The sequence below is a fragment of the Acinonyx jubatus genome, chromosome E1, assembly GCF_027475565.1.
Source record: "Acinonyx jubatus isolate Ajub_Pintada_27869175 chromosome E1, VMU_Ajub_asm_v1.0, whole genome shotgun sequence".
NCBI classification, from domain to species: domain Eukaryota; kingdom Metazoa; phylum Chordata; class Mammalia; order Carnivora; family Felidae; genus Acinonyx; species Acinonyx jubatus.
Window position 1 is genome coordinate 55,354,649 of NC_069397.1, and position 118,355 is coordinate 55,473,003.

Genomic DNA, 118,355 nt, shown 5'->3' on the forward strand with positions numbered 1-118,355 from the left:
TGGGCTCCCAATTTTTAAAAAAACAAAATACTTTGGGGGCGCCTGGGTGGCTCAGTCAGTTAAGCATCTGACTTTGGCTCAGGTCATGCTCTCACGGTTCGTGAGTTGGAGCTCTGACATCAGGCTCTCTGTTATCAATACAGAGCCTGCTTTGGGTCCTCTGTTCCCCTCTCCCTGCCCCTCCCCTGCTCACGCTCTAGCTCAAGAATAAACATTAAAACAAAACAAAACAAAACAAAACACTGTGTTGGGACAACTGGCAGAGTAAGACTGAGTCATAGATTATGGCCCCAAACACTGCACTTGAACAACTGAGCCTTTAGAGCAGTTTGCAGTTTCCAGTTTGCAGGAAATACGGGGTTTAGAAGAATAGGGAAACTGTACCTTGAGAGCACCATCAGCCAAATCCGGAAGGTGAACTATTCTAGAAAAGACATATGAGTGACCTGGTTTCTCTGTCAAATCAATGTCATTTAAAAAAAAATTTTTTTTAACGTTTATTTATTTTTGAGACAGAGAGAGACAGAGCATGAATGGGGGAAGGTCAGAGAGAGGGAGACACAGAATCTGAAACAGGCTCCAGGCTCTGAGCGGTCAGCACAGAGCCCGACGCGGGGCTCGAACTCACGGAACTGTGAGATCATGACCTGAGCCGAAGTCAGCCGCTTAACCGACTGAGCCACCCAGGCGCCCCAAATCAACGTCATTTAAAACAAACAAGAAAAAGGGGTGCCTGGCTGACCCAGTTTGTAGAGCACACACCTCTTGATCTTGGGGTTGTAGGTTTGAGCCTCATGCTGGGTACAGAGATTACTTAAGTATAAAATCTTAAAAATAAAAAATAATAAATAAATAAATAAATAAATAAATAAAACAAAAAAAGGAACTGTTTTGTTATTAGCTAAGACTCAAAGGGTGCCTGGGTGGCTCAGTTGGTTAAGCATCCAACTCTTGATTTTGGCTCAGGTTGTGATCTCATAGTTCGTGGGTTTGAGCCCCACGACAGGCTCTGAGCTGACAATGTGGAGCCTGCTTGGGACTCTCTCCCTCTCTCTCTGCCCCTACTCCACTCGCGCTCTCTCCCTCTCTCAAAATAAATAAGTAAACTTACAAAAACAAAAAAAGAGGTAGACTCTCAAAGATCTTCTTCTCTTAAGCTACACGGTTCACTCCTCCCTGGGTGATAGACTCTTTTGCTATCCATGACTCCAGAAACCAAGATGAAACAAACAAAAAAGCAGAAGAAATCTCGAACTATGTTAGAAGCGGCTTAGCTTCCCACTGGCAAGTATGATACAAAGAGAGAACATGTGAAAAACCAGATAGCCCCTGCCCCCTCCCCCCACACCCCCAAACAGAAGCTTTAAGCATCATACTCAGGTCTCAAGTAACAGTTTGGACATACGTAGGACAAATTTAAATTCTACTAATGCTTGTCCAATAAACATTTACTCTTTAGGTCTGATCATCTATTTGCCATGGAATGATTTTTAATATCCGCCTGTCGCAGGGTGGGCTTTTCTTCTCCCTGTCTTTTCTCCCCTCTCCCCTCCCTGGGTGGGAGTCTTTGATAAGGGGAGAAAAAAAGACAGTCACGTCGTAAGACACGGGCGCAAAGGAAGAGCAAAGTGCGTTTGTTGTGGACGTGTTTTGCCCTGACGAACCGGGTGGATTTCAAGCCCAGCTAGGTCTCCCCCAAACCACCACCCGTGAACCGTGGTAAGAGGGTAGTGCATCGCCGTGGTGCTGCCCAGATTCCCCTTCAGGACTGGGGCATTCCCCCCACAGCAGCTGCGGGGTTGGCTGGTAAATCATTTTCTGGAAATTTCCCTCCGTTGAGGGCACCACCCTGTGCCCAAGCAGGTTACAGCTACTTCCTCAGGAGCAGCTTGTATTCGGTGACTGGTCCGAGTGGAATCTCAAGGAACTGGTTCTCTCTCTTGCACTTGGGATCCCGGTGAAGACCATTCCAGCTTTGGAACTCCCTATCTGGGGCCTCTCTGCAACCCCATGGGGGCCCTGCTTCTCCTGCCGTGTTCCGCTTCCTTTGCTCCTTCCTTAGCAGTGGTGTTCCCGGTGCTCCCAATAAACCTGCCGAAGGACACTGGTTGTTTTCCGTTTCCTCATCTTCTGTTAAGATAATTGCCATCTGAATGGGAGTAAGGTGACAGTATGTTTCAAATGTCCCTGTTTTGTCATTTGGGCTTCAGCTACGTATGTTGTTGGGGAAGAAGTTTTTTCCTCTGTCATTCACAGGTTCTTCCAGCTGGTCTCAGAATGAAATTGAGGGGCGCCTGGGTGGCTCAGCCAGTGGAGCGTCTGACTCTTGATTTCGGCTCAGGTCAGGATCCCAGGGTCACGCGATGGAGCCTGCTTGGGCTTCTATCTCAATCTCTCTCTCGCTCGTTCTGTTCCTCTTCCCTGCTCCCGTGCTCTCTCTCCCCCTCAAAATAAAATCAAATAAATCTTTTTTTTTTTAATTTTTTTTTTCAACATTTATTTATTTTTGGGACAGAGAGAGACAGAGCATGAACGGGGGAGGGGCAGAGAGAGAGGGAGACACAGAATCGGAAACAGGCTCCAGGCTCTGAGCCATCAGCCCAGAGCCCGACGCGGGGCTCGAACTCACAGACCGCGAGATCGTGACCTGGCTGAAGTCGGACGCTTAACCGACTACGCCACCCAGGCGCCCCTAAAATCAAATAAATCTTAAAAAAAATAAGGAAATTGACATGACACGGATTAATAGGGGGAAATCGAATTTAATTTCATACATATGGGAACCCCACATACGGGAGAGGTTCAAAGACCGAAAAGTAAAGAGGTGCATTGCCATTCTGAGCTGAGGAATGGGATGGGAGCCTGGGCAGGGGAGGAGGGCAACTCACAGGCAATGAGAACAGGTGCTTGGTAATTACATGTTTGCCCTGCCGTATAGACGGGTCACTCAGATAAAATTAATTTCTGTAAAAACTCCCATTCTGGGATAGACCTCCAATTTAAATTCTTCTAGGTAGTTAAGACCCGGTCAAAAAAGTTTCTCTTGAGTTTTCAGGTCTTGATTGCATTTGGCTCAAAATAATTCAACGGCCAATGCGGAGCATTTTGGGGAGACTTGTTCTGATCCCCTTTCAAACGTTTCTTATAGACACAAACAAACCTTCCGGTTTAAGCTGAAAGCTTCTCTGTTCACCATCCTGATTCCATTCTTCCTCCTTCCGATCTATCAACAACGGGGTTGTATCCAGCCCCGATTTTTGTACCTTTAGAACGTGGGCGTCGTGTCTCGGTCTGTGGTCCCCAGAAAGCAGAGCCGAGATAGGACTTGGGTGCAGGTTTATTGGGGAAGTGTCCCTAGGAAGCAGGCACGAGGAAACGGACTGAGCCACTGACACAGGGCAGGAGGAAAAGCCCGTGTGGGAGCCCTGTTGGCCGGCTGCCACGACGATGGTAACCTGGGCATTTATCCAGCACTCCTGTTTACCACTGATGGAGGGTCGCCCTTGCACTTCCGGGTTGCCCTAAGGGCCGAGTCGAAACAGAAAAGGGAGAATGTGGAAGGTGCCTGAGGAGGTGTCTAAACACAACAGAGGTCCTGGGGGGGGGGGGGCAGCCAGCCAGGTACTAACCAAAGGTCTTGGGCTGAGAGTTCATCTAGTCACCTGCAAAGTTTGGGTGCTCGACGCCTCGCTGCCCCCTCAGGCCCAGTTCTGGTTCTCTGGCCCTCGTGGTGACTTGAGCTCCCAATGTCCTTTTAGCATAACTCCCCTTCCTCTTGTTATGCCCAGAATTCGTGATCCCCAAAGACCACTAGGGAGCCGAGTCCGATGCAAAAGCAAAGAGCCTTTATTCGAGCTAGCTCGAGCTCAATCCCCTACCTGCACCGACGCAGCGGTGAGATACCAGGGAAAGAGCGCGAGTTTCAAAAGGACAAAGGTTTTATTGGGGCCTGGGGGCAGTTGGTGAGGTAATGGCTATGGCCTCAGCCGATTGGCTGGGGAAGGGTCCTGGGGAAGGGTCGAGTCCTGTTAGGCAGGTGAGGGAGGGTTACTCAAGGGGAGGAGGTGTGGTCAAGGTGAAGGACAGAGAACAAGATGGAGTCGGCTGGCGTAGGCCCGCCCTTTCACTCTCAAATCTTCCAGAAGTGGTTTCTCATCCTGGCATCAGTGCTGACAGATACGGTGTGGAAGTGAAAAGCGAGAATTCCGGCATTTGTAGAAATGATTTCCTCTGTCTGACCCCCATCTTTGGCGTCTGATATCTGTGTTAGCGGTGGGAAAGGAGGCCGTGAGAGGCTCCTTCTAGCCTCCTCTTACAGTCCGCGGTGTGCCCACCTCCCCTGTGAGATTCCCTGTTTGCATTTATGTTAAGGGCTACAGGGTTGCCAGGGGCATGGGGAGGGAGGGCGGTCAGAAGCCGTAGGTGGCTCTACTGGGTATCTTCCTGGGGAGGGGGGCTTGGTGCTTCTGGGCCGGTCCGAAAGGGTGTGGGGGGTCAGAGGACCCACCAGCCTGACCAGTCCCGGGAGGTCTCTAACAGGTCGCCTGGCTCGTTGTCCCGGAGGGCTCCATGCTGCAGGGATCATTCTAGGCCTTGCAGTAACCTGGAGGGAGCAATTCTCTGCAGTACCCTGGGCCGTGTGGTTTTTCTTCACTCCAGCCACTCAAGGCGTCTCAGGGCAAAGGCAGTTCAGCTACAGCCCCCGCCCCCCCCCAGCCACGCAGCTTCCCGTAGCTTCTGTACCTGCACCGTTGAGCTACTTGCTTAGCCTCTCTAGGCCTCAGCGTTCTTTTCTGTAAAATGCAAACGATACTCATGGTGGGTGCATTGATGTGCCACCCAGATTCCCCAGGCCTGGTCCTCACACTCCGCGGGGTGAGCTCTGCATGTCCGTCCAGTCTTCAAAACGCCCTCCGGAGTCTGCCGCGGGCCCTCCCCTCCTCCTGCAGGGGCTGACGCGGGAGCACTCCATCCTGAACGCGGGAGCACTCCGAACTCTCAACTTTTTTTGAGACATAATTCACATACCATGCAAGGCATCTATCTATTTAAAGCGGACGGGTCAATGGCTTTTAGCGTATTCACGCAGTTGTGCGAACATAGCCACAGTCGATTTTAGAATGCTTTCCTCGCTCCCCCAAAGTACCCTGCACCCATTAGCGGGGACTGCTCTTGCCTTCTACCCCACCCCCAGTCCTAGGTAACCACGAATCTACTCTCTGTGTCTCTCGATTTGCCTCTTCAGGACATTTCATATAAATGGAATGGTACAATATGTGGTCTTTCGTGTCTGGATTTTTCACTTGGTGTATTATTTTCAAGGTTTATCCATGCGGTAGCATGTCAGTACTCTGTTCCTTTGCAGGGCTGAATCATATTCCATTATATGGTTGGACCACATTGTGTTTATCCATTCACCAGGGTATGGACATCTGGGTTGTTTTTACCTTTTAGCTATTATGAATAATGCTGCTCTGAACATTCACGTCATTTTCTGTGGGCATATGTTTTTTGGTTGCCCCCTCCTCAGCTTTATTGAAATATAATTGACATACGACCTTGTGTAAGTTTCAAGTGTATAATGCGTTGATTTAATACACATATACTGCGGGGCGCCAGAGTGGCTCAGTCGGTTGAGTGTCCGACTCTTGATTTCGGCTCAGGTCATGATCTCACGGTTCTGCTGAGCACGGAGGCTGCTTGGGATTGTCTGTCACTCTCTCTCTCTCTCTCTCTCTCTGCCCCTCCCCTGCTTGTGCGTGCTCTCTCTCTCTCAAAAAAAAAATTTAATTAAAAAAATAATACAAATTAAAGATTTAAAAAATACACATATATTGCAAAATGATTTCTACCATGGTGTAAGCGAAACCTCCATTACAACCTATGATTACCATTTCTTTCTTCTTTTTTTTTTTTTTTTAATGAATGTGGACATACGTTTCAATTTCACTTGGGTGTATACTTTGGAGTAAAATGGCTGAGTCATGTGGCAATTCTTGAACCTTTGGAGGAATCGCCCCTGTTCCACAAAGCAGCTGCATCGATTTACATTCCCATCAACAGCGTAAGGGTTCCAACTTCCCCACATCCTCACCAACACTTAACATCTTTTCTGTTTATTTATTTTTTTTAATGTTTATTTTTGAGACAGAGAGAGACAGAGCATGAACGGGGGAGGGTCAGAGAGAGGGGGAGACACAGAATCTGAAGCAGGCTCCAGGCTCTGAGCTGTCAGCACAGAGCCGGATGTGGGGCTCGAACTCAAGGACCGTGAGATCATGACCCAAGCGGAAGTGGGACGCTTAACCGACCGCGCCATCCAGGCGCCCCTCCTTTGCTTGGTTTAAAACAGGATCATCGCCGATAGTTTTGGAGTCGTTTCCTTCTCCCATAAAAGAAGAGCGTTACTGCGGCCTTCACAGATTTGCTGGGACGATTTCACACAGTTCCCTGCGCTTCGCGTGCGTTCCAGAAAGTTGGTGAACCTTCATCTCACCTTGCCTCAAAAGCAGAAATCAAGTCAAATTCATCCTGCACGACATCACCCAGCGTAGCGCTTCGCAGGAGGACGCGTGAGGACGGGCGCAGTAGACGTCTGGAGGCATAAATGTGCCAATTCACACGACTCAATGTCCCAATTTGCGTCTCCGGTGCCTTGCCCCCTTGCTCCCATTTCTCTCGGCGAACCTTTTCTTCTGGGAACAATTTTCTTAATTTTATTCCTCTTGCCAGCTGCTTCCCGGCCTGAAATTTCGCTGGCAGTGTCACTGAAGCTGATTGCAAGACAAGCGAAGGCACCACCCCACAGGGCTGGGGGGAACCTGAGAAACTTTTGAAGGCACCGAATGCCTGGCGGCACAACATTGTCCCCCTTGGGAGAGCGCGACAGAAAGCAATGAAAGGCATTACAGAAGCAGTTTGAGATTTTCAAAAAAAAAAAAAAAAAAAAAACCCTGACTGCAGACTTGAGTTATTGAACGGTTCAGTAACCCTTAACGTCCCCCGCCTGGTCTGAGGCATAGCCCTCGTTCTCATTTGTAGAGAACCAGGCCACTCACTGGCAGGTCCAAAGATTGGCGATTGGGGCTTGGGGGTGGGGTCCCCGCTAGGGTGTGGACGGATTTGGGTGTCGGACAGGAAACAACTGAATCACTCAGGCCAAGTGTGAGTTCTGCCTGATTGCACACTTACTCAGCGGTGCTTTGGTAAACCCGGCTGGATAATCGTGTTTACCAGGTGAACCCGCCCGGGGCACGGTGGGAAAGGGCAAGCACAGGTGAGGAAGGTGTCTCATTCCACCTTGCCCCTTCTTGAAGGGAAGCCCAGTACCAGAGGCACCTCGGGTGGGAACGCGGGTGCGTGCGCTTGTGCGATCAGAAGGTTCTGCTGGATTGTACCTTAGGCCCGGGTATAACCCGGGAGGTGAAAAACAAGGAGTGCGCGTGTGTGGTGGATTCAGCTGCAGAACAGGGGTCTTAAACCCTGGGCCACTGGACGGCGGGACTGGGCAGTGCTGGGGGAAGAAGGTGGGGATAGTGCGCTCCGGGGTGCAGGGACCAGAGCGACTTCGTATGCGGGGAGGCGGGTCCTAGCACGACGGACTGTCCTGTCCGGGCCCCTGGCCCTGTCGCGGGAGGGAACTGGAAGCCAGCCTCTGGCCGTCCAGCTCACCAGGGCGTAGCCGGAAGCGGCGGCGCCCAGGCGGGACAACGAGCACCCGGGGAGCCGCAAACACCTTGCAAGGTCCGGGCGGAGCCAGACGCCGCCCTGGCAGCCCCTGTGGCGAGGGCGGGGCCTGGCGTGGGCGGGACGGACCAGATCGCGCTTCTCATTGGACAAGTGCCCCTGTCCATCACTGAGGAAATGAGACCGGACGTCCGGGACTTTCCACCTCGATGGAAGGAGGGCTCTGGCTAGATGGAAGGATGCGGCACCCAGTAGCAGTCAAGATGTTTGCCTTCGCGAGAGATTGGCATTTGCTCTAACCACTGAGGCGTCGCGGAGGGATACCGGTCGTGGAAGAGGATTGGCTGCGGCACTTGGATGGTTCCAGGCGACGGGAGCCTCATAGTCTATAAAAGGGACGCTTAATGCGCAGGTGAAAGGGTTTGGGCTGCTTCGAGTTTTTTGGGTTTTAGGCTGGTAGTTAGGGTTGCGGTTTTCATGAAGGCTCCTGAGTTTGGTAGGCTTTTCCTGGAATTACCGAGATTTTGTGGACTCCTTAATAAAGCACCCGTTTCACGTTTAGGGTCAGGACTGGACACTAAGGGGCGCTGCGCCCGGAGCGATGACCGAGACCCTCGGAAACTTCCGTGTTCCCTGGGTTAAAGCGAAGGTTAAATGGAGGGAATTCAGTAGAAAACAGGAAGAAACAAGAACGGAAGTTTGCAGGGGGAAAACAATGCAAGGAGCCCCTAAATATTTGAACGGATGCTCAGCCCTTCTCGTAATAAGAAAGATGTAAATTAAAACTTAGCTGTGAGCTGGCCATTGGCGGGGGTTGGGGTGGGGAGTGTCCCCAACGCCTGCACCGGGCACCAACCCCGCCGCGCCCACCCTGAGTCCTGCATCGTGTCACTTGCTGGCAATGCCGGAGACCCGTCCACCCGTTCCCCTGATGGGGACCCCTTCTTCTCTTCCTGCCTTCCCCCACGCCCTTCATCATCATATCCCAGGCTTTCCTAAGTTGCCTCCTTCTAGGGCCCTTCACCCTTTGCCTTGGCAGACCCCCTCGTAGCTCCCACTGCTCTGCCGACCCCCTACCATCTGGACAACACAGACTTTCCAGAAACCAAAGGCATGTCCTGAGGGGCTTCCAGTCTGGACAAGATGCCATAGGCTTGTCTCTCCGCTTCTCCTGACTAATCTAACAATAAATGCAGGAAATAAGAGACAATGAAAACGGGCGCCTGGGCAGCTCAGTCCATTAAGGGGTCCACTCTTGATCTCGACTCAGGTCATGATCTCAAGATTGTGATTTCGAGCTGCACATTGGGCTCTGCGCTGATAGTGCTGAGCCTGCTTGGGATTCTCTCTCTCTCTCTCTCTCTCTCTCTCTCTCTCTCAAAATAAACATTAAAAAAGAGAGAGAGAGGGATGCCTGGGCGGCTCAGTTGGTTAAGCCTCTGATTTTGGCTCAGGTCATGATCTCGAGGTTCACGGGTTCCAGCCCCGCATTGGTCTCTCCGCTGACAGTTTGGAGCCTGCTTCGGATTCTGTGTCTCCCTCTCTCTCTGCGCTCTTCCCCCCACTCGCACTCTGTCTCTCAAAAATAAATAAGCATTAAAAAAAAGAAAAAAGAATTAAAAAAAAACTTCGCTGAGCTAGCCTTTCCGACCTGTCAGATTGGCAGGAACTTTGTTTGACAGGATACTGAGTTAGGCATGGAGCTGGCGGTGGGCAAACTGGCCCAGCCCCCCGGAGGCCATGGTGGGGATCTCACAAAATAACATGTATTCACAATCGGCCTAGCAATCCATTTTTACGGACCTACTCTGAAAATACACTTGCACACACAGGATACAAACCATGTGCACAAAGCTTTATTCACAGTGGCATTATGTGAATTAACAAAAGATGGGAAACTACACGAACGTCCGTCAGCAAGGAATGGACGGACAAACTAGGCTGTCGGCACTATGTAGCACTATATATATATATATTTTTTTAATTTACTTTTTAAAGTGTTCTCTCTTTTTAAAATTCCTTTCAATGTTTATTTATTTTTGAGAAAGAGAGAAAAGGGGAGAGAGGGAGACCCAGAATCCGAAGCAGCTCCAGGCTCTGAGCTGTCAGCACAGAGCCCCGATGTGGGGCTGACACCCACGAACTACAAGATCATGACCTGAGCTGAAGTTGGACGTTTAACTCACTGACCCACCCGGACACCCAGCGGCATGTAGCATTACAGAGCCGACTATGAAGCATGAAAAAGAATGAGGACACCAGGGGTGTCCTGGGTCCTGTGGCGTGAACTCCAGACGCTAAGCAGGCTGCTACCTTTAGCAAAAAGAAATGCGGAAAGGACAGAACCAGCACAATAAAAATAGTTGCTCCTAAGGGGTAGAGGTGGTGGTGGTGAGTCTGGTGGAAGCCGTGGGGGGTGGGGGTGGGGATAGAATACAAATAAAGTGATAGTAATAATAATAGTAAAAGAAACCCAAAAATAAACCAAACAAAAATCTGTGAGAGTAGAAATTTGCCAAGCTTGGCCCCTCTTCTCCCGGGACCCAACATTAGGTCGCGAAAGTGCAGGCATGCTGGGTGGGCGTCAAGGTCTCCCAAGTGGGGCCACGCTGCAGACTGCCCTAAGGATTTCCGGCATCCTGCCCCTCTCCGGGGCTCCTGGGGGAGATGAGGAGGGCAGAAAGGAAATGACTTGTCTCTGCTTCTAGGTAATACAAACCTCCCCTCCACCGTGAGAAGGAGACACTGGATGTGGATCCCGGACAGGGAGGATGAGGGGCCCAGGGGAAGAGGGTGGGTCTCAGCACGCCCAGGCAAGGGCGCGCGCACACACACACACACACACACACACACACACACACACACACGGGTTCAGAGGCGGAGCTTCTCGACGCTCCTCCCCAGCACTGCCTGGTTCCACGCACGGGATGCCGCGGCCTTCCAGAAGCACGTGGCCTGGCCTGCCTGCACCTGGCCAAGCCTACAACCCGAGTGTACATCCGGGTCTTCCAGGCCCGGAAAGCTGCCCAGAGGATAAACTTGGGCTCTGTCAATCGGAGGTCCTTTGGACAAATGCATTTTCTCACAGTGAAACTGGGAAAAACAAAACTGCTCAAAGTGATCTGTTCTTAGGAAACTGATTTACATTTTCAGATTTAAAAAAAAAAAATTGAGGGGCGCCTGGGTGGCCCAGTCGGGTAAGCGTCCGACTGTGGCTCTGGTCGTGATCTCACGGTTTGTGAGTTTGAGGCCCGCGTCCGGCTCTGTGCTGATGGCTCAGAGCCTGGAGCCTGCTTTGGATTCTGTGTCTCCCTCTCTGCTCCTCCCCCACTCATGCTCTGCCTCTCTCTCTCTCTCTCTCTCTCTCTCTCTCTCTCAAAAATAAATAAACATTAAAAACATTAAAAAAATTTTTTTAAATGGGGTGCCTGGCTGGCTCAGTCAGTAGGGCAAAGCAACTGTTGATATTGGGGTTGTGAGTTCAAGCCCCACGTTGGATGTAGAGATTACTTTTTTTTTTTAACGTTTACTCATTTTTTGAGAGACAGAGTTGAGAGCCAAAGTTGACTGCTTAACCAAATGAGCCACCCAGACTCCCTGAGAATACTTTAAAAAAAAAAAAAATCGAGAACAAGAACAAATCACCCAAAAAGGGGGGAAAAAAGAGCTGTGTGCACAAGGAGTTCACAGCAAGTTTACTTTAGGTTTTAGGCTACTCTTAAAGCTGCTTAGATTGCACATTTTCTTCACCCTGGCCATTTTCAGTGCAGGAAGGGAGGAGACACCTAAGTTTGTCTGGATGGTGGCAGTTACAATGGACATTTTGAAGGAAGGTAGCCCTGAAAGGTTTCTAGCAAACGGGGTTTGGTAAATAGAAGTGAACTGTCTGTGGACTTGGTTTTGAACCCACTGGAGGTGGTGATGGATGCGATGGGTGACAAGCCACTGCTATTTGTGACAGGTAGTAAGGCCAGCCTGTGCGCAGGGCTCCAGGGCAGAGTGGCGAGGGGGTGCAGGGGGAGGCACTGAGAGTGGCTGGGCAGACACTCTGGGCGCCGAAAGTCACAAGCCCCAGACTGGAGAGAGTTCTTCAGATTGGCCTCTGTCGGCCCCTGCGGCTCTGGGCCCTGCATGGCGGTGACACGCCGGCAGTGTCCTGCCTCCCCGTCCCCCGCCCCCCCCCACCCCAGCCCAGTACCTTAAACTTTTTAGTGGCGCTAATGGCATCGAGGTCATTTTCTTCCAGCAACCACTGCGAGCAAGGGGGGTCTCGGCTTCAGCTTGCAGGGTGGGGTATTACCTTGTGGTTGTGCATTATGTTCTCGCCATCGACTCCGGGAAACTTCTAAGAGCGGGTTCCCAATCTGCAGGTACATTTTGTCAGAGGCATTTTGATTTTCCTGCCCCGGAGCAGCACTGACCTCTGGTGGGACAGATGGGTGTCCATTTGAAATGGGTCCTAAGAGGATTCTTCTGGCCACAGATGGACTCGAGGGTGTCCCAGTGAGGCAGAGGAGGTGACGGAAATGGTATAAACGGAAGTGGGCGCTTATCTGGAAATGGCGTCGGAGCCAACAGTCGCCAGTGAGCCAGTGGTGTTTCCTCAAAGCACCAGGGGCCAGTGTGGACCCTGGGCCGCAGAACCACCACCCGGGAGGTATGCAGGGTGGTGTGTGCAGCATATTCAGAGGCTCCCAAGTCCCCAGCAGGTGACAGTGGTCCTGGTGTCTACCCAGTAACCACCCACCCTACCCAATCCTCACAGAGCCCTGATGGGGTCTACTCGTCTGCTCCTCGGAATGGCCGTGTGGTGACGCGTTGCTGCCCCAGCCCCGGGTATCCCTGCCGACCATGGCGGGGGAGGGGTCCCCATCTCCTTGCCCGTGATTGGTTGAGGCATGGACATGTGACATATTCTGCCCAACTGGGACCTGAAAGGAAGGGAGAGGGGCACCTGCATGGGTTCCCTAACTCCTAGAGAGGCAAGCCAGAGATGTCCCATTTCCTGCTTCTGGATGGGACACCTGAACTCCCACGGCCGTGTCGCGACCACGGGAAGAGCTAGTCGGCCACAAAAGCCCGCCCTGTGAGGAAGACTGAGCCACAGGGACTGTGGTTTGGGCCCTGTCAGTCTGGGCCTGCAGCCAGTCTGCCTTTGGGCCCCTCACGTGACCTAGCTCTCCTCTTGTTTAATGGGGCGCCTGGGTGGCTCGGTCGGTTGAGCGTCCAACTTCAGCTCAGGTCACGATCTCACCGTTCATGGGTTTGAGCTCCGCACTGGGCTCTGTGCTGTCAGCGCGGAGCCTGGAGCCTGCTTCGGATTCTGTGCCTCCCTCTCTCTCTGCCCCTCTGCCACTCGCACTCTGTCTCTCTCTCTCTCGAAAATAAATAAACATTAAAAATAATACAAATAAGCTGGCAGAGTCGGAGTTTTCTGTTCCTTGCTGTTGGAGCATCTTGGCTGATGCAAGTATATGAAAATTCCTTGACTTTACTTTTCCCACAGCCGTCGGAATTTTGACTCAAGCACAACCAAGTCCTTCCTGTTTGGCATGATCAGAGCTGAAGGACCCAGGCAGGAGGAGAGGAAGGCCCATAAAGCGGTCCCAGGGCAATGCGCTTGGCAGGGTGGCCCTGGGAGAGGTGGCCCTGCCCGCCACACGATGGAAGGGGTCCCTGGGAGGTGACGAAGGGAACAAAGAAGTCTAACATCATATTTTTTTTTTTTTAAAGCAGTGTCAAGATATATATATCTTTTTTTTGGTTTGTTTTTAAAGCACTGACATTTGGGTAAGACAACAGAGAACAGACCCCTCTCCTGTGCAGATTGTCCACAAGGAAGCAAAAGGAATGGCAGGAACAGACAGGGGAGGTGCCCGAGGAGAATTCCAGAAGCAAGAGGAGAGGACGGAGGGAGAGGAACTTACCCCCATCCCCGTAATCTCTAATGTGAGGTATGCAAAATGCCACTGCTGCTTTGAGTTCACTGTGTTGACGTAGCTTTATTTCAGCAAACACAAAATATTTCTAAGAACGTCATGGGCTCTCTCTGGGGCAGACCCTCTCCAGCTCGGTTGGCTAGGAATTCTCCGGCCTGTGGGGCGAACAGAAACAGGGCCCGTGCAGCAGGCAGGAGCCCCGCCGTTATCTGCGTCCTCGCAAGTTCACGGACTCCCAGAGATTTACTGACCTCCTGACGTGTCCCGGACGCTGTCCCGTGAGGTCATTCTGGTGTTTGACTGAAGGCTGTCTGGGGACCTGCTCTCTCCCTGCACACGTGCCTCGCTTCTCTGAAGGACTTTCGTCTCCTTAAAGGGAGGCCCCGTGTTGCATATGTGATTTCTTCTACCTCTAGCAGCTAGCGTGGCCCTGGGTGCATTATAAGCACTCAGATGAGCCTATATGTGAAGTAAGTCTCACGCGTCCGCAGGGGAAGCTCTCCGAGGGTCGCAACTCTGATAACACCGATTTGCTCCAGTGTGGAAGGTGAGGGTCGAGTTCGAGTTTTTGCTAAAAGGACGCTCAGAGGCCCCCCCCCCCCCACCATGGCCCCCTGGGCACATGGGTGTGGGAAGGATTCAGGGGCACTGTGGGAAGACGGGTAACAGGTCCTGCTGCCCGAGTGTCCAGTCTAACAACCCTGCGCTCTCATTCTGCTTCAGAAGGCTTTCTGGAAGCTTCTGTGACTGCACGGACATAAGCCGTAGGGGAGCATTCTCTTAGCAAAAAAAAAAAAAAAAAAAAAGTCTGACTCCGAAGACAATAATCCCGATTGCTGGAAAACCATGCCTAAGTTTTGGGAACCGCATGGCCCGTGTGTAGCGCCTCTACAGCTACAGACGCGAGAGCGAGTGAGCGAGCCTGCCGCAGCCGGCAAGTCAGGGACGGGGCCTCGCGGGCGGAGGCGGCCTACATGTCGTAGAGCCGGAGCTGCTCCTGCACGTCGCCGTCTGTCATCTCCCCAAACGTCTCCTTGTTGTCCTTCATGAGCTTGAAGATGGCCTCCAGCTGCTCCTTCTGCACTCTGTGGGGAAGAGAGGGGACAGAGGAAGAAGGTGCTCGGGGGCCCAGCGCAGGGGGCCGCCCAGCGCGTCCGGGGCTGGGGCGCTCCCCTCTCGGCTGGTGCGACGTCTGCTTTCCGGGACAGCAAGAAAGTTAAACTGAAGCCAGATCCACTCAAGACACACGAGCTGGTTGGGCCGAACGGCCTCAGCCCGAAGGTTCTAAAAGCGGGTTCTAAGTCTGGGGTTTTCCCTGCAGGTCTGGGGACCCACGTGACCCTGAGAGTTCCTGCGCCCCTGTTTCCCCATGGGTGCCTTTTGAGCTTAGATCTCGCGTGACCCAGGACGTAACGGGGAGAGGGCTGTTTCCGTTCCGTGGCCGGAGAACCCACGAGAAACCATGTTAGCGACAGCCTTTTAGAAGGATGAGGACGGAAACCGTTACCAGCTGGGAAGCAGGGAGCACACGGAGGTGCGTATGGAGGCTTGACCAGGGGCAGGGTTGGCATGGGGTCTCGCTGCCCGGAGGAAGGGGCACCTCTTCCTACTTTGCACATATACCTTATGGCCAGCGGGCGCCCTGAACTGGCCTGCACACAGGCCTGCGAGTGAAGGACTCTTATCTTTTTCTTTTTTTAAGTTCTTATTTATTTATTTTGAGAGAGAGAGAGAGAGAGAGAGAGAATGAGCAGGGGAGGAGCAACGGGAGAGGGAGAGAGAGAATCCCAAGCAGGCTCTGCACAGTCAGCATGGAGTCCGACGTCGGGCTCGAACTCGCGAAGCATGAGATCATGACCTGAACTGAAATCAAGAGTCGGAAGTCCAGCCGACTGAGCCACCCGGGTGCCTCTCAAGGGCTGCTGTCTTTAAGAGGCTCAGCCACCCCATCTGACCAGCAAAGGACAGCTCCCAGGGGCGCGAGTGTTGTGAAAGGCTGAGGTGAAACCGCAGCAGGAAACAGGGCTCAGGGCCAGTCTGGGGCCTGTTCCCGCTCCAGGTGCTGGCAGCGAGGCTGGTCCTGAGGTTTCCCTGCGCACTGGCCCTCCCTGCGGCCGGCTCCGCTTTAGACGCCGCACGGCAGGGCTTCGGCACGGCCTCCGGCCACCCGGCACCCATAGCGCTGCCCGGGGCGGGGTCCCACCGTCTGGTCTCGTCCCACCAGACTCCTTCGGTGGTGACCCCTTATCTCCCATCCAGCAGGTGGTTTCCTGGCTAGAGCAGCATCTAGAAGCTGAAATACTCAAGTCCCAACTCCCAGCCTCTCTTCGTCGCCCTGGGAACTGTGATTTCTACGGTCCGTTTTCCTGTCCTGCCATAGGTGTTCTGTACCCTACAGTCCGACAAAAGCACTGGGAATGGAAAGGATGTGTGTTGGGCCTCCCTGGACGGCATCACAATCCCCCGCCCCGAGTGAACGCAAATTCTCAGGTATTTTCGCCGGCCGCGGCGCTCGGGCAGTGTTCGCAGACATAGGACTTGTACTCTGCTAGAGGGTAACGGGCATCAGAATGAGAGCTCAAATTCTAATGGGTTCGAAGGACGTGATTTCTTAAAAGCAAAGCGAAACTGAAAAAACACACGGTCACCGAGATCATCTACTCAAAGTTTATTGGGCTGAACAAAGGCTGAATACACAGATCCAAGCCATCAGGAGGACGTGAGGCTTGGGGCCCACGAGCCATGTTCAGAAAGATTCCAGACAACTAACTAGCTAGGTAGCTGACCCGGAGGGAGGCAGTCACCCGCTCACGGTGTCATTAAGATCCCAGTCTGGACAAGGCCGTCGTATTGCGTGTGTGGGGACCTGGTTGCTAACAAGACAGCATCTACCTGTCAGGTCTCGGTGTGGCTGGTGTTCTGTCCCGCGCTCCGTCCTTAAACCTAAGGTTCGAGGCCCAGAGGAGAGGGTCACTGGGAATGCGACACGGCCTAGGGGTTGACATCCCGGCCTTCCATCAGATGGCGATCGTTTTTCTAAAAAACTTACTGCTTAAAAAAATGTTGTAACCAACACATCTAAAAACTGCACATTAGTCTGGTGTAGTATAAACGTCGTCCAATATAAAATTCCAAGAAACGGATCTGGGACTGCTCTCATTCTCTCGCGAAACTCTAACTTATCTATGAAACCTTCTAGGAAAAGGCATAATCGAGAGATCTATTTCAAGCAAACTATTATTACTGCTTCTGCCAAAGCGAAGGTTGAGATTCGGCCGGGCTTGATAAGAGCGTCAGTGAAAAGGCTTCTTTTAGCAACAAGAGGGCTGGATTCAAGCCTCCTCGAAATGAAGAGTCAGGGCAACAGCGAATTTCTAGCCGACGCTGGTTCCCTGCCGCCCCCGCCATCGATATAGCGTCTCTCACCCCCCCCAACAACCGCGCCCGGAAGGGGGACGTGGGTCCCCAGGGAGAGGAAGACAAGACCACCCCTAAGCCAGCCACTGAGCGCCGGCGTCTCTCCCTCATTTGCCTGGCACGCCTCCAAGTCTTTCCCGGGTTAGGCGTCAGTGGAGGAAAAGGCAGGGGCTGGGGGGGCTGGAATGCAGCCACATGGTTTTAAAATGACAAGGTGGCTGCCACTGGCCATATCACAGGTGTGAAGGGTGTGTGGAGAGCTGGGTTCAGTGATACGAAAAATCAAAGTCTACGAAACCCTTGCTTAACCGAGCCATCCGCGCCAACAGGGAGGAACGCATCTCCCCCGGGGGTGGGGGGCCAGGGCGCCCCCTGGCATCCTCCCTGCCGAGGGACGGGTCCTGCCGGAGGCTCTAGGTCCCAGCGGGTTTATGTAGGCAAGAGGCACCCGGGAGCCCGCGTGGCTCCGCTCTGGGGATTTCCATTCTAGCGCTCAAGCTTTTAAGATGTCAAAGGGAAAAAGCCTTTAGCAGGAGGCTAAGGATAACTTCATTATTCTTCGGTTCTGTAAAGAGAAATAGGGAGAAAAGATCATTTATTTTACTCCTTCCATCTTGCAAGTATCACGGGGCGGGGGTGGGGGCGGGGAGGAAAGGGGGGCATCGGGGACGACGGGGGAGGACGTTTGGAGTTGCAGAAGCCGGGCTGGACACTGGTTTCTCAGACACGGGGTAAGTTTGCTTCTCATCACCTGCAGCAAGACAGTCTGTCCCCCAGAGCGTGGCACCGTGGCAGCCCACCGACCCCCATTCTGCGTCCGCGAGGCACTTAGTTAGGCAGAGGGGGGCCCCGCATCTAGGCAGTTGGGCAGGGCAGACGTCTGGACAGATACTGGGTGCTCCGGATGTTTGGCTATGTGCTTCCCTGGGGCCCTCCCGTCCCGCTCTTCCTATTCCCACTGGCTGGGTTTTGTCCCCGCCGGGGACACTGGCACCCTAGGATGTGTGCCCACCCCGTCTAAACAACACCCAGAAAGAAGCCCACAGACTTGATGAGGGAAGAGGGGACGATTTTGTCCCTCTGGCGCCCTCTTCTGGAGGTCAGCGTCGCTCATGTTTCTAGACCTTCACACGGGCAAATAAATTCCTCACGGACACACCAGGTTGCGGACGCGGAATATCCCACAGCCTGGGTTCCTCCGCCCGCTCTCGCCCTTCCCTGTTATGCTGAACAACACACCTTCCACTAGAGTTGTGTCCACACCCAGAAAGGTCAGGACATTGCCGAGGACCTTCAGAATGGAGTGGGTGCTGGGGTCCCAGGTTCCCATCCATCAGAGCCACTTTCCTCTGGACCGGAAGGTGGGACGAACGGATGGCATACAAGGACAGGTGTGGCCAGGGGTGCTTTTTTTTTCTTTTTCCTGCCAAGCCTCCAGCTTCACTAGTTCTGGGAGCGGGGAGGAGCGGTCCGCAGCCTGCAAACCCGCCAGCCCAGCTACACCCTGAGGCTGGATGGGGCGCCTCCCAGAGGAGCTTCGGTGCGAACGCACAGTCCCCCAGCCCGGCATGGCAGTGCCGAGGATACCTGTGAGCCCTAGGCCCCAGGGGACACCTCGGAGGAGGGGGTGCAGCCAGTGAGAAGCGGGCTCATTCTTGGGCAGCAGCTGTCTCTGGATTTGCAAACCTTACCATTTCCGACCCCTTGGGCAGAAGGAACCTGACCTGCGGGCGATTCTAAGGATGGGAATGTCCGTTTAAACACGCGGAAGAACAATCTGGGGTCTTGAGTTTAGTCCTGCTTCCTAAAGGCCGTGTTCTGAAAACGTATAAAGTGAGGCTTTGGGGGATGCTCTTTAGTGGGACCACTAAAGATTTGGGCTCTGGCTACGGCTCTGTTGGCTGAGGTGATAAATTTAACGTCGGGGACTTAGAGCATTTATTTGTTAACTAGCTTGCAACTCGACTGGGACCCGGAGCGCCAGGAACGGAATTAGAAACAGGCAGAGTTTGGTCGGAAAGAATCTTGACAGGCAGAGAAGGAAGCAGACTTTTCGCTGGCCTGTGGTTTCAGTGGTTTGACAATAATATGCCTGTTCTTTTCCATACTGGGATTCCAGGGCCGTCTCCTAGACTCAGCTGGGACCAGAGTTACCTCGCACCCGTCGGCTCTCTCCCGGGCCACACGGGAACCACCGTGCTGTAGGTGAAAAGACAAAGCCAAACCTGCCAGCCTCTGCAACCCCAAGCGTGGCCATGCAAGGAACAGAAGCAGCCGTTAAGAGGGGTGGCGCGTCAAGGGGCCCCATGCAGTGCCGCGTGAGCTGGCCGCGCGCGCAGGGGCAGGAGGGAGCAGGCACAGGCAGGCTCGTCCAACAGCCGCGGGGAGCATGCTGGGGAAGGGCGGTAATGAAAATGAACATGAACTCCAGCTCCACCCTTCGAGGACGGTGTTTAGCCCCTCAAGTTGGGGCGCAGCGGTGATGACCACAGCCTACAGATGAGGAGAGATCGCCCCCTTCACCCCAAGAGCGACACCCGGGGCGCGGTCTCCACCGCACGGAATAGCCAGGTGTAAACTGGTATACGACAAGTCCCCAAAGACTCCATAGCGAAAGACCCTGCTGTCTAAACATAACAGAGAAGGGACTTTCCCTCCCCATCACCAAGGTCCCAGCTCGGAGCCCAGCGACAGCGGCCGTCTGACCCCTGGCCCGAGGCCTGGCATCCATCCCCTAACTGGTCCTTCCTGTTCCAGTGGCTCCTCACATCCTCTGAGCACCGGGAACCAGGACCTCAGCTCCGTCCACGGGGACCTTCGAGAGCCCACAGGTGCATCCAGCCCTGCCTATCCTTAATCCCGGGGCTGCGAAATGTTTCTGTAAAGGGCCCGATACGGACTCTTTTGGGCTTTGTGGGCTTTCTCACTCCGGCCACAGCAGCGCAGAAGCCACCACAGGCCACAGGAAAACCAGAGTGGCCGTGTTCTGGTCACACTGAGCATAGTGACCAGGGCTGAAGTCGGCCACCCCTTCCTCTGAGCCGAAAAACCTGCCTGTCCCACAACTTGGGAGCCTGGGGTTTTTGCCACACGAGGTTTTATCAGCTGCATCACCTTCTTAGGGCAGGACCAAAGTGGCAGGGGGACAGCCAGCGGGCTTCCCCGCAGCCTCCCTGGTCCCCAGGGGAATGACAGTTCTGCCCAGCCTCACAAGGGGGCGCTAGCTCCCCGCCAGCTGGTCCATGAGGCCCACGGGGGACGCGTGTTCACTGCGCTCCCAGGACCCTGCAGCCCTGGGAGAGGGGCCTGGTCACCCAGCGACCCCCGTGCTGGCGAAGAACGAGGCGGCTGGGTGCTCGGTGCGCAGAATGAATTAATTGGTTATGAAGGTGGCGGGGGGGATGGGGGAGGTTTAGACCACGCCAGTCATGTTGGGGACACATTAACAGACAGGAGGGGGGAAGCACCAGTGGTCTAAGAAGTCCGTCTCCTTACCAAAAGGATTTGCAAGATTATGTGTGGCTCAGGACCTAAGGAACGTGCTACAGGGAAGTGAGGTCAGAGGTCAGCTCAATCCTGAAATATAAAGGCAGCAAACCACAGGCAGTGTCACCAGCACGGAGGAGTGGGGGGGGGGGCTCCCCTGGAGGCCAGGTCCCCCTGTTCCGGGTCGTCCTCCCGCTGGGCCGACACCGCCACCCCTCCGCCCCCGGGGAAGAGCCTTCCAGGCCGGCTTTGGAAGAAGCGGGGCACGGCCGCAGGAAGGGAAATGCGGGTTCTCGTGGACAGAGCGGCTTCTGACTTTTGAGGGACCCTGAGTGGTGTGGCCAGTGGCAATGAAAGGGTGGCTGAGTTATGCATTCTGGAAAAATAAACGCTCCTGTCCCCTGTGACCCGAGAACCCCAGCTTGTGCTAACGAGCGGGCGGGGCTCGGGGTCAGACCCCCCCCCCCCCGTTCTCCCTTCCCCAGCTGTCCTGCTGTTTCCAGAGCGCTCCTTGGCACGCTGGCGGGACGGAGCGCAGAGGATCCGCGGAGGTTAGCCCACGGGTGTGCGGGGGGTGTCCGGCGGGGGTGGGGGGCGCCCGACTCTAAACCTGGGGCGCTACACGGCTGCCTCGGCCTCCGAGCTCCACGGAGCAGAACAGATACAGAAGGAAGGCGGCCGCTGGGCGAGGAGGGGCCGGAGGGGAGCGGCCAGAGAGATGAGCAGGAAGAATCGAGCTCTGTCCTGAAGTGACAGATTGGTTCTGTCATGAACTCTATCTGGTCCAGGCTCTTCCCCGGCATCTCGCTTTTTCCCTCTGCAGCGGGTCGGGGTGGGGCAGGGGAGGGGCTCAGCGGGTCCTCCCGAGCGCCCTGAGGGGACCCTCTCCAGGGGAGTCACCCTCTCCAGGGGAGTCGAGCCCGGCTGAGTGGAGGCAGGACAGACAGATAGGAAAGAACCCCTGAAACGAAAACAAAACGGAGGGTGGCAGGGGGTGGGGGCAGGCAGCTGGCCCGAGACTCAGCTCGCCTCCTCTCCTGGCCCCCGAGGGCAGGGGCCAGACAGCCCCGGCTCGTCGGAGAGGAAGGTGTGCGGCCTACCTCTGTTCTTCCTCCAGCTCCTCTTTGGTCATCATCTTCTTGTACTGGTTTCCCCGCAGCTTCCCGGGGCTGTATTTAAAGGAGAAGACCTCTCCCCCTGCAGGGAGGAGACGGGGAAGGGGGTAAGAGCTGGCGCGTGGGACTGGGGAGGGGGCTGGGCGCCTCCCACAGACTCCGAGTCCCTCCCTCCACCCCCCCCCCCCCCGTCCACCCTGGTGACCACGCACGTGCTGCCCAGGCCTCCGAGAGGGCACCTGCGACTTTTCTGCTCGACTGGCAGGGCTCCCTCCCACACTCTTTCCATGAAATCCCACCGTGACTTAGGGACTCGAAATGGGGATACAGAGACAAAAATGAGATAGTTGGAGAGAAATCAGTCCCCCTCCCCAAACGGTATGGCTCCATCCACCAAATGCTGGACCCCTCCCCCAAGGCAGGGTTGAGCCATCCACAGAGCTGTCTGGCAAAGGCTCCCGCCAAGCCGCTGCCTTCGAGGACACTCTACCGTCGTCATTGAAGCCGCCCCCCGCCCCCCCATTACTGCTGTGCGAATTACATCAGACCCAGCAGGCTGGGCCAAGGTGCTGGGCTCCCTGCCTCTCCTCGGGTCCCAGGCCCGGAGGGTGGCACAGGGACTCCTGATCCTTCTGCCGAGGTCCTCCAGGCTCTGGGGCTTGGGGGATGCCCACCAGCTATCAGAAATCTGAAACAACGCATCCAGCTCACAGGAGTGATGTGGGATCTTTCACACCGTGTTGAATTTGGGCATCCAAACCGGTGCCTAGTACTGAATAGGTGTACCGGGATTTGCCAGTCCCCGAGAGCAGACTCCTTAGCTGCCTTAGAACAAACAATCTCGAGGCCCGATGAGAGGGCACGCCAGAGGTCTGGACAGAGAAAGGCAGGAATGTGCGACAGGGAGTCAGGGCAGGTGCTGAGCAGAGACTGCCAGGGCGGAAGAGAAAAGAGCTTCAGAGCGGAGCCCTGGGCTGAGTATCGGAGGGAGAGAGCCCCCCGCCCTGGGAATCGATGGCCGTAAGTGGTCCTTCAACCCAGCAGGTGTAGGGCAGACGGCCTGGGGCCTGGGGCGCCCCAGGGGCTGTGGCCTTGCCTTAGGGAGAAGTTCCTACATTAGTACCAGGATTCATGGGCTCTTTATTCTTTCTGCAGACATGAAGTGAGCTCTCTGCTAGGTGCTGGGGGCTTAGCCGTGAATCAAAGGGGCAGCAAGCCAAGATAAGTAAAATACAGCGTTTGACGCTGGTCATGAGGGCTCTGCAGAAAGAACAGGGGTGTGGGAGGCAGGGAGGGGGCTGCTTGGAAGTTTCACTGGAGATGGGGTGGGGGTGGCATCGGGAAGGGTTTTGCAGATGATAGTCGAAGGGAGCAAACCCTGTGCTGTCTGGCAGACAGATCCAGTAAAGCAGGGAGGCCAGCGGCACTGGGTGGCAGAGAGAGGGGCCAGGCCGCGTGGTCGGGGAGGGGGGGCTTGGTTCTTCCTCCGGGTGAGACAGGGCTTGGGGCAGAGACAGGGGAATCCGTTCCCACCCCCCCCATCCCAATCCCCCACTGGAGACCCTGGTCCCTGCCGGCCGGCTCTTCTGGAACACAGCTCAGGCTGACAAACCAAGGGCTGGGTCCTTGGGGACCGCAGGATCAGGGGCTCCCAACAGCACCAGGTATGGCCTGCCTGCGTCTGAGGATCTGGGTGCTTTGCTGAGTAATTCCAAGCCCCTGTCTGCGGGGGCCTGGGTCCCTGGTTGCCAGGAAAGCCCCGAGAAGCCTGCCTTCGGGGCGGAATCACACAGAGCTGCGGTCTCAGACTGAGCTCACCGACAAACGAACGCACCAACCACCAACAACCACGCTCGCTCTGGACCTCCAAGAGAGGCAACAAAGAAACCCAATTACCCTCAACGTCAAGGTCATTGTGTTGCTCTGTTTTAGAAAAAAAGCGATTTTAATTCTGCCAGCTGGGTGCTGCTCAAGGTTTCAATTTACGGGGCAGGTCTGATGATTTTATGTTTTCCGAGCCAGGCAGAACGAACGAACGAACGTCCGTCCGGAAAAGCTTTTCCCTTAATCACATCGCACGTGGCGTACCGAGTGATCCGCGGCCGCGTCCAATCCAGCCAGACCAGGGGGTTTCGATGTGAGAGCCTCCCGGGGAGGAGGACTTCTCGCAGCCTTGTGTGACTGACTCACCAATTTGCTTAGGAAGGGCATCTTAGCGACACTAATCAATTAGCCTGGGAGCTGAGCTGCTCGCCGCAGAGGGCCTGGGGGCCCACTCTTCTTTCCTCTGACAGCTGGGGCCATAGCCCTCCCCTTCCCTCCCCTGCCTTGTCAGAGCTGGCAGGTGGCGGCTGGGGGCTGGGGGCCGTCCAGGGGCAGCAGTCAGATAAGGAGGGAGGGCCCAGTGATGAGGCACACGGCTGGGGGTGGGGCTAGTGAGCCTCCCCTTGTCCTGGCCGAGGGGCCTCCAGCGGCCTCGGCTCCTGCCCCTTTCTGTGTCCCCAAGTCACTAACGGGACCCCCACCTCTGGCATCCCTGCAGCCACCTGGGGCCACGAGGCAGGGACAGACCCCAGGGCCACAGTTCCCGTGTGTCTCTAACCCCCAGATGACGGAGAAGCTAGGAGAGCAGAGTCCCCCCCACCGGGCTCCCTAGCTGCCTGCCCTTCCCTCTTCCCCTGAGGCAGTACTGACAGAAGCGGCAGCGGCCTGTGGGGCCTCAGCGGGGTGCCGGGGGCCCCCCAGCGCAGCCGCACCGCCAGCCCACACGCCCACACCAGCCGTGGTCACTGCATTCCTGCAACGCGTTCTTTCCACTGCCCCTGCCAGCAGTCGGCCAAAAGTCACAGCAACAGTCTTGCCTTTTGACAGATTGAGAACTACTTCGGACATACACGAATGCACGTCCTCCGTGTACTTGCCGTGTAGATGAACAAATGTTGACATGTTGCTGTTTTTTGTTTTCTTGGCTTTTGTTTTTAAGTTTATTTATTTTGAGGGGGCAGGAGGAGAGAGAGAGAGAGAGAGAAAGAGAGAATCCCAAGCAGCCTCCGCACCAGCAGCTCAGAGCCTGACTCGGGTCTCGAACTCACAGACTGTGAGATCATGACCTGAGCCGAGATCAAGAGTCGGACGCTTCACCGACTGATGGAGCCACTCAGGCGCCCCTGATTTTTTGTGTTTGTTTTTAAGAAATAAAACACGACAGACCCAGCGGAAACCCACACCGTGCTTGGTTCTGCCTCTGTCCGTCCAGGGCACTGGCCCCCGGGGGTGCCCAGGACAAGCCCACCGCCTTCCACCCGCTCGGGTTCCAGCTGGCCAGTTTCCTTAACGCTCCCGGACACACCTGCTCCCTTCTCCTGGCCGGCCAGAGTCTGATGGCAGGGATCCTACTCACCATCTTCCTCCTCAGGCTCTGCTCGGGGTGGGTCCTCCTGGCCATCATGCTCCTGCTCCTCTTCCTGCAAGATAAAGAGAGAGTCAGCGTCCGGTGCCCGGAGCTCGACACGGTTTACTCGGATAACGCCACCCAGGCGTCCCCGATCCCTTGGTGAAAGCGACCTGACCCTGGCCCCCGGGCAGGAGGGATGCGCCACAGCGGTGGGGGCACTGGAGGCCGGTGACCGCCTTGGGGAGGTGGGGCAGCGGTGGGCAGAGCGTCAGGAGAGGAAGGGGCCTCCGAGGGCCAGCCTGAGCCCACACGGCGCCGGTGCCTGTCTGTTGGGCGTGGTCGGGAGGACCCTGGTGGGGGCCACAGTTAACCAGCAGGTGGAATCCGTATGATCCCCGAGCTAACGCTGTTTGGCCAAGACGATAAGGGCCGAGGCGCTGTGCTTTCGACCTTTGGACCTCAGTCTCTTTACCCTTTCCGGGTGGGTGCTGGCCAAAGCCTGTGGATGCCGTTTTGGTAAGGGGACTGGGGACTCCCATCCCACACTCTGGGTGCGACTAAAGGCGCCAGAGGAAAACTGGCGGGCCATCTGGGGCCGGGCCATCACAGAGAAGGTGCGTTCGCGGGCTCTGCCTCCCGGAACCTCATTCCTCCCGTTTCAGTGTCCATTTCCCCCACCTCCTGGAGGCCCGGCTCTCCCACGAATGGACTCAATAAACAGACGGCTGGAAGGAGCGTCCCGAGATGGCCTTCTTGGGAGGAAGGAGTGACTCCAGCCTGCAGGAATGCTGGGGGGCACCGGGGACACGCAGCCCAAGGAGCTGTGATGGACAGCGGGCCGGCGGATCCGGAGACACCCCCGGTTTACAAGGGGGAGGCACACACGGAGTGAGCTCCCCGGGCGGCGAAGGCAGCACGCCCAGGCCTCTGGGACTCGGCGCCCGGGGGGTGCAGCCAGGGTGGCGGCCTCGGCAGGGGCAGGGAGGAGCGGCCGCAGAGCGGAGGAGCTCTGTCCCTCACGGCAGAGCGAGCGAAGCTGGGCTGCAATTCTGCACGAGTCCAACCGCGGGTCGTAAGTGGCAAACCCTGAAGGGCCTTGACTTTCTGTCGCTCACAAAAGGCAGCCAGGGGGAGCCGGGCGGGAGCCGGGAGCAAGGCTCTCCATTCAGTTTCCATCCAGCTCAGCGTCAGATGTGAGCGATGTTGCCCAGAGCGCAGGTCAGTACGTGGCGCCTGGGCGTCCAGATGACCCGAGAAGTTTGCCCAGCAAAGCATCTTTGTGGCTGTGGGGAGGGGGCGGGGGCAGGCCCCTTCGGGGGAGGCAGGGTAAGGAGACACCCCTGTGACCCAGCACACCCACTGCTAGGGACCTGCTCTGGACTGGAAAACCATCTGTCCGGGTTTTCCTACAGTGACTCTGATTTTGTGCCGCAGAAACCAATCCAAACTGGAAACCACTGGAATGTTCATCCTTAAAGTTCCATATATTTGGTTAACATGTTCACCAAAATACTAACAGGTTGAATATATCACAGCACACACACACACCATGCATCAGTGTGCATTAAAAAGGAGGCAGCCAGGGGCGCCTGGGTGGCTCAGTCTGTTGGGTGACCGACTCTTGATTTCAGCTCAGGTCATGATCTCACGGTTCATGAGTTTGAGCCCCGCGTCAGGCTCTGTGCTGACAGCTCAGAGCCTGGAGCCTGCTTCGGATTCTGTGCCTCCCTCTCTCTCTGCCCCTCCCCTGCTCATGCTCTGTCTCTCTCTCTCTCTCTCTCTCTCTCAAAAATAAACATTAAAAAATTTTAACAAGGAGGCAGCCATACACACTGATGTGAAAAATGCATCAGGACAAATTTCCAACGGGAAAAAGCAAGAAGCAGCATAGTGTGAGAGGGGCCATCTTCTGGGTGTAAATATAAAAATGAAAATGCACATACATGGTCATAATCACCAAGGAAAAGTTTTCTGGAAGGACACACAAGACACTGTTAGTGGCTACCTTTGGGGAGAGGGGCTGGGGGAGGCAGCCTTTTGTTTTTATCTTACACATTTCAGTATAATTTGGATTTTCTAATATGCATGGAGATACATGGATTTCTCTTAATATATTTTAAAAATGCTACATTTTTAAATGCTACGGTTCAATGGGTCTTTGAACTGTGAAATTGGTGATTTTTTAAATGTTTATTTATTTTTGAGAAATAGAGAGAGAGAGAGAGAGAGAGAGCACAAGTAGGGGAGGGGCAGAGAGAGAGGGAGACACAGAATCCAAAGCAGGGTCCAGGCTCTGAGCTGTCAGCACAGAGCCTGACGCGGGGCTCAAACCCGTGAACCGTGAGATCATGTTCTGAGTCGAAGTCGGACGCCCAACCGACGAGCCACCAGGGCGCCCCTTGACAGCTTGAACATGATTTTAAGGGGGGGGGGGTCGACCAGCTCACCAAGGTGCCCATGGGAGAGGACTCCTCTACCTGCCTATCCATGCAGACTCTGGCACACAAAGAGTTAAAATGAAAACCTTAGCCTTCAAATGTCAGGAAGCTAAGTATAAAAGGAATTTAAATAAGTAAATATTCGACTATGTGTATTGTAGCTCTGTAGCATTCACATTTCTTAAGTTATTAAAACTTAAAACTGCACTAAGACTTTGGAGGTACCTCTGTAACCCAGAATTAAATTAAAGATAAATAGTGTTATGTGTGTGGTAGAGATAGATAGATAGATGCTGTTATAAAATTTCCTGTGTGGGTCTGTGGCTTTTAAAATCGATTTTTTAGGGGTGCCTGGGTGGCTCCGTTGGTGGCACGTCTGACTCTCAATTTCAGCTCAGGTCGTGATCTCACGGTTCGTGAGTTCGAGCCCCGCCTCGGGCTCTGCCCTGACAGCGTGGAACCTGCTTGGGATTCTCTCTCAGCCCCTCCCCTGCTCTCTCTCTCTCTCTCTCTCTCTCTTTCACAAAATAAACTAATAAATAAATAAAATAAAATAGATTTTTTTATTGCAGTCTTCATGAAGTCTGGAAAATAGTGCTGAATTGGCCACATGCTGTTTTCTGTCTGTGCAGAAATGCCCTTCCTTCACAAGACGCCCCTCGAAGCCTCTGGGCCCTTCTCTCCTTGGGGAGAAGGGACGTCTGGTCCCAGAGCTGTGAGCCTGGGAATGTGTGTGTTGGGGGGGGCGATCGGGGGGCGCCTGGCTGTGGTTGTCCCCGAGGCCACTCCACCCTGGCCTTCCCCTGTCCGTGAGAGACTCAACTCCCAGTTCTGCGCAGGCTGACCAGCCAAGTTGCTGTCACCGACAGCCAGAGTCCTGACCCCTGTCATTGCCTCCTCACCCGCCACTTAGCAAGCCCAGAACACATCGATTTCTCTCGGGAGAGTGCTGCCTGCATCAGATGCGGCAGGACGGCAGCTGGGGCATGGGTAGGATGCTGGAGTTTTCCACCTGTGCTTTGGGGAAGCACCCCAGGCCCACATGTTTATCTGGGCTTACTTAGTGGGCTTTTAGATAACATCATGATAATGGAAAGGATTCCATTATTAAACAGGACGCTGTGTATTGCATTTTGGCCTTATTTTATTAAAAAAAAAACGTGTACACAACAGAAAAACCCAAGTGCTGACACCGGTAAGAAGATGGACAGGTCTCGTAAACAGTGCGATTGGGCCACAGATGGCCATCCTTCTGGACGGCGGTGGCCCTCCAGCCTCCGTCCAAGACTCTCTGCCTCAAGATGGTGAACTGTGGGGGCGCCTGGGTGGCCCAGTGGGTTAAGTGTCCGACTCTTGATTTTAGCTCAGGTCACAATCTCACAGTTTGTGGGTTCGAGCCCTCCACTGGGCTCTGCGCTGCCAGTGTGGAGCCTGCTTGGGGTTCTTTCTCTCCGTCTCTCCCTCTGCCCTCTCCCCCTGCTTGCGCTCTCTCTCAAAATAAAGAAGCATTAAAAAAAAAAAAAAAGGCAGTGAACTGTAAACCATGTGTAGGACAGTGAAGGAAAGCAGTAAGGTGGAACCGTGTACCAAATGCTAGAACAGGGGAGCCTGGGTGGCTCCGTCGGTTGAGCATCTGACTTTGGCTCAGGTCATGATCTCGCAGTTCGTGAGTTCGAGTCCCGCATCGGGCGGGACTGAGGGGCGCAGGCCACTGAGGCCCCAGAGGGGACGCCAGGTGGGGAGCCTCGCGGCTTTTGCAGTGACTGGCTGGAGTCTGGTGTGACCGCAGGGGATCACGGGGGTCAGGAGGCAGGGCTCGGACCAGGAAGATCTTATAGGGAACAAGGCATTGAGGAGCCCCCAGCAGCTTTTAAATGGGGAGAAAGAGGAGACCGGCATTTTTGGAGCAGGAAGTAGGAAGGCATGGTGAGGGCAGGATAGGAGGCAGGATGAACTTCCAAAAGGCGGGGGTCCAAGTGCAGGTGAGGGATGTAAGGCCTGATCTGGGAGGGTAAGGGACTCGGCCCTCAGTTCAGTGTTTGTCGAATGAATCAGCGAAGGCCTACCTGCATCTGGTTCGAGGCAATGCCCTGGGGGTCTCGAAGTCGGAACCCCACCCGTGAGCTTGCTCCCTGACACAGCTCGGCTAGGACCACGCCTGGGGCAGCATGACCCCGGCAGCTGCTCAGAGTGGGGACTGCCAGCCCACAAGAGCCCATCACTGTGGATTTCTTCTATTTTTTTTTTTTAATGTTTATTTAATTTTGAAGGAGAGAGAAAGAGACAGAGTGTGAACGGGGGAGGGGCAGAGAGCGAGAAAGGGAGACACAGAATCCCAAGCAGGCTCCAGGCTCTGAGCCGTCAGCACAGAACCCGACGCGGGGCTCGGACCCGCCAACTGTGAGATCATGACCCGAGCCGAAGTTGGACGCTCAACCGACAGAGCCACCCAGGCGCCCCCACTGATGTGGATTTCTTGTCACTGCCCTTGGTCCCGAGAGTGACACATGGCACCTGTGTGTTGTAGACTGAATTATGTCCCTCCCCAAAGTCATATGCTGAGGTCCCAACTGCCAGTACCTCAGACTGTGACTACGTTTGCAGAGGGGGCCTTTAAAGAAGGAATTAAGTTAAAACAAGGCCGTGAGGGTGGGTCCTGCTCCATTCTGACTGGTGTCCTTCTAAGAGCAAATGCATAAGAGGAGGACACACAGGGAGATGCCAGGCATGCGTGTGCTCGTGGAAAGGCCCCGGGAGGACGAAGTGAGAAGGTGGCCCCTGCAAGCCGGGGAGAGAGGCCTCGGGAGAGACGGACCCTGCCCCCCCGCCTGGATCTCACAGTTCTGGACAAAGTGAATGTCTGTGTCTCAAGCCGCCTTAGCAAGCCAGTGTAAATCAATTTCGTGAAAGCTGTGAGTCGGTGACACCCTCTGAGACAGACAGCTGGCGTCACCCTGGTTGGTCCCCAAAGCAGTCCCAGGCGGGGAACCCAACCCCATCGCCTCCCTGACCAAGAGTCCCAGCATTTCGCTACTGGATAGAACCCGAGGGCTTTAACGCCACGTGGCCCCGGCCACTTTTCCTCCAGTGGAGGGATGGGTGGGGGACAGGCAAAGCACAGGGGCCAGGGTCTCCCAGAGGCCGAGGGGGGGGAGGCTTCTCGGAGCCAGTGTGAGCCTGCAGACAGCATGTTGCCTTTTATGGCTGCCCTGGCTGATCCAGGCCTGATGCACAGCGCGAGGCAGAGGATGGGGAGACGGAGACAGAGACAGAGACAGGGGTAGGGAAGAGACAGACAGAGAGAGAGAGAAACATCTCTCTGTCTGCCTGAGCAGAAGGCTCGGCCCTGGGGTCCCGCACACAGGCTCTGCTGGGACCCTGTGAGTTGCCACCAAAGCCAACTGGGCTGTGACCGCGGCAGGGCCCCTGGTTAATCTGGGAGTGATTTTAGAGGACCACGGCTCCGCCAGGCAGGGGGAGAGGGAGGCCTCACTTCCCTGGGGATGCCTGACCCTCCCTCCCCGGCAGCAGCCAACAGAGAGAGGGGCTCCCCTCACCTCTCCTCAGCCTGGGCAGCCCCACCCACCGCAGCGGCTGCAGGCTTCCCATGTGGGCACCGAGAACAACGGGCATCGTGCGGGCGCTGCCTCCCTCCTCCCCCCCCCGCCCCAGCTCCACTGCAGGCAGGGGGGGGGGTGTGACAGTGCTCTCTCCCCTCCCAGAAAGATGCCATTAGGCAATCAGGCTGCTCATCTTTTGCATTCAGAGGGGAGCAGCTGCGGGCGCAGACCTGGCGCCAGCTCCTGGAGCGCCTGTGCTGGGCGGGGAGGGTGGGGGCGGCAGAGGTCATGGTTACGGCGGCTCTCTCTCTCTCCCCCCCCCCCCCCGCCCGAACGGCCAAACAGCTCAGCCACCGCACGCCCAAGTGACAGCTCCAGGCAGGGGACCCTGTATTTGCGGCTGGATAAGGCGCACCCCTGAGCCAAGGAACTTGTGTCTTCTTATCTCAAACTGGCCCCTCTCAGCCTTTCTCTGTGATCACGGCATCTTTGACACTTGGTCATGGCCTGGGAACGCTGATTCAAGCCTGCTGCTTCCTTTCTGCTTCCTTTCTGTGAAGTTCTTCTGCTTCCTGATTCAGGGGCTCAGTCTCTAAGGCTTCCCGGGAAGTGCTCTCCTCTCCCACCCCCTGGGGGCTGCCAGGGGAGGGCAGGCTGGAACTTAGGGTCCCCCTTGGAACCAAGGCCTCGGGTATGTGATCTCGGGCATTCACCTCTGGGTGCTCCTCCTTCCTTTGCGCGGGGTCCTTTGAGGTCACAGAATCCGGGGAGGATGGTCTTGAGCTCAGTTTTTATTTTGCCCTCAGGGGGCAGACCCCTGGAGCTTTGTGGTGGGTACTGAGGGGATTGCTGTGAGGAGGGGCAGGGGAATAGAGGGGCTGAGACCTCCATCCAGGGCAGATCTGCTTTTGCCTTATGCACTGGGCTTCCATTTAAGATTGAAGAAGAACAAAGGTATCTAGCGCCTTAAAAAAAATTGTTTTTCATGTTTTATTATTTATTTTTGACACAGAGAGAGACAGAGCGTGAGCGGGGGAGGGGAAGAGAGAGAGGGAGACCCAGAATCCGAAGCAGGCTCCGGGCTCCGAGCTGTCAGCACAGAGCCTGACGCGGGGCTCGAACCCACAATCGTGACCTGAGCTGAAGTCGGACGCTTAACCGACTGAGCCACCCAGGCGCCCCCTTAATTTTTTTTAAATGTTTATTTATATTTGAGAGAAAGAGACAGAGTGCCAGCGGGGGAGGGGCAGAGAGACAGAGACAGAATCTGAAGCAGGCTCCGGGCTCTGAGCTGTCAGGACGGAGCCCAACGCGGGGCTCGAACTCACCAGCTGTGAGATCATGACCTGAGCTGAAGTCGGCCGCTTAACTGACTTGAGCCCCCCAGGTGCCCTGCTAGTGCTTTTAAAAATGGGAGGAAGCCACTGTGGCTTTGACCTAATTCAAAACCCTATAGCTGATAAAACCTTTGATGAAAGTTCTCCAGTGTGTTTGAACACTTGTAGCCTCGGGGAGCTCACTACCTTACAGAGCCGTCTGCCTCTTTGGGGCATCCGGGGGCATGAAGAGAAATGGCCTCTGCCTGCTGCCCAGGCCAGTCCTACGAGGAGGTGGCATTGCCTCCTGGCAGGGGCTGCCCCGTTCCTTCTCTTTGTTGTTCCTGCGGTTTATAAATTCCACAAGCATGTGGTGGGTGCTACTGTGTGCTGAGCCTGCTGTAGGAGCTGGGGGTGTGGCCGTGACCATGGCAGGCAGGGACCCTGTTCTCCGGAGCCGACATTCCGCTTCGGCATACAATGAGTGCTGACCCTGTGGAGTGCCGTGAAGAAAGCCCAATAGAATGGTGTGCTGGAGCAGGGGTGGGGGACTTCTGTCCGCTAAGGTGCTCAGGCGCCAGACCCTGGAAAGGCAAGGGGGCAGGAGCAGTCATGTGGAGGTCTAGGCCAGGGAGGGTCCACCGGGCAGAGCGGAGAGCAAATCCCAGGGTCCGGATGGGGGGCAGGCCGGGTGTGTCTGAGAGCTGGGAAGGCGGCCGTGGCTGCAGAGAGGAGGCAGGGCGGGCCGCAGGGCCGAGGCAGGAGTTTGGAATGTATTCTGTGCCACCGCAGGGCTTAGAGCAGGAGAGCGTGAGGGGCCCGTTTCCAGGTTATAAAGATCGCGCTGGTTGTTGGGTGGAATGTGGGGGGCGGGCTGGAAGCAGGGGGAGCCGCTGAGAGGTTCCTGCACAGCCCAGAGGAGCCACGGACTGCCGGAGCAGGCTGGAGTGGAGAGGAGGGCCTGACGTCAGGAGGAGGTATCCCACAGGCAGAGGCGACAGGACTTGCTGATGGAGTGACTTCGGGCCGGAGGGAAAATGAGAAAACAAGCACGTTGTGTGGGCTTTTGGCCTGAGCAGCTTTGGGAGCCATGGAGGAATTCTGAGCCGGTGGTGAAGGACGCTGGGGGCGGGGAGGGGCCGAGGGCACCCCTCGGGCAACAGAAGTCAAGAGCACTAGGGGCGCCTGGGCGGCTCGGTTGGTTAAGCGTCCCACTTGGGCTCAGGTCACGATCTCACGGTTTGTGGGTTCGAGCCCCGCGTCGGGCTCTGTGCTGACGGCTTGCTCAGAGCCTGGAGCCTGCTTCGGATTTTGTTTCCCTTTCTCTCTGCCCCTGCCCTGCTCACACTCTGTCTCTCTCAAAAATAAATAAACATTAAAAGAAAAAAAAAAAGAAGAAGTCAAGAGCACTTAACAGACAGGGCCATGTCAGGTGCTCACTGGACAACCACAGGCCAATGTTGAGGAGGCAGGAGATGGGGCTCAGGAAGAGGCTGGGGCGGGGGGGGGGGGCAGTGGTCAGTGTGTTCCAGAGGCAGCAGCGGCGATCCGGGTCCAGAGGTGAGCTCTCCACTTGATATGGGCATGAGCTTGACCAGAGTGGACCAAGAACAAAGGAAGAATACTGGGTAAGATGCTGACTCAGGAAGCGGGGATGGCGGGGAGACGGGGAGAGGAGGGGAGAGACTGAGACCCAGCGTTCACGTTCCCAGCACACAATACCCGGGGACGTGGAGGAGCCAGGCTGCAGGGCCAAGTTCAGCCATCCAGACTAACAGGGCCATCCTGGACTCCGACCTCATATCCCAAACGAGGGCACATTCACAAGCCCTAAACACACTCTCTTGCTCAGATGGCCAAGCACGCCAGATCCAATCCTCTCAGATGAACGGCTTTTGGCATCGTTCCTACAAAGAGGATTTGGAGGACATCAAAAGCTTCATTAAAAAAAAAAAACAAAAAAAACACCACCCAGAGGCACCAGCCAGCATTCTCCCCTTATCGGCAAGGATTAGGTGGAATTCTAGTGTCTACATTGCGGGATAAATAGAGACGGTTATGCACAGCGAGAACTCGGGGACAGAATCAGAGCTGGGAGCACAGGATGAAATGAAACCACTGTGCAGGGGGACCGACCAGGCTGAAGAATTCTGACCACGACCAGCTTTAAGGATAATAGCACAAGACAGGTGGCCGGTGTTTAAAATGTCTAAGGAGGCCTCTGCACCACAGGCAGAGAAACTGGTTTTAGGCTTCATGAAGAATAAAGATACAAATGGTTGGACCCCTGGAGCAGGGTTTACTGATCTGGACTGGAGGTGTTTGCTTGTCTTGGGATTGCTCTCGGATTCTGAGTCCTCAGCAAATAAGCATCTGGCCAGGAGAAACACTATTAATACCGAGGTCACAGAATTAGGTCCTTGCTGAGAACGTGCCCAGGGGTGTCTCAACCAGAGGTCACGCTGGCCAGACCAGTGTTAACAACGTGGAATTGTGTTAACAGCGTGGAATTTTACTTGCAAATATGAAACCCACGCGTGCACACAGATAATCGTGGACTGCCAAGCGCTCTAAGCGATATCAGAGGTGGTTTTCGTTCAAGCCTTTCAGTTTGGGGAAACCGAGGCCTAGAGGCACAGAGGTTAAAGGACGCCCCCCCCCGCACCCAACTCCTACCTACGGCTATTCAGAGGCAAAAATATTAGGTAAACAAGTACCGTGCATTGTCACGCTGGGTTTCCTTGGGACCATTTAATCTCACTTGTTATTCTTTAGCCACTGTGGCCAGGAGAACGCGACTGATACTTCTCCCTTCCGGGTGGGACAGGAGTGGCATCCTACTGCAGCATCCCAGGCTTCCTTTTCAGTTCTGACCAAGCGGCAAGCAGAAAGAGTGTCAGCAAGGCGCTCTGTCTGTGCACAGCACGACCCTCGTAGGAGGGGGTTTCTGAACCCCATCGAAGTCCTGATTCATTCACCTGTGCCTAACGGTGGCGGACCAGGTGTGGTCAGACTCCGGCTGTTCCAGAAAGGCAGCTTTGTCTCTTAAGACATGTTCTTGGGGCGCCTGGGCAGCTCAGTCGGTTGAGTGTCGGCCTCTTGGATGCTTGATTTCGGCTCAGGTCATGATCCCAGGGTTGTGGGATTGAGCCTGGTGTCAGGTTCCATGCTGAGTGTGGAGCCTGCTTAAGATTCTTTCTCGGGGTACCCGAGTGGCTCGGCTGGCTAAGGGTCTGACTCTTGGGATTCTTGATCTTGGCTCAGGTCATGATCTCTCGGTTCATGGGATCGAGCCCCACATTGGGCTCTACGCTGACAGCGCAGAGCCTGCTTGGGATTCTCTCTCTCCCCCTCTCTCTGCCCCTCCCCCACTCGTTCTCCCTCCCTCCCTCTCTCTCTCTCTCTCAAAATAAATAACTAAACTAAAAAAAAATTTAGGGGCGCCTGGGTGGCTCAGTCCGCTAAGCACCCGACTTCAGCTCAGGTCATGATCTCGCCGTTCCCGAGTTCGAGCCCCACATCGGGCTCTGTGCTGACAGCTCGGAGCCTGGAGCCTGCTTTAGATTCTGCGTCTCCCTCTCTTTCTGCCCCTTCTCCGCTTGTGCTCTGTCTCAAAAATAAAAATAAACATTAAAAAAAAATAATAATGAAGGATCTTTCTAAAAAAAAGTTTTTTAAAAAAAGATCCTCTCTCCTTCTGCCCTTCTCCTCCACTTGCAAGTGCTCTCTCTCTCTCTCTCAAAATATATATATATAGAGAGAGAGATTCTTTAAAAATTTACCACCTCCCACTACGTAGAAAATTCTGACAGCTAAATTTTCTGTGTGCAAATAAGACTATCTCTGAAAGCTGGGGCGCCTGGGTGGCTCAGTCGGTTGAGCGTCCGACTTCAGGTCACGATCTCACGGTCCAGGAGTTCGAGCCCCGCGTCGGGCTCTGGGCTGATGGCTTGGAGCCTGGAGCCTGCTTCCAATTCTGTGTCTCCCTCTCTCTCTGCCCCTCCCCTGTTCATGCTCTGTCTCTCTCTGTTCCAAAAACAAATAAAACATTAAAAAATATATATATATATAAAAAAGACTATCTCCGAAAGCAAGAACAAAGTTGAGCCATCGGGAAAGCCCCTGGACTTCTTTCTCACACGGAAGAAGACTTCTGAGCTGAAATGACTTTACAGAAGACACCGTCTTGCACTACCGAACCCTGGACTCTTGTCTGCAGCTCAGCACGACCCCCCAAAGTGATGGTATTTGGAAGTGGGGCCTGTGGGCCCATCCCCGGTGTTGGATGAGGTCCTGAGAGTGGGGCCTCCATGATGGGATCATTGTCCTTATAAGACGAGGAAGAGACCAGAGAGCTCTCTCTCCACCACGTGAGGACACAGCAAGGAGGTGGTTGTCCACAACCAGGAAGTGGGCTCTTACCAGGAACTGAATCGGCCGGCACCTTGATCTTGGGTTCGCCAATTTCCAGAAGTGGGAGGAATAGATTCCTAGTGTATAAGTCACCCAGCCTATGGCATTTTGTTTTAGCAGCTCGAGCTAAGACAAGATTCCAAAGTGAGCAATTGACAGATATCTGTCTCGCCCTCCACTGGCTGGGTTCTGTGCCTTTGCTGACAGAACAGAAAGTGGGGCCATGTCGGCATCACGAAGGTCAGGACGGATGATGGGGGAGGGGATTCACATGCTCCTAAATCATTCTGTGGTCTCTGGTGGGGGGGGGGGGGCGTGCAGGACACAGCCGTGGTGACAAGGATGGTGAGGGTAGGGGACACAGCATGGACCTAACAGCAGGAACACATCAGAGGTGAACCAGGGGGGTGCCTGGGGGGCTCAGTCAGTTAAGCAGTTGACTCTTGATTTCGGCTCAAGTCATGATCTCACGGTTCACGGGTTCAAGCCCCGCATCGGGCTCTGCGCTGGGGGTGCGGGGCCTGCTTGGGATTCTCTCTCCCTCTTGGCCCCTCCCTCTCTCGTGCTGTCTCAGTCTCTCTCAGAATAAATAAAACTTTAAAAAAAGAAAACAAACAAAAAAAAGGAGGTGAACCCGGGCCCCGCCGCACAGTGGGGACAGCCAGGTAAGGCTGTGCAGCCCAGTCAGACCCACACAACCCGAGGGTCTGAAAAACCAAGCCCCGTCCTGAGAAATTCCCCACTGGGTTTCTTTTTTTTCCAACACTGTATTTTTTTGTGATTCAAGTATAATTGACATGCAGTGTCATAAAAGTTTCAGGTGCCCAATATAACGATTCAACAATTCTATAAGTTTCCCGGTGCTCATCAAGTCTCCAACACTGTATTTTGAGAAATTCCAAACCTACAGAAAAATTGGAAGAATAAAACGATGAACAAGGTACTCACGTACCTTCACCTAGATTCACTGATTATTAACATTTTGCTGTCTTTCCGTTTTCTCTCCACGTACACACCCACCTTGCGTGTGTGTGTGTGTGTGTGTGTGTGTATAACGATTAGCATCATGATACGTTGACCCCTGAACGACACGGGTTTGAACTGTGTAAGTCCACTTACAGGCGGATTTTTTCAATAAATACAGTAAATGCAAAAAAAAAAAGAAGAAGAAGAAGAAGAAAAAAGAATCACTCTATGTTATTCCTAAATGTTTAGGCATGCGTTTTTCTAAGGACAACGACATATTTCCACATAATCACAACGCCAGCATCACGCAAGAAACTGTGGTGGATACAACAAAATAATCTAATAAACCATCCATTTGAAACATATCCCAGTTATCTCCAAGATGTTCTTTATGGCTCCCCACCCCCACCCCCATCCAGAACCCAATCAAGGATCAGGCATTCCGTTTGTCTGTCTCGTCTCTTTAGTCTTCAGTCTGGCAGAGTGTCCTTGCCTGTTCTGTGTTTGGTGATACCGTCCCCACTCGGTTGCTGAGCAGAGCTAGGACCCGAGCGCCAAGAAGTCTGAGTTCTGGCCCAGACCTCACTCTAGTATCATCTGAGTGACCCCTGACTTTCACCTTGACCACTGTTTGGGAACCCTACGACATAGTCTTGCTGGAATCCACGCCTCTGTTGGGTAAGAAGCCTGGTAATCCTAAAATTGCAACTTATACATCAGCACCAAAGAGCACTGTTTCCTGGCCTTAAAAGGGCCCGGCTCTGGTTCGTGACATTGTTGGCCACCACTCTCTGTGAGGGTGTGGCAGGCCTGTCATGCTTCCTCAGCTGCCCACCCCTACACTCGCCCCCAGGAGACATGACAAGAAAGAGGTTCTAATAATAGAGCTCTGCCCAATGCCCAGCCTCCCTGCCCTGGCCGGTTGCTCACCCCCCGTTTCTTCAGTGGCTGCCCGGTGTCTCGGGCCATCATGCTACTTTGCTCCCCGCAACCGTGGGGACGCTTCCCAGTGAACCACAGCCACAGTGAAAGGCCGCTTCCCTGGGCTCTGGATCCTTCTCAGTAATCAGCTTTGTGAGTCAAAGGAAGCAGCTGCCCTGAGCCTCCCAGGCCTGGCAGGGCAGAAGGACGACTGGATCAGAAGACCTGCCATTAGTTAGCAAGGTGGCTGTATGCCCCCAGCCCCCATTTCCCCAGGGTCCTTCCACCCGCTCTCCCGGCTCGGCAATATGATAATGAGAAGTCTGTTTCCAGCCAATTTCTTAACAGCTTCTTCCAGGGGTAATCCCACCACGAAGAAGGCAGAGTAGTGGGGGACAGTGATAGGTGTCCCCACCCCCCCACCCCCCCACCCCCGCCCCCAGCACCTGATCCCGGGGCCTGAGGCACGGCAATGATTTAGTGTTTGCCAGCTGGAGTTGATGGGGGCTGGGCAACTCGGCAACGGTTGGGGACCTGAACCTACAAGGGAAGGCAGGAGCTCCGAGTGAGGAGACTGACTTCAACATAACCCTCGCGTCGGGATGATCTCGGGACAGGGTGTCGCAGTGGGAGGACGGCCTCTCAGGGTCATCTGGCAACTGCCCCGCATGTGAACCCCTGTGATGAGCTTTGTCCTTCAAAGCACCCACTCCCCGCCACAGGACGAGCATTTTCCAGACAGAGGCAAATTGTGCTCTGGCTGCTACTGACCATGGGCACCGGGCCCATCCCACTAGATCTCGAATTGCTGAGGGCCCCCAGGCCTTGCAGAAAGCTCTCTCCTGGGTGCTGTAACCCAGAGGGTCAAGACATGACTGGATGCCACAATCAGGCGCTGCAAACTTCAGTCTAGAACTTGCTGCTGAGTGATAAAGGGCCACTGTGGGAGCAGGGCTTGCTGAGGGCAAGCGGCTGAGAATAGCCCGTACGCCTCTCCTGTTCCCAGGAAGCCGTGAGCGCAGGCAGAATCCCAAATACGGGAGCAAACCTAACAAATCAGCACGGGTCCAAACCCCACCTGCCATCCTCATGGATGAGGTCAGCAAGAACAGCAGGGCCTCCATTAAAGCGGAGTCCCTGTCTTCCTTGGGCCGGATACAACAGCCCTGGGCAGGCTGGTTAGAATCCGCTCTAATGACACAATTAGTCACCCACTTTGTCAAACAAAGCGCCTGCCTGCTCAGAGGGGTCCGGCACACTTACTCAGCAAAGAGAAACCCCTTGGCCCAGCCTCACTGCCTTCTCCCCTCGAGGGTTCTCTCCAGTATAAACCACCGTGTCCAGCAGAATTCAGAATGGGCACTGTCGACACACTGACAAGGCACTAAAGCAGCCTGGTCACGCTTTCTACTGCTCTGGCCATCCTCCCTTCCAAGAAGAGGAGCTGGGAAGTTAATTCTGATGTGGGCCCTGGGTGGGAGCCTACAGGAGCCCAGGGAGGAGGAAATCCTGGGAATGTGGGTTTTGTGCCTCGCCAGTAGGTTTCCAATGTAGAGACAAGCACTGGGAAAAGTGTATTTCTTGGTGGGTGAGAGCATATCTCTCTGGGTATCCTGAAGCAAGGCGGCACCGTCAGGACAGAGCTGAAGGACCACAGGGAGTGAGGCGTGGGGCAGTCGCAGGAGGCTCAGCACAGGGGTGCTCAGCTGTGCTGTAGGGGGGCCTTATCTTGCCCTTCCATTCCATAAAGTCCAGGCTTATCTGCAACCCCCGGGGGAGATGTGCCAAAGCACGTGTGCAGTTTGAAAACGACAATAAAAATGACCGCAATTGTGTGGTGCCTTTCCCATCGGCCCCACCCTATGCGCTTCACCAGAGACATCACTGACTCTGGAGTCTGGATTTCAAATTGGCTTAAAAAAAAAAAAAGCCAGCTTTCCTTCCCCCCCCCCCCCTCCAAGTATGACTATTTTCTTCTTTATCGAGACAACTCTCATTACTGCAGACCTTGAAATGTGCCACATGCACGTGGATGTGGGAACCCGTGGGCCGGGGGGGGGGGGGGTAGGGGGCGAGGTGCGGGGTGAGGGGTGGGTGTGACCCGCGCGGGGTTGGGCGGGAGCCGCGGCAGGCCGGCCGGGAAGAGAGGATCGCCAGCGGAGCACACAACTCCGACAGCCTCGTCGCTCGGCGACACTTCTGGGGGAGGAGGGCGAGTTTGCCGGCGGGGCCCTTCCTCCCTGCCGGCCGCGGGCTCTGCGCTCCCGGGAACGGCCCGGCCCGAGGCTGGGGACCCGATCCCCCGCCCCGCCCGAGCCGGGAGACGGAGGGGGCGGGGCCCCGGGGTGGGGAGGGGGCGCCCGGGAGGGCCGGGTCCGTACCTGCCTGGCCTCGGCGGCCTGCTCCTCCGCCTCCGCCTCCGCCGGCGCCGCCGCGCGCTCCCCCGGGCCCTCGAGCTCCCCCGAGTCCTCCGGCGCGGCCGCCGGCTCCGGGGCGCAGGGGCCGGGCGGCGCGGGGGTCCCGGGGGCCTCGGCCGGGGGCGCGGGCTCCGGGCTCGCGGCCGCCCCGCGCCTCACCAGCAGCCAGGCGAGCAGCAGCGCCAGCGCCGTGGCCAGCGCGGGCAGCGCGGCCAGCAGTTCGGCCGGCGCCTCCATCGCGCCGCGGCCGCCGGAGTGCCAGCCCGCGGGGACCCCGAGGGAGCCGGCCGCGCCCCGCCCGCGCCCCGCCCCGGGGCGGAGCCCCCGCCGCGCCCCGCCTCCCCGCCCCCCTTCCCCCGGGGGTGGCTCCGATGCTGGGGGACCCGGGGCCTGACCCCTGGGGGCGGCGCTCCTGAGGCCGGACGAGTCCCAGCCCCGCCCCGGGCCCCTAAGCTTTGCGCTTAGATTTTTGTTTTGAAAACCGGCTTGCAACACTCATTCCACGGGCGCCCTCAGATTACCGTCGTTTTCGGCAGCATTTCCGCCCGGTACAGAAGGCCATCTCACAGCACTTTGGCACCGCCAGCGGAATGAATGCCGACGCCCGTTGAGGCCGGAAGGCTCGCCTAAACCGTGGCCCTGGACTGCCGGCAAGACGGTGCAAAGCGAAGGTCAACCCCGCTTTACTCCCGGCCACTCCCCGGACACGTCCACAGCGTTTTCAGAGGACACTGCCCGAGCCTGGCCGCTGGATGCCCCTTCTGGGCTGAGACCCAGCAGCCTTCCACACGGGCGTCCTTGTAACGTGGCTGCCCCCCAAAGGCTGTTTCTGGAACTCAGCTCCAGGTGCCTTGTGTCCACTCTGGTCCCCTACTGGCTTTTCCTCTTGGAGTAATTCTGGAAGGTAGCGAAGGTGGAATGAAGGGAAGTGTACTGGTTTTGTTCCTTCCAGATCCTTCCAGGGCTCTGTTGCTGAACAGTGTGTGTTTGAGAGGACTACGCTGTAACCTGCAAAGTATTTCTCCCCCACTCCCAATAAACACAGGGCGGACGAAGTGTGTCAGGTACCAGCTGAAAAAACAGGGTGCCGGTTTTTGCTTTGGATACATTTACTGCTGTTTTGGAAAAATTACAGTGCCTGAGCTGACATCTGGTGGGAGCCAAGCAGCTAGAATGGAGTGTTGTTTAAATTTTTTTTTAATGTTTATTTATTTTTGAGAGAGAGACAGAGCGTGAGCAGGGGAGGGGCAGAGAGAGAGGGAGATACAGAATCGGAAGTAGGCTCCCGGCTCCGGGCTGTCAGCACAGGGCCCGACGCGGGGCTCGAACCCACGGCTTGTGACATCATGACTTGAGCCGAGGTCCCTAACCAACCGAGCCATCCAGGCGCCCCTAGATGGAGTGCTGTTTAAATGGAAGATGCTAGCGTGTGCTCAGGCTTCCTCCTGGTCCAGTTATGACCAATGGGCAAAAGGCAAGCTTAATCCTGCCACGTCACATAATATGAAGGTACAAGCAAAAGGAATTTCAGTGGTGACCGATGAAAAACAGCCCGTAACTGCAAAATGCGGAGTGGGGCTTAGGTCTTAGCTACTGGCTTCTGACCACAAGGGGACTTATGGGCTAAGTGGGTCTTCTTCCTTGTCCCCTGTCCTCACTGTTTCAAAGTTGCTATGTAAGAGGGCCCGTTGTGCAAACTCGGTCACGTTCTGTATCAACTATCGGATGAATAACGGAAAGAAACAAGAACAGAACAATGCAAAAAACCCGACTCCAAACCAAGTTGCTTTATTTAAAATGATGAACAAGTTTCATCCAAGTGAAAGTTAAAAATACCAGTCAAATGGCAGAGCCACAGGCATTTGGTGGCGGAGCCCACGGCGAGATGAAAGCAGACGTAGGAGGCTGCTGGGTGCGTGTGACAGCTGCAGGAGGCGTGAGGACTCAACTCAGCACGTGGTCCCCGGCCTTCCGCACTGTCCAGTCACCCTGGAGACAGCCGGCCGGGCCAGTGCTCAGGGGACACGAGGAGTGTCACGTTTTTGAACTACTGATGACAGCCACCACCTGAGGGGCTGGGGCACGAGGTTTGTCTAGTTTGGCTGTATAGAACGTGACATCATTGGAACATTGTGGCAGAAGGTGGGGAGGGGAGTGTGAGGAGGAACCAGACTCCGCGGGGAACCATCGACAGTACCAGCACACATGACAAACGACTTACTTGTGGAAACGCTACACAGGATTCGAGGAACCTACAGCTGCGCACTTACACGCCTACGTCCTTAGAAAGCACTTTTTACGACATTTACCGCAAAACTCCCGCTCTGTCCCACACGCTCATCTGAGGTCCTAAATCACATCCAGGCGGAACCTCTAATAAGTTCACGAAGCAACTTATACCAGCAACTTTCTTGCTTACCCTTAGATATCTTTAGCTAATTTAGAAAGAGAAACCAAACACTAAGAACACGGCTATGATGTTAATTACGTTCTTTTATGAAGATCTCATCAACTTGTATTTTGTAAAGTCTGAACTTGCTTTTCTGGCCGCGGAAATGGATATGCCGGACTCTACCTACCCCGACCAGCGACCCTTGGGAACCACGGCACACTCACTGTCCCTTAGCTCCACGAGAGGAGGGACCTGGACTCGTCACTGCTTCATCTCCAGCACCTAGAACAGTGGCTGGCACTCAAACGCAGGCTGGGTGCTCGAATGACTAATCAATGGGCATCTGCGAGCCTGAGCCAAATGTGAACAACGTCCCTGCGTTTGATGGCTCTCCCCTCAAAGGTGTCACCCTGAATATCCCAGCACTACTGATGACCCCAGAGGCACCTGTGTGCGGCCCTGGATACTCAGGCTGATGGTAGAACCCTTGGTGCTCACTCCCGAAGCCCCAGAGGCTCCCCCCCACCCCCATGTCTTCATCCACCTGCTCCTATCAGACGTTACCGGTCCAAGAGCCCTCGTTCCAGGACCCAGCACGTTGGGTTTTAAGTTGAAGAATCCCTAGAAAATAGTTTCATGCGGTATCCTTCTCTCACTACTGCTGATGGCACGTGGAGCAGCCCAGGCCACGAGGGCAGAAGGGTTGACGTCAGAACAGATGGCCCTGGTCCCCACTTTCTACCTTGTCCTGAGCACCCGGCCATCACTCCACTCCTTTCTCAGTTTCCGCACCCCATCCCTGCTTTCTTTCCACACTGGTGTGCTCGGCTGGCCCACGGTGACAGTAAAAGGGGAGGCGTGGGAGGTGCTGAATCCCGGCCTGGCTAAAACAAAGACTGTCCATGGTCATTCATGGGCCAGCGAGAGCCCAACGGCAGCATGTAATCTGTGTGAGCCAGATGCTTTCAGGTGGAGGGACTGCGAGCCTGCCAGATGAGCTGGTTCCCTTATTTCTGAGTATTGTTTGTCAAACAGGAATCACCCATCGCTGGAGCCTCTGGGGGGGCGGGGGGGGGGGGAGGCTAATCTCTCCAATTTAAACTACGCTGTCATCGCAGCCACTGCACGCCCCCTGGCGGCAAATAGCCTTTTGCTTTTGTTGGTTTTCCTTTAAACCGAGGCTTAGAGAGGTTGGTACGAATTTGAGAGGAAGGTGCGATCGCCCCGTAGCAATACTGGGGAGATGAAAAAATTATTTTGAAGATGGCAAGAAAATTTTAAAAAGGAGGAGGGACACCATTCAGGTATTAATACAAACAGGTTACAAGTTCTGGGTGTGTGACTTTACTCACACGCACACACACCCTGAAGCCCGGGGCCGCCGAGCCCTGTGGCCGGGCGGGGAAAGGAGGGCGGGTGACGGGCGCCAGCGCTGAGGAAGGTGTTAGATGTTCTCCATCCCATCCGGCCGCTTCTTTGCATGGCATTTGAGGATGCAGAAAACACAAAATAGGGGCCCAACCTCCTAGAGTAAAGCCACTCTAGTGTCGACCGACCTAGTGTCGAGAAATGGTAACCACTCTGCTAAAAATGTAACCTCTGCACAGAAGAGACCTGGGTTCCCCAGATTAAAGCCACGTGTCGGGAGGATCTGGGGGAGGCGACACCACACGATTCCAGGATGCGTGCACACACCTCGCGGCTCGCCCGGGAGACTACGGCGAGAGCCCCTCTGCCCTCCGGCTGCTCGTGCCCTGGCCTGCGTTCCCACCCAGAAGACGGCACGTCCCTGCCAAGCCCCCTTTCACTTTTAAGTTTAGTTGAATTCAGGGACGGATTAAGGCAAGCAGATAAGAATGAAGAGGGCAAGACGTGGAACCTGCTGGTCAATCCCCAAGCGTTCACGGAGGAGTTGTCTGGAAGCCCAGACAAGATCCCAAAGGCGAGAAGCACCGTATATGACCTCACTCCAGACGTGCAGCCCGAGGCGCCCACCTCGTGTCTGCCGGTCAAACGAACGGGGACACTCATCGCGACGTCTCTCGCAAAGCAGATCACGCGGCAGGAAAGACCAGGACACGTCTGTCAGGAGGCAGCCCCGTTCCTCATTCATGTTCCGTGATGAGAATGCACTGAACACCTTTCCTGCTCTGTCCCCAACCCAAACCCCGATGCGGCGTCCTTCCCCCTAGGACACTCGGCACACACACACCGCCAGGATGCATGAGGCCCTCCGACGGCAGAGAGAAGGGAACGCGTCACAAGACAGTGCTCGCGGTGGTGAGCGGTGCCGCACGTGCCGGCTGGGTCACCGCCACGCGGCTTCGGACAAAGGGTGACACGGGGAGGTGGCGCACACGTGGCACTTCGTACGCGTAACCGGCTCGCACGCAAATCCGAGTCCGCTCGCCCCTCAGGGCCCGCTGGTGGGCAGCCGGCTCTTGGACGGCAGAGGTTCCGCACCAACAGTCGGTGAGGGGTCAGATGCAGCCGGCTGCTCCCGGGATGGCGACCCTCCGGCCTCAGGGCGGAGCAGCGTGGTTCAGAGACAGCACAGGCCTTGTCACCCAGGGGCCCACGGGCCTGCAGCGTTTCGGGGTTTCACTGAGGGTCGTGAGCTTTTAAACTTCTTGGCCATCTATTCTTAGGAAGCAGTGAAAACAGCATTTGACCGAAGACAGAAGCTTGGACCAGAGAAGGATGATCCAAATTCAAAGAAGACAGAGGAAAAGGAGGGAGCAGAAGACGTGAAAACTGAGTCAGGTGGCCGCCAACCACGTACGCAGGAACCACCTCAGGGACAGTCTCTCTCTTTGCTCAGGGGTGAGCCCGGCTTCCACAAGTGTCCCTAATCCTGCCAAGGAAAGTACAACTGCCTGTAATCAGCATGTAGACGGCACAGCGGGTGCAAAGCTGGAAGGAAACGTTAAAGCCGAACCCCAGGACCCCACGTGGCATTAAGGGCAGGGCTGTCCCTACGACCTTCCCTTCCAAGTTACAAAGTCACACATTGCGGGCAGGTAGGAGTGAGTCCGCGACAACACAGACGCCTTAAAAAGGCAAGAAGTGAAATCTAAGAGCGGCCTGAAGAGGGCGACTGGGTTGAGGAATGCACGTTCTAGTCCCACAAATTCAGGTGAACAGGACACCTGAACTTCTCGTGGGATTCCAGTGTGACTGCAGAGGACGAGGGAAACAGACAGAAAGGAACATGGGTCCTAAACTTTCCTAACACACCGAAGACAACACTCTGCTCAGAGATACAAAGGACGCGACAGGGACGTCGTCCGCGGCGCTGCCGGGGCCTCAGACACTTAAAAAGTCGTGGGAACTTCAGTATCTGACTACCTTCCCGAAACGTCTCCCCGTCTCCCCGTTGCAGACGCGCTGCAACTCGCACCGTGGCAAGGGGCTCTGGGATCCGGGCCCTGGGGCGCACGGCAGCCACCAACCCCCTCCCCGTAAGCCCGTCATGTGCCCAGCACAGGGCCACTGCTGGCAGAAATGACCTTAGTGACTTTAAGCGTTCGCTTATTGAGATCCACTCTGGTTCGAACGAGCATGGGAGACGGGATGGAGACCTCACAAAACACCCGAGTTCTGCGCCGCCGTCTCCCTCGGTGTGAGCGCTCAAAGGGACGACGGCGGTGGGGGACAACAACGCCAGGAGGCCACACCTCAGGCCCTCAGGAGGCACGGGGAACTTCTCCCGCGCTGCCGCCTGTACAGCTGTAACCATCGCCTCCCCGCCGAGCGCGCACGCCAGCGGAGTCCCTGCTGTCCCCCAAGGCCGCAAGAATAACAAGGGGGGGTTTCTGGTATCCTCGAGGGGAAAAAATGGCAAGGATAGAAAACGAATTTAATTTTTATTAAATAACATTAAGGGTGTCCTTGGCACCATCCACACAGATTCTTGCCTTTCGGCATAAAAGAAGCCACGTTCATCTGCACCGGTAGCGGTGAAAAAAGCCACTGCAGCAAAGGCCGAGTGAACGGACTCGTATTCCGAGAGCGGCCTCATTCTCTGCCTTTGTCCGGCCCTCCCCTTGACCACGGATCCAAAAGGCTGACCTCCCCAGGGCCCCGCCCCTCGTGTGGCCACATCCCTCCTACGCAGACGGCGGCCGTGCGTGGTCACCTGGAGGAGCTGCGCTCTTTGCTCACACAGTCGTCCTGGGAGGTGGTGTCCCCGTTTCCCATCATGCTGCACGTCCTCCGCTTCTTCCTGCGGTGCGTTGTCCCGTCCCCTTCCGACCCGGACTCACACTGGACATGGGAGGAGAAAAGCAGGAATTTGACCGGATGCAACCCGGTCTGTCAACAAGCCTCCGCCCTCCAGAAACGGCACAAATGTCCGGGTTCTCCCAGAAGCGAAGCAGCCGCTTCTGCCCGCTCCGCAACACGGCCCCGCTACCCGGCCCCGGAAACACCGTGGCTGCCCCCAGACGCCGGGGGGCCCGCCAGCGCTCTCTGATGGGGGGCTTACGGGTTTAGAATCAAGACGCGGCTCTAAGGACGGTCTACAGCCGGCACTCTGACGCCGCATTATGCCATCCCGCTGCGCGGACACAGACCCCCGAGGCGGGAGAGAGGGGACACAGGGCCCTGCACAGTCTCGTTCCCCCGCCCCCTGGGGAACACCAAATCGACAGATTCTGTGAAGCAGTAGGACGGCAATTTCACCCGCTGAGGGCACAGGTCCCTCTTCCCCGGTATCCCGTTAGCTTTTAACAAGCCGCTGAGCTTGCGCGGATCCCAGGCTCACGGGTTAATTCAGGGGAAATTCTCAGCACAGACGCGAGGCTCTGTGTCCGAACGCCCACGCTGCCGTTTGCTAGCTGTGTGACCCTGGGTCGCTCACTTAGCGAGATCCCCCAACACTCCTTTTGCCTCCCAAAGTTCTTGCGATGACCCCCCACGCACGCGCGAGGCTACAAACTGGGCGGAATTCACCACACAGCAGGGAGGGTGGCAGCCGGAGCTCTTGGCGGAATCGGCTCTCTCTCCCTCTGGGCCAGGAGGAGGGAAGGCTGCCGCTGAGTCCCCCTGCCAGTGACCTCCCGGGAGGCCTGGGGAGGGAGCAGGGCCTCACCTCCGAGTCCGAGTCGGATGAGCTGGAGCTGGAGGAACTGGAGGAGTCACTGGAGCTGTCGGATGCGATCCCCGTGGACTCCTGAAGGTCAACCGAGTCGGCCAGGACCGCCAACTCGGGGTGCTCTTGCTTCAAGATCCTGAGAGACAAGAAACATCGTTCCCAGCGCTGGGACCGGCGAGCACACCGAGCACATTTAACCCCGGACCCGGAGCTGAGGCCTGCCTCTCTCGGGAGCGCCCGGGAGTGCCGGACGGGGACGTGGTGAGGACACACGCACCCGCAGGCCGGGAGCAGAAGCCCCCGCGTGCCTGCCGCCCAGGATCTCCGGAAAGGCGAACTGGCTGCTCGCGGCTCACTCTGACCTTCGCAAAGGAGCCGGCTGTAATGCCAACGTGTGAGGCACAGTTGCCCTGAGTCAGGCTGCGCTTTCGTCCACCTGGGAGAAAAAGTCTCTCTTCCTTGTGTTTTTTTTCTGTTTGTTTCCTCCTGAACCTTTCCTAGTGGATTTTCTAAACCCTTCCTTTCCACAACACAGCGTTTAGTGACTGCAGTCGGGCTCGGTTAAGTTCCCTTCGTAAGCGGAGAAACAATCAGATTTGTAAGAAATAAGAAGCGTCAAGTAACAGAGAGGGTTCCCCTCGCTCGAAGATACACCTGAACTGGACTTTCAGAGGCGGGAACCCTCCCCTCAGGGACCTAATCTGGCGTCCGCACTAACCAGGGAGAAAGCACCTGCTGTGCGGTTAAGGCCTTTAGAACGACCGAGTCACGGCATACAGCGGCCGGTGGGACAAAGTAAGTGGGCCGCAGGTGCCCGAGGGTCCGGGGAGAACAAAGCCACCACCCTTGCTGGCCCTCTCAGCAGGGAAGCTGAGCACTGACCAAGCCAGGATCCCTCTCTTACCCCGAGAGCTGGTCCCTCCAGGTCAGGGTTGGGACACAGTGGCACGGGGTGGCTGGGGGTGGCTTGCACTGCCGCTGCCCGTGCTGTATCTGTTCTGTGGATAAACAGAGGAGCTAAGTCTCCAGGGCAGTCACCTCGCTCATAAGAACTGAAGGTAGTAAGTTCAAAGGGGCATAATGCTTCTGAGTAAGAAAAAGAAAGAACCAAAATAAAACCCAAACAACATGGCTTCCTTTGCTAAGTGCTAGCCTTTGGGGGGGGGGGGGGGAGGACAAAAATCGAAAACAAAACAAAACAGAAACAAAAGAAACACCCCAATCATGGCCATGTTTTGACGGACTGACTTTGATCAAACATGCAGAGTCTTACCCTGTCGCCTCGAGGCTGGCAAGCATCCTGAGAACTAGCCCTGACCTTGGACCCCCTGGCCTCTGCCCATGAGGTTTTGCAGCCCCAGCTCTCCCAGGCCTCAGACCAGCACACGTTACTGCAGCGGTGGACTTTTTTTTTACTTCGCCTCTGGGGTTGGAGTTGGAACAAAGCAAAAGAAGAAGGAAACGTCTCTCACCTATACCATTTCCGCGATAACTTTGGTCTTCCTCTTACCGTCTTGTGCCATACAACAGGGAAGTTGGTGCTGCTGGCAAAATTCTGAGTGATGGCAATGGTGGTGTCAAGATTAAGGACAACGTGCCACCAGCCTCCTGAAATCCAACAAATAAGCAGTTAAACAGGGCTGGGTTCCGTACAAAATCACGAATGACAAAAACCCTGCCAACAGCGGGTTCCAATCTACGGGGAGGGACTCAGGGACAGGAGACCCAGCGTGGTAAATGCTTCTCCTGATCCAGGAATCACAACTAATCCGTGTAAACTTCTCCTGGAGCACAGCTGTGCCTGCTCATTTCCAGACTGTCCGTGGCTGCTTTCCTGCTCCAAGGGCAGAATTAAGCAGTTGGAATAAACACTGTCTGCCCCCCAACCCCCATGCTTAAGATATTTACTGTCTGCCCTTTACAGAAAAAGCGTGTGGACCCCTGCTGATCCAAAACTGTGATCAAAACTATAAAAGCAGTAAGTTCTTCAGTTTCTATCTCAATACCTATTCAGACCTGTCTTAAATTTATTTTTTAATGGTTTTTTTTTTTTTTTGGCAGAGAGAGAGACAGAGCATGAGCGGGGGAGGGGCAGAGAGAGAGAGAGAGACACAGAATCCAAAGCAGGCTCCAGGCTCTGAGCTGTCAGCACAGAGCCCAACGTGGGGCTCGAACCCACGAACTGTGAGGTCATGACCTGAGCCGAAGTCGGACAATCAACCGACTGAACAACCCAGGCACCCCATAAGACCTATCTTAAATATTAAACACCCTTGCCCTCGACACTTAACCTATCATAACAAAATGTCGTTTTTTTGTTTTCTTCCGAAGTGTAGTTTTCAGGTATGGGACTTCCTGCCTCTTGGCCCCAAGTTCCTATTTCCTGACTCAACCCAGCCAGTGCTACACTGTATTAAAAACCCAATTTGCAGAAATACACGCAAGTCACCGCACATCCACAAAGACACTAGGTAACTACCAGGGACAGAGATGGGCACACTCTTTACATACAGGAAATTTCCCAACAACCACTATAGATTCAGGTTACAAGAAATGTGGACAGCGGCCCCCTAAGTGCTTGATGGCACAGCGACAGACCTCACTGTCCGAGGCGGGCACCAGTGAGTTCATTTAGAGTCAGCATGCAGGGGGATCTCTTTGACTCCGTCTGCATTTACTTCTGCTCCGAAATGACAAATAAAACAATGTGCTTTCTCTCAGTTCCTCTATACCTGGTACGAAGACAGTCTCTCCTGGTTTTTGTAAGATCTCCAGGGGTTTGAATTCAGGCGGCCAGGTGGGAAGCTGCGTCCGGGGATGGATGATACTAAACCAGGTAATAGCCTCGTCTTGCTGGTTCCCTCCTTCTTCACGGGTCACCTTGATGAGTTCCCTGGGCGTGCTGGTAGGAAACAGGCACCAGCGCTTGTGGCCCTGAACTAAGGCGTTCCAGGCACTGGTTCCCAGAGGGTCGATGTGAATTCCGGTTCCAGAGCGTGGCGGCCCCATCACAAACCACCTGAAGGACAGAAACGTCCAAGACGTGAAGGATAAACTGACTCTGCGCACACATACTACAAAAACAGTGAGTTCTTGGTCTCATAAAACACATTACGTGACCTCCATTTCAGAGATCACGCAGACTCTGCCACAAGGGAACGCTGAACGAATCGTGCCTGGAGTGCTCCATAACAGAAAAAATAAAAATCACTGATGTGGCCTACTACTGGGCTTTAACTATTAAAACTTTCCTTGGGGCGCCTGGGTGGCTCAGTCGGTTAAGCATCCGACTTCGGCTCAGGTCATAATCTCGCGGTTCGTGGATTTAAGTCCCTGAACTGACAGTTCGGAGCCTGGAGACTGCAAGGGATTCTGTGTCTCCCCAGCTCTCTGCCCCTCCCCTGCTCACTCTCTGTCTCAGAAATAAAGAAACGTTAAAGAAAAAAAAAATTAGAAGCCACCCTTAAAGATCAGTAGTTCAACTCTGCTTGAATGTTCGAGTCACCTGGGGAGCCTTCTGAAATCTTGATGCCTAGGTGGCAACCCAAACCAATGAAACCCGTCTGTGGCGGCAGGGCCTGGTCAGGCAGCAGTTAACCCCCTAAGTTCCATGTGCAGCCAAGGAGAACCACTCAGTGTTCTGGAAAAAGGTTGGCTGACCGCGCTCAGGTGACACATCCTGTCGTACAGAAGAGCCTAAGGGCTTCACCCCCAAGTACTTTACCTGTAAGGGGGCCTGCGTTTCTCCCCGGCATACTGGAAAAGGTCATCAGTGAAAAACTTGGGCACCTTGTAGTCTTCCAGAAGTTTCCTTCTTTTGGGGTGTTCACCATAGCTGCTGTCAAAGATGTAAAGGGGGCTGTCATCTCGAGTGCTCTCCATGTACTCGATGTAGTATTTCATCTTCATCTTCACTGAGTAACCGTCATTATCCTCACCGCACTTGAACTTCTGGTTCCGGTATTTCCTTTTGAGGCGCTCCAGGGTCCATTTCTCCTGAGCAGACCAGCCCTCTTGGGCATTGAGCAGAACCACGGGTTTGTAAGGTCTTTCGTAGCGCTCGACAAATTCTTCCACGGACAGCTGTAACGCGTCTGCCCTTTCCACGTTATCCTAGGGGAATCAGAAAAGACCGATCCAGTTAGAAAGAGACAAAAGCAACACAACAAAAAGTCCAGCGGTAGAAGACGGCGTCCCCCAGGTCCAGTTAGCTATGACATACCTAAGAAGCCAGATTCTTGTTCCGGCTTATCTTGCGGGGGGTGGGACGGAGGGGAAGGGATAAGGACCTGCGTGCGGACTGACACGTCGCACCCAGCGCCGCCCCACCAGGGGAAGGGGGCTACGCATCTCCCACTCGTGGGCCTTGACAGCCAGGTCCCAGAGGGCGCCGCCGCCCAAAGGGATCTAGGGGCGACAGCTCTCGTTGAGGGCGCCAAAGGCGTCAGCCTCCAGTTGCCCCGGGACAGGCGGCGGCCACGGCGCGGGCGGAAGGAGGTCGGCCCCGGAATCCGGCCCCCGGTGACCCCGACCTCCGCGGGGTGCGGGTGAGCCCATCGGAACTCGGGGGAGACGCGCCCGGAGAGGTCCCCGGCCGCCCGGAGACGCCCGTGCCCGGCCCACGACCCCGACCCCGGCCCGCTCACCGCCACTGCCGCCGGGTTCAGCGAGAAGCTCTCGTAGTAGTTGTGACGGGTCCAGTCCAGCGAGTCCTTGAGCTCCGGCCGCGCACTCCGCTTGGCCTCGCGGATCCGCTTCTTGCTCTTGTGGTTCATCTTGCGCGGGTCACCAGCTGCTCCCGCGACCACCTCGGCGCAGCTCGCTTTCTGCTTCCAACGCGCCCCCTCCCCGGCCCGGGCGGCGGCGACGGCGGCGGCGGCACCGAAACGCCCTTCGCTCTGGCCCGGCGCCTTTAAAGTCGCCTTCCAGAAGATTCACTCCGCAACCACCTCCCGGGCCTCGGGTTGGGCACGCGGCTGCCGTCTTCCCCGCCCCCGGGCCTCTCGCGGTGAGCCATTGGCTTGGGCGCCTCCGGGGTCCGCCCTCACACTCCCCGGCTCGCCGCCATGTTGGGAAGGTCAGGCCGATGGAGGCGCCTCCTCCCTGCGGTCCCGCCTCTCCCGCGCCTGCTTCCGCTGTGTACGTCACTTCCGGAAGCGAGCGCTCCCTCCGCCGCCCGTTTCCGGCGTGCGAGCAGCCGAGGCCGCCTGTCTTTCCTGTCTTCTCTGCCAGGTCTTTGGTCTCTTGCCGCACGGCCACATCGTCCCCCGAGGGGTGTGTTCCCCGCCCTTGCTGTCCCGTTGCGGCGACCCGACGGGGCCCGCGAAGGGCCACGTGGCGCCGGTGAGGCGGCTCCATCCGGCCCGGGGTTCCCCGCGTGCGCAGCCTGGCAACCTGGCGCCCTCCGCTGCTCGCGGCCCGCCGGGGGGCCACCGACTCCCCCACGCTCGAAGGCGAGCGTGGCCTTCGAGGGCATGTGGTTCGGGCCCAGCGCTTTCGGTTCTCAGAGGAGCCGGGCCTGGGGGCTGAGGGGACGGTGCTGGAGGTCAGCGTCCCGCAGGTGCGTGCAGCGGCACCCGCCGGGGGGCGCCTCCGGCCCCTTGCGGTGGCGCCCGGGGCAGGAGCTGTTGTTCTCAGCGGCCTGGGTGTGGGGGGAAGCAGGGGGGTGTTGGGAGGGGGTGGGGGACGGGCTCTGGCGGCTACCCTGCCTGAGGAAGGGCCTCCGGGCGGGAAGGATCGCGGTGGGAAGCCCTCTGACAGTCTTGAAGTAAGAAACTTGGGGGTCTTGCCAGGAAGAGAGCCCTCCGCATCAAATATTTCCTGCCCGAAAAGTGACATTTTGGACACCGAACACTTCCATTGACCTAGTAGAAGGGCTTCTTAATTCACCTTTATCTAGGATCGGGAATTCTACCCTCACTATCCGAAAAAAGTTCCGTGGGTTGGTACCCGCTCCTTCCGGTTTACAGCTGCCCCAAACTCTCAGTAATAATAGTAATACTTTATGCGTCCGGTTTTTCGAAGCATTTTGACGTGGCCGTGTTTAGATTTGAACAGCAGTGTGTGAGGTAGGTATTAGCAAAACAATTCAAAGGGGCGTCCGACTCTTGATTTGGGCTCGGGTGGTCGTCTCAGCTCAGAGCCTGCTTGGGGTTCTCCCTCCCGCTCTCTGCTCCTCCCCCACTCACACTTGCGGTCTCTCTGTTTCAAAATAAATAAATATTTTAAAGATGATAAATGGCTAAGAGGAGGTAAAGTCTCGAGTGAAACCGTTTCTAACAGTTTTTAAATGCCTTCCCGTTGAAATACGCACTTAATTTCTTCCCGCATTTAGGAGGTGAAGATACTCCGTGTGAGAAGAAAGACCTCTTTCCACCCAAATCGGCAAACTCAACTGCTGTGATCAGAAACCCTTTGAATGTATCTTGGGCGAAAGCTACCAGGGCAGGCATTTTATTCACCATGCACGCCCTACACTTAAGACCCAGTGCCTAGCATATTTTAGGCACTAAAATTTTGGGAGAGTGAATTGAATGATTTGAGTTCAAACTTCCAGTTCCTTCACCTTTGGTACTTTGAAAACTGGAGCGCCCTTTCCAACCACAAGCAGCACCCTTTGCTCTAGAAAACAGACTTGCGGTTTTGCAGTCTTTTAATAACCGCTCAAGGTGTGTGCTCATTTTGTGCCTGGTGCTGTACTAAGTTTGCGTCGAATCTTCCACCATCATCCTATGGGATAGTGTTTCGCGGTGGCGGAAACTGAAGCACGGACAGGTTGAATGGCAGGTGAGGTCCCACAGGTAGTCAGTTACATATCTGGAGTTTGAACTCAGGCAGGCTCGTTCCAAAGGCGTGAGCCGTTTAATTGGCCTCTCTCGCAATTCTGTGTCTTTGCAAAGGCTCTGTATGCTGCCTGCCTTCCTGACTCCAGAACCGAGCTGTACTCAAACCTCTTCTGGAATGTCTCCCTAGCCTGTTTCCCAGGACCATACCAAACTGCCTGTGATTATAATCCTCGGATACATTCTTACTGCACTTCAAGTAAAAGCTAAACTTCGTGTGGCCCAGAAGACCACACAGGTCTGGTCCCTGCCTTCCCTCTGACCTCTGCTTGTACTACCACAACCCTGCCTCCAGCCCCCATGCGCTTGCTGTGGGTGCTGTGTGAACCGTTCTCCCTACCTAGGACAGCCACCTTGTGATCGCTGTCCCCCCATTGTTCCCTGCCCCCACCACTCCCATCACCCGGTTTCGTTGTGTTAGCATCCACACCAGCCAGAAACATATTCGCTTACTTGTGGCTTGTCTCTTCCTAGTAGGGTATGTACACGTGTGTTCCATGAGCTTTACATCCATAGCCCACGAAATCGCTCCCAGTCCCTGAAATAAATGCTTGTTGAGTGAAGAGTGGCTGTCCTGTGGTATTGCAGTTTCATATGCCCCATAGGATGTGAACTTTACAGCAGGGAACTGTCATTTTTGGAATAGATGCCAGTGTCAGGCACTCAGTAATTGCTGTAAAAATAAATATTCCAACTTCCAGCAGATGAGTTATTTTTGGCTTACAAAAAATTCTTTTCAGGTCCTGCACCTCCAGTACGGAATGTATGTTTGGCCCTGTGCGGTGGTCCTGGCTCAGTACCTGTGGTTTCACAGAAGATCTCTGCCAGGCAAGGCTGTCTTAGAGGTACAAGTGCCCCTGAGGTTTCCAAGAATCCTATGTTCAGATCTAAGTCTATGTGCTGGTTACTGGCTTTTGTTTAATATTTTAAAAACGGATGATTTGGCCCACTTGTAAGTTCTATGAGCTAAGAACGCTTTTTACATTTTAAGTTGTGTAAAAAAAGAACGTATACCAGAGACCACAGGAGACCCACCAAGACTAAAATATTTATCATCTGGCCCATTAGTTTGCCGACCCTTACCCGACCCTTACTCTAAGTGAAGGCCATTGATTAATTTCAGTTTTAGAATCTTGGTATGGAAGCAATCCCTAAGGCCCTCTTTCCAGGGTGTCCCAACTGGGTCATTTGGGGTCTACTGTGACGTGCGCGGTTTCTCAAAAAACAGCCCTTTCCATTTTTGGAAATCTTGAGTGTCCTCTACTTTTCCTGATCACTCGAGACCACTGATGGCTTAGAGAAAAAAACTTTTGTCAAGTTTGCAGACGGTACAATGCTTAAACCCTAAGGCTGAAGACAAATCCAAAACTTGTAACCCCTCTGAACTTTTGCAGAACCACGTAAATGAATGGTGTGAAGGCACTTGGCATGCTGTATCTGGCAATTTGTAGACATTCAGATTGAGAATCTCCCCACCCGTCCTTAAAACTGGAAAATGGGAAACTTGTGCTCCAACCAAATAGACACTAAAGGCATTCCTTAGTTATTCCTTAGTATGCTTAAGACTTCAGCACTTTAAAGTCCCAACTGGAAAATCTCCTTTAGTATGAACCCTGTTGAAGATCTGTCAGGCTAGAGCCACATAAAAGAGGTTACAATTGGTAGTAACAGCCAGAATGACTGTATGCATGGGAAGTCACCCATCAAGCTTCTGGAGACCCAGTGTCCCATATAATTAGGAGCTCTTTTATGGACTGTGAGAGAACTAAATGCTACTAGTGTCCAAACTGCCTGGGGCATATTCAGCAATAAACTGCCAGAGATGCCCATGGGAATTTGGAAGCAATATTGTCAGTTGCAGAATTTAGGGCCCTGTATGGGACTTAACCTTTCAATCCAATTGAGACACCGCTTGATTTCTACAAACCCAAAAACCTAAGCTTCACATACAAAGGCAATGTCCAATTATGGCACACTGTGCACACATGAGCTCAAGAATATACTTAACTCCCTGACCCTGTACTCAGGGAAACCAAAACCCCAAATTCCCTGTGATGCTAAGGAAAACTTTGAAATGCGTATATTCATCAGATTGGGGCCGGAGTGAGCCTTCCAGGAATCGTGGCTGCAAAATGTGGCGCTGAGGTAATACTGTCCGACAGTTCAGAGCTGCCTCACTGCCTAGAAATGTGCCGTCAGAGCCTGGAAATGAACAACCTGCCACAGGTGCGTGTTGTAGGACTAACGTGGGGCCACGTATGTCCGGATCTCCTGGCTCTGCCACCACGAGACATCATTCTTGCATCTGATGTGTTCTTTGAACCAGAAGGTAAACGTTTTTTTGCTCTTCAGTCATGAATTTGGCTGAAGGTGATCTAAGTTCTTTTATTTAAGGAAAGTCCTTTCTTCCCAGACTTTGAAGACATCTTAACTACAGTATACTTTTTGATGCAAAAGAACCCCAAGGTCCAACTGTGGTCTACTTACCAGGTAAGAAGGTAAGCCTGCGTAATCCTGGGTTTTACTCTAAATTGTACTCTAGGTTAAAAAGATTGAATTGGATTCCCCGTGCGGGTCACGATCTCCCGGGGCCCATGAGATCGAGCCCCACGTTCAGGTCCTGCTTGGATTCGCTCTCCCTCTGCCCCTCCCCTGCTCATACTCTGTCTCAAACAAACAAAAACCTTTAAAAAAAATATATCTAAAGCAAAACAGGAAAAGCAGAATTTCAAAAAAACAATTTATTTCTTTTTCAGTGCTGACTGGTCACTTGAAGCTTTGCTCTACAAGTGGGATATGAAATGTGTCCACATTCCTCTGGAGTCTTTTGGTGCAGACAAGGAAGATATAGCAGAATCTGCCCTCCCAGGAAGACATACTGTTGAAATGCTGGTAATCTCCTTTGCAAAAAAGGACAGTCTCTGAATCATACCTACATACAGGCTGTTCTGGGGCAATGTCAACACTGATTTGCAACCTATCGTGCCAATTAGAACTCAGACCATTTTAGCTTCTTGGGAGTGAGTACAAGCACTGGATTTGGAGATGGTCAGATCTGTCGGCCTTAAAAGATTGTGGTGGGTCACCTGGACAACACTCGTGGGTTACAAAGCCATGAAAACAAAAAATAAACACACCTGTAAGAGAAAGGACTTGGACTGTTCTTTAAAAATCAATAAAAATACGACATAAATTAGACTATGACAGAAGGGGGGTAACCCACAACCTCCGCAAAGTGCTACCTTAGAGCATGGATTTTAGGGGTAGTGGGTGCTGAAACGGGGTTTCCACTTTTTAACTTAGGGAAAAAAAGGTCAAGTACTAAACATTTCGCTTTCATACTATAACAGTCAGTAACAATTCACAAGATAATTGCACAGGTCTTTCAAATAAACGGGAAAAAAAGACCAAGACATATTCTGAGAAAAGCTAACACCAAGAAAACGTTTTAATTAAACTACAGAAAACAACGGTTATAGTACAGAATATCCATGAGCAAAAAGATACACCATGTCGTAAGTACTTACAAAGTTACAAACCATTTGCTTCCTTAACATTTTCCGCATTTTAAGTTCATACATGAAGATGATCCGATTTACCATTTTGGGGGGAAGGGGAGAAAAAAAAAGGTGTATTTATCATCAGCTAGATGTGCTCACTGTATGCTCCGTTATTTATATGCAAGGCCCGGGTGACTGGAAGTGCAGTTGTCAGGCATTTTAATAAACTGGACAGCCATTTGTTTCTGCACGACAAGGCATCTTTACACAGGAGCAACCGGGAGAAAACAGGAAACAGCCAAGCACTCTGCACTGCAACACGCCACCTTAACAGCTAACCAGCATTACTCAACTGCTACACAACTGCGCCTAGTGCACAAAAATACACAAGAGAAGAGATTAGAATTGTGTTTGGTAAACAATCCTTTCAAAAAATCAAGTCTTTTCACCTGAAAAGTCTTTACACAAATTTGGGTTCAGATCACCACTTAGATCTGAAGGTAAATAACATATACAGACAAACTGACACCAACTTTTGTAGCTTTTTAATTTTAAGGAATGAAGGCAATGTTGAGTCAATCTCTTGACAGCTTTAGGCTGTGCGTAATGGCTGCACACGTTTCCTTAAAAGTCAGGAGGCCACAAATTAGGTTACCAATCTGTTTAATTTCAAACAAAAAAAGTCAGCACTATATAAACAAAAAGGAAAATTTACCTCAAATATCCAAGCCAATAATGAAATCTGAAGTCGTTCACCTCACTAAATTACAAGAAATTTGAATAACAGCAACAAAATGGCACATAAAATGAAGTTTGCCACCTGAGGCAAAGCTTTAAAACAAGTAAAAAGTTAGACAAAATGTTACAAAATAACCTTTTCAATAGCCAGTTGCTTGTTCCAAGGACTCTTCGATGGACTGAGTATGTGGTCCTTTTCCCCCAAGTCTTCCTTTAGTTATGTTGCTCGTCGCCACATCTAGGTTTGAAAAGAAAAAAGTTCAGTTTACCTTCCATCGCTATGAAGTTACCCGAAGTGCACATGGTTTCAGTTTCAGGCATGTACTGACTAAGGCTCTGGTGAAACAAGTAGGTTACGGAAAGGTTCCACCCAGCCATTATCAGTTTTTTTAAAGAAAGGCCCAATTGGGAAATTTTCACAAAGACTAACCATCCGCTTTTACAAATTTGTGTTTATGCAATCTTGGCCAAATAACCAAGGTGAGAGATAAGGGAGGGAAAAAGAAAAAGGAGGGGGAAGGGGGGGGGAAAAAAGGAAGAGAGAGGGGAATTAAAAAAAAAAAAAAAAAAAAAAAAGGACCGTATCCAAACCAAAACTTGAAATCAGACAGTCTATTTTACGATAAACGTTTAGCTTTCAAATGAAACGTTTGGCAATTGAGAATAAAGGCTTTAAATATCTCGAGCTACTTAGGGCCCTTTCCTTTTAAAAAATAGGACCAAACAATTTAAGAGTTAAAGACACACTATCCTTTCCCCACCCAGTGCGATACCTGTAAACTTTTTTGGGGTTCCAAAAGTTCATTGCTCCGCTTTGCAATTCGTTTGCCACATCCGTTAGAATATGAAGTCCCAGTCAGTACAACAATAGTTGAACTGATTGTTTTCTCTAAGAGGATAGTGCATCTTTAACGTTTAAAGACAAACCTGCTCCAATACACGCCCACAGAAACTGGTCCCTGGAGGATCAGCCAAATCAGTTAAAATCTGCAATACTGGCCAATATTCTTTTATCAAACAGGAGACCGCAGCTTTAAAGGGGGAAAATGCAGACGTTGGATAAAAACAGCAAGAAATAGTCATTTTCATTAATAGGTCTCAAACAGTTCACGAAACAGCCATTATTATCTAAGCTTCACGCACATCCTCTCTGCAGACCCCTCTCTTCAGAATTACTCCCAAAGCCGAGTTAGCTCACAGCCGCGCTCCCGACGTCGGGAGTCGCTTTCCTACCAACACGGATCGTAAACGGCTACCGCAAACCCCATCTCTGCGCTCGGGTGGTGCGTGCGCCTCGGACGCCCACGGACATTACCATTTGCTTAAGAAGACACCGCTCCTTCCTCCTCGGGAGACTTGGGGGGGCTCTTGGAGCGCGACCTGGACTTGGACTCCCTCTTGGACACGGGCGGAGGACTCCGGGACCGGGAGCGGGACCGGGAGCGCGAACGGGACCTGGACACCGACGACGACTTGGACTTGGATCTTCGCGCCGACCTGGACTTGGAGGTGGACCGCGACCTCGAGCGGGTGCGGGACCGGGACTTGGAGCGGCTGTAGCGGGAGCGACTGCGGGACCGGGAGCGACTCCGACTCCGGGAGCGGCTGCGGCGGCGCCGCCGAGGGCTGCGGGCGGGCGGGGCGTCAGGGCGGCCGGCGGGGCCTCGGGCCGCGCGCCCCGCCCGCCCCGGCCGCCATTACCGCGCCGCCCGCCCGCCCGGACGCCATTTCCCCGCCGCGGCCGCCCGCGCGCCCGCCGCCACGTGTCCCGCGGACCTTTGTGACCCCGCCCGCCGGCGCCCCCCCCCCACCGCTCCCCCGGCCCGCTCACCTGCGGCTCCGGCGCCCGTAGCCGCCGCCCCCGTACCGGCGGGGCGGCGGGCCCCGGCGGCTGTGGTGCGAGTCCGGGGGGCGGCCGTAGCGCGCCATCTGCACCCGCAGCTCGCGGCCGTCCAGCACGGCCCCGTCCATGGCGTCCATGGCGTCCTCGGCGTCGCGCTTGTCGTGGAAGCGGACGAAGGCGAAGCCGCGGGACTCCTTGGTGTAGCGGTCCCGCGGGATGTACACGTCGCCCACGCGCCCGTACTTCTCGAACACGCGCCTCAGGGTGTCGGGCGACGTGCGGTAGGTCAGGTTGTCCACCTTGAGGGAGGTCATGCCCTCCACATCGGGAGGCGGGCGACCGTAACTCATGGCCCTGGAGAGTCGGCCGGGGGCCGCGACTGCGCGCCGACAAACGAACGCCCCGGGCGGGCCCGCGCGCGCGGCGGAGACGGCGGTTTCCTCGGACTAGCCCGGCTCGACGCCGCGCCGCGCCTCTGGCAGTCGGCTCCCGCGTGGGGACGCTGGGAGAGGCCGGACGGGGCGACGCGAGCGAGCCACCCACGGAGCCGACTCCACCAGAGAAACAACTGGGCGGGCAGGCGGCCCCAGCGCCCGTTTATAGCCCTCCTCACAAAATGGCGCCCGCGCCACCCGGAAATGAATCCCCTGATTGGCTCGCCCCGCCCCGCCCCGCCGCGCCGCGGCCACGCGCCCCGCCCCTGTCCGGCGCGCCTGCGCAGAGCCCGGCGGGCGGGCCGAAAAGCGCGGAGTCACTGTTGCTGGGAGGGGGGAGCGGAATTGGCGAGCGGTTGGAAAGCCCGCGAAACGCTCTTTCCGGCAGCGAGGCCGGACGGGCGCTCGCCCGCAGTTGGGGCAGGAAGCGCTCCCCTTCTAGGCTCCGCCTCCTTTCCATGCCCGTATCCGAGCGCCGCGCAGCTTTTCTGCTCCGGCCCCCGCGGAACGTTCTCGCCTCTCTCGGAGAGGGGGGACTCTCCCCCCGCCCCCGTTTGCCCCGCTGTCTCCAGCCTTCTCAGACCCGGCCCCGTCGCCCTCCGGGCTCCCTTCCGCAGTTCCCGACTCCTCCGCCGGGTTCCGCTTTGTAGCCCTTCCTCCGCTGGGGCGCGCGGACTCGGCCCCGCTCCCCTCCCGGCGCGCCCTACCCGTCTCGGGCCGCGCAGGACTACATTTCCCAGCGGGCCGAGCGGCCGGCGCCGAGGCTGCGGTCAGGTGACCGGGTCGCGTGGCCCGAGGTGAGTCAGGGCCGGGCGGGCGGGGCCGCGCCGGCCGCTGCACCTCGGCCGTGGCCCCCTAATCCCCCTCGCGGGCCCCTCAACCTGGAGCAGCGACGTTATTGGCACTTCTCCGAGTGTTGGGCTCGTCCATACTCGGATCGGACTCTAGGAACGTCCTGATTGCCCGTGGGGACAACTTCACCCTCGGCCGGGGATTCCGATCCGAGAACTGAAGTTGACAGCTCGGCAGCCTTGCTCCTGGATCCGTCCGCTCTTCTCACCGCCTCATTTCCTTCCCCAGGATCGTCAGTGGGTTCGCCCCGAGGAGAGCCGACCGCCCTGGGCCGCTGCTGACCTCTGGCAGAGTTGAGCCAAAATGTCCCCGGAATCCAAAAAGCTTTTCAACATTATTATTTTAGGAATTGCCTTTATGTTTATGTTCACCGCCTTTCAAACTTGTGGAAATGTGGCGGTGAGTCGGGATCTGTTCTCCCTCCTTTGAAGTGCCTACCATAAACGCGTTCCAAAGATGATGATAAACGTTAATTACATCGGACAGCGCGCTTAAACGACACCTTTTATTTTTCTGCCCTACCCTTCCTCGTTTTTATGCTTAAGTTTAATTTGATGTGTCAGACATTTCTTGCTAATAATAGGGTATCGGGACGGGGTGTTAAACAGTATGGTCTTCCTCTGATCTGACTTGGGGTCTGTATGTGTTGACCTGTTACTTCTTGTCTGTATTAAGGTTTGCATTAGTACTGGGAGAATACTTGGTACTACTACCGGTACTAGTACTAAGGCATAGTTACAGCTGCTCTTTGCCCCCTTCCCTGTCATCGGTTTGCCTTTTCCTGTTTTGCAGTCCTTTTCATCTCTCATAGTTGACTTTCAGTATTCAGGCATGGTGCATCCCGAATTTTATTTTACTGAGTACTTCGTTCTCAGTTCTTGGACACAAACTTTGGTGGGGATGGGGAGGGAGACTGCAAAGTGTTTTCATTGATTAGCTTTATCTTCCACACAGCAAACTGTCATCAGGAGCTTAAATAGCACAGATTTTCACGGCAGTGGATACACCAGGTACTGTACCGTGCGATCGGCTATATTTTATATACTACGGCAGTTACCTGAATCTTAGAATCTCCGGCAGTAACGTTGTGATTGAACTGGTAGAGATTGCTTTTTCTCTGCCCCTGGGCTGTTTGGGAGAACATAATAGGATAAAGGTGATGAGTCTAGGTTTCACGTAGAATTTCGTACTAGGTCTGAGATCCTGGTTTCATGACTTAATCACTGCCTTATGTTAGGCAAGTTACTTCTGTCTGTGAGCCCAATCTCCTTGCTCAGATGACGCGTGTAAAGCTCTTGGCACAGTGCCTGGCACTTAATAAACACTCAAGTATGGTCGTTAATTATGTCTTCTCAATCCTAAACGGAGGATGTTTTATACGACTCTTGAAACATTTGGTCCTCCTGTTTTTGTAATTTCATAATGATTAACATGCTGCCATCAGGAGCTTTTAAATTTCTGTTAAGGTGTTTAGTCCCGATTTTACAAAAAAATGAAAAGACCTTCATTGTGATCCAAGCGGGGAATGTAACGCATATGTGGATATAAACGCATACGGGTTTCTTAATTTCTTTGTAATTAACTCTAAGGTGATGACCAACACCCCCTTCCCCCATAACTCTTATCATTTGGTTCTTTATTATCTATCCTAAACGGATCTTCCATATGATATTTGAGACTAAAGCAATGTTAATGTCCATTTTTCTCAGTGGTTAATAATACCCTAGTTTTTTTTGTAGCGCTCTCTCTTCGTGTACATTCCAAAGAACGCTTGCTGTTTGAGGTTCATGGAAGCCAAAGAGTAATTTACTTTGGGTTTATGAATAGAGGCTAGTAAATGAGTTGAGGACCCTCAAAATGGTTTCAATCGTACTTTGCTGCAAGACACACGTACTAGGGCCGGGTCTCCGGTAGCTGAATGATGTTCAAGTGAGGTCATTAGATTGAGTTAAATAAGTTCCAATTTAAGCAAGTGATAACTCGGTGCTTGTTATTTATATAACAGAGAAATTTTATGCTGTTGCCAGGAGTTGTAAGCTAAGTGTGTAGAGCAGGCTGTTGACTAGGGCTTCTGGAATGAGCTTACCAGGGATGGCGTCTTGGCTCCAACCCTTCACCAGCTATCCAGCTGGACTTTTGGCAAGTAACTTAACCCCCTTGTGTTCCGGTCTTCTTTTCTGTAAAATGAGGGTAATAATAATACTGTCTTCACAGAGCTGTCAGGTTTAGTAAAGAAAACATGGAAAACACTTGGCACGCTGCTAGCTTTTATTACAATTTACCAGGGCATTAAAAACTACTGTCCAGGGCAAGCTGATTCCAAGAGAAATTTGATGAGACTCCCAAGATTTTGCATAAGTGAAAACTGTATTATGAGATGCAGCTTAATGAGAGAATTATTAGTAACTGTAACTAAAGAAATGGATGCTTATGTCAAAAAAAAAACCCATACACTTTAAGTAGATTTGAAAAAGTGCACTTTTGAGACAGCGATTCAAGGGTTTTGTTTTTTCCTTTTATGTGTTATGTGCACAGCATGGCAATTATTTATGGAGTGTTCTCAGCTTCAAATTTGATTACACCATCAGTGGTTGCCATTGTAGGACCTCAGCTCTCTATGTTTGCAAGTGGTTTATTTTACAGGTGAGTAGTATGATTTTCTTTCATATCACCCAAACACCTTCAGCACCTTTCAAACACGTAGGAAATATTTGACAAGAATGTGCCAAATTGGGGGCGCCTGACTGGCTCAGTCGGTGGATGTGCGACTCTTGATCTCGGGGTTGTGAGTTCAGGCCCCGCTCTGGGTGTAGAGATTACTTAAATTTAAAAAAAAGATCTTAAAAAAAAAAAAAAAAAGAATCTGCCCACTTGGATTACATACAATACAGGCAGTATTTTAGGGATTTGGTTCTCTCCTTGATGCCCTGGGGTACCATGTTGTTTAAATGTCCTGGGACATGTGCGTATTTCCTTTTGTTTTAGTATTAATCAAAACAGTATCCAAAAGTCTCTTTCTGTGAAAGAGATCTCGTTCAAATGAAAGAACTAAGCTTTTTTTCTGGGTTGCAGAACTACAGTCCCAGCACGCGCTAAGCAGTTGGCAGAGGCCGACTGCAAACCTTCGTTCAAGTGTCTGATCTTACAAACTTGAAACCGTAAATTAAGAATGAGTAGGTCACGGGGCGCCTGGGTGGCTCAGTTGGTTGTGTCTGACTTCGGCTCGGGTCGCGATCTCACGGTCCGTGGGTTCTAGCCCCACATCGGGCTCTGGGCTGACCGCTCAGAGCCTGGAGCCTGCTTTGGAGTCTGTGTCTCCCTTTCTCTCTCTCTCTCTCTGCCCTTGCCCTGCTCCCGTTCTGTCTCTTTCTCTCTCAAAAATTAAAAGACAACAACAACAAAAAAAAATGAGTAGGTCACGTTTGTCCCTTTTTCCCCCACGTTGGAGAAGTCCTTTACAGGTTGAGTTAAAAGAGAGAGAGAGAGAGAATCCTCAAAATCGATCCCTAGAAGGCATACTTGGCATTCTGTTTAAGGTGTTGTTGGACTGTAATACGTTGACCTGTTATATTTTAGCATGTACATTGCCGTTTTTATCCAGCCTTTCCCATGGTCCTTCTACACAGCCTCTGTCTTCATTGGGATTGCAGCTGCTGGTAAGCATCTTGGTGCTTATTTTCTCTGTCTTCTGGGATTTATCTAAGAGTGTCCTGTGTTTAGTACGTAAAGCTAAGCGATGACATGCTCTCGACACCCTTTCGGTTTGAATTTCAGTGCTTTGGACGGCACAAGGAAATTGCCTGACAATAAATTCAGATGAGCACACTATTGGGAGAAACAGTGGAATCTTCTGGGCACTCTTACAATCTAGGTAATAGTCCTTCTGGAGCTTAATCTGTCCTTTAATTATTTTGCCACACCAGTTTTTAGATCTTTGTGGCATTGAAAATTCAGACCCTCCGTGTTAACATGGCTTGAGTTTGTAGCTGCATATGATTCAAATTTAAAATGTTACGGAATTACATAAAACGCACGGACCTACCTCATTGTAATGCGTGACGAGTAAATAGAAAACAATACTAACCATAACGTATTCAGCGCCTGCTATATTTCAGGCAGGGACTGTTGGCTTCGTGACTAAACTTCAGTAATCCTCACCACCTCATGACACCAGAAAGTATTATCTCTGTTCTACAGATGAGAAAACAGAGGCTTAAAAGTGCAGTAACTGATCTGATGTAAGCCATCCTTATGTGGATTCCAAAGACCATGGCCTTCCCACTGAGCTACACCTGATAGCTATTAACAAGTATGTTGAAATTCAAAAGTGAGGGGCGCCTGGCTGGCTCAGTCAGTATAGAGCATGCAACTCTTGATCTCAGGGTTGTGAGTTCAAGTCCCACGTTGGGTGTAGAGTCACTGAAAAATAAATACGTTTTATTTAAAACACTTCAAAAGTGAGTCCAATTATATCAACACTGAGCAACATACAGCATGTTATATATTTCCTAAGTAGAAAGCAAAACCAGTCATTTTATCATGGAATCTGTCCTGAGGATTTACCGTCATGGGTATCACCCAAAATTGGGGTGTTGGTAAGGTTTCACAAATGCAGATGTTTAGTATAAGGGGGGGGCGTATGTTAAGAAACCGGAGTGTAAGCGAAAGGTTCTTTCTCCAGGAAAGTATGTTAAGTAAAGCATCTGATTAGATGCAGGTGACTAAATCATGGATTTTTTTTTTTTTTGGAGATTCTTTAAAATACAGGATTTGAGAAGTAGCATAAGCCTGCTTCCACATAGTCATTTCCAGAGTGCCAATAAATCACATGTTTCAGAGCGAGTCAAGTCTTTGTAGGGTGGTTCTGAATCAGGTTACTGTCACGTGGGAGGAGACTGAATTCCATCTGGGTCACTGACAGTTTTCAGAACAGGGTCAAGGTGGCGTCGATAATGATCCAGGCAGGTAGCTACTTTTAAAATTATATATGCCCCCCCCCTTTTTAACAAATAATGGAAACATTGCTTTAAAAACTGTAAATATGGAAATAAGTCCTCAACATCCTCTTCTCCCTTTTCTTCCCCCAGCTTGTTCTTTGGAAATCTCTACATATATTTTGCTTGGCAAGGGAAAACTCAAATATCAGGTTTGTTTATTCACTTTGCTGTATTTAGACATGTTCGAATACATCCACAAAGTATCCATTATTGCTTTGTTCATACCGTGGCAGTGAACCGTGCTGCCTGAAGTCCTCTCAGATTTTACCTGTTAGTAACTTTTTTTCCTTGTGTTAAGCCAGGATTTTAGTGCGTGGCCTGTGCCTCAAGCAGCATCTCGAGGTACAGAAGGTTATGCTGTGTATGACCATAATGTTAGACTTTTGTACGCTTCTTTGGCTACAGAGTATGATTAAAATGCTTGTGCTGGTTTTCTTTTGGCTTACTGGTGTTCCTTTAACTGAAAGACAAAGGTGGAGGTATTCTATTTAGTTCTTTATTTGAGATTTTCGCTAACGCAGTAAAGTAAACATTTAACGAGGAAATGTTTGGATGGTCATAAACAGCTTCTGAACACAATGCGGACTCTGAAGTTGTGCGCGGTTGGTGTTATCTGCTTTCTTCTTTTTTTTTCTCCAGAGAGTGACCGAAGGACAGTGTTTATTGCCCTGACAGTGATTAGCCTGGTGGGGACAGTTCTTTTCTTTCTCATTCGGCAACCAGAGTCTGAAAATGTCCTGGGAGAAGATGAGTCTTCTGATGACCAGGACCTGGAAGTCAACGAGTAAGAAGTTGGCATGTTCCTTTCTATCTAGAAAAAACCAAAAACACGTATACGTATACGTGTACATATAAATGTTTATTTTTTTAATTTTTTTCTTAACGTTTATTCATTTTTGAGAGACAGAGCACAAGCGGGGGAGGGGCAGAGACAGAGAGGGAGACACATAATCCGAACGAAGCAGGCTCCAGGCTCCGAGCTGTCAGCACAGAGCCCGACATGGGGCTCAAACTCACAAACCGCGAGATCATGACCTGAGCCGAAGTTGGACGCTTAACCAACTGAGCCACCCAGGCACCCCTATTAATGTTTATTTTTAAGAGAGAGAGAGAGAGACAGAGCGCAAGCAGGGAAGAGGCAGAGAGAGAAGGAGACACAGAATCCAAAGGAGGCCCCTGGCTCCAAGCTGTCAGCACAGAGCCCGACATGGGGTTCAAACTCACAAACCGTGAGATCATGACCTGGGCCGAAGTCGGACACTTAACCAACTGAGCCACCCAGGCACCCCAATATTTATTTATTTTTGAGAGAGACAGAGAGACAGAGCATGAGCAGGGGAGCAGCAGAATGAGAGGGAGACACAGAATCTGAAGCAGGCTCCAGGTTCCGAGCTGTCAGCACAGAGCCCTACATGGGGCTCGAACTCACAAACTGTGAGATCGTGACCTGAGCCAAAGTCAGGCACTTAACTGACTGAGCCACCCAGGTACCCCAAAAATATATTTTGAGTAGAGCTAGTTTTGGGATTAGTAACCTTTTCGTAGTCCTAACTGATAATCCAACATTGGGCAGACATGAGGAAAAAGTTTCATTTGTATTTGTATTTATTTATTTTTTTAAGTAGGCTCCATGCCCAATGTAGGGCTTGAACTCATGACCCTGAGATCCTGAGATCAAGAGTTGCAGGCTGTACTGACTGAGCCAGCCAGGTGCCCTGAGGAAAGAGTTTTAAAGCCAAGAGAATGAAGATAAAGGGTAGCTCTGGGGAGGAGGAAGGGAAGAGGAGAAGGAAGGGAGAGGCAGAAGAGGGAGGGGGAGAGCATACAGGGGATTTGAGCCCAATCCCAGGTTGCGGCTGACAAGTTATATGACCCTGGACGGTAGCAATAATCCCCTTAGTTCCTCTGGGTCTCAGTTTCCTCCTTCAGTTCAGCCGGTGTCCCGTGTGTTTTAATGTGCAAAGATAACAGCCTTATCAAGTTACATTGGAGACAGTTTTTGCCCTCAGTTACGGTTTGCGTGGTCCAACCCCTAAAATTCCCCCATTCCTGTGGCACATGTACCTAGTCTCTTACTTGAGGTACCTGGTTTTGTGCTAACCTATACTGGTAGGTGGTCTTCCCCAGGGTGGTCCCAGTGGGGAAACAAGTAAATGGCCTTGTGTTTTTCTACAAACAGTAAATTAACTTGAGCATATTTCAGTTATAAGTAAAACGAAAACATCACAGACAATTTCTCTGCAGGTACCATCCAGGTTGGAGGAGAAGGAAATGAGAAATCTTTGCCAGGCTCGTTTTGCTTTGTGTGTGAGTCAGTAAATTGTGAAGATTGCCTTATCGCTCTTCCTGTATTGTTAGAACGTTTGCACGGGGCGTTCTGTGCTGCCTTGTTAATTCCCAAAAGGCCTAAACCTCTCCAGTCATCAGTTCATTAAGCACTCAAAATTTCACTGTTTAAAGCAAAAGAGAGGCGTGACCTTGGTTTGAACACGTGTATTTATGCGTGTGTATGTGTACATATGCACTTATATGTATAACGTGTACGTATAACGTAAACTGTATATGTATATGCCAAGCATAAACTGATAGATGTTGGAGATTCTATGAACGTAAACGCCGCAGATTCAGCGAAAATTGAACACCTGTTCTTTTAGCAAATGTCAGCTGTGCGTGCTGTGCCGACAAAAAGAATCCCCTCCCTTTTTCTAGGGAACTTCCCCGATGGAGGATCTGATAAGGCACAGTACTGAGGAGTGCCGATCAGCCTTTTTAGCATTTTCTCTTCCTGAAGCGTCTCCCCAACTTGCAGCTTCCTTGTCTCTAGTCTATAAACAGCACCGACTCTCTGCCAGCCCCCCTCTCAACCTGAGGGATACCGCAGCGAGCAAGACCGAGAAGTCCCTGGTCTGGAGGGACTTCATTTTAGAGGGGGTGTAGACTCCAGGTGTGTAAAACCGCAAAGGAAATGCTAAGAAGGCAGTGAAAGGGGATTGGGGGTGGGGAGCTGGGTGGCTCCCTGCGGCCTGACTGGGGAGGAGGGAGGATCAGCTGATGGCCACTGATTGCCAAGACCGGGTGGTAGACAAGGGTGTGGTGGGTGCGAGGGCTGCAGGGAGGCCCGTGGGAGTGAGCCCGGGGAGGGAGTAGAGGTACGAGGGTCTGCAGCAGGCAGGGATTCCGTTGTGGGAAGCTGCGACAGGAGTGCGGGTTCTTTTCTGGGTGTGATTGGAAGCCACTGAAGGAGGGGCGCCTGCGGGGGGGGCTCCATCGGTTAAGTGTCTGACTTCGGCTCAGGTCATGATCTCGAGGTTCACAACCAATGTTAGAACGTTTTTATCACCCTCCTCCCAGAGAATCCTGTACCTCTTAGCAATCCAGGATGAGAAAATAGAAATCTAAAACAGAGCAGGCTACAGAAGCATGGGCTTGAGGTGGGGGGGCGGGGATGCCTCGCAATTCTAGGATACAGTAGTTACGTGTATGTAATTGATACGACATACACGTAAAATTGTAGATGGAGTTGCCAGAGAAGGCTGAGAAGGTAACTTTTAAGACGTAGGGACGGAAAACCATTTTCCCTCCGCTCTTTCGTGTTCTTAGCTGAGACCCCTGTAATAAAAGATGAACAAGGGGAAAAAAGCGATCAGAAACTTATTAACACGTATGGCTCGTGTATACGTGAAGAAACCCCAGGGGGAAATGAGTGATTTCCCAGGATGGCTCAGAATTTAGGCATTAAATACCCGTCTAAATCGGGAAAGGGGAGGAGGATAGAGGCGTCTTAGGGCAGAGTAAATGACTTCTCGGAAGGATGAGCGGACCTTTGCAAGAATAGATGGGAGACGTAGTTTGTGACAAGCTGTCCATGTCTGGTCTCCCCTCTGGTGACAAGAGTCCATCTTCCCTATGTGATGAAACTTCTGGAGGTGATTTATAGCATTTGGGTTCCTTCTAGAGGATCTGTCTTTAGGCAGATGAGGGAAGTTCCGAGAAAGCCTGTCCCCCCATGTGCTGTTTTTCTCGTGCCTACCGCTCGACATAATCAGTGTACCAAAGCGGCATGTTTTGGGGTGACCCGTTCTGCTACTCTTCAAAGTCAGGACCTTAAAGAGGTAGGCTGGGCATGAGATGGGAAGGTGTTGAAGGGTTTGAGAGGGGTTAGCAGTGATCGTACTCTGCCCGCTCCGTTCCTTGCAGGACCTGGGGTTTGTCTTATTTCAGAATTCTACTAGAAATGGCTTCCTTTAATAGGTCATTGATTTGCACCCGAGTGCTGGCTGGCTCGCTTGTATTGTAACAGGCTAGAGAGTATATAAATCAGTTCCTACTTATTTGGGTACTGAAACGTAAAATACTAAAATCCTACATCCGAGCCTATCCATCTACAAGCGTCCTATCAGTTATTTGGAATCTGAAGAGTGTTTGCCTCCAGGCAAGGCACGTGTTTTTATGGTGAAAAAAGAGGTTTTCCTGTCCGTTAGAACAGACTACCTTTTTTGTGTCAGTAATTCATTTATATAAGTCAACTGGATCTCCATGAGGTTTCTTCTTTTTTTTTTTTTTTTGTAAGTAATGTTATTTAAAGGGGTGCCTGGTGGCTCAGTCGGTTAAGTGGCCGACTTTGGCTCAGGTCATGGTCTCACGGCTCGTGGGTTTGAGCCCTACATCGGGCTCTGCACTGACAGCGTGGAGCAGCTGCTTGGGATTCTCGCTCTCTCCCTCTCTCTCTGCCCCTCCTCTGCTCGCACTTTCTCTCAAAATGAATAAATAAAAACTTTAAAAATATATTATTATTTAAAGGTGCCAGAAAAGTATGGGGCACCTGGGCGACTCATTTAAGCGTCTGACTTCGGCTCAGGTCGTGATCTCATGGCTCCTGAGTTGGAACGCCATGTTGAGCTCTGTGCTGACAGCTCGGAGTCTGGAGCCTGCTTCGGATTCTGTTGTCTCCTTCTCTCTCTTCCTTCTCTCTCTCTCCTTCTCTCTCTCCCCCACTTGTGCTCTGTCTCTCTCTATCAAAAATAAATAAACGTAAAAAAAAAAAAATTTAAAGTAGTCAGAGTGGGGGCACCCGGGTGGCTCAGTCGGTTAAGCTTCCGACTTCGGACGCTTCAGGTCATGATCTCACAGTTTGTGGGTTCAAGCCCCATGTTGGGCCCTGTTCTGACAGCTCAGAGCCTGGAACCTGCTTCAGATTCTGTGTCTCCCCCTCTCTCTGCTCCTCCCCTGCTTGTGCTCTTTCTTTCCCTCCCTGTCCCCCTCTCTCTGTCTCAAAAATAACAAAGTAGAGTGGAGGGAAATTGAATTTTTACTAGTTGTTTTTACAGTATGAAAATAGCAGGGTGGGGAGACTTCTGTCCCGCCTGAAGTATCCTTTCTGAACAGGACGTGTGTGGATGTGAGCCACAGATTTAGCATGAGAGAATCGGGTTTGGACGCTCTCCCCTCGTCCTCTGCAGTGAGGACAGGGTCCCATATTGTGTGGCAACGGAAATATCTGCCAGACCTCGTAGAGGACGGTGTTGTGACAAACGTCGGTGAAAACGCGATCGCTGTTTTGTTCCCTTTACATCTTTCAGGGGAAATCACTTTGATCTCTTGTTTTTATGTTTTCAGGTCTGCCCAGAACACCATGGCAAAGGCAGTAGACGCGTTTAGTAAGTATTAGAAAACACTGGGTCTGAAATGCCAGAGCTGTTCAGGGACAACTGTGACATTTGCCTTTCCCCCTCCCCCCGCTAACTTTGGATTGACGATCCCCCAGTGTTTCCGTGTCTCCAGGTATGCCGCCCCGGAGCGTGCTAGTCTTCTCAGCCAGTGCCTCTGGAACAGGAATGGGGGGGGGGAGGGGGCGGGGTGGACGGGGCCCTGCAGGGGTGGCGTGGGGAGGGCCAGAGCGCTCGGGGGGGGGGGGGGGGGGGCCGGAGCTCCACGCCGGAGGCGAGGACACACGGGCCGTCCCCTCAACCGAGTCGGCGGGGTCGTGCTCCTCCGCGGAGGGCTCTTCCCGGCCAGGCCTCCCTGCGTGTTCACGTCGTGTCCTTCCTCACGACAGTTCTGTGTCATATAGCGCATGCCTGTCATTCTCTCCATTTGATGGAAGAGGAAACCGAGGCTCAGAGAAATGATTTACCCAAGGTCAAGTAGCTAGGATGCGGCCGAGCTGGGATCGGAGTCCAGAGGGTGTGACCGGCAAAGCCAGTGATATCCCATAACGGTCATCTTGTGCCTCCTTCAGAAAGCGGCAGACGCGGCTTCCGATTCTAATAAGGCCTGATGTGGGCCAGTCCTTTGCTTCTGCCTGGAGCCCTCGCAGCCTCTTTGTCTCCCAAGGAGAGTCTGACGCCGTCTAGAAGGGAGCAGCCTTTTGGGGCCACTAGAAGGGAGCAGCCTTTGGGGGCCACGTTGTTTCAGTTAGGACCCTGGGCCTTAGGCTCTTCTGTGCTTGTGGCCAGCCGACAGGTTGCCTCGGGCCAGGGTGCAAATTCTTGGTCGAATCGGCCATGGCCTAAGTCAGATGACCGAAAGAACCCAACTTTTAGCCAGCAATTCCTGTAGTCTCCTTTTCTAGAAAGGGCTTATGGGGTGTGATATTCTGAGCTTTGAATATATAGCATATTATTGTTAAGGCTGTTTAATCAGGCTTTTATTGTACGTATTTCTTACATCTCGGGAACGCGTTCGTAATTACAACTCGGGCTACCCATTATAATTAGAAAGGATAAAGGGGCGCCTGGGTGGCGCAGTCGGTTAAGCGTCCGACTTCAGCCAGGTCACGATCTCGCGGTCCGTGAGTTCGAGCCCCGCATCGGGCTCTGGGCTGATGGCTCGGAGCCTGGAGCCTGTTTCCGATTCTGTGTCTCCCTCTCTCTCTGCCCCTCCCCCGTTCATGCTCTGTCTCTCTCTGTCCCAAAAATAAATAAACGTTGAAAAAAAAAAAAAAAAAGAAAGGATGTAGCCTGCCTGTCCCCCAGCAGGATGGGAGGTCACTGCAGTCAGAGGTCTGACTCTCAGCTTTGCAGACCTAGAAACTTGTCACGAGCGCCACCATCGATCAGAGGGGCCGGAGGGGAAAGGACTCAAGCTAAACCCACAGAAGTCACAACTGAACCATTGATGATGGCATTTAATATGTTTTAGCGAGCCCCTTCGTAGATACTCCCTTCTTGTGATCCGGGGCCCAGAAAGCCCCCTATGGCTAACTTGGCGAGCCACGGAATCGAGGGAAAGGGGCTTGCCTGGGTGATCTTCAGGCTTATGGGATGTTCCGTCCAGCCTTGGGTGAGGCTCGATGCAGCCCCCCTCTCCCTGGCTGCCTGTTGACACTAGATTCAAGATGTCTCTCCCGGATGTACAGACTTTGCCTCAGCCTGTCTGTAAAATGAGGCGCGAACACGATTAGGACCACACGGTTTCGTCATGGAACTAGTTGGTTGCTGAGCAGGGTTCAGGACTGATGGGATGTTGTGCCATCTAGTTTGGGGAGAAAGGAGGGGCAGCCAGAAAGGTGCTACAGGGCAGGCGGTTTGAGGAGCCGGTTCCTGGGGAGCAGCGGGAGGCAACGAGGTGGCGCGGAAGCCAGAGAGAGCACAGAAAGAAGAAGAGTGTCCAAGCTTTAAGTCATCTGTCATCCGTTGTTTACTCATCAGATGCCTTCAGTTGATGCTGTGATGAATGGGGGGCAGAAACGGTTTCTGTTCATCTAAAAAGCACTTCATTCCTCAGCTGGACGTGTATGTTTAATGGGATTCTAGAACACATCATTGAAATTTTTAAAAATGTATTTCTTGGTCTTGAAGAAACAATCCTGAAGTCCCTTTGGAAGCATAAATGTCTAAGAATAGCCAAGAGAATTTTTGAAAAGGATTTAACGGGCGCCTGGGTGAGCGACCCAACTCTTGATTTGGGCTCAGGCCATGATCCCAAGGTTGGTGGGATCAAGCCCCGCGTTGTGCTCTGTGCTGAGCATGGAGCCTGTTAAAGATTCTCTCTCTCTCTCTCTCTGTCTCTCTCTCTCTCTCTCCCTCCTCCTTCCTCTCCCCTCTTCCCCACTCAAGCTTGCTCGCTCTCTAAAAGTAAAAAAAATAAAAATAAAAAGGACTTTCCCTAATAAATGTTAAATTCTGTGAATTCATTTGAAGACTTTGGAGTAGAAGGAGCAGTAGAACTAAAGTCTAGAATGAGGCCCATGTCCGCAATACAATAAATACAATAAAAGAAACTCTTAAGCGAAGTTAGGGAGCAGACAGTGTAGAAAAATATAGACTCAAACTTTATACATCCTAACGTTCCAGGTGGATTCGATGTAAAAATGAAACCACAAAAGTAATTGAAGAGACTAATTGGGTAGGGCAATGCCTTTTAAACAGGTCATTCAGACAATAAAGGAAAAGAATGCCCTTTTAAAGTTGCTTAAAGTGTAAAACTTCAGTGTATCAGAACAACCTAACGGAGTTAAAATGGCAGGGAAAATATTTGTTTAAGTAGAAGAAATGCAAATTTAAAAGTGTTCCATCAAAAAAGAAAGTTTTCCATCAAATTTCAAAAGATAAAAATAATAATCATCTGTATTATGGATGGTGAGTACTTAACACGCATAAGACCATGCTGCTGATGGGAATACACATTCGTATTATTTTCTTTAAATTTTTTTTCTTTAACATTTATTTATTATCGAGAGACACAGAGCATGAGCAGGGGAGGGGTAGAGAGAGGGGGAGACAATCCGAAGCAGGCTCCAGGATCCGAGCTCACAGCACAGAGCCCGACGCAGGGCTCAAAGTCATGACCTGAGCCGAAGTCGGTTGCCTAACCAACTGAGCCACCCAGGCGCCCCCATTCGTATTATTTTCTGAAGAGCAATTTGTCTGCAAGTGTCAGAAGCCTTAGAAATATTTGTACCTTTACCCCAGCAATTCCACGAATAAGATTATCCTCAGGAAATAACTAAGCATTTTTGTCAAGATTTAATTACTAAGATGTTTATGTAAGTGATTTAAATGTTCAACTACAAGGCGTCATTTTGTACATCTATACGACAGATTATCCTAGCCATAAAAATGGTCTTGATGCATGTTAGGAAATATTTGCTCTCTTATGTGAAAACAAACTTAGAAATAGTGTACGTGTGTGTATATATATATATATATATATATATATATATACACTACATAATATATACATATACTATATATATATACTCATATACAGTAAAATTTGTGTTTAATTATTTTTTTAAGCTTTATTTAGTTTTAAGAGAGAGAGAGCCAGCATGAGTGGGGGAGGAGCAGAGAGAGGGAGACACAGCATCCGAAGCAGGCTCCAGGCTCTGAACTGTCAGCACAGAGCCCGATGCGGGGCTTGAACTCACAAACCGTGAGATCATGACCTGAGCCGAAGTCGGACGCTCAACCGACTGAGCCATCCAGGCGCCCCTTAAAATTTGTTTTTATTAAAAAAACTTTTAAGTCCGGACGGAGACCCATTATTTAGATTGTGGGGTTTTTTCCTTAATAGAATGGCTTTATTGAGCTATAATTCACACACTATATGATCGGCCACTTAAAGGGTACAATTCAGTCCTATTTAGTATCTTTCTAGAGTTGTGCACCTCTAACCACAGACGGTTATAGAACCTGTCCACCCCAGAAGGAATTTCTGTACCCATTAGCAGTCACTTCCTTTTCCTCCCCACTCCCCCCGTCCCTTACCCTAGGCATCCATTAATCCACTTTCCATCTCGAGCTTCGCCTCTCCTGGACAGTACGTTGTACGCATAGAGTCATGCTATGTGCGCTCTTTCGTGACCTGGCTCTCAGCGTCATGGTGTCGAGGCTCGCCCGTGTTCTAGCGCGTTATAAACAACGGGCTGTTTGTACTTCGTAGGTGGCACGAGTCACGCTGCTGTGAACATTTGTGTCCAGGTTTTCGCCTGGACGTTCGTCTGCACATCTCCGTGCATGCACTTGGTAGGAGTTGGGTTGCTCGCTCCCGTGGTCGCTGGGTTCAGCCTTCTGAGGAACCAGCAGATGTTTTCTCGCGCGGCTGCACCATTTTACGTTCCCACCGGCAGTGTCTGAGGCTTCCGGTTTCTGCACGTCCTTGAGTTACTATCTTTCTGTTGACAGCTGTCCAAGTGGGTGCGAAGTGTCATCTTGTGGTTTTGATTTGCATTTCCCTAGTGGCTAAGGACGTGGAGCATATTTTCACATGCTTGCGGGTCATTTGCATCACGTCTCTGGAGGACCGTCTACTCGGGTCCTTTTCCCAGCTTTTAATTGGAGTGTCTTTTTATTATTGTTGAGTTGTAAGAACTCTTTATATATTCCGTATAAAAAATCTCATATATATGTGATTTGCAAGCGTTTTCTCCCATTCCTTCGATGGATTTTTCGTTTTCTGATGGTATCTCTTAAACCACAAGAGCCCTACATTTTTGACGTAGGCTGACTTATCTGTGTTACCTTCTGCATGTGTCTTCGGTGTCCTCAGAAGGTTTTGCCTGACCCCTGGGTCACAAAGATTTGCTCCTGTGTTTTCTTCTAAGGGTTTTATACTTGTAGCTCTTCCCTTCAGGTGGAGGGTCCATTCTGAGTTCATTGTCGTGTGCGTTGTGAGGGAGGAGTCCAACTTCATTCTGCATGGGGCCACGTGGTTGTCCTGCTGAAAAGACGGTTCTTCCGCATTGAATCGTATCGGCGCCCGTGTTGAAAACCCATTGACTGTATACGGCAGAGTTTATTTCTAGACGTACGTGTCTGACCTGACGCCAGTAATCCACTGATTACTGTCAAGCTTTGAAGTTGGGAAGCGTGAGCCCTCCAACTTTGTTCCGTTTCAAGATTGTGTTGGCTGTTGTGAGCCCCTTGAATTGCCACGTGAATTTTAGGATCGGTGTGTCTATTTCTGTAGATAGATGATGTGTTGTTGTTGTTATTGTTCGTAAACTTCATTTTTCAGAGCCATTTTAGGTTCACAGCAAAACTGAGGAAAGTTCCCATAGCCCCCCCCCCCCTTGTGCGCAGCCTCCCCCACCCGAGTGGCATAGTTGATGAACCTGCGATCACACGCAGTCATCCTCCTGAATCCACAGCTCACATGGGGGCACGCTTTTGGAGGTTGTACCTCTTACAGGTTGGGACAAATGCGTAATGACATGTAGCTGCTGTTATGGTATCATTCTGGATTATGTTTTAAAATTTCTTTTTGTTAAATCTTCCGATCTTTCAGAAACGAATGTGCTTTGCTAATATAATTATTTTTTATTAAAAATGATTGTTTTGGGGCACCTGGGTGGCTCAGTCGATGAAGCGTCAAGCTCTCTGTTGTGGCTCAGGTCATGATCACACAGTTTGTGAATTCAAGTCCCATGTCAGGTCCTGTGCTGACAGCGTGGAGCCTGCTTGGGATTCTCTCTCTCTCCCCCTCTCTCTGCCCCTCCCCTGCTCACGCTGTCTCTGTCTCTCTCAAAATAAATGAATAAACTTAGAAAAAATAATTGTTTTAGGGGTACCTGGGAGGCTCAGTTGGTTAAGTGTCTGACTTCAGCTCAGGTCATGATCTCACAGTTCGTGGGGTCGAGCCCCACATCAGGCTCTGTGCTGACAGCCAGGAGCCTGCAGCCTGCTTCGGATTCTGTGTCTCCCTCTCTCTCTTCCCCTCCTCCGCTCACTCTCTGTCTCTTTCTCTCAAAAAATGAAAAACATTAAAAAAAGGGAAAACAATTGTTTTAAACGTCATACTGATGGTGTAGTTTTCCTGGAAATACATGCAAGTAGTGAAATGTCTCACTGTATTAGTCTCACCATATTTTAGTGAAATTAGAGAACAGGGTATCCTCTTCTGCAGGTGGTGACATTCGGGACCGTGCGTACGTGTCTTGTGTAACGTTTGTAGTCAGCTGTTGAGCGAGAACTAAAACCTGGATTGACTGTTCATTGAAGACGCTAGGTCATTGGCCTTAAATTATGAAATGTGAGCAGGTTCAAAAATACGGCTAAAATACAGTTTGTGTGGGGCACCGGGGTGGGTGGCTCAGTCACTTCAGGGTCTGACTCTTGGTGTCGTCTCAGGTCATGATCTCACGGTTCGTGAGTTTGAGCCCTGCATTGGGCTCCGTGCTGGCAGTGTGGAGCCTGCTTGGGATTCTCTGTCTGTCTCTGTGCCCCTCCCCTGCTTGGTCGTTTTCTCTCTCTGCCTCTCTCTCTCTCCCTCTCTGTCAATAAATAAATTTTAAAAAATACACAGTTTGTAGACGTGCATTTTCCGTTGCAGATTTCAACTGCGTTGAACAGCATAAAAACAGACATTAAAGTGGTCGTAAACAAACACGAAGAACTAAAGTTTCAGTCCTCAGATCTAGAGAACTGAGAATCGCAGGAAGTGGTGTCGCAGCCTCTGTCTGCTCAGAAAGCTCCCTCCCTGATCTAGTCCAGTCTTCAAGCCGCTCTGCGATAATTCCTCGGGTACATTAGCGCTTTGCCAGCCGTGGACTCAGCCTAACCTTCAGTCGAGTCCGTTGAAAGTCTCGTTTTGTTTGATTCTATTTGTTTTCTCCGTTTCGTGTTGTTTTTTGAAATCCGAGCTGGAGAGTGTGTGGGGGAAAACACAACTCTAGAATGTATTTACGCAGCTGAAATAAACATTTTATTTAGAGGGCAGATGTAGTTCATCCCTTAAGCATCTGAATCATTAACCTCTGTCCCACTTTTTTTTTTTTTAGTGTTTGTTTATCTTTGAGAGAGAGAGAGAGAGAGACAGAGTGCGAGTGGGGGAGGGTCAGAGAGAGACGGAGACACAGAATCTGAAGCAGGCTCCAGGCTCTGAGCTGTCAGCACAGAGCCCGAGACGGGGCTCGAACCCACAAATGGTGAGATCAGACCTGAGCCAAAATCGGATGCTTAACCGACTGAGCCACCCAGGCGCCCCTGTCCCACTGTTTTTTGTCTGCTGGCATTATCGATGAGGGGTGTTTGGGTTGAGTAAATGGTTTAGAATTTTTGTTTGAGTAAGTAAAATCTAGTTAAGTACTCCTAAATTGTTTTCTTTCTTACAGGAAAGTCTCTTAAGTTATGTGTCACCAGGGAGATGCTCCTTCTTAGTATTACAACTGCTTATACAGGTAATGGGCTTCATGACGGGGTTTGGGTTTTCTGTTGCTGCATAATGCCCGTGAGGACCAAAAACAACCACTGTATTATTCATTCTCACAGTTCTGTGCACTGATGGGGCTCAGCTGAATAGTTCTACTGATGGTCTTTTTTTTTTTTTTTTAATGTTTTTATTTTTAAATTTTTTTTTTAACATTTATTTATTTTTTTGAGACAGAGAGAGACAGAGCATGAACAGGGGAGGGTCAGAGAGAGGGAGACACAGAATCGGAAACAGGCTCCAGGCTCTGAGCTGTCAGCCCAGAGCCCGACGCGGGGCTCGAACTCACGGACCGCGAGATCATGACCTGAGCCGAAGTCGGCCGCTTAACCGACTGAGCCACCCAGGCGCCCCAAATGTTTTAATTTTGAGAGAGAGAGAGAGAGGAAGGGGCAGAGAGAAAGGGAGACACAGAATCTGAAGCAGGCTCCAGGCTCTGAGCTATTAGCACAGAGCCCAATGCAGGGCTTGAACTCATGAACAGAACCGCGAGATCGTGACCTGAGCTGAAGTTGGACGCTTAACTGACTGAGCCACCCAGGCACCCCAGGACCAGGCTTTTCTTAATGCTTCGGCCTGGCACAAGCCCTGTGCCCCTTTCACTGCATTTCATTGGTGAAAGCATATCACAGGGTCAGCCCAAATTCAGTGTGGGAGAAGTCTACACAGGGGTTGAAAACCGGTTCATCCCAACCAGTGATTTTAGGGCAAAATGGAGCACTCCGGAAAATAACCATGGGTAAATCCTTGTAACTTTGTATAGATTCCATATACTTTCTAATGAAATGGAACGAGCTCTGTGGCTTAACCCTGAGAGTAGATGGAGCGCTCTGAGGTCTTAAGAATGAGGAAATCGGTTTCCTTTTAAAAAAATGCCATCAGGGGCGCTTGGGTGGCTCCGTCGGTTGAGCATCTGACTTCGGTTCAGGTCGTGGTCTTGAAGTTCATGGGTCTAAGCTCTGCCTCAGACTTGCCGCTCTCAGCGCAGAGCCTGCTTTGGATCTTCTGTCTCCCTCTCTCTCTCTCCCCCTCCCCCCACTCGTGCGCTCTCTCAAACATAAAACATTTAAAAAATTTTTTTTTGAAGGGCTGTCATGTTTTTTTAAAAAAAAAAGATGCTGCAATGTGCCAGTGATTAGTTTTGCCTTTATGTGCATTGTACGTATAAACATCTTTTTCGGAGAAATAGAATAAATATTAAACATCTAATTCCGTTGCATCAGCTCTGTGGCTCTACGGGGGAGTAACCCGTCCCCCGAGGGAACTTTATCGTATACGTATATAGCTCAAATGCCACCAGCCGCGGAGAAAACCAGGAAACGGAGGTTGTAGATGTGTAACTAAATCTGATTTTTTTCCTCCAAAGGTCTGGAATTGACTTTCTTCTCTGGTGTCTACGGAACGTGTATTGGTGCTGTAAATAAATTTGGGACAGAAGAGAAAAGCCTCATTGGACTTTCTGGCATTTTCATTGGCATTGGAGAAATTTTAGGTTGGTTTAAAACTGTGGGTTTTCGCATTAAACCCGTTGGTTGTAGTCATCAGAGATACTGTAAGTGTATTTCATTCACTTCCTTGCCTTCGTGTTTTAGTTTCCTTGCTTAGTTCTACTCACATCGGTATGTCCTTGTTTTTTTATTATCATTGTTCTAAAACGAGGCAGTTGCCATGTGATTCACAGACCGAGCCGTAAATAGGAAAACACATCCAGTCTCTCCCAGCTTCTTCTCTTAAGACACTTCGGGAAAATGTCTCAGAATCCCTGACTTTCTTGTCCTTCTGAATCTGACACCAGCTGGATGTCCGGCAAGATCATTCACTTCTAACTCTTAAGTACCGGAGTTTGCGTCCGACTCCCCAGGTCCGAGGGCTCAGTCCCACAAAGACGCCCTCACTTCAGACGCCACTTGTAAGTCCCAGGTCCCCAGGCTACCTACCTGCACTTCTGTCTGACTTGGCTATGAGTTGGGAGGTTCCCATGAGCCCCCAGGAAAATGCTGTACTTACTGTTAAAGCTTTTTATAAAGGATACAAATGAACAGCCAGATGAGGAGGCACATGGGGCAAAGTCCAGGAGGGTTCTGAGCATGGGAACCTCGGTCCCCATGGAGTCAGGGTACATTACCCTCTCAGTACGTGGATGCGTCCACCAGCCAACCAGGCTAGCTTTCCCAAACCTGTCGTTGAGGGGTGTTTATGACTTTTCATCAGCGAGGCAGGGTTGATGATATCATTGGCCAATGGCGATCGAAGTGGATCTCCAACCCCCCCTCACCTGCCCTGAGCTTGGGGGCTGGCCCTGAAAATTCCAACCCTCAGATCAAGTCTTGGTCCTTTTGGCAGCCAGCGGGCATCCTGAAGCCGGCTAGCTACACCACCCCTAAACCCCCTGAAGAACCAACTCATTCGCATAAGCTCTGGTCCGGTCAAAAGGGAGGTACGAGGGAGCACAAACGAAAAACGTGCCTGACACCGAGGAAAGCCACAGGGTTCTAGGAGCTCTGTGCCAGGAAGCGGGGAGGAAGGGGGAACAAGGCAAAGACCAGTGTGTGTTTTTCCTGGGCCACACTAGGGATTCCTCTTTTTATATATATTTTCCAATTCCAGTTAGTTAACATCCAGTGTCATACTCGTTTCAGGAGTACACTGTAGGGGCTGAACGCTTCCCTTCAGCTCCCCGGTGCCCGTCACAAGTGCGGCTATTCCGTATCGGGCAAAGGTCGTTGGAGACCTTCACCCGTGTATCAGACGTTGTCACGTACAAGGAACTTCCCAGATTCATCAGATAACTGCATCCACTGTACGAATAAAAGACTTCTTGTCCACGTGAAACTTAGGGCCTTGGGGAAAGACACAGACCATAAAAAAACACAGGACCCTTCGAATGGCCAACGGGGATCACACTATGGAGAGAGCAGACTTGAGTGTTTTTTTGTTTCCTGCTTTGCTGCCCACACCTAGAACAGTACCAGGTATCTAGATGTATTTGAACATGGGGAATACAGTTCTATGAATTGTTTTCATGTTTCTGCTCATCCTAGTATCTGTGACGGTTCTGGGGTGGTTTTTTTGGTTTTGTTTTGTTTTTTACACAACTTTCTTGAGATATAACTCATGCCATATATGTCCCCCACTTAAGGCGTCCAGGGCAGTATTTTCTAGTATGTTCACAGGGGTGTACAGTCATCACTACCCTCTAACTCTAGAACATTCTTATTGCCCTTCTCCAGGCAACCACTAATCCCCTTTCTCTATACATTTGCTTATTCGGGACGCTTCATGGAAATGGAATCATAGAACGTATGGTGTTTTGGGTCTGGCTTCTTTCATTTCGCAGAACATTTCCAAGGTTCTTCCACTTCCTAGCACATATCAGTATTCCATCCTTTTTTTCTCACTAGGTAATATTTCGTTGCATAGATAGATCACACTTTACTTATCCATTCATTATACAGTTCGTTTACTTGGAAACAGTATGACTTTTTCAGGGCTTGCTTTTAAGGTTTGTTGGACAGGACCAGAGCAGGGCTCAGACGAGGGCTAATTATTCCTCGCTCCTGAGGGAAGACCTTTCTGTGTACACCCAGTGCCTGTGAGTCATAAGATTTCCTGTCTGGCTGGGGGGACGAGGCACTATTCCTGGCCCAGGGCGGGGCGCTAATACATCTAACCCTCCTGGATGGTTCTCTTGCGGGCCTCTGCTAATTTACTCACATTATGTGCTGATCGGCACTTAGGGAAGACTCAGGGGGGACCCTCTGTAGGTCTCTGGAGTCGTCCCTCTGGGCAGCTTTCCCTAATGATAGCCTGTTCTGGAACTCCATAGCCACCCATGTATCCCCAGACCCTGAGCTCTGGTCTCCTCCTCTCAGGGAGGCTGCGGGATCCACCTGCCTTCCCCACCCCTCCCTGCAGCCCAGCTTAAACCTCTCTCTCGACCAGCCGGTGGGCAGTAGCCGGGTTCACCTCCTTTGCTTCCTCCCCCATCTCAGAGATCACTGCCCCTTTGTCACCTCATAGCTTGTGTCTTCAAAATTATTACTTCGGATTTTTTTAGGCAGGTGTTAAATCTACTCTACTCCCTGTTACCTCACTGACCTAGAAGTCGGTTCTGACGTTTAAAATTTCTTCTGTTTCAACGGTTATTTTTTATTTTTAGTATCCGTGCTTTCTTTACCCCTTCATTAACGGCTGTTGGTTTATCGGTTTATTTTTTTCAAAGAATTAGAATTTTGACTTACTAAATTTTTCTGTTCTCTACGTCATTGGCTCCGTAGGTGGAAGCCTCTTTGGCCTGCTGAGCAAGAATAATCGCTTTGGTAGAAATCCAGTTGTGTTGTTGGGCATCCTGGTGCATTTTATAGCTTTTTATTTGATATTTCTCAACATGCCTGGGGACGCCCCTATTGCTCCTGTCGAAGGAACGGATAGTACTGCTTACATCAGATCCAGGTATGGTGACTGTCATTTTATTTTATTTTTTAATGTTTGTTTATTTCTGAGAGAGAGAGAGACAGAGGGCAAGTGGGGGAGGGGCAGAGAGAGAGAGGGAGACACAAGAGTCGAGGCAGGCTCTGGGCTCTGAGCCCTCAGCACAGAGCCCGACGAGGGGCTTGAACTCACGAACGTCGAGATCATGACCTGAGCCAAAGTCAGCCGCTGAACCAGCTGAGCCACCCAGGCACGCAATGACTGTCGTTTTTCTGGTAATTCAAGGAAGGGTGGCAGGTCACGGGTGGCTAGATATTTATAAAATGGAGAAGTTAATCATGATCTGAAAATCTGTTATCTTTATAAGGTGACCTGTCAAATGGTGAACCAGAATTAGTTTAAACAGGAGCTCATAGGAAGAATCCCAAGTTCTTTTTGAAATGGTCGGTTTTAACCTTTCGACGCACCTAAATGTTTTTCTTGATCTGTGAAAGAGCCTATAAGTACCTGATGTGATTTCATGTGTCTGCTTTCTGAGTGGTGAAGAGTGGCGAGGAGACGGGTAATCGGCCAGCCGGGTGGGCCGTCCGGTCCGTGCATAGCTGGTTTTGTCCGTTTTGAGGATCTTACTGTATTGCCATCAACTCAGATTCATTGTAGATGTAGACATTTGGGTCCAGATCCACCATCCAAGGCCGGCCCTGCCCAAACACAGTGTTTGCTCCCAAAGAGTTAATTGACCAGCGTTTGCCAGACCCTGAAGTTGAGCGTGTCTGAGCATAAATTCTTACTCTGGGGACTCCGGTATTTACTTCTTGTCCCATAGTGCGTAAAACTTGAAAGTGAGATGCTCTTGTGGGGCAGTGGCTTTTCCACTTGAAATGGCTCCAGCAAGTATGGTCAGAACGCTCATTCTGGATCCATTTTCCTTTTATGCAGCAAAGAGGTCGCTATCTTCTGCAGTTTCCTGTTGGGTCTTGGGGACAGCTGCTTCAATACCCAGCTGCTCAGCATCTTAGGGTTTCTCTATTCGGAAGACAGCGCTCCAGCCTTCGCGATCTTCAAGTTTGTTCAGGTAATCTCTTCTCCACACTGGCCTTAAGTGGACTCCCCTTTTTTGTTTAGTGCTTTTAACCTTGTTTTTTTTAATGGTTCTTAAATGACAATCAGGGACAGCCTGTCAGGTATTTCTGATTGGAATTAGGAGGCAGAGAGGAGTGTGATTTAAGAGATTTTACACTCTGGTCTTTAAAGTTTTGTTTGCTTGTTTGTTTGATTTTGAGAGCAAGAGAGAGAGCATGAGCGGGGGAGTGGCAGAGAGAGAGGGAGGAAGACACAGAATCCAAAACAGGCCGCAGGCTCTGAGCTGTCTGCAGAGCCCGACGCAGGGTTCGAACTCACAGACCATGAGATCATGACCGGAGCCAAACTCGAACGCTTAACTGACTGAGCCACCCAGGTGCCCCATTTTACGCTCTGGTCTTACCGCTCAGACGAGAGGCTTCCTGCCTTAGATACCCAAATTCCTTTGTCATATAGACAAGTATATTTCTGCTGCATATGTACATTATTTTATTACTCAGTTTCTCACACTATTTTTTTTTTTTTTTTTTTTTTTTTTTTTTTTTTGAGAGAGAGGGAGGACAGAGGGAGAGCAAGAGAGGGGGGCAGAGGGAGAGAAAGAAAATCTTAGGCAGGCTCCACACTCAGCGCAAAGCCTGACTCAGGGCTTGATCTCACGGCCCTGGTGTCATGACCTGAGCCAAAATCCAGAGTCAGACACTTAACCAACGGAGCCACCCAGGCACCTCCCAAAACACTACGTTAAATGACAGGTTGCAGCTTACTTGGTTGGTAACAGCTCTCAGCGGGAGTATGTGGTGTGTGTTTGCGAGCTAGTGACGGATGAAGTCCTATCTGGATGCAGGAAGGGCAGGTGCGCCGCCGGTCACAGAAAGAAAGCCAGGGGGCGGAGGGTGGTGGGCTCCTTGTGGCGCCGTGGGGCCATCTGTGTGCATTTTCTGACTCGTCTTGTTCTGTCTCAGTCCATTTGCGCAGCCGTGGCATTTTTCTACAGTAACTACCTTCTCCTTCACTGGCAACTCCTGGTCATGGTGATATTTGGGTTTTTTGGAACTATCTCGTTCTTCTCCGTGGAGTGGGATGCCGCTGCCATTGTAGCCCGGGGCTCTGACTACCGAAGTATCTGATCCGGGGCCCCTCCGGGCGGCACAGCCGGACAACGGCCCGGCTGACGTAGCCACCCGTCGTCGCCGCCGAGTATTGGACGGTATTCAGTACGGAAAATCAAGGAATTAAGACTGCTCGATCTGCCAGGGTTGGTATTCAAGTTTACAGAGATCAGCTATTTAAAGCAAGCAGAACGAGGGGGACTCGTTCTGTTCATTATAATTGTTCAAAGATGTTGTTTTTCCGTTCATCTGTCTCAAGTTCCTTATAATCATGTTAGAGAATGTAAATGTTTTCTTTTCCCTCCTGTTCTCTTTGAGAGATCCTGCCCCGATTCAGGATACGAGGCCATATGTCATATGAAGATCCTTGCTGGGTATGGAGTATGTGCTACTATGTAATAATAGGAGCGTATGCTCACCCCACATGTGCGTCTGGGAATGACATTTAAATAAATCGTGAGATGCTGGCGTGGGATCTTTGACAAGATTTGCACTTTCTTCCTCCCTAAATGTTTTGTTTTGGTAAGTTGTCCTACCTTGTCATTCATAGCAAGGACTGGCTAGTTATTATAAAATGAGGTGAGAATCGTCGAAAGTCTTAAAAATGAATCTAACGTGTAAATGAACAAAAATGCATTGAAAACACACACACACACACACACATTTACCAGAGGAGGATTTTGGCTAGTATCGTCCTAGAAGATGCAATGCAAAAAAAAAAAAAGCGACAGCAGTTCTGTGGTAGCAGGGCTCCCGTCACAGAGAGCAGACACCACGACTAACGCCGTACGGCTATTTGGGGAGACGCTTAAATGGAAACGTTAACTTTCCTCCGTGAGAGATTGCTTGCGGCTTCTTTCTAATCGACATATGATTCAGAAACCATGGAATTCACCGTTTGAAAGTGTAGTTTCGTGGGTTGTTTTTTTTTTTAAGTCTATTCACAAAGTTTGTACAGCTATCACCGCGATCTAATTCTAGAACGTTCTCATCACCCCAAAAAGAAACCCCACGCCTTTTCGCAGTCATTCCCCATTGCCTGGGTTAGCACTAGCAAACCTTCCTGTGCTTTCCGTCTCTCTAGATTGGCCTGCTTGGACATTTCTTACGAACGGGAGAGCTCACTTTTAACTGTGATGGTTTACTGTACAAATGAAGTTTTACGGCAAGGTCCGTTCAGCCAAGAGGACAGATGATTCCTTGTTTCCTCTTGTTTTTTAAAAACCTGCTAGAAATTTAGAGATGTTTATAGTTGGCATACAAACCCGAAGAAATTCGATGGAATATGATTTTCAGACTGCAGGGAGTCAGAAACCCTTGGAGTTAGCCAGAATCCTTAGAGAAATTTAATTCATGTGGAGCAGTGCGCTCCTTTTTTCCTGGTTGTATAAAGTTTTGGTTTTCTTTCTCCAAGTTGAGATAAATTCCATTGTTCGTTGATGCTACATAAATAGTTTGTAAGTGCTATTTCAGAACTAATACAAATGATTTTGCGGTCTCCTTATGCACATGACCGCTGACCCAGGTGTAGGAGTTTTCTATCGTGGTGTAACAAAGGACCCGAAAACTTGGCCACTTAAAACCACGCACGCTTACCATCTCACGGTTTCCGTGGGTCAGGAATCTGCGTGGCTAGGCTGGGTCCTGGGCTCAGGGTCTGTCACGGGTCTGGGTTGGGCTCAGCTGGGGAAGGACCCTCTTCTCAGCTCACTGTTGCAGTTGTTGGCAAGAGTCCGCGCCTCGCAGGCCGCCGGATAAGGGTCTTCATTTCTCACTGGCTGTTGGTCGAAGGCCACCCCTCTTGTTCCTCGTTAGGGCGCTGTCTTCATCAAAGAAAGCAAACGAGAAAAGCCAGGGAATGCTAGCGAGACAGAAGTCAGTCTTTTGTAACTGCATCTCTAAAGAGACAGTTCCGCCCCTTCTCTCTTTGTTAGCCACAAGTCACCAGCTCTGGAGGGGAGTATTACTCAGGGAGGGAGTACCACGAGTCAGGGACCCCCCGGGACCATCGCCATCGTCCAAGGCTGCTTATCGCACCCGGCTTAGACTCTTACAGTTAAGCTCACACTGGGCCCTACGTTCCCACATCCCTTGCCCCATTTGTTCCTAACGGGTCTGCACGATGAGGCTGGCGGAGGTTAAGTAGCTTCTGTGAGCGACACAGACTGCCCTCATCCAAGAAAGCCGTTATGTCTCATCCCCACTAGGAGGATTCCTGGGAACTCAAGAAGGAAATGAAATGGAGGGAGGTGCGTGGCCAGGAACGTGACTTCCGGGCTGGGTCCCATGGATCTGTGTGGTAGTACCTGCTTGAAATTCTGTCCTCACATTCAGTTTCCTGGGGTCTGGCTTTTACTCAGTTTCTTCTTCTTTTTTTTTTTTTTATGTTTATACATAGTGTCGATCTTGGTGGTCTCTCTAGACGATGGGTAACATGAAGCTCCTCTTTTAAATTTTTTTCACTATTTGAGCTAAAAAGGAAATGTGAATGAAATAAAGAATTTAACTTTTATACGTGTCCCATGTAGTCTGTTAAATAACTTTATCTTCATATCTGTGGGCAGAAAAAATCTTAGCTCGGTTTCTCCTGGCGGGGTGTGTGCGCGTAAATTTGGATGTGCTGGTGTTTTATCGAACATTTCATACGGTGTATATTGAAATTGGGTCAGACCTTGAGCGACCTTTCTTGAATCACAGATGTCTTCGCCCTTAGGATGAAGAACTCCCCCTCCTCCTCCCTCCTCAGAGTTGTCCCCTACCCAAATGCTTGAGAACCTTTGGTGGGAATATAAAACGGTGCAGCCTCTGTGGACTAGTGGTTCCAGAAGAAACTAAAACTAGAATTCCCATATGACCCAGCAATTCTGTTTCTGGGTACGTACCCCAGACCACTGAAAGCAGGAACTAGGAACTTGAAGAGACACTTGTACGATGTTCATAGCAGCATTATTTACAGTGGCCAAGAGGTGGAAACAACCCATGCGTCCAGCGACAGATAAGTGAATAAACAAAAGTGATGTGCCCACATGGTGGGGTATTATTCAGATATTAGAGGGTGAGAAGTATCGGCCCCTACAGCACGGATGAGCCTGGAGAACAGAATGTTAGGTGAAATGTGTGTGTCACCCAAGGACAAATACCGTGCAATGTCACGTACGGGAAATACCTACAACAGTCAAATTCACAGAGACCGAAAATCGAAGAGTTGTTGCCAGGGCCCAGGCGGGTGAAGGAATAACCCCCTTCCCCACAAGTGCTGTCTTAGCCGTCAGTAAGGAATTTTCTGATCAGCATCAGTGAGGTCATCTGTCACGTGGGCCTCTTCCAAACCCCGGAAGGGAGATAGGGTAAGACGGCTTGCCCTTCCAGCTAAAGAAGGTGATCCTGCCTGAAACAATCCTTTTCTTTTGCTAACAACTTTCTTGCCCCACCCTCCCTCCCACAAAAACCTTTTCTTTTTGTACAATCCTCCGCTTGCTGGACGGGATCCTGCCCGGTTTGTGAATCTCTTGATAAAGCCAAGTAGATCTTCAAATGTACTTGGTCAAGAATTTTGCTTTTTGACAACGGGTGTAGAGTGTCACCTGGGGAAGATAAAGAGTCCTGTGGATGGACACTGCTGATTGCACAACATGAATGTACTTAATGCTACTTGATGAGGCAGCGTGAGGCAGCCTGAGGGCAAAATATTCCTCGGGCACTTCTGGCTGTCCAAGGACAAAGGAAAGGACAGAGAAAGGGTTAAACTGGTAAGAGTCTCCACCAATTTCCCGGAAAAAGGCAGTCCCATCAATAGCCTGACCTCTAGTAATCTGTAGATTCTTGATTTTGGCTCGGGTCGTGATCTCATGGTTTGTGAATTTGAGCCCCATGAATGGTGGGGATTTTCTCTTCCCTGCTCTTTCTCTCTCAAAATAAATAAAATTTTTCACGTTTATTTACTTTTGAGAGAGAGATTATTTTTGATAGAGATTATTTTTGAGAGAGAGACAGAGCACAAACAGGGGAGGGACAGAGAGAGAGAGGGAGACACAGAATCGGAAGCAGGCTCCAGGCTCCGAGCTATCAGCACGGAGCCTGACGCGTTGCTCGAACCCATGAACCGCAAGATCATGATCCAAGCCGAAGTCGGATGCTTAACCAACTGAGCCACCCAGGTGCCCCTTTTAAAAAATAATGAAAAACTAGGGGGAGGTACCTGAATGTGTTTCACGGAACCCCAGGACCACCCCTAAGTTGGAAGATTTACTAGAAAGAATCATGGGATTTAGCTTCTCAGCATCCCATGGCTAAGGTTTATCATGGTGGTGTGCCCCTGGGACAAAGCCCCAGGCAGAGTCTGGAGGAATCCAGGCACAGGCTTCCTTCTGCTTTCCCTCCCCTTGTAGCTGGGGCTCTGGGGGTCCCAAACAGACCAGGCTTGGTCACTTGCTGCTGACAAAATCCAGAGCCAGAGAAATGAGTTGTGGGGAAACAAGGAATTTATTTCAGTGAGGCCAGCACCGCAGGAAGATAGCATCTCTTAAGACAGTGTCTCCAAAGTGCTGAAAACTCTTCCAGGTTTGTATAAGGAAAATGTGGAATAGAGGTCAGTGGCTACGTGCAGGTTGGCAGCGAAGGTCAGGTTGATCATTGCGGCTAATCACATGGGGTCTTACTGGCTTAGGGCCGTCCTCATGCTTGAGGGGCTAGTTTTCTGTTTCCACCTGGGATGCTTTGCCTGCAGGACCTTTTGCCTGAGTAGGAGGATACACTAGAAAGGAGATCTTAATTAGAAAGTACGCCTGAAGTCAGGATGGAGGTGGTTGACTTCCTCTTTCACCCTGAGGGGTCACTCAGAGCTCACACTTTCCCCAGCGTGGAAAATGTGGTAGCCCATGTGCAAAGTTTCTGCCCAGGGAAGGCCGCTAGAGACACAGCACCCAAGGTTTTGACTGGGCACCGGTCACACAGGCTCTCTCTGCCTGGCTCGTATGGAGATCCCAGACCCCCGGAGAGAAAACTGGCATTCATTTAATAGCATAAGCCACATTGTTTGCCCCAACAGTCCAGATACACTGAGCCACCCTTACCGGTTAACTGTTGGCTAGAAATGCTCTGAGAGCCCGCGTGCCAGTCAAGGACCAAATCTGTCCAATAGCCTTTCAAAGATGGTGGTCTCAGGCCCGCTGTGTTAATCCTGTAGGGCAAGCCCAAGGCAGTGTGAAGTAGGGTCTTAGAAATCAGGTTGGACGGGGTACCTGGGTGGCCCAGTTCATTGAGCATCTGACTCTTGGGTCCAGCTCAGGTCTTGATCTCACGGTTCATGGGGCCCGTGTTGGGCTCTGCATTGACAGTTGTGGAGCCTGCTTAGGATTCTCTCTCCCTCCCTCCCTCGTGTGCTGTCTCTCTCAAAAATAAATAAAGTTCTAAATAAAAAAATACAAGGTTGGAATCGTTCTTCCTCACCAATGATCTAGAAAAGCCTACAGAGGGAAAGGTCTTGAGATGAACTAGCCCTGGGCTTAACGTCAGACATTTCTTTGGGGGCCACGATACTCAGAACTATTGTGCCTTGCTTGTACTTGAGAACTGTATCTATGCCTGACTCTAAAAGGGGGGCATCTCCAATTTCCCCCATTCTGAGATTTCCCTGGAGGGTTTTGTCCCAGGTGACCTTTGAATTGTCCTCAAGGATGTTTTATTTTTTACGCTTTTTTTTTAAAGCAGACTCCAGCCTGGGGCTTGAACTCACAACCCCGAGATCAAGAGCCGCATACTCTACTGACTGAGCCAGCCAGGTGCCCCTGAGACACTGATTTTGTAACTGAAAAAGATATTCTTTGTCATATGGCATAAGTGTCCACTTGCCTTATTTTTGGTCTTCCAAGAAAATGGATGTCTTGGGCAAAGTGGCTCAAATTCCAGCCAAATAGTGGGACAGATGTAATGCCAAAGAGGTAATTAGGTTTGAAAAGCTAATGTCTCATTAAAATATAGCTTTGTCTGGCTTGTTTGGTTGGGTTCTTTTGGTTTAGTTCGGAGCAAGGAAAATACAGACAATGCCTCTCTACAACTCCTATTCCTTAAGAAGACAATTGTCTATATTAAGAAATATGGAAACACATTCCATGGAAATACTCTGACTCTTAAAGTTTTGTGTGTTTTCTTTTTTCGTTTCTTTAAACAGAACTAAATTACTTTATTGAATTAAAAAAATACTGATTTTTACATATTCAAAAAATATACTTTTTTTTAAAGTATATTTATTTTGAGAGAGAGAGAGGGCAGAGAGAGGGAGAGAATTCCAAGCAGGCTCTGCACTGTCAGCACAGAGCCCAACTTGAGCCTCACAGGTCAGTTCGTGACCTGAGCCAAAACCAAGAGTCCGATGCTTAACCAACTGAGCCACCCAGGTGCCCCTAAAAAAAAAATAGACTTTAATTGTTAGCGCAGTTTGCGTTCCAGAGCAAAATTGACAGGAAGGTACAGAGATTTCCCAGACACCCCACCCCCACTCCCGCGTAGTCTTTCCCACTATGAACATTCCCCTGGGAGCGTTACGTTACCTATAATCCATGAACCACCAGTGACACGTCATCACCCAGAGCCTGTTGTTTACATCAGGGTTCACTTTGGTGCACGTCCTGTGGATTTGGACGAACGTGTAACATGTATCCACCGGTATAGTGTCACAGAGTAGTTTCACTGCCCTAAAAACCCACCGTGTTCCTCCTGTTCATCCTGCCCTGCCCGCCAACCACTGATCTTTTTCACATTTCCATAGTTCTGCCTTTTCCAGAATCCCATACAGTCTGGAATCATATAGTCTGTAGTTGGAATCATACAGTCTGTAGCCTTTTCATTATTGGCTTCTTTGGTTTAGTGAGATGCGCTGAAAGTCTCTCCATGTCTTTCCATGGCTTGATAGCTCACTTCTTCTTAGCGCTGAATAATATTCCCTTGTCGAGATTGTTAAAAACAAGACCAGGCTAGGCCCCAAATGAATTCGCTTATGCTAAGTCCCCAGTCCCCTTCACCATTACTGGTTCAGCTTTCCCAGAAATGGAATCTGAAGCTAGTTGATCAGGAATTGCCTGATGGACCCCTTCCATCCCCTAAAAGAAAATAACCTTGCAATAACCAACCCGATTTTTTTTTTTTCCTGGTGTAAGTCCCTTGTTCCTGCTTTCTGTCTATAAGTCTTTCATTTTGTACGGCTCCTCAGTGCTCCTTTGTATCTGTTAGATTGGATGCTGCTGGGTTCAAACAGATTTTTGTTGAACTCTGCACAAGTTTAATATATCTCTGTGTATCTTTCAACAGGGTGTACACGCCTTATCCATTTCAGTTAATTCTAGGTTTTGACAATGAGGAATAAAGCTTCTGTAAATATCTTTGTACAGGTTTTTGTATGGACATAAGTCTCCAACTCTTTGGTGAACACCAACAAGCAAAATTGCTACATTGCACAGTAGAGGGTATGTGAGTTTTGTAAGAAACTGACAAACTGTCTTCCAAAGTGGCTGCACCATTTTGCATTCCCCCCCAGCAATGAAGGAAAGTTCCTGTTGCTCTAACATCCTCACCAGCATTGGATGTTGTCGGTGTTGTGGGTTTTGGCCATTTTATTAGGCGTGTACCAATATCTCGTTGCTTTAATTTACATTTCCCCGATGACATGGTATGTGGAGCACCCATCTGTCCCCTTCTTTGGTGAAGTGTCTGTTAAGGTCTTTGTTTTTTGTGTATTTTGAATACCGCCCTTTATCAGATGTATCTTTTGCAAATATTTTCTCCCAATGTCTGTGGCTTATCTTATGATTCTCTTGAGTGTGATTTCTTCTTGTTGATTCATGATATATTAAAAAAAAATTTTTATTACATTTATTTTTGAGAGAGAGAGAGAGAGAGCGCGCGCGCGCGCACAAGTGGGGGAGGGGCAGAGAGAGAAGGAGACACAGAATCCAAAGCAGGCTCCAGGCTCCGAGCTGTCAGCACAGAGGCCAATGCAGGGCTCGAACTCACAAACCGGGAGATCATGACCTGAGGCAAAATCAGACGCTCAACCGACTGAGCCACCCAGGCGCCTCTGATATATTACCTTTTAATACCAGGAGGTATGTTTCTGTTAATTTGGTAGGCCAAGAAACTATGATGTTTCACAGTCCTTTCAAACTTTGATTTTCAATTTTGTATACAAATAGTCTGAATCATCTGTGAGCATTAGTGCTCATCTGGCTGTGGCTGCTGCTTTCTGAGCTGCTGTTTTTTTTTTTTTCAACGTTTATTTATTTTTGGGACAGAGAGAGACAGAGCATGAACGGGGGAGGGGCAGAGAGAGAGGGAGACACAGAATCGGAAACAGGCTCCAGGCTCCGAGCCATCAGCCCAGAGCCCGACGCGGGGCTCGAACTCACGGACCGCGAGATCGTGACCTGGCTGAAGTCGGACGCTTAACCGACTGTGCCACCCAGGCGCCCCTCTGAGCTGCTGTTAAATCTGGAAGGTTTGATGTTTTTATCAGGAGTAGTTCTGCCCTAATCCTGTGTGAACTGAGATGGATAATTTAAAGAAAAAAACTGATTGCCGTTTTAGAGACATCAAATCCAAAAGAGACTCATTTGGGATTTTTTTTTTTTTCACTGTATTTCAATTCATAGGTCCTTTTATTTTCTTCCTTAAAATGTTGTCAGATATTCTCAATTCTTCTATCTTCTTTGTTCATATTCTAAGCTTGTTTGACTTTTTTTTTTCTTTCTATTTTACATTTTAAAAGGGATCTTTTTGGATAATTGTCACATGAACTGAAAGCAAAGTCTTTTGAGGACTCATCTTGTAGACACTGTGAGCATATTGAGAAAAAAAGCAGATGATTTTTTCTCTACTTCTTTTATGTTGTTACAACCATTCAAGTAACAGAAGACTACAGCAAATGTTGTCAGCTGGCATGTTGGGTAAGTAGTCTGTCGAACTGATGTGATTCTCGGAGGGAGCCATGCGAGGGCATCTGGGCTCACTCTCCTCCTGAAGGTGGCTGGACCCAAAGCTACACTATGTGTGTTCTTTTTTTTTTTTTTTAAGTATTTAATGTTTATTTTTGAGAGAGAGACAGAGTGCAAGCGGGGGAGGGGCACAGAGAGAGAGGGAGACACAGAATCCGAAGCAGGCCCCAGGCTCTGAGCTGTCAGCACAGAACCCGACACGGGGCTCGAACCCACCAACCGTGAGATCATGACCTGAGCTGAGTCGGACCTCCAACCGACTGAGCCACCCAGGCGCCCCTACACGGTGTGTGTTCTGTTCTGTGGGTAACGATTTGTTTTGCATCCAGAACTTGCTTTAGACTTAAGGTCATCGTGGGGCATCCCAGTTGGCATTTGCCAGTGGCGAAAGAATTCCCCCAAGGCAGAACAAAAGAGATAGAAGTTTACTGAATACACTGCAAGGGAGTGGCAGGGCAGGACAGCAGAGATTGTCTGCTATGAGGTGGTGGTGAGGGGCTATAGTTACAGGGCAGAGTGACGGAGTAAGGTGGGGGCAGGGTGGGGGGAAATGTACGAATTTCGCCTTTTTTGGTGATCTTAGGCACTGTGCCTGGTTGTAAATAGCCCAGTGGTCAGTTACAGCCTATGGCTTGATAGCCCAGTGGTCAGTTACAGCCTATGGCTTGATAGCCCATTGGTCAGTTACAGCCTAGGGCTTAATGAGCCTTTTTGCATCCGCTCCGTTGTCACTGTGGGGCCTTTTGCCTCACTCAGGTTTTCAGTGCTCAAGCCTGTTGCCTAAAAGTGGCCTCTACAGTCATCACCTTAGCACCAACAAACCCTCTGACATAGGCACCATTTTGGCCTGTCTTGTTACGGTGCAGGATAGGGTGCACTGTGTTTGGTATGCAGTCTTGTTTCCTTTCCGGAGAGCTCAGCCTTGTCATTTAATCTCTTTCTGGAACAGCGTAGTCATTAAAAGTGAAAGTGTAAACAGGCCAATGCAGGGCATGATTATTTGCGTCTATTCATGTCAAATCCTAATATGCATACACGGCTGGATTTCCCAAGACTAATTTTGTTTACAGACTTCACTATTATATACTGAGCCCTTAACAATACCGGGCACAGGTGTCAGAACTTGGCCCCATCCTGAGGCTATCTAGGGGTCCCATCTCACTGATCCTCACTACCATAAACTCAGGGGTGCTCACAGGGGCTCCTATGAATAACAAAAGACACTCCTGCCACTCAGGAAATCCCAGGATGGTTTTTAGGAGCTCTGTGCCACAACCGGGGACAAAGGCCAAATATATTTATTATATTGCAACTAGTATAGATCTGAGCTATAAGGTGACTCTTGGTAAGTAATTAGCAATTGAATAGCTATTTCTCTAGTATGATTTTGAAAATCCGGAAATGTAATACATTCAGGGGGCAGCCCTGGAATTATAAGGTGCAGACATGGAAGGAACCTCAGAGAACATTTAAAACTTAGGACACAGTTATGGGAAAGTCTTCATAATTCCCAGTGATAGCACAGAACCACAACTCTGTGTCCTAAGTCTTGGTGCAAACTGATCCCCATCACAACCCTGCCCACAGCTTAAAAGTCACCTAAATCTGTTGGGGTGCAGGACCCCAGTCCATTTTCTTGTTCTGATCAGATGCATCCTTTCACATTGCCTGGCCCGTGATTTCTCTTGCCTGCCTTCCTGTTCCGGCCACTCCTCAGCCTTAAGTTTTATTGTTCTCTCTTTTTTGCCAAATTTCTGGCTAAAAGGATTTTCTTAGAGTTAAAGGACTGAAGCCGGGTCCTTAAAGGAGGTAAAAAGTCCAAAAGCTTGCTGAGGTGTCCAAGGAGAAACTGCTAATCCTGCAACAGAGAAGGAAGAATTAATTACCTTGATAATGGTCACCTATGAAATCCTCTCTAAACAGCCTCCTCCTCCATATTGCAGTCTCTGGGTGGCTGGGCCATTCATCTGCGGGTAGTGGCCGGCTCACAAAGGATTGTTGCTGCTATCGTTAGCCTTGAAAATAAATAAAATCGGTCATTTTACCAGCAAAAGAGGGATTTATTTGGGAAGAGCAAAGAACTGCCCTCCAGGACACCCAAGCTATGGCAGACCCACAGGCAAGTGCACAGAACAAAGCAGAGGAGACTCTTTTATAGAGGAAAGGGGCATGCTGGGAGGGCTGTTGTAAACAGAAAGCCCATTGGAGTAAACTGGGAGTTGGAAGTATGGTGCCTTCTTATTGGCTGGACTGTGTCTATCTCTCATTGGCTGGGTTGTTGCTGGGACGAGAGGAAACCTTCCTTCCAAGTAGTAGCTAACATTAGTGCAGACTTGCGCTGTCCATCTCTTCCCCTTCGTCTGCCATGGACAACCCAACTCTGTTTTAGTGAGGTTTTCCTTTATAAATTTTCACACTATTAATTTGTGTGTGTGTGTGTGTGTGTGTGTGTGTGTGTGTGTGTGTGAGCTCTATATCTAACGTGGGGCTTGAACTCACAACCCCAAGAGCAAGAGTGGCATGCTTTACTGACTGAGCCATCAGGCACCCAATCTTTTTTTTTTTTTTTTTTTAAGAAAGAAAATTACACACATAGTAACCTGTTTGAAAAAGCCCCTTAGTTGTACATCATTATTTGTTTCCTGGCTGCAGAACGAGTGCAGCGTATAGCCGTCTATAAAGTTTTCTTGTCGCCACAGAGCTGATCAGCTGCAGTGAAGTAACCTGAAATATGTTCTATGTTCCAGTGGAGCAGGTATGCATGCTTGGAATTTTCTGTATTTGTACCTTTATAGATACCATACCCCTCCCAGGTGTATGATAGGGTGATGGATGGAGTGGCCAAGGGCAAGACTCCCCAAGATGGGCACTTTGGCATGAAGATTATTTTGAGTTAAAAGCAATCAAAACCCAGCAGATTCAGGAAAAGCTCTCTACCTCCCCCTCAGCTGCCTAAATTCACATTGGGAAGGAGAGGCTGTATCAGAAAGAGAGCTATTAATAGAGATTCCTCTTTACCTAAGAAATTTATCTGTATAACAGGGCAATCTTTGTTTTCCAAATATCTCTATAGTATAACTCCCCTTTGTATCCCCAGGCCTTATCCCTCTCATTAGCTCATAGAAGCCTCATGTTTCCTGACTGCCTTTGGAATCTCCTGTCTGTGTGGATTCCCCACGTGTACCAAACTAGATTTGATTTTCTCCTGTTAATCTGTCTTGTGTCAATTTGATTTTCAGTCTAGCCAGAAGGACCTTGAAGGGCAGACAAATTTCCTCCTCCCCAACATGGGCACGGTCAGGTTCTGCAGAGATAATTGTGGGTTTACATTTAGTAGTAAGCAAGAGTAAATGAGTAAATATGGCAACTTCCAACATGAAATACATTGCATATTAATGAAAGTTAACCTTAGAAGGAGAAGGAGAATTTGACCCCTCAGGTGAAATGGACAGACTCCTAGAAAGACACCGTAACTGACTGAAGAAGAATTAGGAAATCTGAAAAGACCTATAACAAATAAAGAAACTTAGTTAATAATTAAAAATCTTCCCACAAAGAAATCCCCAGGCCCAGATGGCCTCATTTGTGAATTTTATCAGATATTTAAAGAATAAATAATGCCTCTCCTTCACTGATTATTTCAGAAAATAGAGGGGGAGCAGAATCCTACTGGTTCCATGAGGCCAGTATGTCCCTGACACCAAAGCCAAAGACATCACAAGAAAAACTACCGTCAAATATTCCTCATGAACATAGAGGCCAAAATATTAACGAACTGAATCCAGATAAAACAAGTCTATAAGAAAGATAAATCCCACTGGGATTTATCCCAGGAATGCCAACACTAGTTTAACATCCAAAAATCAAAATAATGGTGTCATTTTACAGCACCGATGATTTTCCAACACCAGCTGGGTGTCGCGGACGAGTCATTTCAGTTCTGACACGAGCTACCCAGAGTGAGTACAGACCCCATAACTTGATGGCTCAGCCCCAGGCAGCCCCCACTTCAGATCCCAGCCGCCAGTCTTGGCTGTCCCCAAGGCTCCCACCCTTCTGCCTAGCTGAGCACAAATTCAGGGATTCCTACGACCCTTCCCTCAGACTTGAGAATTCATAAAATCAGGGAAGCATATACTTAATATCACAGTTTTATTTTATAGGCTCCAACTCGGCAACAAATGGAAGAAACGAACAAGGGTGAGGTGGGGTGGGAGGCATGGGGCTTCACGTGTTCGCCGACCTGGAAGCTCCCTGAACTTTGTTCAAGAGTTTTTGGCAAGATGTTATTAGGTAGGCACGACTGATTAAGTCCCTGGCGTTCGGGATTAATGCGGCCTCCGGCTCCTCTCCCCACGCCTTGTAGGTGGAGGAGGCAGAACTGAAGTTCCAATCGTCTAATCGTGTAGTTGGTTCTTCTGGCAAGGAGCCCCCTGTCCTGATGCTGGGAGGGCCCACCCCGAGTCACCTCGTTAGCATAAACTCGGGCTTGATCCCAAGAGGCCCGTTACGATAACGAAAGACATTCCTAGCACTCAGGAAATCCCAAGGGTTTTAGGAGCTCTGTGTCAGGAATGAGGGACAAAAACCAAATATAGATATATTTGTATAAATATGCATATTAAATATAAATATGTATTTGTATAAATATATACTTGTATAAATATATATGAATATAAATATATTCATATAAATATATTTGCATGAATCTATATTTGTATTAATATATGTTTATATATTTGTATTAATATATATTAATGTATATATTAAAGATGTCATTTTTAAAGTAATCCCTAAACCCCATGTGGGGCTCGAACTCACAACCCCAAGATCAAAAGTCATAAGCTTCATTGAGCCAGCGAGGCACCTCCCCCAAGTATATATTTTTTATTCCACCACAGTAATACACCATATAAATAAAATAAAGGACAGAAACCGCATGATCATTCACATTGCAGAAAAAGCACTTGACAAATTCCAACGCCATGATCAAAAACAAAAACTAAGCAGCTTTCATTAAAGTAGGAATAGAGAGTTTCTTCAGCCTAATAGAGGCATCTATGCAAAAACCCACAGCTAACATCATGCTTAATTTTCTTTTTCTAAGATCAGGATCAGGGGAAAATGTACATTTTTGCCATTTGTGCAATAAGGCCCCCCCCCAAAAAAAAAAACAAAGACATCCAGATTATCAGAGAAAACTGTCAATCACAGGTAACATAATCTTAAATTTTTTTTTTTAATGTTTCATTTATTCTTAGAGCACGAGTGGGGGAGGGGCAGAGCCAGAGAGGGACACAATCCGAAGCAGGCTCCAGGCTCTGAGCTGTCAGCACAGAGCCTGACGTGGGGCTCAAACTCACGAGCCGTGAGATCGTGACCTGAGCCGAAGTCGGACGCTTTACCGACTGAGCCACCCAGGCGCCCCAGGTAACATAATCTTATATGTAAATAATCCCAAGAACACACGTAGACACACATAAACCTACTAGCTACTAGAACTAATGAATTTAGCAAGGTCAGGATACAAGATCACTATACAGAAACCAATTGTACTTCTGCATACTAATACTGGGCAATCTACAAGTGAAGCTAATACAATTTCATTCACCATAGCATCGGAAGGAATAAAATTCTTAGTAATGAATGTGACAAAAAGTAGAATTCTTATTTGCTAAAAACTACAGGGGCGCCTGGGTGGCTCAGTCGGTTAAGTGTCCGACTTCGGCTCAGGTCATGATCTCACGGTCCGTGGGTTTGAGCCCCGCGTCGGGCTCTGTGCTGACAGCTCAGAGCCTGGAGCCTGTTTCAGATTCTGTGTCTCCTTCTCTCTGTGACCCTCCCCCGTTCATGCTCTGTCTCTCTCTGTCTCAAAAATAAATAAAAGTTAAAAAAAATTAAAAAATATATATATATAAATAAACGGAGCAAATTTCCATATTCATGGGTTGGAAAACAGTATTGTCAAGAAGGCAGTTGTTGCCACATCGATCTGTAAATTCAATGCAATCACTCTTAAAATCCCAGCTGGGTATTTTTTTTTTTTTTTTTTTTGAGGAAATCAACAAGTTGACTTTAAGATTTGCAGGGGAATACAAAGAACCATTGGCAAAACAATTTTAAAAAAGAACAAATTTGAAAGTGCTTTTGCTTTTTTATTTCAGACTTACTGTGAAGAAACTATTATCTAGACAATACAGTGCTGGATTAAGGACAGATCAATGGGAGATAATCGAGAGTCCAGAAATCCTTACGTTTACGGTCAATTGACAAAGGTACCACGACAATTCAAGTGGGAAAAGATAGCCTTTCGCACAAGTGGTGATGGGACGGTTGTATAGCCGCATGCAAAGGAGATGAACTTAGGGGGCACCTGCGTGGCTCAGTCGGTTGAGGGTCTGACACTTGATTTCAGCTCAGGTCCTGATCCCAGAGTCATGGGATTGAGCCCTGGTTGGGCTCCGTGCTGAGCATGGACCCTGCTCGAGACTCTCTCTCTCCTTCTGCCTCCTCTCCCCTGTTTGTGCTTTCTCTCTCTCTCAAAAATAAAAAATGAAAAAAAAAAAAAAAAAGAGATGAACTTAGATATTTGAGATACTTTCATGATGGCCTCTGGTAGATCGTTCTACACAAATACTCATCTGTCTTTTTTGTTAGCATATGTATGGAAAATGGAATTCAGGACACCAAGGAAAGATCTGTTCCCTAGAGCACAGTGAGGGGTGGATGAACACCGCATTTATTGATGGAATTCGTGCTGGGCCATTAAGTATTTATCTATGAACACACAGGTGACTTGCTTTCAAGATATTGGGCCTCTCCAGCCTTTGTTCATATCTTCGGGTTAGTTTTCTTTTCTTTGTAAATGTTTATAGATATTTTTTCAGGGGGTGTAGGGGCAGAGAGAGAGGGAGAGACAGAATCCCAAGCAGGCTACATGGTCAGTGCGGAGCCCAGCGTGGTGCTGGATCCCATGAACCGTGAGATGGTGACCTGAGCCGAAATCAAGAGTCAGACGCTTAACTGACTGAGCCCCTCAGGCGCCCCCGTTTTCTTTCCTTTGGCCCGTCTAAACCCAGACCTGTCAACATGCATCGATTCCTGACCCAAACCAAAAGTAGCCTGGGGAAAATTCGGACATCGGCTCTGCCTCGTGCAGATATTGGTGATGAAGGGACAGTGAGGCATCGCTCCCTTTATAGCGTGGGCACCTTTATAGCTAACAAAAAAGACAGATGAGTATTTGTGTAGAACGATCTACCAGAGGCCATCATGAAGGCCTACACCCGCAGGGTAGGGTAGCAGGACTTTGGTTCTGACTCGGCTGTGAGGGACATTCCTGCTTACGTCAGCATCGTGCTTTATCCTGGCTAAAACCCACATGCCTTCCGAGGAGCAAATCTTAACTCCTTTTATCCCCAAAGATGCAAAACGGCCGGATGGAATTGTATACCGAGTCAAGGGCAAGTCACGGAATTGCAGTTAGGACTTGTCACGTTCAGGTTTGGACTGCATTTTCTCCTTAGAATTCGGGAGGGGGGTGGTGGTGCAGGCCCCGAGGCCCTCTCCGGTGCCTTCTCTGTGGAACGAGACGTCACATCTACACCTGACTTTGCAGAGCCCTTTCAGGTCCATTCCCACGTGAGCCTCCCCAGAACCCGGCACAGAAGTTCGGAGAGAGGGATCGGCATTCCCATCTTATGGCTCGGAACTGAGCGCCGAGGGGGTTTGCCTAGGAGGGCAGGGGGTTGGGTGTACCCCTAGCTCAGCACAGGCTTGTCTCCGCTAGGCCCGACCGGTTGCTTCTAGACGCAACCTTTGCCTGGGTGTCCACTCAGCTGTGGGACTACTAGACGTCGAGTCCGGAGCATATGACAAGCTCTCATTGCGCTCTTTGCCAGTGTCGCCGGTGGGGGGTGGGGGGGGGGGTGAAGGATGACAAATGACCTCGGGGGTGGCGGGGGTGGGTGTGTGTGTGGTGGTGGTGGGGGGGTGCTGCAGAGGAGATTTCATTTCCGGCAAAGAAAAAAAAAAACCGAGATTAAAAAGATTTCGAGGTAACAAAGTACCTTCCTGTGTCCGCCCCGGGGAAGTAAAGCAGCAGTGACAGGTGTCGGGAGGAAAATGAGAGGACGCAGCAGGGTCTGTGCAGCCTGGGGGGACCTCAGGGCCCCGGGGCGTTTGTGAGGTGCCAGTCACAGAAATGGCAGTGTGCCTTCCGGGTCAGGGAGTGCTGGGAGCCGGCCCGGGCTGTCCTTGTCCCCGTGTCTTCAGCCTACTGGCGGATCTGAGTTCACACGTCTCCCATCCCACTCACCCAGAGCAGTGTGAAGCACCTTTCCCTCTTGGGGCCCAGAGACCTGCTCTCGAACGTGTCCTTTTCTGGATTTCTAGAACACGGTTCCTCAGCCCTGGCCCCTTTGACATCTGGGCTGGATCGTTCTGGGTTCTGGGGTCATTCGGTACAGGACGTGGGACATCCCTGGCCTCCACCCGCTGGGTGCCAGCAGCACCGCCACCCCCTCCCCCAAAGTGTGACATCCCAAAATACGTCCAGACATTGCCAAATGTCCCCTGTGTGGCAAAGCGGTCCCTTCCCCTTTGCACTAACACCTCTGTTCTACGAGGTGGCAAAAATTGGCCGAGGCTGAATGCATTTTGGTGTTGAAAGGGGCTGCCTTGCTGAGAAGGGGCCAAGTTAATCTCGTTGAGTAAAATCCTCTCCATGTAATCTGTCACTTAAGGGTTTGGTGGCTGTGGCACACAGAATAACGGCCATCCAAAGACGTCCACGGGCTGAAGCCCCCGAATCTGTGAAGACGTCAGTCCACGCTGCAAAAGAGATCCCGCAGCTGGGATGAAGTTAAGGATCTTGAGATCGGAAGATTGTCCTGGGGGATGCAGATGGGCCCCGTGTAATCCCAAGGTCCTTGTAAGAGGGAGGCAGGAGGCTCAGAGACAGGAAAGGAGAAGGGTGTCAGAAACAGAGGTGAGGGAGGGGGAGAGAAGGGGGGGGAGAAGGGGAGAGGGGTAAGATTCTGCACTGCACATCCTAAACATTCAAGAAGGGGGCCGTGAGCCACGAAACAGCTCTAGAAGCTGAAAAGGCAAGGAAACAGACCCTCTCTGCAGAGCCTCTGGAAGGAACCACAGCCCGGCGCACACCTTGATGTTAGCCCAGTGAGACCCATTTCGGACCTCTGACCACCAGAGCTCTAAGAGAATAGATTCGTGTCCTTTGAAGCCACTGTGTTCGTGGCGATTTGATACAGCGGCCCTAGAAATGAATGCAGTGGGTGTCCCTCCCCTGTGGTCCTGCTGGGCCATAGCTTCTGAGAGCGGGAGCACACCCTGGCTTTCTGCACCGGTGTTTGATTGCTGGTGGGCTTACTTCCATCCTGACAGCAGCAGCTTTCCAGAAACTCTTTCCCGGCGGGGCCCACCTAAAGCTGTGGCCTGGCTTTTGACGTAAATGCTTCCCCCTTGGCTGGCACGATTGTGGTGTGGAAGTCAGGCTGCCGAATTCTGCAAGCCTCGCGTGGGTCCTACGACTCCACCCTCTGCCCTCGTCCCCTCCCCGTTGCCTTGGCCACAAGTATCCAGCAGCCAGAATCTCTCCTGGAGCCCCTTGGACTTTGCTTCCGGAGAATCAGCACTCCGGGATCTCAAATGCAGGTTGGGTGGGTGTAATTGTGGGGTCCTTCCCCTCTCTAGCGTGGGGGTCAGACTGTGCGAAGACTTACCGATGTCATAAATTCATTAAGTTTTACTTTGAAATTAAAAAAAAAATAGTTTGATAGACTTAAACTTTTAGAGCAATTTTAGGTTGACAGCAAACTGGAGTGGAAATACTAGAGAGTTCTTTTATATCCCTTGCCCCCCTCCCCCACCTTCCTCGCTATCGACATCCCCACCAGAGGGTGCATTTGTTACAGTCGATGAGCCTGCACTGACACATCATCACTGCCCGAAGCCCACAGTTGACATTAGGGCTCGCTCGGCACTGCAGAATCCGTGGGTCCGGGCAAACGCCCAACGGCGGCGCGTATCCATCACTGGGTATCACCCAGTTCCTTCTTGGGGCAGACCGTAGACCTGACCTGTTACACGTCAGGATCGGTTTGCTCAGTAGATATTTGGTGTCATGGAGCCTCCCCGGCACCTGCAACTTGGGGGCGTTAGCTATTAAATGTATATTTTTTGTTATAAGGAGGAACAGGAGAGACAGTGCAACCAGGTCAGTGGAAAATCCAACTTTACGAAAATATGTTTAAGGCATGTTCACTTATTGGGATGAATTCAGCAAATACCAAGCAGCTGCCATACATTTTTCTTCCTTCCTTCCTTCCTTCCTTCCTTCCTTCCTTCCTTCCTTCCTTCCTTCCTCCCTTTCTTCCCCTTCCTTCCTTCCTTCCTTCCTTCCTTCCTTCCTTCCTTCCTTCCTTCCTCCCTTTCTTCCCCTTCCTTCCTTCCTTCCTTCCTTCCTCCCTTTCTTCCCCTTCCTTCCTTCCTTCCTTCCTTCCTTCCTTCCTTCCTTCCTCCCTTTCTTCCCCTTCCTTCCTTCCTTCCTTCCCTCCCTCCTTCTTTTTTCTCTTTCTTTCTTTCTTTCTTTCTTTCATTTGTTTATTTTGGTGGGGGTGGTGCAGAGAGAGAGGGAGAGAGAGAATCCCAAGCGGGCTCCACATTATCAGCGCAGAGCCCAACGAGGGGCTTGATCTCATGAACTGTGACATCATGACCTGAGCCAAAAGCAAGAGTCAGTCGGCCACTCAACCAACTGAGCCACCCAGGTGCCCCGCAGCTGCCATACATTAGGGAGGAAAGGTCGCAGAGCTCTGCCGTCCCAGAGCTTTAGGGAGCTTGGCGAATGTCAGACACAAATGAGGTCTGCTCAACTGGAGTAAGGCGGCATGTGCCTGCATCGCCCACCAGGGCTTAGGAGAGGATAGAGGTGGGGTGCAGGTCCTACCTAGCACAAGGCCAGGCAAAGCTCCAGATGCCGGAGCGTGGGCCAGGTGCTCCCTCCCCATGTCCCTTCTTTCCTCCTGGGATTGTTGCTTAGTCTTATGGGCCCATGAGAAACCTGGGCTCTGGTCCGGCCCGGGGACCTGGAAGCAGGTCACGGGGCTCTCTGAGACCAAATCGCCTCATCTGAAAACGTGGTGTGAACGCGAAGGCGTGGAGGGCTTCTGTGAGCCAGGACGGACTCTGATTGGATGCCAGTGGAGGCCCCTCTGGCCCAGGTCCGCCTCTGTTTCCATGGCCCTGGTTACCTAATACCACCGGCCCTTAGGAGGCCGCTTCAGATTAATTCCCAAGGTTGGGGCAAAGTTTCAGCCAAGGCTCCCTGCCCTCAAATCCTGCACCACGTCCAAAACGAACAAGTGTGGTTGGCCCTGCTCTCTTTCCAGCCAGGGGGTCCGTAGGGATGACTGTGCCGGTTTGCAGGCTTGCAGGAAAGAAATCTGCGGGTGCAGACATGGGGCGCCTGCCCTTTGCTGCCCCGGGCCGGACATCTCGCTCTTGCCGTGGGCTTCTGCGTGCCTGGAGGTCGGTGCCCCCTTCCGTGTGGCTAACGCTGGGGGTTGGGGTGGAAGGGGAGGGGAGCAGACACAGGAGGTGCCCATGCACTGGCAACTTCTGCTCGGCCCTCCCCTCCGTGAAGCCTCCCCTGTGTGGTTCTGTCTCCCTCTGCACCGTCTCCCCCCCGGGTCGGTGCCGGGGCATCCGTCGTTAGCCTGTGACTCGTGGCCGCTTTCTGACCTTCCTGTTTAAATCCCCGAGTTCCCAGATTGTGCCCAGCTTTCATCCCCTCCTCGAAAGGCACAGATAACTCAATTTGGGGGAAACTGAAAACCTTAACAGGTACCACTCTTTCGAAAGCGGTCTTGCCTGAGAACATAGTTAATGTGCCAGCACCGGGCAGGGTGACTCATTTCACTCTTGTTGCCCTTGGCCTAAGAAGAAAACCCGAACAGAAAAGCTGGACAGTAACGTTTGAAGCCAATATATAAACTCATTTTAAACCAAGGGCCTGTTTTTGTCTCCCAGCTCTAGAGATCCTAGAAAGTACAGAACAAGAATGTGTATATTTTGCTTCGGAATGTTTAACATTGCTTCTCATTGCCATGGTGGGGGCTAGAGCGCTAAATGTGGGCTCAAGGAGAGGCCCTAATACACTGTCACCTTCTTTATGGCAGAGCACTCACACCCAAGGAGAAATTCAGTGTCTTTTCCTAGCCCCCTGTGCTCTCTGAGGTGCTCTGGGCTTTCTTATGTGAACACAGCATGGGGAGCCCTTAGGCTGGCCCCAGGGGTCGTTTGTCCCTCCCGACATCAACCCTCAACACTTGCCACAAGAAAGACTCGGCTGCCGTCCACCTTGAGCTGCCCTTACTGGGAATTAGGTGACTTTCCCGGGCCTTTTTTTCAGAATGAGCCAGTTATCCTTTTTTGTTTTAACTAAAAAATTTTTTTTGTTTGAGGTTTATTCATTTTTCAGAGACAGAGCGTGGGTGGGGGAGGGGCAGAGAGAGAGGGAGACACAGAATCTGAGGCAGGCTCCGGGCTCCGAGCTGTCAGCACAGAGCCCAACGTGGGGCTCGAACTCACAGACCGCGAGATCGTGACCTGAGCCGAAGTCGGACGCCCAACTGATTGAGCCGCCGGGCACCCCCAGTTTTTTTTTTTAATGTTTATTTGTTTTTGAGAGACACGGAGACTGAGTGGGAGAGGGGCAGAGAGAGAGGGAGACCCAGAATCCGAAGCAGGCTCCAGGTTCCTAGCTGTCAGCACAAAGTCCCACGCGGGGGTCGAACCCACAAACCGCGAGATCGTGACCTGAGCCGAAGTCGGACGCCCAACTGATTGAGCCGCCGGGCACCCTGAGCCAGTTACCCTTCTGTAGTGGGTTGAATAGTGTCCCCCACCCAAGATATTCTGTATCTTAGCCCCTGATAGCTGTGAATGTGACCTTACATGGACTGTCCTGGTAGATGTAACTGAGGGTCTCAGGATGAAGTCCCCTTGGATTTAGAGCCCCAAATCCAATGGCTGGTTCCTTCTAAGAGAAAGGAAGGGGAGTCTGAGACCCAGAGACCCAGAGGGGAAGGCATGTGAAGATAGAGGCAGGACCAGGAGTGATGTATCTACAAGCCACAGGACGCCAAGGATGGCCCACATTCCCTAGGATCCAGCAGAGAGGCCTGGAACAGGTTCTCCCTCGGAGCTTGCAAAGAAACCGGGCCTGGTGACACTTTGATCTCAGACTTCTGGCCTCCAGAACCATGTGAGAACACATTTCTGTTTTAAGCCCCCTGGTATAAGACATTTTGTTACCATAAATGTAACATAAATGGTGAGATTATTACACCTCCCCCTCCCCAACCCCAAACCCTTACAGTGGGGCCTGCCCACGGGCTTTGCTCCGGTGTCTGCTCTGGGGCCCAGGGGGTGCCTTTCTCCCCTTCACTGGGGTGGGTCCATGTTGTTTCCTCCTACCGGGTCCTCGGTTCTCTGAGATTTGTTTATTTATTTGGAGAGAGAGAGAGAGAGAGCGCGCGCGCGCGAGCAAGCAAGAGGGGGAGGGGTAGAGAGAGAGGGAGAGAGAAAAAATCCCAAGCAGGCTCTGTGCTGTCAGCCTGATGTGGGGCTCAAACTCACAAACCATGAGATCATGACCTGAGCCGAAACCAAGGGTCAGGACGCTTAACCCACTGAGCCGCCCAGGCGCAGGGAGACTTGACTTTATCTTTTGATAACTTCTCAGCTTTCGCTAATTGCTTGGTCCCGGACTGTTAGGGAGAGAGGCTGGGAGCTCCTAATTCCCCCCGTGGGAGAAGATGGCCAGTGCAGTTTCATCGCAAGAGGGTGCTGCCCGGGTCCTCTGGCACAGGTGAGCCCCTCTCGGGAGGAGACACTTCCCTGCCTCTTCTGCTCTGACCTGGGGCTGATCTCTGAGCCAACCGGAATCCCTTCTTCTCTGAGATGCCTCCTCCAGGTGGAAAATGACAGGCCTGCATGGAGGGGATTGAAAAGGCCCAGGTGCGGGTCTTGGGAGGCTTACCACCCTCCCCCTGGTCTCCCAAGTTTCCCCGGGGAGCTCCACGTGGGAAGGGTGAAGGCGTCTGGAAGTATCTTTCTTCCCCGTCACTCCCTGAACAAAATCAAGTGTCGGTGCTTGTGGGGGAGGGGCATAAGGGGCCCTGACCTGGCACTGACCTTTGTTACCCAAGACTCTAAGATTCGCCCTCCTGTGGATATGGTCTCTCTCTAACTTCTCGCTTTGTAGGACTGGGATTGTTTTTATTAAGGGGGAGGGCAGGCCGAGGTGGGGCATCCGGAAGGAAGGAAGGTCAAATCGATCACTGTCTGGGAGTCAGTCGTGGGGAGGGTCTTACTGGCTCAGGCTAGTCCTTATGCTTGGGGTGGGTAGTTGTTTTTGTTTTTTTTTTAAGTTTATTTATTTTGAGAGCGGGAGAGAGAGAATCCCAAGCAGGCTCTGTGCCATCAGCACAGAGCCCGATGTAGAGGCTCGAACTCACGAACCGCGAGATCATGACCTGAGCTGAAACCAAGAGTCCTAACCGACGGAGCCACCCAGGCGCCCCTCGGGGTGGGTAGTTTCTGTTCCCACGTGGGACGCTTTGCCGGCAGGGTCTTTTGCCTGAGTAAGAAATTTTGCCTGAGCTAGAAAGGAGGACTTAACGAGAAAGTACAGACTGAGGTCAGAACGGAGGGTTTGAAGCCCCCGTTCACCACCACGCGGTTGAGGGGACTCGGACAGGCAAACCTGGCTTCAAACTCTTAAGGGAGCGTAAGGCAGGCTGACACCCCACAAACTATCCCCTCCCCTGAGGTGGCATGTGTGTGACAGTCCTCAGGCACTCCTGGTGCCCAAGCACAAAGGAGAGGGAAAGACGACCAGTGGGTAACTGGTAGAGGTCACAGTCCTGCGGGGCCAGGAGTCTCTGTCAGTTTACAAATAAGTTCCTAGTAAATTACAAGAAAAAAGATAATCGTATCAATAGCCTAATCTCCAGGAACTCCCTGTGGTTTTAATGACAATGCTTTGCCAGAGGGAAAAACTTGACCTTAGTTGGGCCTCTGGTAATCTGTGAACCTTCTTTAGCCTATGGAAATCCCTTTAAGAAACTTCCTCTTGACTGTACCTCCCCCAACTCCGCAGCCTATAAGCAGTCACTCTGCCCAAGGCCCGTGCAACTCTCCCTGCCCCCGGGTGGCTGTCCCCGTGCTTTAATAAAATCACCTTTTTTTTGCACCAAAGATATCTCAAGAATTCTTTCTTGGCCCTCAGCTCCGCACCCCCCCCCCCCCCAAAGACCTCATCAAAATCATACTCTGCCACTTGCTAGATGTCATCCTGGGCAAGCGGGTTAACGTCTTGGGGCCTCAGTTTTATCTGCAACACTGGAGAATGGTCCCTCCACAATGGCATTGTGCCCCATTGCTCGGTGAGGCTGAAATGAGGCGTGAGGCCACCTTGCGCGAAATGTCACGTTCACCTTGCTCTCCCAGGTGAGGGAGCACGTTGACAAATACACACCGAGGTTGAAATGCGGCTGATCTTTCCTGACGGTGGGTTTTGCCACTGGATCCCGAGATGGGTCAGGATGGGAAAGGTGTGGGGGTCACCCTTGGCCGTGGCCCCCAAGCTCTGGATCCAGCAGATGAAGACAGGGGGTTTCTGTCCCTATTCTGCCTCATTTTCTGATGCTGGGGACAGATGACCTCTCACCCAGCATCCTTTAGAGGGATATTCAAACCCTGTGGCCTTCATGAGCTGTCAGCACAGAGCCCGGCAGCCATGAACCTGGGGCTTGAACCCATGAACCTGCAAGATCATGACCTGAGCTGAAACCAAGGGTCAGACGCTTAACTGACTGAGCCACTCAGGTGCCCTCGGACATTTATATATTTGTCTTTTCTTTATTTATTAAAAACATTGTTTCTGGGGCGCCTGGGTGGCTCAGTCAGTTAAGCGTCCGACTTCAGCTCAGGTCACGATCTCGCGGTCCGTGAGTTCGAGCCCCGCGTCGGGCTCTGGGCTGATGGCTCAGAGCCTGGAGCCTGTTTCCGATTCTGTGTCTCCCTCTCTCTCTGCCCCTCCCCCGTTCATGCTCTGTCTCTCTCTGTACCAAAAATAAATAAAACGTTAAAAAAAATAAAAAAAACCCCAAAACATTGTTTTAATGTTTACTTATTTTTGAGAGAGAGAGACAGAGCATGAGTGTGGGAGGGGACAGAGAGAGAGAGAGGGAGACACAGAATCTGAAACAGGCTCCGGGCTCTGAGCCGTCAGCACAGAGCGTGATGCGGGGCTGGAACCCACAAACTGCAGGATCATGACCTGAGCTGAAGTCAGATGCTCAACCGACTGAGCCACCCAGGCCCCCCCGGGACGTGTATATTTTAAGTGAGTTGTTTGATGAATTCTTCCACCATATTTTCACCCAGTAGCATTCAGAGAAAGGGACAGGTTGGGGAGTTTTCTGGAGAGGAAGTTGGAAGGATCTAGGGTACAATGCTGTCTAGGCTCTGGGGCTGGGCTTCTCTGGGGGGAAGGGAAGCCCCCCTGAAGGGGCTGCTGGTCTGAGTCGATTTCAGGGCAGATACTCTGCCCTTGATACTGTTTGAATATATTGTATCTTTATTTGAGCATTTGGTACTTTTAGGATTAAAAAAAAAGCCTCGATTAAAAAATTTTTATTTAAAAAGTCAAATTATTGCACAACATTGAGAGCGTACTAAATGTCTCTGGATGGGACACTTTAAACTGTTAATGCTGTGTGAACTTCATCTCAACGAAAACATTTTTTTTTTTTTAAACATGCGGGGATGTTATTATCGACTAAAGAAGATTAACGAGTAAATCCAGTGAAACTCATAAACCTACAATAGACACCGGTTTGAAACTAAGTATTTATAACAGACGTTCTTGGGAAATTTTGAACATGCAGCTACGGACTAGGTATTAGCTGAGTAGGTAGAACGTTAGAATTACTATTAACTTTCTAATGTAGGATTATGGTTTTTGGATTGTATACAAAATTCCTTATAATTGATTATATACATGAAATGAGTATACTGTATATGAGATTGTCCTTACGCTTTGAAGAGTTGTGCTGACATAGGGGTGAACCGTCCTAACGTTCACCATAGACCCCGAAACTGCGCAGCAAAAACACATGAGAAACATAAAGCACATGGGGCAAAGTGCCAGAAAAAAGTCAAATCATTCTTTTGGTGACTTCCCCCGAACATCCTTGATGTTCTGTAGCCTGCCCTCCCTGCGTGTGCGCACGTGACACGCGCGCGGACACACGCGAAGACGCATGGACGAGGGCACGTGCGCAAACGTACGCACGGGAACGCATGCACGGGAACGCACGCACGCGCACACGCACACGCACGAGGCACACACTAGCGCGTGGATGCGGATACACGCACGCACGCACGCGTACCCCTGCCAGTTTCCGCAGTTCCCTCGCTAGGGCCCCTGGATGGTCGAGCGTGGCTACAGCTCGTCCCGCACTAGAGCTGTTTGGCTCACGCCCCATCTGAATCGTACGCAGCCTCTCCGGCCTTCCGCTGCCGTGTCTCCGGCTGGGTTCCCGTCGGTACCCCGCAGCATTGTCTCCGACCTCCTGGCATCCCCTCCAAGGGGGTCCCCCGCTCCTCTTGGTTCCCGAGCTCAGGGCCAGCCTGCCTTCCCTTCATGGGCAACTTTGCCTCCGTGCTGGCCAGCCGAGGCGGGGCCCTTCTCCAGGCCTTGGGATGGCCATCCGTCCATCCGTTCCCGGCTTCTCACACGGCTGAGCCTGGGGGTGGGGGTGGGGGGGGGCGGCGCATTAGTGTCCTGGGGTTACAGTAACAAAGTACCCCAAAGCAACGGGAGTTTATTCTCTCACAGTTCCGGAAGGCAGACATCAAAATAAGCATGCCAGACCCTCCACCCCAAGACTCCGGGGGAAGATCTTTCCTGTCTCTTCCAGCCTCTGGGGGCTCTAGGCGGTCCTTGGCTTCCCGCCGAGCCCCTCCAGGCTGTTTCCATCTTCACGGGGCCTCTCCTCCTTCCCAAATCTCCCTCTGCCTTTCTCTTACGAGGACACTTTTTGGATGCAAACCCAACTGGGTGGTTTAGGATTAGCTCTAGACCCTTGCTTAATGATATCCGCGAAGAATCTTTAGCCAAATAAGGACACACGCACGCACAGGTTCCGGGGGGTGGACATATTTGGGGGAGGTGACCGTTGGGAGAGTGAGTGTGCACTGGCGAACAGCCTCTGTCGTTTCTGAGCTGTCCTTCCCTCTGTTGATCTGAAACCCTGTCACAGAGCTTTCTGGGTGTCATCTGCAGCCGGCTGGATGTGGAGGGCAGCAAGAGACCAAGGAAGGAGGTGGGCCACTCCAGGTTGGCAGGTGGCAGTGTTAAGAAGCAAAGGGAACTCTGTAAGAGGTTGTCTTGGGCGGCAAGATGAATGGGTCCCTGTACCCACCTGCCACATGTTAAAAGTTTATAAAGAGGGGACGCCCCGGTGGCTCAGTCGGTTGAGCGTCTCACTTTGGCTCAGGTCATGATCTCACGGTTCATGAGTTCGAGCCCTGCATCTGGTTCCGTGCTGTCGGCGCAGGGCCTGCTCCAGATCCCCTGTCTCCCTCTCTCTGCCCCTCCTCTGCTCTCTCTTTCTCTCTCTCTCTCTCACAAAAATCAACGTTAACACAATTTACCCCCCAAAAGAGTTTATAAGGAGGCCTTAACTGGGTTCAGTCATAGGTGGTCTGCTGGTGTTCCCAACACCACATCACGATGTCAAGACTGTCCTTGGAGCGGCCCCCGGGAGCCACCAAGGCGAGCGGAACCCGCATTCTGAGGACGGGAGTCGGGGTGAGGAGCCTCTGAGTGCCTGGGTTCAGCTCAAGGGTTAATGGGCAGTCACATTTCTTTGATGACCTTCCCCGGCTCCTTCCCGGGCCTCCCTAAAAGGTGGGTGGCCCGTCCTTCCGACTGCCTGGCATCCTCTCTCGTATCTGCAGTGGCAAACAGACCTGTGTGGGTCTCGGCTGTTACCCCTCACTGGCTTCCTAACGACACTGAGCGAGACATCTCTGGGCTTTGCAGGTTTAGCTGCCGCATGATCAGAGACGGGCGGGGGTGGGGGGGCGGTGGCGAGGGATGAGGCCCAGTGTTCCCGAAGCCCCCGGATCCGCAGCTCAGGGCGGCCTCGGCCGTTCGGTGTGGCTGAGGGTTTCTTCCTGTGAAGTCTCTATTTGCAACCCCGGCATGGAGCGCTGGGTAATGAGCCTCGGCACCTGCTGTTTCCTGGCCGGGGAGAATGTGCATGTCTGCTGATGAAATTCTGTGTGGATTAATTAAAATGGGAGAAAGCGTTTCTCCTGAATTATTTACCTGCTTCCAGGGGAGCAAACCTTCATTGCGGCATCTTATTATTGACGTGCTGGAACCTCTCTTTTGGGGGTGCTGCTCCAAGCCTGGGGTTTGGGGTCGGGCAGTGGGCGGGGGGGGGGGGGGGGAAGGAGCTGGTCTCTTCCGCGGCTTTGAACGGCTTCGTCTCAGGAGGCCTCAGGATAGTCGTTTGTAGCATCAGAGGGGTGCTTAATCCTTAACGCTGGAAGGGAGTTGCCCCCCATGAGGCGGGGGGCAGGGGAACTCTGTAGAAAGTCCCTCCCACAGAGCCTCATCTCCCTTTCTCTCCTCCCCCCGCCCTCCAGCACCGCCCCTGAGAGGGCCCACCTTTTCCAGGGAGGCTCCGGGAGGGTCAGCTGTCACCCCAGCCCTGCCCCGGGACGGAAGCGACTCACCCGTGCCCAGCACAGGTCTGGGTGCAAGTGTGGGTCCCCAGGGGCTTCTGGGCAGCGAGTGCTGGGTGCTCTGGGGGGGGTGTGGTGTGCTTCTCAGCTGTCTGGCTATGGAGGATCAGCGCGAGGTTCCTGACTGTCATCTGTGTGCACGTTTGCAGAGCGCTTCTGTGCTGTGGATGTGGGAACAGTGGCACCAGGCCACACGAGCCCCTTGCCGGCGGTGCCATCTATCTTCAGTCACCCTCGGTGCTGAGAAGGGCCAAGGACGCTGCTCTGAATCTTTAGGTTGGCCCTTCAGTCCCGAAACGGATTCTTTTTTTTTTTTTTAATGTTCATTTATTTTGAGAGAGACAGACAGAGACAGAGACAGAGCGTGAGTGGGGGAGGGGCAGAGAGAGCGGGAGACCCAGAATCCGAAGCCGGCTCCAGGCTCCCAGCTGTCAGCACAGAGCCCGACGCGGGGCTCGAACCCACAAACGGCGAGCTCAGGACCTGAGCTGAAGGCAAGAGTCGCACGCTTAACTGCCTGAGCCACCCAGGTGCCCCTGGAAAGTTTTAACGTTGCGACCACAACAATACAACCATTAACCCTGAAGATTTGATGTAGACATCTGTACTCATGTGTGGGGGTGTTTTTTGGGGGGGGAGGTGTATGTTTTCCTTGCAGCTTGGTACTTATCCGTATGTCACGTGCGTACGTCTGTGTATTAGTTAGCTCTTGCTGTGTAACAGCTTATTCCAAAACGTGGAGGTGTCAAACAACGAACACCATCTCGCAGCTTCTTTGGGTCAGGAGCCTGGCTGGGCACAGCGTAGCTGCGTGCCTCTGTCTCAACGCTTCTCATGAAGCCCGCGGTCAAGGGTGTTGGCCGGGGCTGGATTCTCATCAGACAGTAGACGGGGGGGAGGATCCACTTCCAAGTTCACCCACAAGGTTGTCTGTAAGATTCAGCTCCTCCCCGGAACTGGTCAGAAGCTGCCCTCCGTTTTCTGACCCATGGGCCTTTGCATAGAGCAGCTCACCACACGGCAGCTGGCTTCCCTCAGAGAGCAAGAAAGGATCAGTCAAGACAGAAGCCGCAGATTTTTTTGTAGCCTGATCTTGGAAGGGACGTCCTATCACTTTTGTCTATTCCATTGGCAAGAAAGGGATCACCCGGGGCAGCCTACGCTGAAGCAAAGGAGATTCCACAGGGGTCCAGATGTGAGGGTCGTTGGGGGGGTGGGGGGGCATCCTGGAACCTTCCCACCAGTCTTCAGCGTCCATGGGAGTGTAACATGCGTTGGGGGGGAGTGTGATCTTGGTTTTGCAGGAGCTATTAACACGCACACATTTACAGATCAGGAAATTCTCTTTCTGGCTATCTGGCAGGGATAGGCCTCTGCAGTTCATTCATTTATCTGACTTTATCAAATTTTACACTTTGCAAACAACTTGCCTCTGCCTCTGATAGAGCATCCAGCTTAAATCCACAAATTACAGCTATACATAACAGCAGGTAGTGGCAGATATATGAAAATACCAGCTATAAAATATCGGCACGAAAAGATGCCTTGCCAGCAGCTGTGGTTTGCAGATGGGGGTTCTGCCTGAGAGGTAAGCTGAGTGAGACTAGCCTTCAGGGCAGGGGCCAGCCCTGCCTCAATGCAGCCTCACGAACACGCTTACCCCCGCGGAATCAAGGTCCTCAGACTTAGCGTGCTGTCCACTTCCGCTGCGGGTGACAATGACGTGGCCTCAGCTCCGGCTGAGGGGGACATTCTCACTGAACGGGCCACGCCGGTTCCTTAGGCCACTGGGCAGAGTACTGAGGGAGAGTGAGCAGGAATCGGGCCACTCTCTTCCCTTTCCTGAACAAGTACATGTTTTGAAGCAACTCAGAATCCAGGGAGTCCACAGGGCATGCTAAATTCAATTTAACTAAAGGGGACCCCCAAGAACGACCACTTCTGGTCAGGACCATGGGCCAGACTCTACTTCTGGAATAATCTATTG

At 51.5% G+C, this 118,355-nt stretch overlaps 5 protein-coding genes across 16 annotated transcripts; 2 read left to right on the top strand and 3 right to left on the bottom strand.

The window, feature by feature from the left end:
- Positions 1 to 14,456: 14,456 nt before the first annotated feature.
- Positions 14,457 to 41,345, bottom strand: MXRA7 (matrix remodeling associated 7). Its single transcript, XM_053212139.1, has 4 exons — positions 41,033 to 41,345; positions 25,044 to 25,107; positions 21,629 to 21,725; positions 14,457 to 14,710 (listed from the first exon to the last, which is right to left on the bottom strand). The coding sequence occupies exons 1-4, from the start codon at positions 41,303 to 41,305 to the stop codon at positions 14,596 to 14,598; spliced, it is 549 nt and encodes a 182-aa protein (XP_053068114.1). The 5' UTR covers positions 41,306 to 41,345; the 3' UTR covers positions 14,457 to 14,595.
- A 1,495-nt stretch (positions 41,346 to 42,840) lies between these two features.
- Positions 42,841 to 53,333, bottom strand: JMJD6 (jumonji domain containing 6, arginine demethylase and lysine hydroxylase). 3 transcript variants are annotated; one of them, XM_027052147.2, is made up of 7 exons: positions 53,202 to 53,333; positions 52,280 to 52,668; positions 51,288 to 51,574; positions 50,028 to 50,163; positions 48,553 to 48,691; positions 47,599 to 47,726; positions 42,841 to 46,314 (listed from the first exon to the last, which is right to left on the bottom strand). In XM_027052147.2, exons 1-7 carry the CDS (start codon positions 53,328 to 53,330, stop codon positions 46,278 to 46,280), a joined length of 1,245 nt encoding a protein of 414 aa, XP_026907948.2. In that variant the 5' UTR covers positions 53,331 to 53,333; the 3' UTR covers positions 42,841 to 46,277. The 3 variants fall into 3 exon arrangements, 2 of the variants coding, with proteins under 2 accessions (XP_026907948.2, XP_026907949.1); XR_003417815.2 differs by lacking the exon at positions 42,841 to 46,314 and adding an exon at positions 49,460 to 49,553; XM_027052148.2 differs by lacking the exons at positions 42,841 to 46,314; positions 47,599 to 47,726 and adding an exon at positions 49,460 to 49,548.
- Positions 53,334 to 53,434: 101 nt separating this feature from the next.
- Positions 53,435 to 60,211, top strand: METTL23 (methyltransferase like 23). Of its 2 annotated transcripts, none has more exons than XM_053212138.1 (5): positions 53,435 to 53,563; positions 56,138 to 56,242; positions 57,489 to 57,726; positions 57,811 to 57,895; positions 58,154 to 60,211. In XM_053212138.1, the coding sequence occupies exons 2-5, from the start codon at positions 56,159 to 56,161 to the stop codon at positions 58,320 to 58,322; spliced, it is 576 nt and encodes a 191-aa protein (XP_053068113.1). In that variant the 5' UTR covers positions 53,435 to 53,563; positions 56,138 to 56,158; the 3' UTR covers positions 58,323 to 60,211. The 2 variants fall into 2 exon arrangements, with proteins under 2 accessions (XP_053068113.1, XP_026907952.1); XM_027052151.2 differs by lacking the exon at positions 53,435 to 53,563 and adding an exon at positions 53,978 to 54,115.
- On the bottom strand, positions 58,815 to 62,119 carry SRSF2 (serine and arginine rich splicing factor 2). Of its 7 annotated transcripts, none has more exons than XR_003417816.2 (4): positions 61,467 to 62,119; positions 60,951 to 61,261; positions 60,563 to 60,666; positions 58,815 to 59,873 (listed from the first exon to the last, which is right to left on the bottom strand). XR_003417816.2 is itself a non-coding variant. In XM_027052149.2 (3 exons), the coding sequence occupies exons 1-2, from the start codon at positions 61,826 to 61,828 to the stop codon at positions 60,958 to 60,960; spliced, it is 666 nt and encodes a 221-aa protein (XP_026907950.2). In that variant the 5' UTR covers positions 61,829 to 62,119; the 3' UTR covers positions 58,815 to 60,666; positions 60,951 to 60,957. The 7 variants fall into 7 exon arrangements, 3 of the variants coding, with proteins under 3 accessions (XP_026907950.2, XP_026907951.2, XP_053068112.1); XR_008294186.1 differs by lacking the exon at positions 60,563 to 60,666 and having other exon boundaries at positions 58,815 to 59,266; positions 59,772 to 59,873; positions 61,467 to 62,117; XR_008294185.1 differs by having other exon boundaries at positions 58,815 to 59,266; positions 59,772 to 59,873; positions 60,563 to 61,261; positions 61,467 to 62,117.
- Positions 62,120 to 62,282: 163 nt separating this feature from the next.
- Positions 62,283 to 88,008, top strand: MFSD11 (major facilitator superfamily domain containing 11). Of its 3 annotated transcripts, XM_027052143.2 has the most exons (14): positions 62,283 to 62,709; positions 62,993 to 63,163; positions 63,719 to 63,774; positions 65,300 to 65,407; positions 66,341 to 66,420; positions 66,539 to 66,635; positions 67,852 to 67,910; positions 68,401 to 68,545; positions 73,378 to 73,418; positions 80,816 to 80,881; positions 82,277 to 82,402; positions 85,188 to 85,362; positions 86,281 to 86,416; positions 87,387 to 88,008. In XM_027052143.2, exons 2-14 carry the CDS (start codon positions 63,068 to 63,070, stop codon positions 87,549 to 87,551), a joined length of 1,350 nt encoding a protein of 449 aa, XP_026907944.1. In that variant the 5' UTR covers positions 62,283 to 62,709; positions 62,993 to 63,067; the 3' UTR covers positions 87,552 to 88,008. The 3 variants fall into 3 exon arrangements, with proteins under 3 accessions (XP_026907944.1, XP_014942290.2, XP_026907947.1); XM_015086804.3 differs by lacking the exon at positions 62,283 to 62,709 and having other exon boundaries at positions 62,716 to 63,163; XM_027052146.2 differs by lacking the exons at positions 62,283 to 62,709; positions 63,719 to 63,774; positions 65,300 to 65,407 and having other exon boundaries at positions 62,716 to 63,163.
- The last annotated feature ends 30,347 nt before the right edge of the window (positions 88,009 to 118,355 follow it).

What these genes read in the sequence shown, in the direction of transcription:
- MFSD11 (XM_027052143.2), top strand. Translation starts at nt 63,068, where the DNA reads ATGTCCCCGGAATCCAAAAAGCTTTTCAACATTATTATTTTAGGAATT. An exon ending in CACGGCAGTGGATACACCAG is followed by an intron (nt 63,775 to 65,299) that starts GTACTGTACCGT and finishes TTATGTGCACAG; the next exon opens with CATGGCAATTATTTATGGAG. An exon ending in AGGGAAAACTCAAATATCAG is followed by an intron (nt 67,911 to 68,400) that starts GTTTGTTTATTC and finishes TTTTTTCTCCAG; the next exon opens with AGAGTGACCGAAGGACAGTG.
- MXRA7 (XM_053212139.1), bottom strand. Translation starts at nt 41,305, where the DNA reads ATGGAGGCGCCGGCCGAACTGCTGGCCGCGCTGCCCGCGCTGGCCACG. An exon ending in AGAGCCTGAGGAGGAAGATG is followed by an intron (nt 21,726 to 25,043) that starts GTGAGTAGGATC and finishes TCCTCCCTGCAG; the next exon opens with GGGGAGAGGTCTTCTCCTTT. An exon ending in GAGCTGGAGGAAGAACAGAG is followed by an intron (nt 14,711 to 21,628) that starts GTAGGCCGCACA and finishes TCTTCCCCACAG; the next exon opens with AGTGCAGAAGGAGCAGCTGG.
- JMJD6 (XM_027052147.2), bottom strand. Translation starts at nt 53,330, where the DNA reads ATGAACCACAAGAGCAAGAAGCGGATCCGCGAGGCCAAGCGGAGTGCG. An exon ending in TTATCGCGGAAATGGTATAG is followed by an intron (nt 48,692 to 50,027) that starts GTGAGAGACGTT and finishes CTTGTCTCTCAG; the next exon opens with GATCTTGAAGCAAGAGCACC. An exon ending in AAAGAGCGCAGCTCCTCCAG is followed by an intron (nt 46,315 to 47,598) that starts GTGACCACGCAC and finishes TTTCCTTGGCAG; the next exon opens with GATTAGGGACACTTGTGGAA.
- SRSF2 (XM_027052149.2), bottom strand. Translation starts at nt 61,828, where the DNA reads ATGAGTTACGGTCGCCCGCCTCCCGATGTGGAGGGCATGACCTCCCTC. An exon ending in TACGGGCGCCGGAGCCGCAG is followed by an intron (nt 61,262 to 61,466) that starts GTGAGCGGGCCG and finishes GCCCGCCCGCAG; the next exon opens with CCCTCGGCGGCGCCGCCGCA.
- METTL23 (XM_053212138.1), top strand. Translation starts at nt 56,159, where the DNA reads ATGTATGTTTGGCCCTGTGCGGTGGTCCTGGCTCAGTACCTGTGGTTT. An exon ending in CAGGCAAGGCTGTCTTAGAG is followed by an intron (nt 56,243 to 57,488) that starts GTACAAGTGCCC and finishes TATATTCATCAG; the next exon opens with ATTGGGGCCGGAGTGAGCCT. An exon ending in TCTACTTACCAGGTAAGAAG is followed by an intron (nt 57,896 to 58,153) that starts GTAAGCCTGCGT and finishes TTTCTTTTTCAG; the next exon opens with TGCTGACTGGTCACTTGAAG.